General features: G+C 40.5%; 1 protein-coding gene across 2 annotated transcripts; it reads right to left on the reverse strand.

Moving 5' to 3' along the window:
* Positions 1-499: 499 nt before the first annotated feature.
* LOC120534994 (C-type lectin domain family 10 member A-like) lies at positions 500-61,166 on the reverse strand. Of its 2 annotated transcripts, XM_039762500.1 has the most exons (8): positions 61,141-61,166; positions 60,147-60,223; positions 46,089-46,193; positions 38,314-38,346; positions 35,594-35,626; positions 19,710-19,855; positions 8,984-9,084; positions 500-660 (listed from the first exon to the last, which is right to left on the reverse strand). In XM_039762500.1, the coding sequence occupies exons 2-8, from the start codon at positions 60,160-60,162 to the stop codon at positions 531-533; spliced, it is 564 nt and encodes a 187-aa protein (XP_039618434.1). In that variant the 5' UTR covers positions 60,163-60,223; positions 61,141-61,166; the 3' UTR covers positions 500-530. The 2 variants fall into 2 exon arrangements, with proteins under 2 accessions (XP_039618434.1, XP_039618435.1); XM_039762501.1 differs by lacking the exon at positions 35,594-35,626.
* Between the last annotated feature and the right edge of the window lie 56,876 nt (positions 61,167-118,042).

Genomic DNA, 118,042 nt, shown 5'->3' on the forward strand with positions numbered 1-118,042 from the left:
ACAACACAGGTCCATGGATGATGTGCAAATTCCACATTGACACCACAAGACTACGAGCAGAACAAAGCTCACTTAAGCTGTGAGTACCAGCCTACACATAAATCATCTTCTAGACAGGAAAACAAAATAAGTAGCACATTGTTAAAGAAGAGAAAAGCCAACTGCCGTATACATGGCAAAAAGGAGGACAAAGCAACAAAATCTGAAACATTAATGTGCACAAGCATTCAATAATAATTCTGCATAATCCTAAAACTTCTACCCAGGCAAAGGAAAGAACTGCATTTGCAACATAGTGTACATTTTGTAAAATAAAATGAATTAAAGACATTTAATTGTATGTATAGTATTTACACTTTATTTTCATATTTGTTTCTTTATTTATTGAATTTATAAAATTATACATTTAACAAACAATGCTTTTTTAATGTTTCTAAGCTAAAATATTTAAGATAAATTACAGAAATTATATTAATTACACAAAATGAAAAAAGAGTTCTATGTTTAAGAGATCTACAGTATACAGTATATCACTTCTGCACAGTAAACTTTTCACAGATCCAGTAATTAGGAGTTTTACAAGGTGCTGCTAACAATATACCACCTTTCATTATACTACCACAATCATGCCCATTCTTCTGTTGTTCAACATCAGCAAATCTGTAAGTAAGAGGAAAAGGAGCTTACAAAATGTTAAAAAAATACATCAGTCTGCAAGTCTGTTTCAAAATATGCACATCATAAGTGTTTAAATTAAACTTTACTTAGTAAGTCATATAGGTATTTAAACATATCCTGAAAACATCCACCTTAATAAAAAGACAAGTGTCTATGTCTGTGTGTCCATCTGGTTGCTATGACTTTATTATATGCCATTTGGTATGGGATTCATAAAAGAAATGCTAATGTTTGTGATGAACCATATATTGAAATTAAAAATTCAATGCATTTCATTACTAAATCCATTACAAATACATTCTAATCGATGTTGCACCGCAAACATTAATGATGAATATGTGAAAGACAGAGTAGCTGTCAGGTAGACAAAAATCAGCTTATCTACCTTAATAAAATCACATGTGTCTGTGTGTACATTTGTGTACCTATGTGTTTGTCTGGTTGCTTGGTTTAGGAAGAAAATTTTTTCATTTGTTGTCCGACGTTATACGCTAACACTAGCAGCTTGGTAGTGACTTTCTCAGGTCATGAAATGAGGTATATAGCTGTAATGCTAATTACTGATAACTTCATGTGGTGGGCAACGGATGAGTGAAAATAATAAAAAAAATCCAAGTGCATCTCAGGAGACCAAATCCCTGAAACAACTAGCCTAGAATCACAAAACCAGGATAATGTTGTAGCGACTATAACTGCATTTTCTCAGCAAAATGTGTCCCCATGTTGTTGATGAACTCATTTTAAAATAACAGTCTCTATCCACTGTACTAATTCCCTTCATAATTTTGAACACTTCAATCATGTCTCCTCTTAATGTTGTTTTGCTTAAGCTGAAAAAGTTCAGCTCTTTAAGTCTTTACTCATAATTCTTCTCTTGCAGCTCCAGAGTCATTCTGGCTGCTCTTCTTTTATCATTGCTGTTATGTCCATTTTGTAGCCCGGAGACCAAAACTGCACACTGTACTCCAGATGAGGCCTAATCAGTGCATTATAAAGCTTGAGCATAACATCTTTGGACTTGTACTGTACATATTGTGCTATATAAACTAACATTCTGTTAGTCTTCTTTATGGGTTCTGAACACTTTCTAACAATTGATAGTGTTGAGTTCATTATGACACCTAAATCCATCTCACAAGGTGTACTTTTGAATTTCCAACATCCCATTGTGTATTTACAAATCTGCTAAAGTCTGTATGCTGTACAACTCCCACTGTAATGATTCAACCTATTCACCTATTTTGGTATCATCTGCAGACTTAACCAGCTTGTTACTTATATTCCTATCCAGATTATTTTTATATATTAAAAATAGCAGTGCCCCTTTTACTGCCCATTGTGGAACTCGACATCTGCTAATTCCGATATGGCTCTTTGCATCATAACCCATAGTCTTCCTGTTCCTGAGCCAATTCTGAACCCATCTAAAAACCTCTTTTGTTTTGATGCCCACCCTCTCATGAGGCACCTTATCAAATGCTTTCTGAAATTCAAGATAAATAACATCATATTCTCCACTTTGATCATATCCCTTTGTTGTTTGAATTCCAGCAAAACATGTAAAACATGACCTCCTGCTTCTGAACATGGTGACTGTACAGTTAAACTCCAGTTCTTGCCATGTGTTGCTCAATCTTACCCTTAATAATTCCTTCCTTTAATTTACCAGTGATGTATGTTAAGCTTACTGACCTATAGTTACTTGGTTCTGACCAGTCACCCCTTTTATATAACGGGGTAATATTTGCCATTTTCCAGTCCTTTGGAATTTCCCCAGTGCACAATGACTTCCTAAAAATATGCTTCAAATTTTTATATATGTACTCGCTAACCCCCTGAATAACTCAAAGATAAATATTATCTGGTCCTGGTGATTTGTTTGATTTCAGCCTATTTTCTCTAAGCAGTATTTCTCCCTCTACAATTTCTAAGGACCTTTTTAGTAGTACCTTTAACTACTGGGAGGTTATCTATTTTCTCACGTGTGAAGACCTCAGAAAAATGAGAGTTTAGAGCATCTGCTATTTCATTGTCTGAATTTTTTCATTCTTCTTTACTATTCCTGATGCACTTCACCTCCTCCTTGACTGTTTTTTACCACTAAAATACTGAATGTCTTTGGTGATTCTTTTGATTTATCTGCTATATTTTTCTCTGTCATTTAGCCTCCCTAATATCCTATTTAATGGCTGTCCTCAGCTTGTCAAGGCATATCTTAAAATGATTGAAGGGTTTCAGTTTCTGTTATAAATCCATTGGAAGACAGGAAGGAAATTGCACTACTGGACAAAAAAATTCAATTTAAATCTGACCTAAAGATAAGGGTCAATTGTCAGAGAGGTCAGAGCACATGCTTTTTAGTTTTACTAAATATGTTAAGTAGAATTTCTCAATACATTTAGTAAAATGCAACTAAGGTTGCAGCACTCAATTTTATCATAATGCTTCATTAGGAACAAAAGAAACTGCACTAGGCAGTATGGCACTGGATCAAAGCCCTGTCTACTCTTCTGCTCAGACAATTTTGCATCATCATGTATTATACTAGCATATCTTAGACTGAGTGAGGACATAGAATTACCCTCTTGTGAAAGTAGATGAACGTGGAGGAAAACAGGCATAGTTCACACTGATGGCATGTCAGTCATGGAACAATTATTCAAATATTCTAAAGCATCAAAGCCCAATGCACCTCTGTCCCAGATAGTTATTCTTCACAATGATCACAAAAAACACAAGCACACAATTGAAAATAAATTTATAAGAATGAAAGTAGTGGAAATGTAGTTGTCAAGAATGTTATTAAAATGTCTTTCTATGTAAATAATAAGAGAAAGTGTAGAATCTTTTACAACCCAGCCACAGGTGATGCACAAGCCAGTGTGTTTCTTTGTGCCAGTCCCAAGTCCGGATAAATGGGGAAGGTTACGTCAGGAATTTTGCAAAACCAATATGCAGACAACAATAAAAATTTCCATACCGGATCGGTCGAGCCTCGGATTAACAATGGCCGCCACCAGTACTGTTAGCCAACAGGGTGCTGGCTGAAATTCGGCTACTGTTGACTGAAGAAGGAGAAGAAGAGGGGGGAGACGTGTCCGGTGGCAGGAGGAGAGGAGGAAGGTAAAAAGAGTGGAACTGAGGGTAGGAACTTTGAATGTTGGCAGTATGACTGGTAAGGGGACAGAGTTAGCAGATATGATGGAGAGAGGGAAGGTTGATATATTGTGTGTGCAAGAGACTAAATGGAAGGGGATTAAAGCCAGGTGGATTGGAGGTGGATTCACATTGTTCTATCATGGTGTGGATGGGAGGAGAAATGGAGTAGGAGTTATTCTGAAGGAATAGTATGTCAAGAGTGTTTTGGAGGTGAAAAGAGTGTCAGACAGAGTAATGATTATGAAGCTGGAAATTGGTGGTGTGATGAAGAATGTTGTTAGTGCATATGCCCTGCAAGTTGGGTGTGCGATGGATGAGAAAGAAGATTTTTGGAGTGAGTTGGATGAAGTGATGAGCAGTGTACCCAAGGGACAGAAAGTGGTGATTGGAGTGGATTTCAATGGACATGTTGGTGAAGGGAACAGTGGAGACAAGGTGATGAGTAGGTATGGTGTCAAGTAGAGGAAGTCAGGAGTGGCAGAGAAGTATGTAAGTGTTGTACAGTATATGTACGAGGGAAGTGTGACAGAGTTGAAGTCTGCGGTAGGAGTGACGAATGCATTCAAGGTAGAGTTGAGATTACATGAGGGATCGGCTCTGAGCCCTTTCTTATTTGCAGTTGTGATGGACAGGTTGACAGACGACATTAGACAGGCGTTCCCGTGGACTATGATGTTTGCTGATGCCATTGTGATCTGCAGTGATAGTAGGGAGCAGGTTGTGGAGACCCTGGAGAGGTGGAGATATGCTCTGGAGAGGAGAGAAATGAAGGCCAGTAGGAAAAAGACAGAATACATGTTTGTAAATGAGAAAGAAGTCAGTGGAATAGTGAGGATGCAGGGAGTAGAGTTGGTTAAGGTGGATGAGTTTAAATACTTGGGATTAACAGTACAGAGTAGCACGGGGAAGAGAAGATTAAAAGAGAGTGCATGCAGGGTGGAATGGGTGGAGAAGAGTGTCAGGAGTAATTTGTGACAGACAGGTATCAGAAAGAGTAAAAGGGATGGTCTATAGGACAGTAGTGAGACCAGCTATGTTATATGAGTTGGAGATGGTGGAACGGACCAGAAAGCAAGAGACAGAGCTGGAGGTAGCAGAGTTAAAGATGCTAAGATTTGCACTGGATGTGATGAGGATTAGAAATGAGTACATTAGAGGATCAGCTCAAGTTGGGTGGTTGGGAGACAAAGTCAGAGAGGCGAGATTGTGTTGGTTTGGTCATGTGCAGAGGAGAGATGCTGAGTATATTGGGAAAAGGATGTTAAGGATAGAGCTGCCAGGTAAGAGGAAAAGAGGAAGGCCTAAGAGGAGGTTTATGGATGTGGTGAGAGAGGTGGTGGGTGTTAAAGAACAAGATGCAGAGCACAGAAAGATATGGAAGAGGATGATCCACTGTGGCAACCCCTAACGGGATCAGCCGAAAGAAGAAGAAGTAGAAACCTTTACACATTTTTGAAAATATGGGATAAGACCCTGCTCACAATATACTTATTGAACTATAAAACAAATTTAATTGGTTCACTGGCAACTTTAATATTTCAAAATGTGCAATAGGTGCACTTTTAGCTCATTTTGATGAGATTTTTGATATATTGGTGAAATCATTAACACTGATAGATCACCAACACAAATTTTGCATTGCCCAGTTTTTCTGTCTGTTTTTTTTCTCATGTTTATTGTATATAAGTGTATTTTTACTGCTCATCATCATCACCAGAGTGAAATACAGCAGTCCAGATTTTAGATTTAATACAAACATTGCAGGATTTTTGATTGTGATATAAGCTTTTTCATTGGCTGTGGCTTAGTGACAGCAAAAATACACTGACTAGAAAGTCCAAAGCACACAGACAACTACAGAGCAGAATACAATGTAAACAATCACAATTACAGACATACTACAATTCAACTATACAGATCAGCCACAACATTAAAACCACCTGCCTAATATTGTGTAGGCTTCCCTCGTGCCGCCAAAGCAGCTCTGACCCATCGAGGCATGGATCCCACAAAAACTCATAAGATGTCCTGTGGTATCTGGCAAAAACTCATGTGAAGTATGGCATCTCTATGGCTCAGACTTGTTTTTGCAGGGCATTCCACAGATGCTCGATTGGGTTGAGATCTGGGGAATTTGGAAGCCAAGTCAACACCATGAACTCTTTGTGATGTTTGTCAAACTATTCCTGAATGATTTTTGCAGGTTGGCAGTGCTCATTATCCTGTTCAAAGAAGCCAATGCCATCAGGGAATATTGTTGCCCTGAAAGGATGAATGTGGTCTGCAACAATCTTTAGGTAGCTGGTAAATGTCTACGAAACATCCACGTGAATGCCAGGACCCAAGTTTTCCCAGCAGAACATTGCCAAGAGCTTCACATTGCTTCTGCTGCCATCTCTTCCGAGGTAAATGACGCACACACACCCAACCATCCACATGATCTAAAAGAAAATGTGATTCATCAGACCAGGCCACCTATTTCAATCGCTCCATGGTCCAGTTCAGATGCTTTCTTGGTAATTGCATGGACATTCTGACTGCTCTACTCTCAAGGCCAGCATTAACTTTTTCTAGCAATTTGTGAGATTGGACTAGATATGCTAACCTTTGCTCCCAATGCACATCAAAGAACCTTGGGCACCCAAGACCCTGTCATCAATTCACCAGTTGTCATTCCTCGGACAATTTTTGAAAGGTACTAACCACTGAATACTGAGAACACCTTACAAGACTTAACATTTTGGAGATGTTCACACCCAGTCGACTAGCCGTCACAATTTGGCCATTGTCAGAGTCATTCAAATACTTATGTTTGCCCATTTTTACTGCTTTCAACTATTTGCCTTCAAAAACTGATTGTTCTCATGCTGCCTAACATATTCCACCCTTGACAGGTACTATTGTAATGGGATAATCAATGTGATTTGCTTCACCTGTCAGTGGTTTTATTGTTGTTGGCTATTCAGTGTAGGTAACACTTATTAGGCACCTGGTTTGAATTCTAATTCAAGTTCAAGGATGAGAATACAAATAACATTCACTTTTCACCTAATAACACAATGCCTATTTTCATTCTGGCTTTTCCACTGGTCACACCACAGAGAAAGCTCTAACTTGTGTTGTTAGCTGCAGTGAATTGCTGTATGATTTAATTAATAAAATTCCAGATTGTTTTCAATAATTCACTGTCACTAACAAAGAACCAGAACATTATGTTATTTTACAAATATTGACATGGATATGGATATCGTGGAATGCAAGGAATGCATGAATGTTGTAAGGCTATTATATTTATAACTCTTCGTTAAAGTACTGAGCCTATTATCAGTTATTTAGTGTATTATATTTGTACTTAATTTAGACCACTTTGCAGGGATCTATTTTAATTCTATCATCAAACAGTCTTTTCCTTTTTATGATTGTCAAAAAAGCCAAATTAAATCCACAAGTATTAAATGCTCTCTAACAATAAAAAGTGAAACATAATAATATCCCCTTTAAATAAAAAAACAAAACAAGAATTCCATAGTATAGATTAAAAACAGAACTCAGAAATATGTACAAAATAACTTAAAAAATAAGTTAGAAAAAAGAGAAAATGTATTCTGCATTTTAAAATTTTACTTTAACAGCTGTGCTAATAGTAATATCTTGACGTTTTTGTTAAATTATATGGCTTTTGTCAAAAGTGTTTGCACTTTTTTTTGTTTTCTAGTATCTTATTTATAGCTGCCTTACTGAATAATATTACTGTCCCCTATACAGTATTTTAGTAACATTTACAGGCCCACTTTTATCACTGTGACGGACAGCCGGGTCCCATGCCCGGCCAGGACGCCCCTGCTGCATATGTTCCAGGTGAGCCACCATGGACAGCTCAATACCTCCCCTGGGACGCTTGGTGGCAGCCTCCCCAGCCATTATTCGTTTCCCCGCCTCCCACGTGGCTCCATGGGACATGGAGTCCTCCACAGCCTGGTTGGGAGATGGGTTGGCCGCTAGGGGGTGCTGTCGAGAGCCAACAACCCAGTTGGACAAGTTATCAGCCCCACCCGGAGGTGCAATCAGGGCCAGCTGGTCAAGCACCTGGAACACTTCCGGGTGGGCTACTGCCCTGCAGTAATCGGCCCTTCGGGGTCGCACTTACCTTTTTTCCCACAGGGAGGGACGATCCGGATCCGCGTCCGTGGCAGGAGCACGCCGGGCCACGGGCTGTCGACAGCATGAGGGCGGCAGCGGAGGAGGCTGCGAAATCGGAGCCGCTGCAGCTCGAGGAATCGCAGCAGCTGCAAGGCTGCCAGGAGGCACACCACCGCACCCAGAGAAGGGGAGACAAGATGGCCGTGGCCGGATGTCCCGCCCTGTGGGAAACAAGGTAAGTGCGACCCCGAAGGGTGTTTTTAACGCAGGTCCCCACCTTGACCCAGGTGGAGCATCCTGCCGGCTACGCCACTGTGGACTTGAACCCGGACACAGACAGGCGAACATCTTAATTTCACCCAACACACGTTTATTTTACAAATACTATTTACAAATAAAGTCAGTGGACTTCCCAGTGCCTCCAGCACCGTTCCCCCAAATGTCCAGGCCTCACAGTCTTTGTGCCTCTTTCTTGGCCGCCTCCCGTCCTCTCTCTAGCTCTGTCCTCTTCCACCCGACTTCCGCCACCGACTGAAGGGAGGCGGCCCCTTAAATAGGAACCCGGATGGGCTCCAGCTGCTTCCTGGCACTTCTCCGCAGACACGCCCCAGTGTGGCGGAAGTGCCTGCTGCGCACCCGGAAGCCGTCCGGGTGTCCCCTGTCGTCTTTCCCCCAGCACTTCCTGGTGTGGCAGAAGTGCTGGGCTCCAGGGTTGTTTAGGCACCGGGGCGCCACCTGGCGGTGGCCACGGGTCCCTACAGGGCTGGGCTTCCAAGCTCTTTACCCGTGGCCCCCAACATAACCAGGACGGACGCGGTCTGGAGGAGGTACAAGCCCTCCTCCGGTCCTCCTGTGCGTCACATCACATAGCAATTGCCTTCAAAAACCAATATTATAATGATATTTTACAACAATAAAAAAGTAATCTTTTTTTAAGGCAATACAATACAATACTCTTGAGATGTATTACTTTAACATCAATAAGGAAAATAACTAAATGTCTTACATTTCTCTTCCTAAGGCTGTCCCATCGATCCAAATCCATTTTTCATTCTTTTTTTTCACTCCAGTCCAAGTATGAAGCACAATATGATCCAATATGAAGTTCTTAAAAATAAAAAAATGAGAATTAATTCTTGATATATACTTTGCAATGATGGCATGTGGTACAGGTTCAGCTCCAATCTTTCCAGACACAAGACACTACATTTCCAGTTTTATGACACTTCTAATCCTTGACTGTAGGACTGGTTTCAGGGTTGGAGAGTGGATATTTTTAAGAGATTTCGGGGAAAAAATGTGCATGACATTATGATTGTTACCAACAGTATTGTTTCTCTCATACATGTTCTGCCACTGCCCATATCTTTCAGTCTGAACTGCTGTAAATGAATTGCATGCATGTGCTTCAGTTGTATGCCCTGCTGTGATTTTGCTTGGGGATTATAATATACATACAGTTACTAATTGTTCTTTTGACAATTCATTTTTTTACCTGTTTTTGAATGTTTTAACTGGACATAACTTGTTGATTTTCTCTGTACATATTTGCTCTCATACATTAGATCTAGGCTCAAATTTATCAAGCATCTCAGAAGTACAAGTTACTCTGTGGAATCACAGTAAAAGTCTGACTAAGATAAGAACTTGTCCTACCTCAGAGTAGGACATGAGAAGTATTTATAAAGTGTCCCATTCTTACTCCCAGCTAAGAGTAACAGTTTGACATTTGAGAATGAATGATATCACAATTTTATGGCTCATCTTGCTGCAACTTGTAACTCATGATGACATTTGTAATTTTCTGATGTAATGCTAAGGCTTCACCACAAACATGATAATAATAATAATATTCAAAGTAGTAATTTTTGCCACCTGATTAAAACAACATTAAGAATAATACTGTAACAAGCACCCAGATGAAAAGACTGAGACACACACACCGAATTAGAGTTAAGCCAACAACATGTATCTTTATTTAACAATGAACGATCCACAGCTGTACTTTCAACAGAATCATCTGCCTGCTGTTATGGCCTTGGGAGGTGCCTTGTAACGTAACAGTTTCTGAATAGCCACAGCTATAAGTTGCGTTCACTCTTCCAGTGTTCCCAATTCTTTTCCAGAGTAGTGTGCCGTGTCTTTCTTTGTGAAGCAACCCACCCCCATGTTTTCAATGAGGCTCTGTTTATTCAATGCCCCGGGACTACCCCCCTGTCTTTTTGACCCTTCCTGGGATTGTAACGTATAACATGAATGCCCCAGGAGTTTGTGGAATGCAGAGCTAAGTGTATATGTGTGACATTTTGCTTTCAATCACCCAACATGCTCCACTTATCTTCAGGATAATATGCTGGCTACTGTATTACAGTTTGCATCCATGACAACCTGTGTGTTGATGCTGTGATATCATTGCAACTCATATATAAGTGCTCATCCACACTTGCAGCAATGATCGTTATGTGCTTGTTGATGTATATGGATTTAGCTTGTGTCACACATGTGCACTTGGGAGTCAACCAAACAGACTTGAAAATGGCAATTCCATGTCAGGACAGGGAGCGGCAGGGTGCACTAAACCCCTCTCTTCTCTCTCCGCAGACCAAACACGAGAAATCCTTCATTTCTTGGCCCCGAGGATGTCACTTCCTCTCCCGGCACTGAGGATGTCACTTCCTGTCCCAACCTCGAGGGCGTCACTTCTTGTCCTGGCCCTGAGGACATAATTTCGTGTGAACCACCTATAAAAACCCCTCATCCTCCATACTTGAAAAAGTTCTGTTTTGAACTCTAACCTGTACACATTGTACACAAATCTTAACCTTTTGCAGCCAGGGAAACTATAGGGAAATCTCTGTTGTGTGTGCTGCTATTTTTTTCACACTGGCTTTCATATTAATTTACCTGGATTGGTGGGGATATGTTTGAACTTGCATATTACCTCACGCTTTGTAAAGTTGTTCAAAGTTTGGGCCAAAATTTTAGAAAAGGCTGGTTGTGAGATATATACAGTAGATCATCACTATTTACGAAGCTGTATTTAGCATGTGGCCAAAACATAACATTACTTTCATTCTGGCTAACAGCGCATATACAGTACTCTGCTTAGATGGAGCGATCATGTAAACATACAATATTATTCCCTCTCTGTCAGATTGACATCTTTAAACAAGTTCATTGTTGCCCAGTGTTTCCAAAACAGTCTGTCTTTCTCAGGATATGCTTGCTATCTCTACCTGAATGGCATCTTCTGATAGCTAATAGAGGGATGAGACAGCTCAGAAGCTCTTCTAATTCCTAGTAAAATCAGGAGTAGTTTCTTAAATTAGGAAAATTGATAAAATGCATTTATTTCTACTCTTAACAGTAGGACCAAGTTTATGTCACTCTAAGATTTATGAGCATTTAGGACAGTTTTCCTGCTTTGAGATGCCTGATAAATATGGTTACTGACATGTTCTTTTGGTTTTGATAATATTGCTGTCTCAATTATCTTGGGTAGGATTTTTGATCATGAATTTATAGAATGTAGTCTTTGTATTCCCTTTCCTAAAACCAGGAACCAATATATCTATCTAACATTAGATATATTCATCTGTTAACTTTTTCATAGGCCTAATAGGCCTCTTCTAACTTGGACTTTCAGATCTGTCCCATCTGGATGACATGGCTTCTTAATATACATTTGTTCTAATACACTTAATTATTTTCCTAAGACCCATCCATGGCCCTGCTGGTCACTCTTCCCAATATATACCCCAGAACTTTGAGTAGGGGTGGGCAATATTGGTCCTGGAGGGCCGCAGTGGCTGCAGGTTTCCATTCCATCCCTATCCTTGCCAATTTCAGACCTTATTTAATTTTATGGCTTGTTAGTCTGCAATGTAAGGTTATTATATCTTAGATTTTTTTTCCTTCCCAAGGATATCATCCAAGTGATTTGAAGCCTAAAACAGATAATTTTCAGTCTGTCACATTTTTCTATTATGTTTTTTATTAAATAAAACAGTGAATGATGAATACACACAGATGTGAATTAAAACAAGCAAGATGGAGAACTGCTGGCTGCTTTGTCATTTACATTCTATTGACAATAAGGAGACATTAAAAAAACTGAATGCAGCTGTTAATCAATAAGCAGTTAAGTGTGAGGAACCTTAACAGGCGAGACCACTTAAATGAAGCATCAAAATGTCACTTAAGCAATAAGTGCTTCATCAGCAATAATTGACTTCTCATTAAGAAAAAAAAACCTGCAGCCACTGCGACTCTCCAGGACTGACATTGCCCGCCCCTGACTTAGAGTGATGTTAACAATTGCTCAGTATCATCAACGGCTTTACAAGAAAACAGGTCTTATTCTCCACTAACTGGCTAAAGTGAACATATAGTTAAGCATAGGAATTATTTAAATAAAGCTCATTCCTCTTATTATTCTTCCATCTGTCACACATGTGCGATTGGGAAACATCTGAAAGGCCTTAAGAAAAGTACTACAACACCAGACAGGGGGTGGTGAGCTGCATTATCTCTCTTTCTCAATCTTCTGCAGACCATCCACAGGAAATCTCACCAGATCCCGGAGCCATGGACGATGTCACTTCCGTTTCCGGCACCAGTGATGGTGTCACTTCCGTTTCCGGGGCCAGTGATGATGTCACTTCCAGTCCAAAAGATGTCACTTTCAATTCCGGTCCCAATGATGTCACTTCCAGTCCCGGGCTTTAACTCCACCATCTTTTCCTATTATATTCAGTTCTGCTTTGGACTTGAACCTGTGATAATCTCAATCAATTTAAACCCATTTGCAGCCAAGGCACAATATACAGATGGCTGCCCCAAATCTTTTAATGTCTGTGGTCTGCTTTTGTGACACATCATAAAAGATTTGTCATTCCCAATAATATTTTTTATAGAATAAGCAGACTTACACATTATCTCATTTCATTTGTTTGAAGTTCCATCAAATGTGTCAAGTACTTTCTTAGGGGCAAAGTTAGTAATATTATACAATTCTCTACAATTCACTCCTTTTCAATTCCCAAAGAATACCTCCCTGAAGTTTCTAAATCTTTGTGGATTTTATCACAACTCAGTCCTACTCCTACTTCTTTTCTTAAGGCCTGCACCTCAGTTAAGACTGGTCCTATTTCTTATCTTAATAACATATCTCTAGCTTTGGGATGTTTCTTCTTCTCTTAACACTAGAATTACCAGAGCCTACGAAAAAACTCGTAATTCCGTCCCACCTTAAACTGCTTCTTAAATCCCTTCACACCTCTCCACCAGCGTCCTTTGTCTTCTAAATGTGCTGATAAAGAGAAGCTTGGAGTAGCCGGCTATTCCATCCCCCCACCAATTTAGAACATGCACGAACTTCAGCTTGATTGAGTATCTGGAAGTGAAGTGTAGTTTTAGAGTGGAAATAATAGATCATTATTTGGAACACACGCATTTCATGTCTGTTCCGTTTCTACAGTAATCTGTGTCAACACATTGTTAAAACAGAAACGTTTTTTAAATTCTAGTAGTAGATGACAAAATGTAGGCATAAACTATATAGTGTATGAAGCCTGAAGTCCAAATAGCAAAGAAACATTTTCACAAGAATAACACAATTGCGCTTTTATTCAAAAATATAACTGCAGAAACAAAAAGCCGCCTTAACAGGAGACATTGATAGCAGTTTATTGTATCTGCCTCTTGTGGTTCAATAGACTCAGCCCCTGCTTGGGAATCAAGAGGTCACGAGTTCGATCCTGCGCCCGTCCGTTTTGAGAAGTAAACTGCTCTTAGTCTTACTGTTTTAGAGTAAAAGCATACATTTGATTTCAGTCTGTAACAGCCGGTGCAATTTATGATCCTTGTAAAGGTTAGCTTTTTTTATTCACTTTTAATTCTCTCAGTCGCGTTCAGAATCAATCCATACAACCCCATCTGACACGGCTGTTTTCACTAAAGACGCGCTATAGCTCTGCAGTGTACCACGATGCATACTAACCCCCAATTCCCCCGAAGGTTCTGACACACAAACACTGTAGAAGCTGCCTTCTTCGTATCTTACCGTCACTTGATTTTCTTTTTATTCAGTTTTATTGAGTGTTCCTGCCAGTCCCCACATGTTGCTGTATGCTGTTTCTTTTATACTCCAGGACATGCAGAGGAAAGAATGGTAAAGAGCAGTAACTTCGGCGCTATATGCAATCATCAGACACTCCCCATCTGCCCGTGTCGTTCAAACACAGGAACATATATTGGTGTAAAAGTATAACAAAACTGCACTTTTATTCAAGTGCACTTTTTCCATCTCCTTTTCCTGTAAGAAGTAATGTACACACTTCTCTCTATGCTGTGGTTTCAGATGGGGTTGTATGGATTGATTCTGAACACGACTGAGAGAATGAAAAGAGAATAAAAAAAAAAAAGCTAACCTTTACAAGGATCATAAATTGCACCGGCTGTTACAGACTGAAATCAAATGTATGCTTTTATTTTAAAACAGTAAGACTAAGAGCAGTTTACTTCTCAAAACGGAGGGGCACAGGATCGAACTCGTGACCTCTTGATTCCCAAGTGGGAACTGATTCTTTTGAACCACAGAGGGAGTTACAATAAACTGTTGTCAATGTCTCCTGTTAAGGCGGCTTTTTGTTTCTGCAGTTATATCTATACTAATAAAAGGCAAAGCCCTCACTGACTCACTCACTGACTGACTGACTGACTGACTGACTGACTCATCACTAATTCTCCAACTTCCCGTGTGGGTGGAAGGCTGAAATTTGGCAGGCTCATTCCTTACAGCTTCCTTACAAAAGTTGGGCAGGTTTCATTTCGAAATTCTACGCGTAATGGTCATAACTGGAAGGTATTTTTCTCCATTTACTGTAATGGAGTTCAGCCAGTTCCGTGGGGGGCGGAGTTTTGTGTGACATCATCACGCCTCCCACGTAATCACGTGAACTGACTGTCAACGCACTACGTAGAAAACCAGGAAGAGCTCCAAAACGCGCTGAAGAAAACATGCATTATAAAACATGCATTATATAATTGAGAAGGCAGAAACAATAAGAAGCGAGCGAGTGACATATACTACCATATTAATGAGTGCTGCTACTTTGGAAAGAAAGGTGTAAACCTAAACTTTAAATTAAGTTAATAGACAGGGTGCCGCTGGTGTTTCTTATGCCCACAGGTAATGCGGGATACAAGTTTAATGAGAGGACGCAGGATATAAACGAGAGTTTTGATCACTTTGTAACTAAGTTAAAATTGCAGGTGAAGGGGTGTGCTTATGCAAATTCCGAGAGACTGTGTTTGTGGGGATTGACAGTTAACGCGGTTGGGGAGTCACGTCATCATATCCCTCCCATTTACCTCATTTCGCTCTGAGCTGAGCTCCGCGGCTAACGGCGTCTTCCGAAGCAACTTCATCACACTCCCACCAAATACTCACAGAAAAATCCACAAGTTAATACACACGCTGTCTCTAGAGTTTCTCCACACTCAATGTATTCCTCACGCCCCCTTTATACCCTCTAATCTCCTATTCCAATTCAGATACCTCCAATTTCCTGTAAGGCTCAGCTGCGCGATGACAAGTAATAAGTCTCAAGGACAGACCCTACAAAACGATGCCATTGATTTCAGGCAAGATTGCTTTTCTCCTGGACAACTATACTTGCATTCTCAAAAGTGAGCTCAGCAGCTTCGTCATATTACAACCGGAGTGCAGCCAGAAACTTTTAAGTACCGGTCTTAGATAACATTAAATTAAGCCGTAGACATCGCAACATCACACAAGATAGCAGCTCACGAGAACTTACTGAACGCAGTACGAGTGATCACTTCCATGCATCAAACCTGTTCAAAAAACGCCTTACACAATTTACAAGGTGATGGCTTTCTATGGCGTTCGTTTATAAAGCAGCGGAGAGGCTGTGTGAAGGCAGCTACACAGAAAAAGCAGAGCGCAACACTCTGAATGTATTGCTGGCATCACCGTTATACCCTCTGATCTCCCATTTGAATTGAAATGCCTCAAATTTCCAGTAAGGCTCTGCTTCGCGATGACAATTAATAAGTCTCAGGGACACACCCTACAAAAGGTTGCCATTGATTTGAGGCAACATTGCTTTCCTCCTGGACAAAACTATACGTTGAATTCTCAAAAGTTATATATATATATATATATACATACACCACGATCTACAATACTGTCAAATAAACGACCCACACACCAAAGCGCAACATGAGAGGCTTCACCTTTAGCGCTGACGTCTTAGGTTCGATTCGCGAGAGTGGGTGCAGTGCGTGTGTACTGCCTGATGAGCCCAGAATTAGGGCGAAGCACGTGCCACGTACTGTTTGCATTATTTGATAGTTTAAACTATTTCAATATATTCAATATATATATCTCAGCGCTTAATGATTCATTTTACTCTCGCAACCCCTGTTTGGGAAGAAGTATGAAAAAATATGAGGTTAACACAGAAAACCAGATCACCAATTTCAGCTTTAGGAATCATAGATACTTTATTCGACATCAATGATTGTTTTGGTAAAGCCATACTCGGTGTAATCCTCCTTCCATGTTATAATATTTCCGCGACTAGCCAAGATTAAATGAACGGAAAAAAAGTAAGAGCAAAGCGAGGGTGACGCAGGCAGGCAGGCGACAGCTCAATAGCTCGAATTTGGATATACTACAGTAGGTTCTATTTAGTCGCCAGAAATATCTTTGGTAGGAATGGAAGTTGGATTTAGTCTTTAAATTTCTATGGTGAAGAAAAATTTATGCAATGATGATTAAATTTAACTTTCATTCCTACTAAACATATTTCTGTCGACCAAATAAAAATTACTTATATTTAAAATTTAAATAGAACTTGAACAAATACGATAGTTCATAATACCCACGCAGCACTAAGTGCACGTAAGATTACGAGTCATCCGTTTTAACAAGCAGCATATTGCACTGATACAAAATAGCCTGCCCAATTAATTATTTAGGAATGGATAGATAAATTAAGATTTTGTACAAATAATGTTTTAAATTTTTCTTCCTCAGTGGATTCTGGCACCCCCAGCAACAGCTCCTCGCACCCCAAAGGAGATATGTGTATATATATATATATATATATATATAGATGGATATATAGATAGATAGATGGATATATATATATATAGATATATATATATATATATATAGATATATATATATATATTATATAGATAGATGGATATATACATGTAGATAGATATATAAGATAGATATAGATATAGATATACATATATAGATAGATAGATAGATAGATAGATATAGGTGTATGTAAATGTGTGCCTGTATATATGTAGATATGTGTGTATATATACATATATATATATATATATATACAGTAATCCTCCTCGATCGCTGGGTTATGCTCCAGACCCCCAGCGATAGGTGAAAATCCGCAAGTAGAAACCATATGTTTGTGTAGTTATTTTTATATATTTTAAGCCCTTATAAACTCTCCCACCCTGTTAACATTATTAGAGCCCTCTAGACATGAAATAACACCCTTTAGTCAAACGTTTAAACTGTGCTCCATGACAAGACAGAAATGACAGTTCTTTCTCACAATTAAAAGAAAGCAAACATATCTTATCTTCAAAGGAGCGGCGTCATAAAGGAGCGTGTCAGGAGCAGAGAATGTCAGAGAGAGCAGAAAGAAAAGCAAACAATCAAAAAATCAATACATGCTTTTAAGTATACAGAAGCACCGCGATAAAGCGGCATTTTGTAGAGAAGCGTCCGTGTCCTCTGTGCAAACAGCCCCTCTGCTCACACCCCCTCCGTCAGGCAGAGAGAGTGAGAAAGATAGAGAGAAGCAAACAAGCACAGCGCGGGAAGCATATCTTATAGCATTGAGGAGTTTTAGTTAATATATAATACATGCTCTGATTGGGTAGCTTCTAAGCCATCCGCCAATAGCGTCCCTTGTATGAAATCAACTGGGCAATCAAACTGAGGAAGCATTTAACCTAAATTAAAAGACCCATTGTCCGCAGAAAGCAGCGAACCAGCGAAAAATCCATGATATATATTTAGATATGCTTACATTTAAAATCTGCGATAGAGTGAAACCGTGAAAGTCAAAGCGATATATAGAGGATTACTATATATATATATATATATATATATATATATATATATATATATATATATATATATATATATATATATATATATATATATATATGCCAGCAACACTCATGACAATGACAAAACAATTACATTGTCAATCATGTTACATTATTATTAAAATGTTTCCTTTTCTTTTTCATTACTTCTTTAACACACTACTTCTCTGCTGCAAAGCGCGGGTATTTTGCTATATATGCATATGTATATATGTGTATATGTATATATATATATATGTATATGTATATATATGCATATATATGTATATGTATATATACTGTATATATGTATGTGTGTGTGTCTGTGTATGTGTGTGTGTCTGTGTCTATATATATGACAGCAACACTCATATCAGTGACAAAACAATTACATTAACAATCATCTTACGTTATTTTTAAAATGTTTCCTTTTCTTTTTTCATAACTTCTTTGACACACTACTTCTCCGCTGCGAAGCGCGGGTATTCTGCTAGTTTTTGAATAAAAGCGCAATTGTGTTATTCTTGTGAAAATGTTTCTTTGCTATTTGGACTTCAGGCTTCATACATTATATAGTTTATGCCTACATTTTGTCATCTACTACTAGAATATAAAAAACGTTTCTGTTTTAACAATGTGTTGACACAGATTACTGTAGAAAAGGAACAGACATGAAATGCGTGTGTTCCAAATAACGATCTATTATTTCCACTCTAAAACTCCACTTCACTCCCAGATACTCAATCAAGGCATGAGCTGGGAGAAGTTCGTGCACGTTCTAAATTGGTGGGGGGATGGAATAGCCGGCTGCTCCTAGCTTCTCTTTATCAGCACATTTAGAGAACAAAGGACGCTGGCGGAGAGGTGTGAAGGGATTTAAGAAGCAATTTAAGGTGGGACGGAATTACAAGTTTTTTCGTAGGCTCTGGTAATTCTAGTGTTAACACTGCCGCTGTTACACCTTTTCTTAGGAAACCTGGTCTTAACCCATTCTGTTCTGATACCTTCAGGCCAATCTCCAATCTCCTATTCATATGCTGGAAGGGATTGTCACTAAGCAGCTTCAGACATATTTAGTTACATAGGATCTTTACAAAACTTTGCAATCAGGTTTTTGCATGTTACATAACACTGAGACTCTAATGTTGTAAGAAGTCAATCACCATCTTTTATTTGCTTCATCTTACTCCCTGTGCTCTGACATCCATCTTTTTAAAAACACAATTTCTCATCAGGGATTAACAAAATGTATTAAAAAAAATCGTAATGTGCCCTTTGATACAGCAAATCTTAATATACTGTCCTTGTTAAAATAATATCGATCTGATAGAAAGAATTTTGATATAATTGGTAGATTATAAGTAAGTTCTCTTCAAGTTGTACCTCAAGGATCTGTTCTCTGTCCCTTTCCTTTCCTTAGAATGAATTATTTGCTGACATGGTCTCAGATTTCACTGGGTTTGTACCACTTCATGAATATTTTCACTTGGTAACTGAAGAATATGTGCTTTCTAATGGTTCTGTTGTGAAAAAAAAATCTGGATTTAAAATATAATAGAGAATAATCTTACCATTTCCTCATTTTTCTTAATTATAGTGAGGTTTGAACCTCTCTTTTTGCAAAACATGTCAGCATAAGCCCATCCTTTTCTGTCAGAATTTTCAAAATAATATGATTTTCCCTTGTGATCCCACCATTGCAGTTCTTTGTGATTAGCTGTAAATAAGAAATGGCAGATAAATAACTATAGGTTTATAGAGTCTACTGTCACAAGTACAGAGTACAGTAAAATTCTTACTTTCATACTGTATGCTAATCAACAACATGCAACATGATTACTGAATGTAACCATCTTATCTCAACTTGTACTTCTTACCTGAAAAATTAGTTTGTTTAGTTTTGTTACTTCTTGAAATATTGTCTTTTGTTTTACTAGATATTTTTAGTAACTTTTTAGTTCAGAAACACTGTCTACCTGGTTATAAACCCAAGGCCAGATTAAGACAACTGTTCCCCAGGCATCAGCACCTCCAGTGCTCCAACACATACACAACACATACAGTGAATGGAATATAATATGAATGAAAAGCAATTTAATAAGGCAGCATTAAAGACAAATAAAAATGCAAAAGACAGATGACTGAAACATGTATACATTTTCTTAAATTGCAAATGAAGGCCTATGGGAGGAAGTAGCTATTAGAATCTATGTAATCAATCATAATTGTTACGATTTGTGAATCACAATCTTGCTGTTCATTCCATCACAAACACAATTTAGGAAATGGGCAAACCACAGGACAGGTATTCTTTATTTTAAATGATCTTTTTTTATTTAAGCAACTTTATCCACTTCATCTTGTTCATCCTAGTCAGTCCTTTCTCTCTATTATAAAAAAAATCTAGTGGGAGGGATTGACTAGGAGATGATACGTGATCTTCACGTTAAGATCACAGAAGACAAATAAAAGACCTGTGAGACGAAAGATCACGGAGATATAGAACATGAGATTCTTATAAGACAAGCCCTACTTACAAGCAATATCAGAGCATGGCCAGCAAAAAAAAAATCAGTAGTGTAATGGGAAGCAGCACACACAGATACAGTTGTCTCAGTGCATATAAAGCTTGTGTGGCAGGTGGCTGGGTGTGGTCACCAATCAGCCACCTACTTAAGGAGCCGCCTCCTCTGAAATCAAGGCTGGAGTCGGGTGAGGAGGAGGACAAGGTCGAGGCAGAGGAGGCGAAGAGAGGCCTGAGTATTTGTGTGAAGAGGACTGTGTTTGTGGACTTTGGGGAGCTGGGGGTTTGGTGGCGGTGCACTTGACTTTTGTATAGCATTGTGTAAATAAACGTGGGTGATGATTAAAACGGTGTCCGTCTGTGTGTGTTCGGGCCGCTATACTTCACATTGGCGTAGTCGTCAGGATTCCGGACCGTCCATTTGGACCGGGACCTGCATAAAAATTGTGTGTAACGGCCCGGCACAACACCTGGGGGCACGTGTAGCTCAGCGCAGGAGCGCACACAGCGCCGAGCGCACTCCTGAGGCAGAGAGTGTGCTCTATTTTGAGTACAGCGCTGAGAGTGCCCTTTGGACTGCAGCAGGGCACGCTCCCGACGAGAGCGCCACTGAGGCCGAAGCGCGAGGCACAGCGCCTGCACAACTTGCCGGCGGACACGCGCAGCACAGCGCTAGGAGAACGCACTCGCAGCTGCAAGCAAGCCAGCCAGCGCAGCACAACACAGCACAACTGAGGCCGCCTAAGGACTCCTAGAGGCACCGCGCCATGGGGAAAAATAAGGCCGGGCGGACACAGAGGCCAACTGGCAGACGCCGCCACGCTAGTCCGCTGCACGGGTTGCAACCGGAGGTAGGTGACGGGCCCGCGGGTATGTTTTTCCGCCTGTGGGTCATCCTACCTCCTAGACGCCGAGGGGCGAAGCACCCGATGCGGGCAGGGGGACGGGTGTCCATGGCGTGACGGCGGAGCCAGCTCGGGAGAGAGCAAGGCTGGGCTGTGTCTTCTCTTCGGCCCGATTACCCAGCCGGAGGAGGAGAGCCCGGAGGAATTACCCGACGTGGTGACTCAGCTAGAGGAGCAGGAGCTCCTCTCCGAAACAGGTAAAGGGGACGGGGGAGTTTGTCAGTCGCCCGCCGAGGAAAGTTCGCAGGCGGGGGTGACGGGCCTTCTCCCCGAGCCTCTCGGACTCCCAAACAGACCTGCGGAGGTTCCGCAGGGTCTTGATGGCGCGCGGTCGCGAAACTATTAACATTTCCTGGGCTGTAGGGGAGGTACAATCCGTTGTCCTGGCCCTACAGTCCTTATTGAAAGTGTTTCAGGTCCTGCAGGAGACGAAGGAGGCGCTTGAGAAGAAGCTCGACAGCCCGTGCGGAGCCCTGTCTGAATGGCTTTGTGCCGGCGAAAGGCCAGCCTCCTACCAGCAGGACAGAGCAGTGCAGGTGAGTGAAACCTGGGCCGTAGAGGAAAGGGGGCGGGGCGCAACGGCTGCGGTTATGATCAGTTCCGCTTGCCAGGCCACGGCCACTACACAAGACGCCGCCATGGGGACCGATACTGTGGCGGAGGAACGTGCGGAGAGGCATAGGTGGATGTCGGCTGCCAAACAACTCCGTCCCCTCTGCCTGCACCGGTCTCGCGGTCGTCGGACAAAGAGGTCGGGGACTCCTGACAAGGTGCAGCGAAAGCCCGACAGTGTGACAGTACAGGAGGGCTACACTGCGGAGGGGCGAACACCTCACAAGCCCTCCCCGGAGTGGGCGAAGGGGCAGGAGTTTCCTGCCTGCTTCCGTTCCCGCAAGGGTCGAGCTGGAGAGGGTCGGTTGTGTTATTCCTGTGGTCATGCTGGTCATGTCTGGAGGGGTTGTCCAAGGAGGACGTCCGAGTGGCAGGGGACGTCGGGGCAGCACCCCCAGACCTGTTCATTATGTTTTTACAGGGCGCAGCCGTGGAGCCAAGGATGCCGACTCCCTGTCCTGGAGAGGACCGGCCCTCACAGGGCAGGCCAATGAGCCCCACAAGCCTCATCTGAGGGAGGGGACCTGTGAAGGACAGCCAGGTCCCATGCCCGGCAGGGACGCCCCTGCTACTGATGTTCCGGGGGAGCTGCCATGGGCAGTCCAATACCTCCCCTGGGACGCTTGGTGTCAGCCTCCCTGGCCGACGGTGACTCCCCAACTGCCCGCAGGGCTCCATGGGAGATGGAGTCCTCCACAGCTTGGTTGGGGTCCGGCGTGGGCGCTAGGGGGAGCTGCCTGCTTCCCACAGCCCGGCTGGACGAGCTTTCAGCCCTGCCCGGAAGTTCAATTAGGACCAGGTGGTTAATCACCTGGAACGCTTCCGGGTGGGCTATAAAAGGGCCCAGCCACCACCACTCGGAAAGCCAGGGTTGGGAGGAGGAGGACTAAGCTTGCAGAGGAGTGGTGGAAGAGAAGGTGAAGGAGAATTGTGGTTTGTGGTTTGTTTGGTGCTTTGAGACTGTGTTTGGGCTGTGTGGCACAGGGAAGACGTGTCACACAGCTGAAGAAAAATAAAAGCCTGTGTGTTTTGTACACGTTGCCTCTGCGTGGTCTGTGCTGGGTCGGGCACTATATAGCGCCTTTTACACTTGTTAAGGACAATATGTTATAAATGAAACGTTGACAATTACAAAATTGCATTTGTGCAAACAAAAGGAAATTTATCATCAATTATCAATTTAGCAGGACAAAGCGAAGTCAGAAATAAAAGACAAAGAGCAGAAAACAAAGTCTTTTCATATTTGCATCATTCAATGCACAAAACGTAGATTTACACAATAATGGCGCATATGCTATTAGAATCTGTGGTCCCGCAATAGTTAAAGCAATGACAAGTTTAATTTCAAAGAAAACACAATTCGGTCAGGTGTATATTTATGATCACAGAGAAGCGAGCACAACGTGAGCATCAGAGACATGAAGTGGCAAAAGGAGAGCGGCTGTACAGGCTTTAAAAAGATCAAAGGGCAGAACAACAGCAGCTGCCCCCCCTCCCCTTTCACATCGCTAGCAGCGTTAAACATCCTGCAAGATGTGGCCCGGGGCCAGAAATAAAGGACAATTACTGTTTTTACAACATCACGCATAGGTTAGACATCTACCCTAGCAGTTGTTGGATTGCATTTGGCAGACAAGCATCATGTGCTCCCAGCTCTTAAAACAATAACATGCGACAAGCAGAACAGGCAGCTCGCAAGCAGCAAAAAGACAGCAGATGATTCAACGGCATATCCTTAGCGTGCATTCAGCCAACCCCTCACAACACTAACAACTGCACCCTTAGTATAACGATTCCTTGTGAAGCCCAGGGCGTGTACAGCCACCCTATCCCCAACACAGACAGGCAGGACATGATTTTGCCATAGAGCACACAGTTTATTTAAATAATCCAGGACACAATGCTCACAGAGCACAACACATTCCCTTTGCCTTCAGTCCTTCCACCTCCACTACTCATCAACAGCTTCGTCTTCCTCCTCCTCACTCAGGCTGTTGAGTGGTGGTGACTGACTGCCTTTATAAGGCACCCGGTAGGAGCCCAGGTGCCCAACGAGCTTCTTCCAAATAGGGCCCTGTAAATGATCAGGCATCCACTGGTGGTGGCCATGGGCCCCAGCAGGGTTTAGCTTCCATGTTCATAACCTGTGGCTCCGCTGTAAGCCTAGGGGGCTGCCCTCTGTCGGCATGTGGGAGTCTGTTCCCCCCAGCCCTTCCATCCTCAGATTGTCTCGACTGGGTAAGGGCTCCAGGCATCCACTAGAATATAAATTGCTCAAAAAAATTAAAGGAACACTTTGAAAACGCATCAGATCTCAATGGAAAAAAATCATACTGGATATCTATACTGATATGGACTGGGTGTTAGGAACATAAGGATGCCACATCGTTTGATGAAAATTAAAATTATCAACCTATAGAGGGCTGAATTCAAAGACACCCCGACAATCAAAGTGAAAAAATGTTGCGGCAGGCTAGTCCACTTTGCCAAAATTTCATTCCAACAACTCAATAGTTTGTATGGCCCCCCACGTGCTTGTATGCATGCCTTACAATGTCGGTGCATGCTCCTAATGAGACGATGGATGGTGTCCTAGGAGATCTCCTCCCAGATCTGGACAAGGGCAGCACTGAGCTCCTGGACAGTCTGAGGTGCAACCTGGCCGCGTCGGATGGACCGAAACATAATGACCCTGACGACTGAAGAAAACCCACTTTAGAAAATAATGTACAGTAGAACACCTCTTAATAAATTTCTGGAGTATAAAGGCAGATCAAGAAGGAAGAATCTTGTGGGAGATTCAGAAACAGTAGAATATGGTAATTCAGTGAAATTCATGGGATATTCTTTTTTAAAATCCTGTGTGATAAAAAAATACGCTACTTCACATAAAAGTGAAGAGGGGGATCTTGTTTGAAACCAACTGAATCTGTATATTTCCAGATTGTTTTCTGCAATGAACGCAGAATAGAAGGTTGATTTTATACAGTATCAAGCCACATTTGCACAAAGCTAACATTAAAGCAGTTATCAAATATAGTTGTTTGTTCCCAGCTGGGCTCAAAGTAATTGTGGATGGTGACATCCACATCTTCTGCTACTCAAAGAGTTAAAAGGAATAGTTACCAAAATTTTAAAAACATGAACAGGCCCTATTAAGGATTTTTGCAGAGTTCATAAATAGGATGCCTGAAGTCAGTATTGGACAGTAAACTTCAATGAGGGGAATACAAGGAAGAATTTCAATAATTTGAAAGACTTTTGCTTAACCTCTCCAATCTGTAAAAATCATTTTGGTTAATATAAACGTGTTTTGTTTTTCTTTCTCTTTCATCCTTTTTGGGGAAGAAAGAGTGAAAAAAATGTTTATAAATAAGAGTATATGTATGTATGATATAAATATTGATCAACTCTGATATTTTAACTGATAATAGTATGCTGTACAACCTATAATATTACATATTATTAGCCATTTGTGTAAGCATGTATTAGAAGTATATATTATTAAGTAGCAAAATACCCGCGCTTCGCAGCGGAGAAGTAGTGTGTTAAAGAAGGAAAGAAAAAGAAAAAGAAAAATTTTGAAAATAACGTAACATGATTGTCAATGTAATTGTTTTGTCACTGTTATGAGTGTTGCTGTCATATATATATATATATATATATATATATATATATATATATATATATTGCCACAATAACGAGACATGAACAGATAAAGGGGGCAGCCACCCGTGTATTATGGTATCCCGGCTGCAAAAGACGTTTTAGTCACAATAACCAACACTGAAGTGCATACAACGGAGTCCAAAACAAGACTGAGGGAAAGGGGGAAAAGAGCAGGCTTTTAAAGGGGAAGACAGGAAGTGAGTTCATAACGATTGGGCATGTGTTCATCACTCATTGGATCAGGCCCGGACGTGACATCAGGGGGGCCGGAGCTGGAAAGGTCTGTTTCCATTGGTTCGGTCCCGGAAGTGATGTCAAGAGAGCCAGGTGGAGTCTCCCAGGATTGGTCTACAGGGAAGTGAGAAAAAGAGTCAGTGCACTCTGCCACATCCCGGCATGCCTCCGAACTGCCTTCATTTAAGCCCTTTAGTTGCCTCCCATGCGCACGTGTGTGACAATATATGTATATTTTGGAGGATGGCCGGCTGTTTATCCCGGCCAATACCCCCAAGCCGCCAGGTGGAGCCCTCCTTGCAGCATGGAGGTCCCCAGAAGACCAGCAGGGCATCATGGACAATGTGGTTTTTATGCTGTAAGAAGAGGAGACCAGAGACGTAGAAAGGTTTGGGGCAGCCACCCGTTTAATGCGGTTTCCCGGCTGCAAAAGTCTTTGAGGCATAATTAAACAGTTGTTACACAACAGAGTCCAAAACAGAACTGCCTGCCTAAGCAAAGGCAGTGAGCTTTATAGCACAGAGGGCGGAAATGATGTCGTCCTCTGGGCCGGAACTGGAAGTGACATCATCCTTGGGGCCGGAACCGAAGTGACCTCATTCTTGGGGCCGGAACCGGAAGTGATGTGTCCTTCCTGGAAATGGCGGCTCCTGGTGGGATTTCCCGGGTAAGACCTGCAGAGAACTCAGAAAGAGCGTCAGTGCACCCGCCCCTGGGCAGATGTATAAACAGTATTTCCTAAGCCCTTCAGCTGCTTCCCATGCACACGCAGGTGACAAGACTCCCCTCAGCCCAGACCCGCCGGGTCGGGCGACCTGCACCGAGGTCGTGGGCCCGGAGAGGGCATCGGCGTTGGCATGAAGAGACCCCTGTCGATGAACGAAGCGTATACTTGTACTGCTGCAGGTCAAGAAACCACCTCGTGACCCGTGGATTCGACTCCCTGTGAAGGGCCATCCACTTCAGAGGTGCATGATCCGTCACCAGAGTGAACACGCGACCCAAGAGGTAGTACCGCAGCTGAGTTACCGCCCATTTGATCGCCAGAGCCTCTTTCTCCACCGCCGCGTACCTGGTCTCCCTGTCCAACAGTTTCCGGCTCAGGTACATAACGGGGTGTTCAACACCGTCGACGCTTTGGCTCAACACGGCACCCAAGCCTGTGTCCGAAGCGTCCGCCTGGAGGATAAAAGGGAGAGAGAAGTTAGGGGAGATCAAGATAGGTGCTGAAGTCAGAGCCCTTTTTAAGTCACTGAATGCAGCCCCCGCTTTATCAGACCATACCACCGTATTAGGAGCTCTTTTCTTTGTCAAGTCGGTCAAGGCGCGCTCTCGGAGAAGCGAGGCACAAACCGGCGGTAGTACCCGCCAAACCGAGAAAGGATTGGACTTGCCGCTTGGTTTGGACGGGCCAGGCCATTATGGCTTGCAACTTGGAACACTGTGGCCTCACAGTACCCCGCCCACTAGGTAGCCCAAATATTTGGCTTCCTCAATCCAAAGAAACATTTCTTGGGGTTGATTCGGAGCCCGGCCTCCCCCAGTGTCCGTAATACTGCTGTGACCTGCTGTATGTGTTCCTTCCAGGTGCTGGAATAGATGACAACGTCATCCAGATAGGCAGCACAGAACGAGTTATGGGGCCGGAGCACTTTGTCCACCAGACGCTGAAAAGTCGCAGGCGCCCCGTGTAACCCGAATGGAAGGACACGATACTGCCAGTGTCCGCTAGGAGTGCTAAACGCGTTTTTTTCCTTCGCGGACTCCGCTAAAGGAACCTGCCAGTACCCCTTTGTCATGTCAAGTGTAGTCAAGAATTTGGCTGGTCCCAGTCTCTCGAGGAGGTCATCCACGCGAGGCATGGGATAAGCATCAAATGGAAACTTGGTTAGCCGACGGAAGTCATTGCAAAACCTCCAACTGCCGTCAGGCTTAGCAATCAAGACGATGGGACTGGACCAGGGACTACTACTTTCCTCGATTACTCCTAGTGCCAGCATTCGCTTGATTTCCAGTTCCACTTCTACTTTCTTTGCCTCCGGGAGTCTGTAGGGTCGCCACGGACGATCACCCCGGGTCAGTCAATATGTCATGCGCAATCAGAGAGGTCCGACCGGGTTTTTCACTTACCACCTCTGGGACAGAGCGGATAGCTGCTTCGAGCTCTTGTTTCTGCCTGGGGATAGCTGCTCGAAATTAAGGGAACTTACTTCAGCGAGAGAGAGCAGGGCTGTCCGGAGGAGGGATCGACCCTCTCCTTCCACGGTTTCAGCAGGTTTACATGATATATTCGCTCAGCTGGTCGGCGATTGGGCTGTTTCACCAAATAGTCAACCAATCCCTTCCTTTCCTTAATTTCGTAGGGGCCTAGCCAATGGCGAGCAGTTTAGAGTGAGAAGTTGGTACCAATACCATGACGCGATCCCCGTTGGAACTCCCGGAGAGTCGTACACGGTCATAAAGGCGGCCTGTGCTGATTGCCTCCTCTATATGACTTTTAGAATCGGTCTTATTGCATCAAATCTACCGCGCAATTGGGCGATATATTCCAAAATATTAGTGGAGGGCTGTGCCTCCCCTTCCCAGCCCTCTTTAAAATATCCAATAAACCCCGGGTTGTCTTCCGTACAGTAATTCAAATGGAGAGAACCCGTAGAGGCTTGAGGAACTTCCCGATATGCAAAGAGGACAAGGGGAGGAGTTGGTCCCAATCCTCCCATCCTTGCTGACTACCTTACGTAGCATTTGCTTGAGAGTTTGATTAAATCTCTCCACTAGGCCATCGGTTTGAGGATGATACACCGAGGTCTTTAAATGCTTTATTTTCAGTAACTTGGCAGTCTCCTTGAACGTTTCCGAGGTAAAAGGCGTTCCTTGGTCCGTCAGGACTTCTCTAGGAATGCCTACTGAAAAGACTCCTACTAGTTCCGTGCAATATTTTTGTGGTAGCCGGCAACGGAACGGCTTCAGGGAATCGGGTAGCATAATCCACGAGGACGAGTATATATTTATATCCTCGGCTGAGGGTTCTAGGGTCCTACTATGTCAACCCCAATCCTATCAAAGGGAACGCCAATAAGGGGAAGGGGAACCAGAGGAGCACGGTCCTCCTAGGAATTTGCCGCAGTTGACATTCCGGACAGGAAACGCAAAAGCGGCGAACCTCCTCATTAATCCCCGGCCAGAAAAAACGGAGCTTAATTCGCTCTAATGTTTTATCGGAGCCGAGATGGCCTCCAAGAAGGTGGGAGTGTGCTAACTTCGCAAACCTGCCGCCGGTAGGTCCGCTGGATTAGCAACAACTTCCGGACCTTCCCTCATGTTCAGCGACCCGATACAACAAATCATTATCACGACAAAGTGAGGTCCCTGTGGCATGGGCAAATGCGTGCGTTGGCGTTAACGAGAACCACTGCATTCTTTATGTGTTTCAGAGAGTCGTCATTCCACTGTTCCCTCTTGAAAGAAGCCGGCGTCGCTCTAAACTGAAAGTGCAACTCAGAGAGCGGGTCCGGTCTGACCTCAAGGGGCGGAGATTCCTCCCTCGCTGCCGGGGCGCTAGTGGATGACGTAGTAGCCCGCGACGGTCCGGGAGTGTCTTCGTCACTCTCTTGGCCTACCGCCCCACTCCCTGTCGGCTGATTACACGGTGTGGAAGCAACTTGAGATGAATCGTTGTCATCTATAACGAGGCCATAAGTTTTCGGGAATGCTTTCTAAACTACCGCGTTACTATCAGACCAGTCTCGCCCGAGGATTACGGGAAACGGAGGATCCGGATGCACCGCCACGGTAAGCTGTCGAAGGGTTCCTCCGAGACATACGTAACACCGGGCGGTATTGTATGTGCGGATATCTCCGTGTATACATTTTAGACTGGTCTTCTTTTTAATCCACTGTTGCGGTAGAATAAAACGGCGAGCAACGACAGACACGTTACTGCCGGAATCGAACAGCGCTGTTATTTATGTCCATTAATAAGAAGCTCCCCGTATGTTTATCCGCCAGGGATTGCTAAGGGCACACAAACAACCCCGCCATTGTCCCCTACGGTCCGCCTTGTTCCCGACAGGTCGCAAGCCAGACGGCCCGGCGACTTCGAACAGGCTCTGGATTGCGTGGAAGGGACTGCTTTAGTAGGACATAGCTCCCGGTAGTCCACAGAGCGGCTGTTCTGCCCTCCCAGGTTTCACAGCCGGCCTCTGGGTTTGCAAGGTGTAGCAGCTCGTCCATAGAATGGAATTCGCCCCAGGCCGGCTGGGCAAAATCCTGGGGTAGCTTTTTTAGCAGCAAAAAACAGGCCACTTGCTGCACTATTTGTAAGGGGGTCAACTCAATGGCCGTAGCCACTCACCCACCTGTTGCCAGAGAGCCATAGCCTGCTCTGACAGCCCTTTGTTTGGGTTAAACTCCCAGTTTATTATTTCCTTCACCTGCCGCCTGGGGACAACCCATCGCTAACAGGGACCTTGGTCCCGATGGGCAGCTCGGCTTTCCTGCCAAGGAGAGCATACTGAGCCACTCGAGTGTGTTCCCCAGAAGCCAGCCCACGCCTGTGGGTCCCTCTACCTTCTCCACGAGATGGGTGGTCAACCACGGGTTATGCTCATGGAGCAGAGCCTGCACCGCGTCCTTCCTGACCCTCCGCGCACTCCCTGCCCTGAAACTCGCCCCGGTACTCACCCACCTGGTTCCATGAAGTTCGTGTCCCGGGTTCATCGGGACACCATCCTGCCGACTACGCCACTGTAAGAAGAGGAGACCAGAGCGTGAAAGGTTTGGGGCAGCCACCCGCTTAATCGGTTTCCGCTGCAAAAGTCTTTGAGGCATAATTAAACAGTTGTTACACAACAGAGTCCAAAACAGAACTGCCTGCCTAAGCAAAGGCAGTGAGCTTTATAGCACAGAGGGCGGAAATGATGTCGTCCTCTGGGCCGGAACTGGAAGTGACATCATCCTTGGGGCCGGAACCGAAGTGACCTCATTCTTGGGGCCGGAACCGAAGTGATGTGTCCTTCCTGGAAATGGCGGCTCCTGGTGGGATTTCCGGTAAGACCTGCAGAGAACTCAGAAAGAGCGTCAGTGCACCCCGCCCCCCCCTGGGCAGATGTATAAACAGTATTTCCTAAGCCCTTCAGCTGCTTCCCATGCACACGTGTGTGACAATGCACAGCCCTGTTGGATGCCATGGGGGCCACAAGAGGGAGCTGCAGGGAGGACCGAGGACTTCTTCGTGCCCTATGACCCGGAAGTTCATCATAGGAAGAGTGACGGGCTTCCGGGTTGAAGAGAAGAGCTTTTACCTGACCCGGAAGTGATTGAGAATCACATGGACTGGGGTTTGGGAAAACTTCCGGGTCAGGAGATATAAAAGGACTGTGGGAGCTCCCAGACGGCGAGCTGAGCTGGGTGGAAGGGTGGCAATGCGTCTGGGAGCTGGAGGATTGTATCATTGTGTAGTATATGAGTATTGTGGAGGAGAGGGTGCTTTGTGCACTGTGGCGAATTAATAAAGTCAACTGTTGGACTTTTACCTGGTGTTTGGAATCGTGGACAGGGGTTCAAGGGAGTGAGAGCGCCCCCTATCAACCACAGTGGCGTAGCAAGCAGGATACTCTAGCGTCTATTGCAGAGGACCTGAATAAAATATTTATGTGGGTAACGAACCCCGAGGCGACTACGAAATCAGGAATCATCACAGCATCGCCAGAACCCGAAAAAAACGAGTCCAATATGGGGAAGAGGAAGGGCAAGCAAAGCACTATCACCAGCGGGAGTGACCTGTGTGCAATGGCTGACGCTCAGGAGGAGTTAAGGAGCTGACTTTCAAGTCCGGAGAAACCTCCAGGATTCAACGAGCGCTCTGAGGTACGTGCTGGGAATGTTATGGAAAATCCTTTTATTATTAATCACTTTGTCCCATGCATGTACCTCGGAGAAGATCACCTGGAGGCTCCACGGGGAAAAGAAGACTGTCCCGGAGACGACGGCGCGCTCCAGTCGGAACCTGAGCACAGAGAAGACGACTTCCGCATGACGGCAGCCGACGAGGGACACGGCAGCAAACCCGGTACATTCTGAGAAGGAGGAGATTCACGTCCCGCTGTTTGCACCTTCGAGCCCGAAGGAACGGACTCGGACATTCCGAAGGGGAAGGGGGAGGTGAGCGGAGCACCGCTCACAAATCAAAAAGGTAAGGAGGGTCAGGAAATGGCTGTTCGGGATGTCGTAAAAGAAAATAAGACAGACCACAGTCCGCTGAAGAAAGCGACCCGATCCTCGACCACAGCCTTAGAGAACTCCAAGTCCCAAAGGCAGGCGTGCTCATTGGCTCCCGGCCGGCAGGGAAGACAGATGAGGAAGTAAGTCTTCTGCCGGTCGAAATAAATAATATTGACTTGCAGGAACTCGAGCGCTTAATCGAGCCCGTATCAAGGTTTTTACAGGTCCTGACGAATATATATATGTACATATATACATATATAATATACATATATATACATACATATATACATATATATACACATACATATCTTCATATCAATATACATATATATATATATCTATATACATATCTACTGTAAAAGGCGCTATATAGCGCCCGACCCGGCACAGACCACTCAGAGGCACATGTATAAAACACACAGGCTTTATTTTCTTTTCTTCAGCCGTGGGGCACGTCTTCCCCATGTTCCACAGGCCCAACACAGTTACCAAAGCACAAGATACAGCACAAACAACCCTTCCTGGCACCACCACTCCTCCCAGGCAACCTTGTCCTCTTCATTCCAATTCTGGACACGAATGGAGGGAGGTTGCCTGCTTTATAGCCTACCCAGAAGTGCTCCAGGTGCCTGACCAGCTGGTCTTAATTGCACCTCCGGGCTGGTAAGTTAGCCATTGTGGCGGCTGGCTCTCCGCAGCACCCCCTAGCGGCCACCCCATCTCCCAACCGGGCTGTGGTGGACTCCATGTCCCAAGGAGCCACGGGGGAGACTGAGGAAGGACCCACGGCCAGGGAGGCTGCCCCCAGGCGCCCCGTGGAAGGCATTGCACTGTCCATGGTGGCTCCCCCGGAACGTATGCAGCAGATGCGTCTCGGCCAGGCATGGGACCCGGCTGTCTGTCACACTACATATACACACATATATATATATATATATATATATATATATATATACATACCTATCTACATCATATATACACACACATACATACATACATATACACACACACAAATTATATATATGTGTGTGTGTGTGTATATATAAATATATACAATGTAGATAGGTGTGTGTGTGTATATATATATAAACACATACATACAAACATACACACAGGTATATATATGTGTATATATATGTATGTGTCTATATGTGTGTGTATAGCTTTGGTCACTGAGTGCTAGGGAAAAATAATAAAATGTAGTCTATAAGTTATCAAACAGTAAAACATTAACGTTTTAAGAAGTAAAGGTACATTGAGCACTACTGGAGTGGTTGCGGGTAAACTACATTTTAAAGATGGTGTAACAGAACAGGTAAGTAGTACTAACAGCAGCTAAAATGTATATGGATCATCTCGGTAGTAGATCCCTTTTGAAAGGCGCTACACTACGGCTGTGGTATAGAAATTACATTTTCTATGTGAAAGTCCAAATTTCTGCCTCTGGTAATGTGCCTTACCGGCATTACCAGCAATTAAAGAAAATTAGTTTTGAGTCCTCTGCAGTGTTAAGAGAGAAAGGCTTTGGTTTGGGATAAAAGGAAAAAAGGTGTAAAGAAAGGAAAGTTGCCTTTTGCCAAAACAGGAAAGAGTATTAATATACTCTGATATTTTAACTGATACAACAGAATACCGTGCATACTATAATATTACATATTAATTGCCATTACTGTAAGCATGTACTAATGGAATACAATTATATGAATATATAGTATTTATGTTCTATCCTTACTAAAATGACTATTAGAGACCCATATGTTAAACCCTTTTAAAATATTCAATTACTCACTTCTGCAATGCTACTGTATTTTATAAAAATGTTCTCTTTTTTTCTCTTTACAAAGATCTTTTCAGAGGTTTTCCTGATTTGGCTATAATCCATCAATGTAATATTAATGTAAGTAAAGCCAAGCCTGGATTGAACCTTTCTATTTTATTTGCAGTTTTAATTTATATGAAGAACATCTCTTAATTCTCTAGTACCAATCTAAGTCTTGAGTTCTTTGGATTGACTTTGGAACATTGTGCTTGTCTTTAATTAGCTTGTGTTTTGTTATTATGTTTTGTTTTTTACATACATACATACATAAATAAATAAAACCTGCAAAGCACAAAGAAGTTAATTGCGAACAATGTACATAAATAAAAGAACTTCAAACTTAGGGACTCCTCTTATCTGAAAATATTCAGAAGAATTGATTATTTTACTTTATCCCTATGTGGGTTATCTCCATGCTAGTATTTCCTTCTATGAGCCCCTTGAACCCACTACCGTTGATAACGTAACCAAGGGATGAGTCAAGCAACTGAGGACTCTCGCACATAGCAAGGATTAGGTGTAAAAGTGTAACAGTACTTTTATTAAAACAATCCAAAACAATGGAAATCAAAGTGTCAAAATACTGCAGTGTTCAGAACTTCAATAAATAAATAAAACAAAGTGCTCTGGAGGTTAAAACAATTCCATCAATAATCTTTAAAAACAAAATCCTGACCGGACGAAGCTAAAGGAAAGACACCCAACTAACAGTTACAGCCAGCAGGGCTCCCCATCCAAACTCCAGGTCACTCCAGCTCTCTGGTCACTAAGCTGGAGTGGTCTTTTCTTCACCAGCCCCACAATGTCATTTGCACCCTCCTCTCTTTCTGGCTGCCTGCCTCTTGCTCGGTCAATCACTCACTGACTCACACGCACGCTCACACCGTCTCTGTCCACTTCCTACCATCTCTCCCACTATTTAACTTGAGCCTTTATTCTTTTCACATGTTTCTTTTCTGTTTTTGATTATTCCCCTTCTGTCCCGTGCAGGATCCTTTATCCTTTGCTGCACAGTTGGGTACAGGTGCAAGGAACCGCCCTCTCCATGGCATCATTGAGGTGCTTGACCAATCCACCCACATCCATATGTGTATGCAGCACATTTGGCCAGGTACCCCAATTAACTGTGGATTGAAACACACGCACACCTGTGCCCAATTGGCACCTGCACCTTCTTTGGGGTGTGATTATTTATTTAAAACTGGCCACCTTTTGTTAACACTCTAGGTCTCCTTTTATATATTTTATATTTCTCAAGCCTATCCACACCAGGCATATGTTTCCTTAATTCCAGTTGAATTCACAGTGAAACAATAGAAATAGGTAGGTGTTTTAAAAGACATGTAAACAACAGCAAGAGGATGAATGCTATAAAAATAAAATATATTTTTATTAATATTATTATAAAATTTTGTAAAAACTTGAACATGCAGTATGTTAGCGGAATTAAATCATGCAAATACTCACAGTCACCTATACTTTGTCCTTGTTCATTGGGAGCTTTAACGAAAAACAGTAAATATAATATGTTATTGTAAAATATGACATCATAATAAGTTATTATAACAAAAATTAACAGATATATATAAAGGTATCTCTTGACCCAATGAATGAATTCAGAAAATCAACTGATTCCAGTGATACAATATAACTAAAAGGCTTTTTTGTTTGAATTATCAAGCTTATTTGAGAAGCTTAATGATTTAAGTTGCAAAATGGTACTTTAGTGTGACAGTTTTAATTTACCTTTCTTTTGGTACGGTTATTTTATCTTATTTTAGGACTAATGATGGCACTTTGCATTGAAAATGTACTCAATTGATTATCTTCAATTGACTTATAAGGCTTGTTGCAGGGCAGGATTACCAACGTTGCGCTTTGTTTTCGTTATTAGGATTCCCATCTTTAGAAGATTTTTGTTAAGTTGAACTTGATTGCATGGATTGTTACATGTTTTTAATCAATTTAATGAAAGAAAAAAAAGAAGCCTTTTGGGAAACAAGAGTACAAGTTGCTAGATCGTTACTTGCTAAATGTGAACGTTTTCAGGAAACTAACACCAGAACGTCTGAAAATCTAGCAGTTCCCTAGGTCTCTTTTAATAGTAAAAATGGCCACTGTGACATCTGCTTCCTTCATTCTGTCTGTTTATTAGAAATGAATTCCTGGTGACAATGTGGCAAATTTTATACCTCCTGTCATAATTTTGTTTTTAATTTCCCATGTATTTTTAGTTCAGAAAATAAGATGGGGTTTTAAGGGTATGCAACAACAGACTTAAAAGCCAGGCTCATTATTTTGTAAAAACACTGAAAACATTTTTGCACTTGGTCCTACATCATAGGAAACTTTACAAAACAGGAAACAGAGTATTAATATACTCTGATATTTTAACTGATATAACTGTATACCATGCATACTATAATATTACATATTAATTGCCATTACTGTAAACATGTATTAATGGTATACAATTATATTAATATACAGTATTTATGTTCTATCCTTACTAAAATGACTATTAGAGACCCATATGTTAAACACTTTTAAAATACTCAATTACTCTCTTCTGCAGTGTTACTGTATTTTATAAAAATGTTGTCTTTTTTTCTCTTTACAAAGATCTTTTCAGAGGTTTTCCTGATTTGGCTATAATCCATCAATGTAATATTAATGTAAGTAAAACCAAGCCTGGGTTGAACCTTTCTATTTTATTTGCAGTTTTAAATTATATGAAGAACATCTCTTAATTCTCTAGTAACAATCTAAGTGTTGAGATCTTTGGATTGACTTTGGAACATTGTGCTTGTCTTTGATTAGCTTGTGTTTTGTTATTATGTTTTGTGTTTTACATACATACATACATACATACATACATACATAAATAAATAAATAAATAAATAGATAAAACCTGCAAAGCTCATAGAAGTTAATTGCGAACAATGTACATAAATAAAAGAACTTCAAATTTAGGGACTCCTATTATCTGAAAATAATCAGAAGAATTGATTATTTTACTTTATGCCTATGTGGGTTATCTCCATGCTATTATTTCCTTCTATGAGCCCCTTGAACCCACTACCATTGATAACGTAACCAAGGGATGAGTCACAAATAGCAAGGGTTAGGTGTAAAAGTGTAACAGTACTTTTAGTAAAACAATCCAAAACAATGGAAATCAAATTGTCCAAATACTGCAGTGTTCGGGAACTTCAATAAATAAATAAAACAAAGTGCTCTGGAGGTTAAAACAATTCCATAAATAATCTTTAAAAACAAAATCCTGACCGGACCAAGCTAAAGGAGAAGACACCCAACTAACAGTTACAGCCACCTGGGCTCCCCATTCATGCCTAGTCCCGGGTCCTTGCCGTCCATGGTTCTCAGCAAGGCTCCCTATCTGAGCCTCTTCTCTTCAACTTCCGTTGCCTTCCTGGACACAACGTGGGAGAGAGCTCCAGGTCACTCCAGCTCTCTGGTCACTAAGCTGGAGTGGTCTTTTCTTCATCAACCCCACAATGTCATTTGCCCCCTCCTCTCTTTCTGGCTGCCTGCCTCTTGCTCGCTCACTCACTCACTGACTCACACGCACGGTCACACCGGCTCTGTCCGCTTCCTACCATCTCCCACTATTTAACCTCAGTCTTTATTCTCTTAACGTGTTTCTTTTCTCTTTTTGATTATTCCCCTTCTGTCTCATGCAGGATCCTTTATCCTTTGCTGCACAGTTGGGTACAGGTGCAAGGAGCCGCTCTCTCCATTGCATTATTGAGGTGCCTAACCAATCCACCCACATCCATATGTGTATGCAGCACATTTGGCCAGGTACCCCAATTAACTGTGGATTGAAACACACGCACACCTGTGCCCAATTGGCACCTGCACCTTCTTTGGGGTGTGATTATTTATTTAAAACTGGCCACCTTTTGTTAACACTCTAGGTCTCCTTTTATATATTTTATTTGTCTCAAGCCTATCCACACCAGGCATATGTTTCCTTAATTCCAGGTGAATTCCCAGTGAAACAATGGAAATAGGTAGGTGTTTTAAAAGACATGTAAACAACAGGAAGAGGATGAATGCTATAAAAATAAAATATATTTTTATTACTATTATTATTATTATTAAATTTTGTAAAAACCTGAACATGCAGTATGTTAGCTAATTTAAATCATGCAAATACTCACAGTCACCTATACTTTGTCCTTGTCCATTGGGAGCTTTAAAGAAAAACAGTAAATATATGTTATTGTAAAATATGTCTTTCACAATAAGTTATTATAACAGAGATTAACAGATATATATAAAGGTATCTCTTGACCCAATGAATGAATTCAGAAAATCAAGAGATTCCAGTCACTCACAATATAACTAAAAGGCTTTTTTATTTGAATTATCAAGCTTATTTGAGAAACTTAGTGATTTAAGTTGCAAAATAAAATAATGAAAATTAGTTATATATTAAACAGTAGGTTACTTTTGAGCTGTAACTGGTCGAATTGGGGGCTTTCATTTTTGTAGTTTGGTTGGTCATTCATTATTCAAATGACAGAGCTGTGTTAGATTCTGAGTAGTGTGTGGAAAAGTGGAGTAGTATTTTTTGTTGTTTAACAGAGGTGTTTTTTATGTAGTGAGTACCTGAATTTCTGTCGGCATGTATGCCTCAATATTGTTTTGCTTCATTAACAAACTATTTGTTCATTTCAAATGGGATGGGTTATCAGTGAGCTATGGTTAAAATGCTCTGTCTTATGCCTTCCACATTGTCCCAACTGCCCTATATATATATTTATAGTTATCGCCACCATCAAAGGTAAACAAGTAAAAAAAAATACAAGGAAATTATTAGCAACTAGATTAATACAAAGAGGTCAAATGTCCACATTCCAGTATCAAAATACAAAAATTCAAAACTTGAAATAACATGCTCAAAAGACCACACAAACTTACTAAACACAAAAAGAAGCTGAAAACCACAATTATTAGAACTTATGGCACAACAGTGAAGGTGTGGCAACAGGTGATTTAGTAATAGAAGTGCTGTTTCCAACATCATTGAGCGTTGTAGTTTTAATCTTTTATTATTAGTGTGCAATTTGTGCTCTCCTCCGTCCTTAACTTTTTCTAAAAACCTGCACTGCAATTGCCTGTTTTGTTGTAACTTTAAAATTCCAATGCCATTGGATACTATTACCTAAGTGTGATTCTCCTTTAGCTCACACATAATATCCTGTACCACACTACATGCATGAAAACCTGTTTCTGAAAGCGATCTTCTGTGCTTTCTCAATTTGAAAAAATTAAATTCTATTTACAATGGTCTGCTCAGTATTTTTTTTTTCATAATTTGGCAAGAAATTGTCAATGCAATTGATTTAAGTAAATTAAGTAAAACCGGGCCTGGGTTGAACCTGTTTATTTTATCTGATATTTTATTCTATGTGAAGAAAAACTTTAGATTTGTCTCTTTTGTACCAGTCTGAGCCATGGAGGGGGCAGAGTGTCGAGTTCTATGGGCTGTCTTTGGAACATCTTACTGTATCTGCTGTGTTTGTCTTTGATTAGATTGTGTTTTGTCATTCTGGTTGTTCTTTACATACACAAACCAGGTTGTAAAGCACAAAACATTACTGCTAATAATTAAAAAATAGAAGAACTTCTAAACTAAAGGCCAACAAATCCAATAATCAAAGAAACAATGTTACATTTATAATCTCTTACAGTGGCGTAGCTACAATGAGGCAAGGGGTGCAATGCACCCGGGCCCCCCGGGCCTCGGGAGGGCCCATCAGGCCTCTTTTTTTTTTGCGGCGCTCTCATCAGGTGATCAGGGCATCAGACCATCAGTCACAGTCAAATTAGTTAGACTGATCGTATTGCTTATTAATTTAAGTAACTTTGTAGTAAGGACTTTCACATGTCCGTATTTAGCGATTTTAGCCACCGTCAGTCAGCATTTTTACATTTTCCCACAATTACATTATTTTCATTAGCGCCCAACTTGGCGGGCAGGGCGCACATTGTGTACACGGCGGCTAAAAACAAAGCGACATGTTCGCTTCATTCTCCAAAAGGCTATAGCTTAGTTATGAAGCAGGCAAGCAGCTTCCCACAATCGTCGACGAATGGCTTCCCGCTTGGCGGCTTAGCCTATTGTTTCTTCTTAGATTTCACTTCCGCAGGTGAGTGCACATGTAACCGTAACGTACTTATTTTGTAGCGTCAGATTCAGGTTTTCTGCACAGAAAGTACAATTCTGTTAATAGCCTACTTAACGGATTCTTACATTTCGTAGATTTTTCTGGGTCCTTGGAAAATGCCAAAACACGAGAGTAGTGCAGCGAAAAGAAGGAAAAAGAAAGAGAAGGAGGCAAAGATCGCAAAACTGCCAAAAATAACTGGCTTTTTTACTGTAAACGAGGTCAACAATTCCCGAGGCCCAAAGAGACTTATCAGAGACCAAATCGTCTTCGAGTTCGACACACACAAGTTTCCAACCTCGTCAGGCGCCATCACCTTTGCCATCTATGGCATCTGGGTCAATCCCTTCCTCAAGTGAAAATCCGGTAGACGCTGCTGACAACACGGAAATATTTGTGAATGAAAAAGTGGACTCGGCATGTGTTGTACTTCAAGATGAGCACGAAGGTCAGTCAGGTGATTCATCTCCTGCTCTCACCCTAGAATACGACAGTGATGACTATTCACTGTCTTCTACCCGGATTCCATCATGCACTGCATCCACTGTTATGAAGTCTGTGATAGTAACGCCCGCAAAAAAATACCCGACAGATAAAGGTCACTTTGGAAGAAACTTAACTCTGGACGAAATCAAGTTTATTGTGAAAAATGGATGTTGTAGACCAAACATAGAATTCCCGGCTTTCCCGCATCAGGAGAAGAGTGGCAGCAATGCAGGTTGACGATTCAATGTGTCTTACTATGAGAAGAAAAACGAAGCCGGCTTGGTGCTTCCCAGATTTTGGCTCTGTTATTCAGAGAAATTAAATGTCTGTTACTGCCAACCATGTTGCTTGTTTTCTGGCAGTTTGAATACTGATCTGTGGGCTCAAGGTTTTAGTGACTGGAAACATTTGACAAGAGCCATTAAACGCCATGAACGAGCGGCAGAACATCATCGAGCTTGCCAAGTATACAGATTGCATGAAACGCAAGCAACAATTGATGAAGTAAGCAGAATAGCTGTGCAGGAAGCAGAAAGTTACTGGAAGAAGGTCATACACCGTATAGTAAACGTTAGTTTGACCTTAGCTTGCAACAATTTAGCATTTCGTGGTCACTGAGAAGATTGTCATGCGGAGAATGTGACAAACAAGGGCAACTTTCTTGCGGTGATTGGGCTTCTTGCTAAATACGATCCGGTTTTAGAGGAACTCTTAAGGAAGCCAAAAGGCAGCTTGACATACCTGAGCCCTCAGATTCAGAATGAAATAATATGCCTTCTTGGTGATGCGGTTGTTTCCAATATCCGGAAAGGTATTCAGCAGTCTCCATTTTTTTCTGTGATTGCTGACACCACTCAAGACATGGCGAAGGTAGATCAAATTAGCATCATTTTTCGATATATTATTGTGCAGTGCATTGATGGCATACCCAAAAAGCTAGAAATCCATGAATCGTTCTTGGGTTTTGACATTTGTGACAGTCAGAAATCTTCAAGCATGGCCGATCAAGTCCTGCAATCGCTTGAAACGCACGAATTAGATCTCAATAAACTACATGGTCATGGTTATGACGGGGCTTCAAATATGAGTGGTCAATACAATGGGCTTCAGGCTGTTCTCCAAGAAAAGCAACCTCTTGCTCATTACGTTCATTGTGCAAACCAAATTTGAATCTGGTGTTGAACGATTCTGTCGAAGGTGTTAGAGAAGTGGGAAACTTCTACGATTTGGTGGAAGCTGTCTACGTGTTTTTCGGGCACAGCATCTCCAGATGGGCTCTATTAGAGGGTGACAGAGAAACAATATTTATGAAAACTCTCAAGAAACTTTGTCCAACGAGATGGTCGTCTAGAAACGATGCGTTAGTGGCCATTCGATTCAGATATGCGAGTGTACTGAAACTGCTAACACAAATAGTTTTATGTTCCAAAAACAAGAAAGAGCGTGATGATGCAGCAGCAATAAAGGGAAAATTGGAGACATTTGAAACAGTGATTCTTTTGGTTCTTGAAACCAGAGTTGTGACAGCCATTAACGTTGTGTCAACGTTACTGGAAGCAGAACAGCAAGATTTGAGCAAAGCTGTGACCCACTTGGAACGTGTCTACAATGAAATAAACGACCTGAGGAATGATTTTGAAGGGGTCAAAAACGAGGCTGTAAGAATGGCTCAAGGATGGGGTATTAATCCTGAATTTAAGCCGAAAAGATCGCAAGCTGTTAGGAGACATTTTGATGAACTTGCAAGAGATGAAAGAATTGAGGGTGCAGAAAAGAATTTTGAAATTTTAGTATTTAACAAAACGCTTGATATCATTATTTCTCAACTTCGTACGAGGTTTCTTGCCCATCAGAAGATTGCAGACTTGTTTAAGTCATTGACGCCCAAGTTCATGTCTCAAGCTGATGACCAGAAGCTATATGATGCCTCTATAAAGTTAGTGAGTATGTATTCAAAGGACATAACTGCAGACTATTGCACCGAAGTATTGTCCTTCAAAAACGCGCTCAAACAAGATTTATGTCGAATGAAAAGTGTCCGTGATTTGGCTGATTTTTTGATTGTGGAAAATTACTTATCATCATCAAGTTTTCCAAACATAGTCACAGTTCTGATCTTGTTTCTGACATTGCCAATCACTGTATGTTCAGCAGAGTGCACATTTTCAAAATTGAAGATTATAAAGAATTATTTTCGGAGTACAATGACAGAGATGAGACTTTCTGCATTTGCTGTTCTATCGATTGAAAGTCGACGAGCCATGAAATTGGACACCAATGATCTTGTAGCAGAATTTGCAAGAAAGAAAGCAAAAAAACTAAAATTCTGATGTGTGCAGACAGTGCAGTGTCAGGTAACTCACTTGTCAGGTTATCAGTCACGTATTAGTATTACATGTACTTAATTTATGATATAATAATCATAACAATGGTATTCAGTGTATGTAAGTTTGTATAACAGTTTTTATTGACGAAATATAAAGAGATGAGAGATTAAAATTGTCTGATTTTTACATAATTATAGACGTTCCGTACTTCCGTATTGTATGGGATTATTGGGACAATTTCGTATTTCGGCACCCCTGTCTGTTCCGTTTGTCGTTGCCGTGAGGCCTGAGCCCCTGACGAATATTGAACGGAATGCTGAAATGCTCATTATATTCCATATTGAAAGTTTTATCCGTCGTGATTTTGATATGTAAACATAGATAATCCTTTATTTTTATTGTTCTATAGTACCGGCTGAGTCAACAGACAAGTACAGTGTATATACACTATTAGGCAATAACGCCAAGTCGCCAACACACGTCTGTTTTTACGCTTTACAAAACAAAACTATATTTTTCTCCGAACATCGTTTTTAATGGTTTCCTTCTCAATCTATCTTGTCTTCAAGCATTTCAGCAGCGAGAGACCCTCCGGAGGCGCGAGCGCAAAGCACGCAGGTTTGTGGGCCCATTCAATGATGATTGCACCCGGGCCCCTGTGAACCTTGCTACGCCGTTAATCTCTTACTTTGTTTCACTACATACAGTACAATGAAGAATATCATAGACAAGTCTAAAAAACTGTCAGCACTGCAACTGTTTCAGTTAGGTAAGAAATGAACATAAATTCACAAGAAATTACATCATTATTTTTCACACAATTTGGAGTAAGAAGAACACAGCCAGCACCAATTTCCAAGTGGAAAATAGAGAAGATGGCACTGAGTGGACATTGTAAGCCACGGGCAAAGAGCACAAAGTAGGAAGGCTACACAATCACAACATTTTCACTGGTATGGTAGATCCAACAGTGTATGACATTGCAAGAATAATAAAATAATAAAAATTAGAACATTATAACAATCTGGGCGAGCTCACCTGTCCTGTATTATATGTAAAAGATTTTTAAACCCTTTCCACTGCTCCTCTACTGTATCCACACTTAAAAGCTTATTCCTTTTATTCACTTTTACACATTTGTCACATTTGTTTAATATATGCCCTACCAAAGTTAAATTTAACAGTTTTAGTCTTAGCATTTGCTCTTTTCCAAAACAGAGTTGTATTATATTATAGTCATTTGAATCAATCACCTCTACACCCTCAACTTTATCCTGATTATTACAAAATACTAAATATAGGCAGGATTCCCCATGTATGAGAGGAATTTTCTGGGAAAATTAAAATGAAAATTAAAATTATAAAGTGAAAAGGCAATCTGTCTTTTGTAATTTCATTTTCTGCATGCAAAAATACTGCAAAAATTAAAATGAAAATGAAACAACCCTATTTGCAATTTAATATTCAGCCTGAACCGCGATGAAGCTGAAAAAAAGAAAAGTAAAACAGAAATAAACACTGGCGCCACCTGCTGCTCATTGAATTTTCATTTTCCACTTTTCATTGTCATTTTCAAGTTCTCAACATGCAAATAGTGAGGGTCAATGGGTGGGGCTTGGCAATTTTCCTCAATTTTTTCTCCTCCATAGCAGTAGAGCACTTCGATCAATAGAATAGCTCTCAGTTTTGACTGTGTTTAATTGATGTGATTTTCATCTTTTCACCCCCATACTGCAAGCTTTACAGCAAAACTGTCACACAAAGTCCAAAGACCATGCATAATTGTAGTTCTGAAGAAATCAATGTGGAATATAATTACAATATTTAACATGACAGAAATGAGCCTTTATTACATCATGGTTTACATTTATTTAGACTGAAGTGAAAATGGAGCGTTTTGTATTTTTGTAAAATTATATTGTACTGTAGGTGTCAAAATACTTATATATTTTACTTATGTAAGTGTGTATTATGTATTTATATTTTCTATACTTTTTATTCATAATTACTCTTATCTAAATTTTATTTGTTTTTCTTTGGATTTTATTTTTTATTTGACATCATTTAAAGCACTTTGAGCTACATTCTTTGCATGAAAATGTGCTATAGAAATAAATGTTGTTGATATTTCAGCATTAAGACAAGCTATTTTTGATGTGCTACTTATTTTACTTACGCACTTAAACTTTGCAATTTAAATTACTATGCATATTTATTTTTACAATATTATTTGTCCCTTCATGTACAGTTCTAAACCTGGCCTGTCCCTGCCTCTCCATTCCATTGTTTAAACAATCATCAAATAACCTACTCTTATACCTCCCAAATTCATTAGTACCTCTCCAATTTTAACACGGCCATGTAGGTTTGGATTTTATTTCTCCCTAAATAATAAAAACCATCATTTAAAAACTGCATTTTGTGTTTACTTGTGTTATATTTGACTAATGGTTAAATGTGTTTGATGATCAGAAACATTTTGTGTGACAAACATGCAAAAGAATAAGAAATCAGGAAGGGGGCAAATAGTTTTTCACACCACTGTATACATCTCATGTATTTCTTTATGCATATATCTGGTCAAGCTAATTGTGGTGTTTGTATAATAGCACTCTGTTCAGCCCGGGCTGTGCTTGGCTTACACAGGGTTCTATTTCTGCCACTGCCTTGTGCACAGAGCCTGAGTTGTCCATAAAATTACTTTACTGTCTATGAGTATATTGTATTTAATGGTTTTGATATACTTTTGTATGTACATAAGGTGAGTATTACTGGACACAGGCAAATTGTTGTTAAAACAACACCTGTAAACCTTTACAGTGTTATTATTTTGTTATATAGAAGTGAGACAAATTTCAATCATGTATCTATAAGAAATTCCAATCAGGATCTGATAGAATATCCATTAAAATGGACTAAACAAGAGTCAAAAATGTATACTATACTTACATATTATTGTCTTATATTCAATTACTCTGTATGCTGCTAGGATGCATCCAGAAAGAAACACTGCTATGACAGCCCATTTTACATGATTGCAACTTTCTTGAAGTCCTGTAGGAAAATAAAGCAAAGAACAAGGTAAATTAATTATGGCATGTAAAGGTTTCTTTGTATCATTTTACCACTTCTTGACATAAAGAAAATTATTTTTAGACAAAGAAAAACAAGACAAAACACAGATTCAAGTAGTAGTGAATGATGGCTAAGATTTCTGTGAACCACTTTTAAAGGTTTTCAAATGTTATTTGGACCTCTCTTCTATCAGCTTTTCCTTACTCACTTAGTGGTGTAATTATTGTGTTGGCTTACAAAAGAATTGTTTACATATTCTGTTTGTGCATATTTTTTCATTATATTGCTTGCCCTTTTCTTGGAGAGTACTGTCACCTTGAGCATACTGAGGGAGTTTATGTACATCTAAATCCTCAGAGGTATATTGCTTTAACCTTGTGCTTCTGGTTAGATTACATATGGCAATTTATCCAAGGGGTGGGGTCAGTCAGTCATTCAGTCAGACAAAGAACAATTCCAGACCTATGTTTTTCCTTTAAAAATATGTTCAAATTGGAGAAATACCTATTATTGTTCATGTTCAGTGGTGAGTGTCTGGTTGTAAGGTGACTCACATTGCTTAGATGTGTTAAGTCTCAGGAAGCCACTTTGAGCTACAAGGTGGACTTGTAATGAAAGTCCCAGAGTGTGCAGGCTCCATGCTGATGCAAGTGCATGTGGGAATATGTAAGCACCACTTTGTGGTTGATTGGGATGCTTGGCTGATCACAAATTTATGTACAAATCCAGTCAGATCTGATGCTTCATTAACACCTTGGAGCATGTGATTGCACCACCTGCACCCAGACGCAGTTTAAAAGGGAGTCTGCACAACGAAATAGGAGGACACAATAGAGGAACGAAAAAGGAAGACGGAAATTAAATGAAAGGGAAAGTGAGAGGCAGCATTTGGAGCTGTGCTGTTTGGGATTGAGGTAGGTGCTTGGGAGTGAGTCTCAGAGAGAGGAGCAAGCGGATTGGTCCTGATGAGCACCTTATGGAGTGACTCATGTTCATGGAGTTGGCTTCCGCAAATGCCAGGGAATGGCAGCAAGAGTAGTAGCAGAGCTTGTGGTGTTCCCCATATAAAGCCAAGGAATGGCAGCAAGGGACAGTAGCTGGATTATGATTGTTGATAACACCAGTCTCTGAGTATCTCCTCATGATGCAAGGCCCTTTCAGAATAGGTAGAGGAGATGTCATTTTAGAGTGATGCACTAAGGCTCAGGGATTAAGAAGAAGACCTGCCTGAATTTTAACCTCATTGTTATGGAAAATTGTATTGTTATTTATTTAGTGAGAAGTCAAGCAATTTAAACTTCATAACCACATTGATTTTATGGATTATTTATTTATCTCCTTGTACTCTTGTCTACTTTCTGCATCTCTCTGATTATCCCACTTTTTCTTTGCCATCCTCTTCCTCTGTATACTCTCCTGTACTTCCCTATTCCACCACCTGGTTTCCTTTTCCTCCTTCTTCTGTCCAGATGTCATGCCAAGCATCCTTCTTGCTCTCACCCTTACTACATCTGCTGTAGTTGCCCAATTGTCTGGTAACTCTTCACTGCCACCCAGTGTCTGTCTCACCTTCTCCCTAAACTCAACCTTCCAGTCTTTCTTTTTCAAATTCCACCATTTGATCCTTGGCTCTGCTCTCACTCTTCTTGATCTCCAACGTCATCCTACAGACCACCATCCTATGCTGTTTAACTACACTTTCCCCTGCCACCAATTTGCCATTTTCAATATCCTTCAGATTGACTCTTCTGCATATGATGTAATCTACCTGTGTGCATCTTCTTCCACTCTTGTTACGTAACCCTATGTTCCTCCCTCTTCTTAAAATACATATTCACCACAGCCATGCCCATCCTTTTGGCAAAATCCACTATCATCAGACCTTCTTCATTCCTCTCCTTGACACCATACCTATTCATCACCTCCTCGTCTTCTCTGTTCCCTTCACCAACATGTCCATTGAAATCCGCTACAATCATCACTTTCTGTCCCTTGAGTACACTGTCCATCACTTCATCCAACTCACTCCAAAAGTCTTCTTTCTCTTCCATCGCACACCCAACTTGCGGGGCATATGCACTAACAATATTAATCATAAAACCTCCAATTTCCAGCTTCATAATCATTACTCTGTCTGAAACACTTTTCACCTCTAAAACACTCTTGACATACTGTTCCTTCAGACTAACCCCTACCCCATTTCTCCTCCCATCCACACCATGATAGAACAATTTGAATCCACCCCCGATTCACCTGGTCTTACTCCCCTTCCATTTAGTCTCTTGCACACACAATATATCAGCCTTCCTTCTCTCCATCATATCTGCTAATTTCTCCCATTACCAGTCATACTGCGAAAATTCAAAGTTCCTACCCTCAGTTCCACTCTCTTTACTTTCCTCCTCTCCTCCTGCCTCCGAACACATCTCACCGCTCTTCTTCTCTTTCTTCTTCTTTGGCCAACAGTAGCCTAATTTCCACCAGCACCCTGTCATTGTTAACCCAGGGCTCGACCGATCCGGCATGGAAATTTGTATTGTTGTCCACATATTGATTTGGCAAAATTTTACATCAGATGCCCTCCCTGATGTAACCCTCCCCATTTATCCAGGCTTGGGAGTGTCACGAAGATACACATTGGTTTTTGCAACCCCTGTGGCTGGTTTCCAGGGTCTCTTCATTATCAACAGCAAAAATGCTTCACTTAATTGGAGCTCTTTTCTTTTCCTTTTGTTCAGTGTGATAGCTTGCTATTTATACATAGCTATATATTTATGAATAGATAATGTACAGCTATTTTTTTTCTTTGTACATCATTGACTTAGACTATTGTGATGGATGGCTGGCATCTTATTCCGGCCGACACATCCAAGACGCTAGATGGCGTCTTCCCTGCAGCCTAGAAGTGCCCCGGATTCCTGCAGGGCATCATGGAACATGGAGATCGGCTTTACAGCCCTGCTGGGTGCCGCTGTGTAATCTGCAGGGAGACAAGGGGATTGTTGTTTCCCATATAGCTCGGAAGTACGCCTAAGTCACGGGGATGGAAGAATAGAAGTACTTCCAGGCTGAAGATAAATATAACTATTCATCTGACCCGGAAGTGCAATGGAATCACATGAACAGAAGGACAGGAGCACTTCCGGGTCAAGGACTATTTAAAGGACTTTGGGAAGCTGAGCCAGAGTGGGGAGGGAGTGTGACAGGGCTGCTGGGAGTGGAGGATTTGTTTATTTGTATTGATTATTGTTGGAGAACTGTGGCGTGTGCAGTGATTTGTGCACTTTACTGAAGAAAAATATTAAAAAATTCTTCATGGTGCTTTGACAAGTGTGTCCTGGACGTCTGTCTGGTAGGTTTCACGGGGCAACAGCAACCCCTAGTGTCACACTATACCATCATAATTGAGAACAACATTGACCACGTACAGCTGGAGGCAGTGCATTGTTCCATATAGCTACAAGTCCAGTGATATGCTGGAATGCTAAAATATATGCTGGTTTCAAAGAAAGATTTTCTCTTGAAAAAAGTTATATTTGTCTTTGACACATGCAATGCGCCTTTTCTTCCTCACTCCGTGCTGTCTGTGCAACGCGGCCACAGAGAGATTAAACAACTTGGCACATCCACATAAAAAACGGCAAAGGTGAGCTTTCTTGAAGTCTTTTACTTGACATAACTTGTTGTAAACTGAAATATATGCAAAAGAAACATACAGGTATTTACAAGTGTAGAACCAAAGACAACAAATAATGACAAAGCAATGCTTAGCAAACAGTATACATTAAACAATAAAACTTTGAAAGACACTTACAAGGCGAGTGATTTCCATGGTCGGATTGAGACAAAAAGAAGCATGTAGACAGAGGTCCAAATTGCTGTGTACCACAACTAACGAAACCAAGGGGTTTCTATACTTTAAAGGTACATTTCGGACGTGACCGAAACAAGAGATAAAGGGGTGCCTACATGAGACACATGAAGTGTATTGTACTTAAATCTTTATTATGGGACCTACATGCTTTATGTGAGTTTCATAGACATTTATAGCACCACTGTGAGTGTGGGACGTAACTGACAGGTGTGTTAATAAATGACAAGACAAAGGGGGAGCACAGTTCAACAAATAACAGTAACAGCTAAAAGCATGTGGGGCAGAACAACGCTCTTCACATACATAACACACATCTATTTTTTTCTTTTGCATCTTTTTTGAGACTTTTTGGCCATGGAAGGTTGATCCATAATAACCATAGACTTGGTATTGGTTGGTGAGTAAGAATGTCACATATAGGTTAACTAATACCGGCTCTGTAATTTATTTTACATAAAAAAGGAGTGAATCATTTGTTTCTTTTACACTGGTATCAGCAAGTATAATTCAACATTGACTATTACAGGAGAATATTGTTGAGTGCTGGAAGAAGCACTTTGAAAAACTCCTAAATTCAATGGCCACATCTTCCATACACAAGGTAATGCCAAAAGCATTTCTTGAGATTTGGGTAGATTTCTCAAAATAAGTACTCCACAGTATACTGAAATCTCCAGAGTGGCAAGGGCCAAGATGTATAATAGATCTGTGCAGAAATTATGAAAACATCAAATGTTGTAGAAGTTTCTGGCTTCGTACACTTCATTTTCATATAGAATGTGGAGTCTGTGTGTTATGAGAGGGCACATTTTTAAAAAGAAAGTCAAAATTACAACACTTCTCAGCCTCTTGATATATGGGACATAAGACACTCTTTGATAGCTAATCTCATATCCAGAAGACACAGTGCAGATTCATTTTCCATACTAGAAGTAATTTATTTCTCACCTCGCCTGTAGAGTCCAGGAATTTTGCAGTAAAAGAGCTAGAATTGGTGCTGGGCTTGTCCTGGTGTATCCAGCTAAGTGCTTTGCCATTGTGACCCCACCAGGAAAAGCATGGAGTAAGTCAGGGAGTTTGAGAGAGTGCTAGAGTTTAGAGCTACAAGCTAGCACAATGATTAACTTCAAAGTACTGGGTTCAAATCCTAGCCCAGGTCATTTCTTAGGTTTGTGTCATGGCTAAGGTCTTAAGCAATAAATGAAAAAATGGCTAACCACGGAGTGCAATGCTCAAGTATTAAGACCATGGTACATTTCCACCACAAATGGAACCAACTCACCACCCCCAAAGTACAACCTACTGGAACTAATGTAGGGAGGTATTTCAATTTATAGAAAAATAGACCCAACAGTAAAAAGGAAAAATTTTATGTTTTTAATTTACACTCCAAAACACTAAGCTGAAATTCTCTGGTGATGAACATTTATATTGTAGCGACCCGTGGTGGAGTCTTTAAAGATTTTAGAGCCGAACTCTGCCTTGCACCTCTCCCAAGCTGTCGGCTAGCGGATTGCCAGCGTTATGCACGCAGCTGCACCCAGCTCTTTAGATAACGAGCACTCGTGTCCCATACACCGCACGACTCCGAGTGTCTCGGCAATAATTGCTTAGATAGAATCTTAGCAATGATACAGCTCTGTCCTGTTGTATCTTTTTATTAACAGATAGCCAGCAAAAAAAAGCTTAAACTCATTGTATAGCTATTGTCAAGGTCATTTACAGAGCCATCTTTCTCATTGATGGTGACTATTTACAATAACAACAACCCCGGACGGCGATAACCCAACCCACCCCACTGATTGAGCACAAACACACACAACACTTACAACAAGAAAGACAATTAGGTTACGCAGTTAATTTCGACACAACAATAAGCTTTACATAAATTACCCATAAATTCCCCACAAACTATTTACATAAATTACCCATACGGCGTCACTCCGCCAGCGCTTGCTGCCGTGTCGTTACAATATGTTAAATACTTTATAATAATACTGCAATAATCTTAAAAACGTTCAGGGGATCAGTCCATCACCAGGCTGTGCGTGGGAGCTCCCCAGCACCAGGTTTACGGCTGACTGAGTGTCAATGTACCAAATCTATGGTATTTTGGAATGAACTCCTGAGATTTACCTTTATGCAATACATTTTCTGGTTTTAACACTACCCTGCTTAAAGCTCATAAATGGTAAAATATCATCACTGTCTGATTCAATGCAGACTGTAATCTTAATATATTACTCAAATATGGAAAAAAACCTAATAAGTTTCCATCCCTAAATGTGGCAACGTCATCTGAGTGTGGCTACTTTGCAACAATGGATAACTCAGGTCACGACAAGGCTGGAATTGTTAAATCTAAACCAAATATCAAAAGAACAGCTGATGTCAATCTAGCATTTGGCTCTAAAACTCATAAAAAATCTGGTTCTTTATCATAGTGTTTAACAGTAACATTTACATTTATATTCTTACATGTAAAGTTTACATAAATTATATGTTCATGACTTTCCTCTATCATTTATTCTGATTATTGTTTCTTATTCTAGTTTGGCACTTTGACTTTCATGTATTTATCAATTATTTGCCATTTAATGTTTGATATTAGTTTGCATACTGTGTTATTATTGTGATCTTTGGCTGTGCTTTGAATTCTGTTGTATTCCTTTAAATATTTGTGAAGCACTTTCAGCATGGGAAAGATGCTTCATAAATAAAATGTATGTTTATTATTAATCTCTCATGAAAAAATGAAAGGTCTAAATGCGAATATGTAGGCACACTTTGCCAATCTTAAAGCAGGAACTGCCAATACCAAGTTAGACCAATTGCCAATACAAAAACAGGTATATTCTTTGCATGGCAGAATTTCCCAACACTGCAATGGAATTTGGACCCTTGCATAGAGAAACAGCAGTACTTACTCATACTAACAATTTGTTCAGTGCCTGAGCACGTTCGTCCGCATGTAACACCCCAAAGTCTAATTTGTTTGACTAGTGTGATCACTCTGCGCTGGGCCAACCCTACCGTGCCCTGGCCTGCTTGGAAAACGTGAGCTTGAGCACAGTTCAGTAGGATTTGGGAACAGTGTGATCGCTAAAAATGCCCAAGCACAGAACACAGACAAGATGTCAAGGATGTGAAGTCATTTCATTTGATACCATTTGAGTTAAAAACAGGTTTTTATTCTCACCTTACAGATGAACGTGAATTGTAGTTGACAAGAAAAGCATCACAATTAACAACAAAATACTGCACTGCACGCTCAATAAATCTGTAAGAGGGTAGAGTGTTATCCTGTCTTATAATACTCCAAAAAAACACAAAATCAGGAAAATCTTTTTTACATCCATGCTGTCACTCCATGTTAAAATCTTGTTTTGGCTTTTCACAAAGTTGCATGGTTATGACGAAAGCAAGCCCAGGCCCAGAACGTTAAAGCATAATGTGAGTGCAGGCCAGTCAGGGAGTGGGGGTGATGTAGGACAATCGTGCTTGGGCATGGTACAGAACAAACGTCCCCAGTGTTAGTACACCCTTAATCTGAAAATGACAGACCAGGAAGTCACAGGTCAGCATAAGAATTTATGACTTGTAATTTGGCCTGAATGTGCAAAGAAAGATGGCACCATAACATTTCTGTCCAGAATATTTCCTGTGTCCATTTGCATCCTTTTGGAGACTAAAAAGGGGAACAGAAACTTAAAAATGGCTTCTTTCAAACCTCACATCAAACCCCACATTTTTATTGATCTGTTTTCAAAATACAGCAATATTCAGAGTAGGTTTGCTAAGGACTGTAAGGACTGCCAGGAGCTGTCCACAAGGATACCCCATTAAGCTCTGTTTCGGACACATGGGCACCCCTTGGACAGCCTGGTGGAAATTTAAACCATTATTTATTAAAAATCCCCACACTCCTTTGGACAGTACATAGCGAACTCACTTCTCAAATATAATAAGTAAGTAATAACTTGAGCATAAAGCAATGCAAAAACATGAACAAAAAAACAAACAAATAAAAACATGTCACTACTTATACAGTTGCTGTACTGATGCTCCATGTTGTATGGTATTGTGTTGTTCTTCAGCTGCTCCCTGAGGATTATTTTTGTAAGTCAACAGAAAGCATGAAGGGGATACCCACTAACAGCCAGTTGCTGTCCACCAACAACCTTTCTTTCTTCTCTCTTGACACACTATCAAGTTGGCTCAGATGAAGACATTGTGGATACTTACTCCCAGGGCACTTTGGCACAATATCCATAAAAAGTCAGTGCATAAACCTTAACTGTAGGTGTAACGAGGCTGGGTGTTTGAATGAATAATATCAACAGCCCACTGTTAATTTTAATAATGTGTAAGTACTGGGTTTGGGAGGTGGTGGCTGAAGGTAAAGATATAAGATTCAATAGATATTATTCTTGGTTAGCTTACTTTATTGCATCTCTAAAAAAATGTATCAATCCTAGTTCCTGTCCTTCCCTTTTCTTTCATCCTACTTCTCCACATAGCCTAATTACTACAGATAAAATGTCTCAATAAAAGTAAAGCAAACTACAACTTTAGAACACAGAGTCTTCAAAACCTTTAAAGAACATAGAAATACAATATGTTTATACATTTGCAATTAGTCTAAATTATTTAAGTGACTTTAACAATGTATCTACAAAATGTAACACAATAAACACTTTAATATATTTCATCATAAAAATAATACAACCCCAAATCAGAAAAAGTTGGGACAGTGTGGAAAATGTGAATAAAAAAATAAAGCAATAATTTACAAATTTGCCTTAACTTTTATTTCATCATTTGATTTGTAAATAAACATCCATTCTTGCCATTCAGGCTTGCAACACATTCCAAAAAAAGTTGGGATGGGGGCAATTCAGGGGTAATAATGAGGTATAATAACTAAATAATGATGTGATTTGAAACTGGTGATGTTAACAGGTGATTGCAATCATGATTCGGTACAAAAGCAGCATCAAGGAAAGGCCTACTCCTTTAGGAGCAAAGATGGGCAGAGGATCGCCAGTTTGCCACCAAGTGCGGGCAAAAATCTTTGAAATGATGAAGAAAAATGTTTCTCAAAGACAGATAGGAAGAGATTTGGGCATTTCTCCCTCTACAGTGCATAACATAGTGAAAAGAATCAGGGAATCTGGAGAAATTACCGTGCGCAAAGGCCAAAGGCACAAGCCTAAACTGAATGGTCGTGATCTCCGAGCCCTCAGGCGGCACTGCATTAAAAACCGTCATTCATCAATAAATGATAGAACAGCATGGGCTCAGGACTACTTCAGGAAGTCACCCTCCAGCACTACAGTACATAGTTACATTAGGAAATATCAGCTAAAACTGTACTGTGCCAAAAGGAAGCCCTACATAAATAGTGTCCAAAAGTGCCGTCGACTTCTTAAAAAAACTTAACAGAAGTGGTGAGGCGGCCTTCTGCTGTTATGCACCTAAAATCTGGAATAGCCTGCCAATAGGAATTCGCCAGGCTGATACAGTAGAGCACTTTAAAACACTGCTGAAAACACATTACTTTAACATGGCCTTTTTATAACTTCATTTTAATCGTAATTTAACTTAATCCTGATACTCTGTATGTTCAATTCATCATAACAACTATTCATGGTGGCTCTAAAATCGGTACTGACCCCTACTCTCTTTTCTGTTTCTTTTTCCGGTTTCTTTGTGGTGGTGGCCTGCGCCACCTCCACCTACTCAAAGCTTCATGATGCTCCAACAATGATGGACGGATTAAAAGGCAGAAGTCTACGTGACCATCATCATCATCAAGCCCTTCCGTGAGAACCCTAAATCCAAAGAGGACTGTTTCATTTATGTTAGGTAGAATGCCCAGAGGGGACTGGGCGGTATCATGGTCTGGAATCCCTACAGATTTTATTTTTTCTCCAGCCGTCTGGAGTTTTTTTTTTTCTGTCCCCTGGCCATTGAACCTTACTCTTATTCGATGTTAATGTTGATTTATTTTTTATAATTATGTCTTTCATTTTTCTATTCTTTAATATGTAAAGCACTTTGAGCTACTGTTTGTATGAAAATGTGCTATATAAATAAATGTTGTTGTTGTTGTTGTTCTCTGGGCTCGGAGGCATCTGGGATGGTCCACTGTGCAGTGTAAATGTGTATTGTGGTCAGACAAATTGGTTTTTCACATCCTTTTTGGAAGAAATGGACACTGTGTGCTGCGGACCAAAGAGGAAAAGGACCATCCAGACTGTTACCAGATACAAGTCCAAAAGCCAGGGTCTGTCATGACATGGGGTTGTGTCAGTGCCTTCGGCAAAGGTAACTTGCACTTCTGCGATGGCACCATCAATGCTGAGAAGTATATCTCAGTTTTGGAGAAACAAATGCTGCCTTCAAGACGACGTCTTTTCCAGGGACGCCCATGCTTATTTCAGCAAGACAATGCCAAACCACATACTGCGCGCATAACAAAGGCATGGCTGCGTAAGAAGAGGGTGCGGATGCTTGACTGGCCTGCCTGCAGCCCTGATTTGTCTCCTATAGAGAATGTTTGGCGCATTTTGAAACGAAAAATGTGTCAACGAAGACCCCGTACTGTTGCGCACCTAAAACGTTGTTTGCAGGAAGAATGGGACAAACTAACACCAGCAACACTTATTCACTTGATTTCTTCAATGCCTAAACGTATTTTAAGTGTTGTTAAAAGACAGGGGAACTGTACAAAGTGGTAAATTTTTTTGAAATGTGTTGCAAGCCTGAATGGCAAGAATGGATATTTATTTACAAATCAAATGATGTTGACAAAAAAAAACATGAATAATTTTGTGTTCATACTGTCTGCAATGAAATAAAATTTGAGGAGAATTTATAACTTGCTTTTTTCTTTTTTTATTCACATTTTCCACACTGTCCCAACTTTTTCTGACTTGATCTGAAGAAGCATATAGCAATTAATGACCAGGTTAGGGAACACATAGATTACAAAGGATTTAACATGCTTCTTTAGTTATGATGAGTTTCAAGAGACTCTTAAATTAACAAATGATATTCCGATGGAGTTTACAATGTTCTTAACGTCACAAAAACCACACTTTTCTAAAGAAGAGCTTGTGCTGGTCTTAGATGACAGTATTATGTTGCTGATTGCTAAAACACATGAAAGCCTTTCAAATGTGAGAAAATCAAAAGTGGCATGAGACTGTGAAGAGAATAAGCACAACTCAACGTTACCCTCTTTACAGACAGATAAACACCAACCTGGGAATACTGGTGGAAAATATGTAAATTGTTTATTTATAATTAATTTATATAATCTGTAACTGTCCCACAATCTTTAAATAAACTAAATAAATTATATTGTCTATTAAAAATTCCATCATTCCTCCAGACAGTGCACAGTGTGTTTATTTGTCATATATTTCGGGAATAACTCAAATATAAGGAGAAACAAAAAAAAGTATTTTCATTAAAAACAGGTGAATAAAACCAATTATTATTTATAAATGGAAGTAGCATCCACTGCATAGCTTCTACGCCAACCTGGTCTCCATCCTGTGCACTAAAATTAGAACATTTTCAGTTTCCAACCTATATCTTCCACTCCTCTTCTCCTTTTAATAGCAATCTTGTCTAACATTACACATACAGCTTTAACAGCATAGAAGAGTTAATGTGAAAGTCGGATACTTCCTGGCAAATTATGAAGACAGTGATATGAACAGATACAATTTAAAGAGATAGCTGCTATCACCCAGTATTCATCCACCATCAAACTCTCCAGTTCGCCTTCTGTCAAATTAGCTTAGATGAAGGCACATTGTGGATACTCCAGGGCCAAATTTTTTAATGAACATAGAAATAGAGTCAATTTCTAAATTTATGAACAGTGTCAGTATTATGCATTTATTTAATGATTTATATAATATTATAATGCAAAAGCATTAATTAATTTCATCATGATCATTATTTCAAGTATAAATCTGTTCAAATAATTGTTAGGACAGGAATTTAATGTGCTCTGTGTGGTGACTACTGTTTAGTGTTATGGTTGACACAAGTGGTAGACAGTTTAAGAAGCATTTAGCAATTAATAAGTGGGTCTGGGAGCACATACGGTTATGAAAGGTTTTCCGTGCTACTTTAGTTGCTATGAATTTTGGGAAACCCTTGTAGTACTAGGGTGTTGTACCATGTTAGCCATTATGGATGTGACGAGAAGTCAAGCAAAATGACAAATTTTATTGGCTAACTAAAAAGATTATAATATGCAAGCTTTCGAGGCAACTCAGGCCCCTGAGCCAAAAATAAAGACTGACTGATTTTTAATTTACTGTTTAATAAACAAACAGATATTGAAACCTGGCTGTATGGTTTGTAATCTACAGTTTTAACCATACTTTACCATACTCTCTCTCTCTCCTTATCTCGCTCGCCCAGCGTGTCTCTCTCTCTCTCTCTCCTTATCTCGCTCGCCCGTCTCTCTCTCTCTCTCTGGCAATCGGCTCCTATTCTCCGTCTGAGTCTGTGTGCCTCACTCATATAGTCAACATCCGTACGAGCGTATACTGTTTACTACAGCATTGTGACTGTGTGTGTGTGTGCGCTGTGAAGTGCGAGTCCCAATCTAGCTCCCCAAAACACAAAGCTGAGTCTCAGTACTTTAACACCAGCTTTATTCAGCTTGAAACAGCAACAGCGCTGTTATTTATTGTAGCAGGATCTTTATAATGTTCCTTGTATGACCCATTGACAACAGGCGCTTATAGCATGTCTGCGATCTTTTTGGATGCACTTATACGGCAAACTGCTACAGCGCTGGGAGACTGCAATTGCTTTGGGACGCTCTTCCGTGTGTCGTCCCATTGGGTGGAATCCCACATGAGTTTAGAAACTCACACCAGCCATGATTCTTTTTAAAGGTAAAGTGCAGGTTAATTTGTATTATGTATTTTACTTTATATTTTGTATTAATCATTTTTATATGAATAGTTTTGGGTTGTGGAACGAATCATCTGAGTTTCCATTATTTCTTATGGGGAAATTCGATTTGATATACGAGTGCTTTGGATTGCGAACACGTTTCCGGAATGAATTATGCTCGCAAACCGAGGTTCCACTGTATGTGTATACAAAGTATATATATATATATATATATATATATATATATATATATATATATATATATATATATATATATATATATATATATATATATATATTACCAATAATAGTTTTCTAATTTCTGTATTGTTCCCAAAACACAGAACTTGGGAAATAACACATCACTTAATTAGCCCAGGAGTCCAATTAAAAACAGAAGCTGGTTGGAACAAAAACCTGTAGCCACAGGGGAGGCACAGGACCGAGAATAGGAAACACTGGTTTAGACTAAATATATAATTTAATAGTTAAATATTTATTTAATACTATATCGAGGTGATTTTGTCTAGGTTTAATGTTTGTAACAAAACAGACGTCTGCTGTATTTGTGTGCTTCAACCTGTCGTTTATGTTGCTTTTTCACATCCCCAGGGGTATGGGATCAAATCCCAGGACAGTCACTGTCTGTAAAGAATTAATATCTTCTCTCCAATACTGTTGTTCCAGGTGTTTCATTTTAATCCTTCAACTCAAAAATGTATTTTTTGAGTTAATTAAATGCTATTAAAAGGCACAGTGTAGTGTTTGTATGTTTGCATTGATATGCAAATGGTTTCCTATTCTACGGGATGGATGAATATATTTGGAGGTGCACTGATTCTGCAGAAAACAGCAATTAATACACTATAGAAACTATGGTTTAGCACAGGTAAAATGTTTCTCGTTGAAGAATACTATATATAAAAACTCTCCTGACCAATTAAATAAGTGTTTTATTTAAGTCTGAATTTGCTTTTACACCTATAAATCCCAGCATAATTTACAAATTTTAGAGTACTGACCTATGTGGCATTATGCCTGTTGCCTCATTTCATGGAGTAAAAACAACATACAGTAAATAATGCTGAGACAGTTTTTTTCCTTTATCATAAGCCAAAGTCCAATACCTTGTTGTTGTTCCATTGTGTTACAGCCTTCTACAGTAGTTTATTACAATCAATGTTCTCCAAGGGTGTTTTCAAAACTGAAGACCATAAAGAAAAGTAAGAAAAAGGTGTCATCTTTAGAAGGGGTAGTTTTCTTAAAAAAGTACAACTCATATTTCAAAATGACCATGAGCAGGCAATTGTTTAATAAAATTAAAGCAGTTTCAACACTGTTAACAAACCTTCCTGGATGAAAACAAGTAGCAAAATAAAAATATTATTCTTAACTTATTTTAAAATATCACAGATTTATCAGTTCAAAATATACCATTATCATCATGTACAAAAAGTGAGAATAATTAAATATAACAGTACTTTCACATCTAAATCATTAGTTTCATCTACAGCATGGCAGGAATCTAATCATTGACCAGATGCCAGTCTATCCTATGGCACATACTGGATTAATTTACAGTCACTAGTGAAACTGAACAGCATGTCTTTGATATGTGGAATGGTGTTAAAGTACCCAAAGAAAACCTAAAGATAGCACAGAGGTAAGCATGCAACTTCTACACAGAAAGTGAACACAACAAATCTAACATGAGCTGTAGGGTAGTAGTGGTGACTTTACTAATTATATATTTCCATGCTGCATGAAAAAATTAACACAATAGTGAAGGAAAGAATTGATAAGAAAAAGTAAAATCTAAGGTAAAATATTTTATAGGCATGAAATGAGTAGTCTGCATTGAATATGAATTATTCATAGTTGAAGGAGATAAATACTCTTTAATGGTAATATTTTTTATGAAAACACACAGCTGGTATGCATTAGCTAGAAAGATATGTACTATGTAAGCTACAGTACCTGCTAGGAGAGCAGAATAATTAAACTTGTGTGTTTTGAAAAATAAAAAAAAGTTTCTTCTCTTCAAGTGTTCTGTAGTTTAATGAAATAAAATAAATCTATTAATTAGAATAAAAACGACAAATGCAACAAGTGCACACTCACCAAAGTTCACAAAAGAATCAGAAGAGCCATTGTAATAAAGTTACTTTCTGGTAAAGAATACTTATTTAAACTAGGGGAGGAGTCAAGAAAAAGAAAATGATTTAATGAGAGTAGATATGTACTTTTAAATAGATGACACGCCTCCTAGAGGAGGGCTGCTAATTTGATGATCATATAGATATTTTTTTTTTATTTAAGTTATACTTGTGATACCAAGAAGTAAATGGTTTGTTGACAATCGAAATTAAACAGTTGAAAGAGAAGCATACTAGCTAAAGTGCTACTCTGTAAACCAAAACTATGAATTAAATTTTTATTCACTGTACATTCATAAAAATACTGGTTCTTCAATGGCACTGTGATGTTCTTTACTGGGTTGAGTGGTTCCTCATAAAGCCATTGCTTGATAAAGAAACATTTCATTCTGAGAAGAACAATTTGTAAAGAAATTGGTTCTTTGTTCTTTAAAAATCTTCCCAACATGTAGTACAAAAACAAAATCTGATGATTGAAAGGGAACAACATATCAGACAAACTCTTAAGAGGGTCATCAAAAATCATTTGCTGGGCCTACATTGAGCAACAGGTAAAATATTCTGTAAGAGCTACTTATTTACTTAAGGTCATTTTGGTCCTTTAAGTCTAGAACATTAAATTAAAGCCTGATAACATCAAACCACAAGCTTTGGTGTGATTAGCCAAGTACAAGCCAAAGCAGACTATGTCACACTCACCCTATTATTGACATTTGTGAGCTGCAAATAGCAGCGTAACTGAAGCAGCTGTTGAAACTTAAAAAGACATTATAACAAACTAATTTATGGTGCCATTTCAAGAATTTTTTCTACTTCTTCAGTCAAATTTAAGTAAGTGGAGTAGCTAAAGAACATATCATTTATATCAGAATTTCCTTTATGCAGGATATTTTCAATAATGCAATGTCACCAAGATACTCTTCTGCCAAGATTGTATTATTTGAAAATTGTATGTTGAGTATTGTCAGACAGTGTTTATTTAGTATTTGATAAGTTAACTCTTGCCCTTTTCAGATGTTGTAGGGTGCAGTTTAAGGACTTTACTTACATTATAAATATGACAGGCTTATAAATTTAGTTAACAAAGCAGCATAAAATTATCAAAGATGCAGCACAGCAACAAGGCAAAAAATGGCAGTTGCACTTCACAGCAGAAAGGGCTCCTTCAGGCAGCCAGTCTCACTACTATTCAATGATGTTGTCCACAGAAACAATGTCAGAGATCCCTGGCAGTTCTTTTCCAGCACAATCTACTGTATCCTGCAAGTAAAAAGCTGATAAAATATTTTGTGAGTGTAAAAAAAAAAGGATTGTGTCTTAAATATTTTAGCTATTGTAAAAGGCTAGGCAGTAGGGCATGTCTGGAGTGCTGCAACTTTGTTTTAATTGCATTTTTTTAAAGTTAAATTTTCTAGCAGCTTTTGTTGCACATGATATTGGCAGAATCTGAAGCTGCTTTATTTGAAGTTGCATTAGAGAAATGTAGCAGAATGCAAGTGTTTTTTCAAATGTATTGTTTGAATAATTAAAGTGAGCTGGAAAATGGAACATTTGTGAATACCGGATCAGCTGAATCCTTTAAATTGTTTCACATGGTGTGAGCAGTAGGAACTGTTCTGGCAATATCAGATTTAATATTTAAAGTGTAGTCAGTTCATGCTCATAATACATTTTGCAACACCATAACACTAGAATCCCTGAAGCCTATGCAAAAACTCGTAATCCTGGCCCACCTCAAATTCCTTTGCACCTCTCCATTACTGTCTTTTGTTTTGTAAATGTGTCGATCAGCACAAGAAGCAAGCAGCCTGCTATCCCATCACCCCCACTGCCGCAGAAATGGCAAAAGGTTCACACAGCTCAAGTTTTGTTTATCTCAGTGTGAGGGCCTGGAGTTGTATAGGGTAAATAATATATCGTTATTTGGAACAAATGCATTTCATGTGTGTTCCATGTCAACAACGATCTATGTAAATTTAGGATGACAGGAACTGCAAGAAGTGCAAGAAATGTTGAACACATAGCTAAAACAGAAAGTTTTTGCATGCTATCTGAACATATCAGTATAAGAGGTTCCTGTTTTTTCTGGTACCCTGAATCAATGCATGGACATGATTAAGACATTTGGTCTGCTTTCTGCATTTACCCCAGCTAATGCCGTGTTTTCCACTGACTTCCATGCCAATATCGCATCCAGATACTGGTCATCATCTGTGCAATACCATTCCAATGGCAAAGCATGGTGGTAGCAGCATTTTAGTATGGAGTAGTGTTTTAGTAGCTTTGACCAGGAGAAAAGTTAGTTTTGAGGAAAAGCTGAACAGAACCAAATACAGCAGAAATATCCTTAATGAAAATTTGCTCCAGAGTGCTCAGGACCTCAAACTCAGCCAAAGCATAAACAAAAGACAACACAGGAATGGCTTAGGGTTATCTTTGTGAATGTTCTTGAGTGGCCCAGCCAGAGCTCAGACTTCAACCAAATCAAACATCAATGGAGAGACCTGAAAACAGCTGTCTTCTGACAGTCTCTAACCAAAAAATCCCCAAATCCAGGTGTGGAAAGCTACTCCAATGAAGTACTAAGCATGGTGTCTGAATACTTCTGTCGTCTCAATGTGATATTTCAGCCTTTTATTTTTAAACAAATGTTCAAAAATTTCTAGAATCTTGTTTTCACTTTGTTATTCTGGGTGATTCAGTGTTGCTTGATGACAGGAATAGATACATGTATTGTAAACAATACATTTACTGTAAACGACTCTAGCATAAGGCTGTAACAAAATAGAATACAAAATATGTAAAGAATGAAGGAGCTGAATAGTTTTCTGAAGGCTCTGTAAATACAGTAATAATCATGCATGGAATTCTAATCCTTGATGCTGGATCTGCTTACCATTGTGTTTTCCTAACTCAAAAAGACACAAACTGAATGACATGTGTCATTAGGAGGTTAAACACATGTGCATGTTATGTAGATTAGCTCAGTTTTTACCATCATTTGGAGTGATGTGAAATGAAAGACACCAAGTTGTATCATATTGCTAATTTAAGTCACTTTTAAAGGGACTTTACACCCATAGGCCCACAGCACAGTACACATCCACAAATGGTTATTATAAAAAATAAAAAGGTGACATTTAGATTTTTTCCAATTTCAAATAGTATATAACATCAGTTACCCACTGACTTAATACTAGAATTACCAAAGCCTGTAAAAAACTTGTATTTCCGGCCCACCTTAAATCCCTTTGTACTTCTCCATCAGTTTCTTTTGTCTTGTAAATGTGTTAATAAGCACAAGCAGCAAGCAACCTACTATCTCATCCTCTCCCCGCCACAGAAAGGGCAAAAAGTTTTCCCAGCTCTAGCCTTAATTATCTGGGAGTGAGCTACCTAGAGTTGCATTGGGTAAATAATTTCATGTGTGTTCCGTGTCTATAACAATCTTTGTAAACACATAATTAAAACAGAAACAGTTTTCATGTTTAAGTAATAAATGACAAAATGTAGAGATGAACTGTATAATGTGGGAAGGCTGAAGTCCAAATATCAAATAAACACTTTCACAAAACGTACAAGCCTAATACAAAAGCATCTGTGGTGCAGCAGTAAGAACTGCTGACTTGTAATCAAGAGGTTGTGAGTTCGATACCAGCTCCCCTCAAATTTACCATTTTGAGTAGTGAGCTGCTCTTATTGTTAATATTATACAATAAAAACATACAATTGATTTGTGTCTGTAACAGCCGGTGTAAATCTTTAGTACTTGTAAAAGTTAGCATTTTTTTTCACATTTATTCTCTCAGTCACAATAATGGTACAACACCCCAGATCTGACAGTTTTTATTTAAAACTGGGAACAACTATAGATGAGAGTGGTGTTTTGAGACAATGGAACTGGAAATTCTCTGATCTGGTGGGATAAAAGCTGACACAGAAATGCTGGTGTATCATGCCTTTTTGATATCTCATTGTTACTTGAATTGTTTCTATTCAGTTTTAGTGAGTGTTCCTGCTCACTCTGAATTAGTATGCACCTTATGGTCCATGATGTCAAAGCTGCACTGACAAAAAAACAGAGACATAGGTATATATATGACATTTGGAATAATTCATTTTATGACCTTTAGAGTACATTTCGGAAAACACTGGGGCACTGGTGCAACATTATTCATATTATTCATATTCATTCGCATGTGTTCTTGCAGTTGTAATCAGTGACCGTGGATTTTTTTTTTTCCTTTCTTGCCCAGTCTCCACATTTTGGTGCATGGTGGTGCTTCTTTTGTACTCCAGGACATGCAGAGGAAGGAATAGTACAGAGAGGTCAGTTCCACGCTATATACAATCATCAAATTCAAATGTTAACAGTTCCCACACACCCAAGGACCATCCTTCCTACATTTACGACATGTGTACCTGTTGCAATGTACACACTTCTCTCTATGCTGTGGATCCTATTACATTGAAGGGGCACCTGACACTGACTAAGTTTGCTTTCCTGGGGGAAGCGGTGGTTTTGGAACAGAAGCTTGTCGATGTTGCACCTTTTTCTTTTTCCATTGTCTTTTCTTGTAAGAAACAATGATGAAGTTCTTCTGCAAGGTGAGCAAAAAACACTCTTCTTTTCTTAGTGGCCCCGTGCTTGCCTTGCACAGTACATGTGCGTTCATCGCTGCCAGGTCAAACATGTTGCAGCACACAACAACACCTGTGTGCTCCTGCTCCCACTGAATAAGCTCACACCTTCTGGTGCATGATGTCAACACAGCACCGGACAAAAAAAGAAAGAGACAAATATATGTGACATTTTGAAGAAATCATTTTATGACCTTAATAGTGCCAATCAGAAAACATCAACGCACTAATGCAATATTATTTGAAAACAAACAACGTCAGATTGGGTTAAAATTTATTGTACTTGTATATGTTATCTTATTTTCAGTTTTATTCACTCAGTCACATTCACACCCTCCCCCCTCCTGATCTGACCCTAACTAAGTGTCAGCATAAATTTTAGCAGTTGTGCAAGATAATTCAATGTGCTAATAGTGAAGTAAATGCAATTACAGTTTGTTTGTTCTGTTTAAGCCTATCTGGGATTACAACAAACTCAGCTGTTAATGGGCTAGGAGTGACACCTAGATTGTCTGAGAGGCATTTAAAAAATTTTGTCCAGAAAGATGTTAATTTGGTAAATGCCCAAAACATGTGGCCTAGTGAAGCTGGTGCTTGATTACAAACATCGGAGGTTGAATCTTGCCTTGGAAACATTTTGTACAATTTTAAGATACTAGATATACTCGATTAAAGATTTTGAATCGAATAATTGAATATTTTGCGCATATGGAGCTAGAGAGAATTCTGTGCATGGCTGTTTTCCACTCCGTTTCTGAAATGTTGAGTAAGAGATTCTGAGTGAATGAAGGACAATTGGGTTGTTAGTATATTGACGATACCTTGTATTTACTGGTGTACAAATGAAGGAATATAAAGAGGTACTGCAGGATTTCATTTCTATTGCTACCCAAGCTAGTGTGTGTTCATTTATTTGTGTCAATGTCCAGGTTCTTAAAGCTTGTATGTTTGCTGCCCAATAATAATATTGTAAATGAGGTAGCGTCATGCCGCCTTCTGATTTAGGTCGTTGTAGGGTCGCCATTTGAATGCGTGGGTTTTTCAAATTCCAAATAAATGAGGTTATGATTGAATCTAATTGCTTGAAAAAGATTTGTTAATGTATATGGGGATGTTTTGAAATAGGAACAGAATCTTAGGGAGGATATTCAACTTCACAATGTTAATTCTCTCTGCTAAAGTAAAATGGAGGGTAGACCATTGTAATGGATGGCCGGCCATTTATCCCGGCCAATACCCCCAAGCCGCCAGGTGGAGCCCTCCTTGCAGCGTGGAGGTCCCCAGAAGACCAGCAGGGCATCATGGACATTGGAGTTTTTATGCAAAGCCCTGCTGGATGCCGTGGAGGCCACAGGAGGGAGCTGCAGGGAGGACCGAGGGCTTCTTCGTGCCCTGTGACCCGGAGGTTCGTCACAGGAAGAGCAACGGACTTCCGGGTTGAAGAAAGGGACTATTTACCCTGACCCGGAAGGGAAAAGGAATGGTGGACTATTGGGCAGAAACACTTCCGGGTCAGGGATTATAAAAGGACTATGGGAACTCCGAGACAACGAGCTGAGCTGGGTGGAAGGGTGGCAACGCGTCTGGGAGCTGGAGGATTGTTTATTATTGATTGTATTGTGAGTTTAATGAGAATTGTGGTGGAGAGTGTGCTTTGTGCACTGTGGCGACAAAATAAAGTTAACTTGAGGACTTTTACCTGGTGTCTGGAGTCGTGGACAGGGGTTCAAGGAAACGAGAGCGCCCCCTATCGTTCACAGTGGCGTAGTCGGCAGGATACTCTAGCGTCGTTTGCAGAGGACCTGAAGCAAATATTTCTGTGGATAACAAACCCCGAGAAGACTACGGAATCAGGAATCACCACAGCATCGCCAAAACCCGAAAAAACCGAGTCCAAAATGGGAAAAAAGAAGGGCAAGCAAAGCGACAACGCCAGCGGGAGTGCCGTAGGTGCAATGGCCGACGCCGGGAGGAGTTAAGGAGAGGCCTTACAAGTCCGGAGAAACCTCCAGGAAGCAACGATCCTCTAAGGTACGTGCCGGGAACGACTTTAAAAATCCTTTTATTATTTCTCACCTTGTCCCGTGCATGTACCTTGGAGATGACCACCTAGAGGCTCCGAGGGGAAAAGGAGACTGCCCCGAAGACGACGGCCTTCTCTTGTCGAAGCCAGAGCACCTAGAAATCGACTTCCGCATGATGGCAGCCGACGAGGGACACGGTAGCAAACCCGGTGCATTCTGGGAAGGAGGAGCTCCGCCCTGCTGTTTGCACCTTCAAGCCCGAAGAAACGGACTTGGTCTTTCCGAAGGGGAAGGGGGAGACGAGCGAGGCATCGCTCAACACACAAGGAGGTAAGGAGGGTCGGGAAGTAGCTGATCAAGATGTCGAAAAAATATTAAAGGCAGACCGCAGTTCGCCGAAGAAGGCAACTCGACCCTCTAAGAACTCCAAATCCCAGAAGCCTCCGCGAGACCCGTCAGAGCACGTGCCTGAAGCGGGCGTGCTCATTGGCTCCCGGTCGGCAGGTAACACGAACGAGGAAGTGAGTGTTCTGCCGGTTGAAATGAATAATTATATAAACTTTGGGAGCTCAAAACTAATCGAGCCCGTAGCGAGTGTCTTGCAGGTCCTGACAACCATTGAAAAGATCGCGGGGATTTGGGAGCGCAGCCAGAGAGCCGTTGGAGAAGGTGAGGGCCTACGGCGGCGATTTGGTGGGAGCCTCCGTAATGAATGATGCGGCGATACAGGTAAGCGAGACCCGTATCGTATATAATAGAGGGACGGTGTGATCCGGCCCGCTTAATAAGTAGCGGTGCCAATACACGCGTACCCTACAAGAGAGGTTGGTACGTTAACCGAGTGGTCGGCGGAAGGGCTAATCGATCCGGGACAGCTAGACGGTGCTGACTCCCGGAGCGAGGCAGCCCTGAAGACGCCGCCGGTAATTTGTAAAAGTAAAGGGTGCAAACAGTAAAGGTCTCTCTTTACTTAATAGAGAGACTCAGACTGTGGACAAGCCCCAGATTAAGCAGGAGATCCCAAAATAAAACGGGGTCTCCTGACAAGAAAGGAAAGAAGCAAAAGAGAAAAAGCACCAGTAGAGGCGGCAGGGTTTCTCTCCCAGCAAAAGGGGCGGACCTAACAGTTCCTTATTGTTTTCAGTCCCGTAGGGGAAGAATACCAGGAGGACAGAGGCAGTGTTACGGGTGCCGAAGGTTGGGCCATATTTGGCGGAACTGTCCTTGGAGAGAGGGGGACAAGAGGTCAATTTGGAATAATATTCCCCCTAGGTTCTCCAGGGACCAAGATGTTCGTTTTAATCAAGGCTCAACCAGGACGTCCTCTTGGAGGAAGACTTCCCTCTCGGGGCAGGCCGCTCCGAATAATAATTCGTCGCTGGGGGGGGGATACTGTAATGGATGGCCGGCCATTTATCCCGGCCAATACCCCCAAGCCGCCAGGTGGAGCCCTCCTTGCAGCGTGGAGGTCCCCAGAAGACCAGCAGGGCATCATGGACATTGGAGTTTTATGCAAAGCCCTGCTGGATGCCGTGGGGCCACAGGAGGGAGCTGCAGGGAGGACCGAGGGCTTCTTCGTGCCCTGTGACCCGGAGGTTCGTCACAGGAAGAGCGACGGACTTCCGGGTTGAAGAAAGGGACTATTTACCTGACCCGAAGGAAAAGGACTTGTGGACTATTGGGCAGAAACACTTCCGGGTCAGGGATTATAAAAGGACTATGGGAACTCCCAGACAACGAGCTGAGCTGGGTGGAAGGGTGGCAACGCGTCTGGGAGCTGGAGGACTGTTTATTATTGATTGTATTGTGAGTTTAATGAGAATTGTGGTGGAGAGTGTGCTTTGTGCACTGTGGCGAAAATAAAGTTAACTTGAGGACTTTTACCTGGTGTCTGGAGTCGTGGACAGGGGTTCAAGGGAGCGAGAGCGCCCCCTATCGTTCACACCATCTATGTGCGTCTTGTTTAATTTTATCCAGGCAAACAGCAAACTTTTGTTGAAAAAAAGCTTTATATTTACTTGTGATGTTGACCCCTAGGTATTGAAACTGATCTGCAATTATAAAAGGAAAGGTGTCTAATCTAATTTTGTTTGCTAGAGAATTCACTAGAAAAACCACACTTTTGTTCAAATTAAATTTGAGTCCAGATATCTTTTGAAATTCTGCTAATACATTTATGGTTGTATGCACAGAATTTTGTGGGTCTGATATATACAGTACCATATCATCTACATATAATGATATTTTCTGTTCAAGCCTTTCTCTGAAAATCCCCTTTATCTCTGATGCACTTAGAAAGTGAACAGGCAATGGCTCAATGGCGATTGCAAATAGCAGTGGTGACAAGGGGGATCCTTGTCTAGTACTGCGTTCTAGTTTGAAGTCGTCTGAAATAATGTTGTTAATACAAACTGAAGCTTCTCATTTGTCTCTAAAAGAAATTAATTCGCTTGGATATAAATTCTGTACAGTTGACAGGGGGTTAAGACGTCTGCTTTGAGATGAGTATGTGGGGCATAGTGATGTGAGCTCCACGATCAGAGCGGCATGGCCAGAGATAACAATAGCGTCGTATTTGCAAGATTTAATCATGAGCAAGAAATTGTTATCTTCTTCTTCTTCCTCTTCTTCTTTCGTCTGCTTCCTTTAGGGGTCGCCACAGCGGATCATCTTCTTCCATATCTTTCTGTCCTCTGCATCTTGTTCTGTTACACCCATCACCTGCATGTCCTCTCTCACCACTTCCATAAACCTTCATTTAGGCCTTCCTCTTTTCCTCTTTCCTGGCAGCTCTATCTTTAGCATCCTTCTCCCAATATACTCATCATCTCTCCTCTGCACATGTCCAAACCAACAAAATCTCGCTTCTCTGACTTTGTCTCCCAACCGTCCAACTTGAGCTGACCCTCTAATGTATTCATTTCTAATCCTATCTATCCTTGTCACATCCAGTGCAAATCTTAGCATCTTTAACTATGCTACCTCCAGCTCTGTCTCCTGCTTTCTGGTCAGTGCCACCGTCTCCAACCCATAGAACATAGCTGGCCTCACTAAAAAAGAAATAATCAGTTCTCGAGTAACAATGATGTACTAGTGAGAAGATGGAATATGCTCTTAAATATGGATTTAGTAATCTCCATGGGTCTGATAAGTTATGATCAATTAAAAACTGTGCAATTATTTTTGCAGTGTTATATATTGTCAACCCTGTAGTTGAGGACCTATCCAGGTCTGGATTTAAAACATAATTAAAGTCTCCGGTCATTATAATTTTGTAAGTGTTCATGTTAGGAATGAATGCAAGTATGTTTTGGATTAAGTCTCTATCATCCACATTGGCTGCGTAGATATTTATCAAAATCACTTTGCAATTAAATAAATTACCCATAACCATCAAATATCGCCCTTCAAAATCTGATACTACAACTGATACCACAAATGAAATTTTTCTGTGAATTAAGATTCCCACACCTCTAGTTTTCTTTGTATAGCTGGAGTGGAATATTTGGCCAGTCCAGTCTCTTTGCAACCAAAACTGATCCTTGTTGATTAAGTTATTCTCCTGTAAAAATACTATCATGGCATTGAGACCTGTTAGGTAAGAGAATACTTTCTTCGTCTTTAGTTTGTGATTGAGACCTTTGACATTCCAGCTCACAAAGTTTACTGTTTTGTTATAGAGGCATTGCATCTGATCTTTTGTTGTAATTTTATAATCTTAAATTAAGGTTGTACAATACATAAGATAGCTTTAACCTTAATTTCCAATATTGCAAGGTGTTATGGTTATGAAGCCTATTGTTGTGTTGGTACTTACAATTGTGTGGATGAAAAGGATAGATCAGAAATAGCTTGCTCTCTTTCTCCCCCCAACCCCGCCCCTCCTGATCTAGATCACACGAAGTCCCAGACCTCTGACATGCCTAGAGACAGAGCACGCCCAGAACAAAACAAGCCCCCAAGCAGAGGTGAAGAAGGAATAAAGTAGAGATATCTATTGGCAGTACAGTCCAAATACTATAAGCCTAGAATATGATCTTAAATAGCCTTAAAGGAATAAACCCAGGGTATAATGTTAAACAGTACCCATGGAGATGCAGATAACATATGATAGTACACTCCTAATACAATAAACCAAGGGTGTGATATTAAAAAGTCCTTTTTGGGGAAAAAAAATATATATATATATATACATATATTCATAAATATACATATATATTTATATATATATATATATTGTCAGGGATTCCAGGGGCAACGACCCGGCTGGGCGCCTTGAGGGACCAGAGAAGGGTCTACGTGCGCCCTGGATCACATGGGGGCCACCATCCTGGTTGCTTTGGGGGCCACGGGCACAGAGCTTTGAAGCTCCATCCTGTAGGGGCCCGTGGTCGCCGCCAAGTGGCGTTCCCGTGCCTTGAGAGCCCTGGACCTCAGCACTCAGAAGAAGAGCAGGGACACCCGGAGTGCTGCCGGGGATGCAGCCGGCACTTCCGCCACACAGGGGCGTGTCGGTGGGTGATTGCCAGAACCCACCTGGAGCACATCCGGGTGATTATAACAGGGGCCGCCTCCCTTCATTCAGGGCAAGAGTCGGGAGTGGAGTTGACTGAGCTGAAGAAGAGAGAAGGAGGCGGTCTGAAGAAGAAGGTATTGTGTGGCCAGGACTTTTGGGGACTTTGGGGGTTTTGTGGTGCACATGTGTGACTTTCTTTTTGTAAATAAACGTGTTTGTGGGTGACATGAATGTGTCCGCCTGTCTGTGTCTGGGCCAGTCTCCACAATATATACAATGTATATATATATATATATATATATATATATATATATATATATATATATATATTGTGGCATCGACGCCCAGGAGGACCGGAGGAGGGCTTGTGCCTCCTCCAGACAGCGAGGGGGCATCTGCCCTGGTTATGTTGGGGGCCTCGGGTAAAGGGCTTGGAAGCCCAGCCCTGTAGGGACCCATGCCCACCGCCAGGCGGCGTCTCGGTGCCTGGATATCCCTGGAGCCCAGCACTTCCGCCACACCAGGAAGTGCTGGGGGGAAGACGACAGGGGACACCCGGACGGCTTCCGGGTGCGCAGCCGGCACTTCCACCACACTGGGGCATGTCTGTGGAGGAGTGCCGGGAAGCAGCTGGAGCCCATCCGGGTTCCTATTTAAGGGGCAGAGAGAGGCACGAAGGACTGTGTGGCCTGGACATTGGGGGATCGGTGCTGGAGGCACTGGGGTTTGTGTGCACTGAAAATAACTGTAAATAAACGTGTGTTGGGTGAAATAAGATGTCCACCTGTCTGTGTCCGGGTTCAAGTCCACAGTGGCGTAGTCAGCAGGATGATCTGTCTGGTACAAGACGGGGACCTGCATTAAAAACAAATATTTCTGTGGATGGCCCGGCGCAGCAGCGGACCCCACACGCTCGCCGCGGGAGCGGCCCGTGCACAACCCAACGGGAGCGGTTAACCCCAAAAACTGCCGCCGGACCGCAGAATGGCCATCCCTGGGTGCGGAGGAAGAAGAACGGGTGTCGCCAGAGTGCAGCGGGCTCCGAGAATCGCGCTGTCTGGACGGACGGCCAGGCTGGCGTCGCGACAAAGAAGGCCACACAGAGGCAGGGGCCTCGAAGTGACGTAAGCCGGGAGGTGAGTGCCCTGCCTTGCAGTAATCGGCCCTTCGGGTTGCGCTTACCTTGTTTTCCACAGGGAGGGATGATCCGGATCCGCGTCTGTGGCAGGAGCACGCCGGGCCACGGGCTGTCGACAGTGCGAGGGCGGCAGCGGAGGAGGCTGCGAAATCGGAGCCGCTGCAGCTCAAAGAGTTGCAGCAGCTGCGAGGCTGCCAGGAGGCACGCCACCGCACCCAGAGAGGGGGAGACAAGATGCCCGCGGGCCGGATATCCTGCCCGCTGACAGGCACGGGATTGGCCGGTGTGTCTTGTGTGCCCGCCAATGAAGGTACAGAGGCGAGACCAAGGAACGCTAGTCTTGTGCCGAGAGGAGACCTGATTGGACCAGAGGGAGTGGTCCACAGGAGGCAGACGACGTGTGCGGCTGATGGACATGTAAGCCCACTGACGTCTGTCTTCCTGGTTCCGCAGGCGGCTCTGCGTGAGCCGGAGGAGTGCCTTCGGCCCGCAGAGTCACCTTTATTGCAGTTGCTGGGTGCTCTCGTCGTCCGGCTGTAGCAGCTGAGAGGGAAGGTGGTCGCGTCAGGAGAGACACCATGTGACGCGGAGGATCGGCGTGACGCTGGAGCCTTTGGCCAACAGAGTACCTAAGATGTCCGCCTGTCTGTGTCCGGGTTCAAGTCCACAATATATATACATACAATTACAATTATAATTGTTATTACAATGTTAAAGTAGCAGGAAAGGAAATAAAACTTCTAATAAAATGTAGAAAATGTATAATTATGATAAAAGTCTCACTGTAAATAAGCCAAATTGCAGGTAAAGTCTTCTTTGTCTTGCCAGGACACAATGTGATTCACAATCGTATTTCAAAAAGTGTCGGATTTTTTTAGCACTTTTTCTGCTTCATCTGTAGAGCTAAAAATATAAGACTTGCCTTGAATATCCACTCACAATTTAGCAGGAATGAAGAAGCTGCAGCTGATTTTGACTTTGCATAAATGCTGTTTAATGCTGGAAAATGTGGCACGTTTAGCAGCTGTTGAAGGTGAAAAATCAAGGAAAATGTGAATACGGTTATTTTAAAATATATTCTCTTGTTTGAGTCTGAGAAGTGACATCAGATTAACTTTTGATTGCAATTCATTGAAGCTTCTAGGTTTTGAGGTATTCAGTCCACGTATGCGGCGAGCTGCTGATATGCCGGTGTCTAATTTGATGTCCTTTCCAATTATTTGAGGGAATAATTCAGCGATGAATTTCACTGGGTTTGGCCTTTCATTGTTTTCAGGGAGTACTTCAATTCTGGTATTATTTCTTCTATATCCGTCTCCCAGCACAGCTAGTCTGTCTCCAAGAACTTTGCATTCAGATTTAGTAGCCGTTGCTTTTTCATCAGCAGCAGAAGCCATTTTTTCAACTATTTCAATACATGCATGAACACTTGCTTAACGTTTTCAAGCTGAGCATCAAGTGCTATAAATTTTGGTCTTGTCCATTTTGCAGCGGTGTTATTTTTCCTTTTTAAAACAAAGTATCCTGTATTTACTTAACCTGAGGGGCTTCATTACATCATATGCAAATAAATATAAGAATGACTGGCAGAAAAATGGCTCAGAAAATAATGGAAAATACAGCTAAAGCTTCATCTACAGTCTAAAGTCTAAACAGGCCTGAAGTTGAAGTTCAAGATACGGCCTAGCAGAGACTGACCTGGAATAGAAAGGCGAAAGAATGGATCTCCCAGGACGTGACACTGCAGCATCACCTCCAGATAAGAGCGAAAATTGGAGCAAAAATGCGAGCGACTCAGGCCAGGAGACCTCATCGATTCCAGAGGGTTCACTGAAACTGAAAATAGCCTTATTTTCCACAATGTCAACTAGCCACTGCAGGCCAGTGCCACCGTCTCCGAATGGGGTTGCTACTCCACCTGCAGAGCTCTGAGAAGGCCGAAGGTAACAACCCTCAGTGATCACCGCCATAACTACCACAATAACTACCACACTCGGGTTTGCTTAACTTATCGCTTTGAGCAATTAAACCTATGCTAGAAAAAATAATGGAAAAAATAGAGAAAAATGTGAGTAAGTCTGAGAAACAGAGATTTTTAAAAGTATAATAATAAAAAAAAAAAAACTGAAAGAGAAACCACATCAAATAATCACCCAGCACAACAGTGAGCATGTAATAAATCAAATGTGTTAGAGGTGGTACATGTTTTGCTGTATATAGTTGTGTGTCACTAAATTATGACAGTCTATTTTCACAATTCAGAAGAGTCAGAAAAGGCTCAAATGACAAGAATATTAAAAAGAGAAACATCTTAAAATACAAGAAAATTTAAAATAATTAGCAAGCCCTTCTGGCAATTTTTAGACTGACACATAAATTGCTGAAGCTGTGACATATAAACTTGCTTAATGAAGGTAAGAGTTCAGTTAAAAGCAGAAGCAGGTTTGGGTTGAACACTAACAGACACAGTGAGCAACAGAACTATTGATTTAAGCTTTTTCTTATTAATTACCACAGGGTATGGAAGTAGCTGCCTCCCTTTAGTACTGAGTGTCATCTGCACCCTTGTCTGTACTCCTCATCACTGTCAGGTTTTGAAAATGTTTAAGGGAGTAATCTCCTCAAAAAAGGTGAGTTAAAATGATTAAAGGAAGTAAAGCATTTAAAGCTAATGCAGTACACATTTCTAAATTTATTCTATCTTACAATACCATAGCACTTTACTAAATGCAACATAACAGAGAAAAAATAAGACCAGATAATGAAACAATTTGATCAATTAGACACAAGAATGAATCATTAATTTGTGAAACAGGGTGGAATATCATTCTGCTGCCATGGTAGTATTCCAGGACTGAACATGAGAACCACAGCACTAGAAAAACTCTGTGCTGTGCTGCCCCCTGGTGGATTTTGAAACTACTACTAATAGTCATTTTTCACTAGTCTTTTCTGACATTTGCAGAGTCTTGTGAGATCCTATGTCTGTGTGGTAACGCTTCATGCTGGTTAAAGCCTAGGTTGCTACCTGCCCGAATGTTTCAAGTAACAGGTGTCAAGTTCCTACAAGCAAAGCAAAAATGTGACACAAAACAAATCACAGGTATACATAATATTTCATTCTAATCTGTAAAAAATAATTTGATGAGCAGAAGAATTTGTATTCATTGTAAGCTACAGTCAAAGCTAGAATGTCACTGAATAACTAAGTTGCCTTCACAGATTCCTACTTCAGGTCACAAGTAAAGAGCAGCATATTTGTATCAGAACTGTAAGACATGTCCACTAGTTTGCCCAAGGCAAGGACCAGGCAGCTTCTACAAGTCAAATGAATTAGAAAAGTCCTGATTTTTGCAAGTGCATCAGTCATCTGAACAGAAACAACCCAACTACTGATTTGAGTTGCACTGGGTTGACAAAAATAACACATGCTGTCTTTTGATAAAACATTTGAAACAAGACATCTACAATGGACAGTTGGCTAGAGAGCTGCACAGAAACAACACAGACATTGCCAGAATTCACATTGGTTAAAAAAAAAACAGACAAAAAGTAATGGGCTGCTGGAACATTAATGTGTGGATGGCAGAGGTTAAGTATTTAAGCAATAATCACCACAAGATATAAAATTAGAATGCAAAAAAATAATATCTTTTATTAAATAAATAAAAAAACACATTAAACAACGTACAAATTTTGGAGACATAGCAGCCATACCCATACGGCAGCATCAACATATTCCACAAGCATTATTTCCTACAGCCAATTCAAACCAGACTAGCTATTGCCCTGCACCATTCTGTCCTGTTTTTCAGCTATTAATGAGGAATACAGTAATCTGACCTTTTTCGCTGAGACCCATTGCACCATGCATGAGCAAAAGCAGCCAAACATATATTTGTGCCAGTCACTTCCATAATATTCTGAGACAATAAAAATGAATCCTTGCATCACTCAATTTCTATATACCACTGTCAGTCATTCACATAAAAAACATTTAAGTAACAGATAGATTCTTGGGTGAAGTGTCTATATCATCAAATGAAAATAAGCCAACCTTTGCTAAAAAAAGAAAATGTGATGACAATTCTATAGAGTTTGTCTGTGTGAGTCTTCATTCTCAGCATGGACTGTGATCGAGATAAAATACAGGGCATGTTTGTATGTGGAGGATGATCTAAGAATCTGTTTATCAACCATTACTCCCAGAAACAAGAAACTTCAGTCAGAGACAAGCACACCCATCTCACTAATTTGCCAGGTACATAATCATTGAAAATGTAGGCACAAATATGGTTTAGTGCAATGCTACATGTAGGTATTTTATTTTCAAGAGTTCTATGCATTTTATGATAATAGATAAAAGATTAATTTGGTGTTTCCCTATATGGTATATTACTTTTTTTCCTATTTTAAAAGGGTCCCTGGTCTAAAAAAGTTTGAGAACCACTGTGCTAGAGCCCACTCTCTCACTTTTAATGGGTGAAATCGTCAGTTTTCATTACATTACACATTTCATGTTGTATGTGGTGTTCCTTAAGAAAAAAAAATAAGAATGGAATATATACAAATAAATAATCAACCATATCATTATGTTTTCTAATTCAGTTATTAACACATTTCACAACACATATTAATTGATTCACTAACACAATGTCTGACTTGTATCTCAGAATGGATGAATAGTAACTTTCTCAAGTTAAATAAAGAGAAAACTGAAATCTTAGTGATTGGCAATAATGGATACAATGAGGCTATTAGAAATAAACTGGATACATTAGAATTAAAAGTCAAGATGGAGGTAAAAAGCTTAGGGGTAATTATTGACTGTAATCTGAATTTTAAATCCCATATTAATCAGATCACTAGGACAGTATTTTTTCACTTAAGAAACATAGCTAAAGTTAGATCTCTTATATCACTGAAAGATGCTGAGAAATTAGTTCACACTTTTGTTTTCAGTCGAGATTACTATAACGCACTCCTCTCAGGACTACCCAAAAAAGACATAAATCGTTTGCAACGAGTGCAGAATGCAGCTGCTAGAATCCTAAATAGGAAAAGAAAATCCGAGCACATTTCTCCAGTTTTGATGTCGCTACACTGGTTACCTGTGTCATTCAGAATTGACTTTAAAATTCTGCTTATGGTTTATAAAGCCTTAAATAATCTCATCCCATTTTATATATCGGAATGTCTGACACCTTATATTCCAAATCGTCACCTCAGATCCTCAAATGAGTATCTCCTTCCAAGAACCAAACTTATAAGTGGTGATGCGGCCTTCTGCTGTTATGCACCTAAAATCTGCCAATGGAAATTCGCCAGGCTAATACAGTGGAGCACTTTAAAAACTGCTAAAAGCACATTATTTTAACATGGCCTTCTCATAACTTCACTGTAATCAAAATCCTGATACTCTGTATATCCAACTCATTATAATAACTATTCATGGTGGCTCTAAAATCCATACTAACCTCTACTCTCTCTTCTGTTTCCTTTTCCAGTATCCTTTTGTACTCAAAGCACCGTGATGTTCCAACAATGATGGATGGATTAAAAGCCAGAAGTCTGTATGACCATAAACATCAAGTGACTCCGTGAGAACCCTAACTACAAAGAGGACTATTTCATTTATGTTAGGTAGAATGCCCAGAGGGGACTGAGCGTCCCGTGGCCTGGAACCCTGCAGATTTTTTTTCTCCAGCCGAGTTATTTTTCTGTTTTTTCTGTCCACCCTGGCCATCGGACCTTACTCCTTTTCTATGTTAACTAATGTTGTCTTATTTTAATTTCTTATTTTGTCTTTTATTTTTCTTTTCTTCATTATGTAAAGCACTTTGAGCTACTTTTTGTATGAAAATGTGCTATATAAATAAATGTTGTTGTTGTTATTCATTTAATTTTGCCTGAAATATTCCTTCAAAGATAGGTGAACACACATGCAAAAATTGATGCAAATGATATAAAACAGAATCAACTCAAGCACACTACAGCATAGTGCAGTGAAAAAGGTCAGTTGACAAAAGTTTGGAAATCACATACCGCATTGAGTAGTACAGGACAAAGCTGCAGCATGTGTGTAGTGTAGAAACTGCAAAAGTTTTCTAACTTGTGATTCCAAAGTAACATGCATTTTCATGCTGCAATGACACATTAACCTGTTCTGTTTCACTATATCTCTACTAATAAAAGGCAAAGCCCTCACTGACTGACTGACTCACTCACTCACTCGCTCACTGACTCATCACTAATTCTCCAACTTCTCGTGTAGGAAGAAGGCTGAAATATGGCAGGCTCATTCCTAACAGCTTACTTACAAAAGTTGGCCAGGTTTCATTTCGAAATTCTACGCGTAATGGTCATAACTGGAAGCTATTTTTTTGCATATACTGTAATGGAGTTGAGCTCAAAAGCCGTGGGGGGCGGAGTTTCGTGTGACATCATCACGCCTCCCACGTAATCACGTGAACTGACTGTCAACGCAGTGCGTAGAAAACCAGGAAGAGCTCCAAAAAGCGCTGAAGAAAACATGCATTATATAATTCAGAAGGCAGCGAAACAATAAGAACCGAGTGAGTGACATATACAACCATATTCATGAGTGCTGCTACTTTGGAAACAAAGCACGGTGTAAACCTAAAGTTTAAATTAAGTTCATAGACAGGCTGCCGCTGGCGTTTGTCATACCCACGGGTAATGCGGGATACAAGTTTAATGAGAGAACGCAGGATATAAACGAGAGTTTTGATCACTTTGTAACTAAGTTAAAATTGCAGGTGAGGGGCTGTGCTTATGCAAATTCCGAGAGACTGTGTTTGTGGGGGATTGACAGTTAAGGCGGGTGGGTGAGTCACGTCATTATCTCCTCCCATTCACCTCATTTCTCTGAGCTGAGCTCCGCAGCTAACGCAGTGTTATGACTTTGTGACGCTGCCACCAAATACTCACAGAAAAATCCACAAGTTAATACACATGCTGTCTCTAGAGTTTCTCCACACTAAATCCTCCAGGCACTACTTACAAAAGGTTACATTGACAATCATGTTATTTTTAAAATGTTTCCTTTTCTTAGCACAAGCACAGCTGAGAAGCTTCGATGCATGTGCTCCATAACGCGTTAAAAATCACGCATTTAATCACAAGCAAAGGGGAACTTCTGTCAATGCATGATTTCCTGGTACACCGATTACATTGATCAGCGCTTCCGATTCATTTTAGCCTCGCACCCCTTGGTTTGAGAAGAAGTATGAAAAATATGAGGTTAACACAGAAAACAGATCACCAATTGAAGCTTTAAGAATAATCGATTCGCCATCAATAGTTGTTTTAGTAAAGCCATACTCAGTGTAATCCTCCTTCCATTTTATAATTTTTCCCGCCACTAGCCATGATTAAATGAACGGTAAAAAGTAAGAGAAGCGAGGGTGATTTATTCAGGCAGGCAGGCGACAGCTCAATAGCTCAATTTGGATATAAGTAGCTTCTATTTAGTCGCCAGAAATATCTTTGTTAGGAATGGAAGTTGAATTTAGTCTTTAAATTTCTATGGTAAAGAAAAAGTTATGCAATGATGACTACATTTAACTATATAAAGTCAAAACTTGTATATATAAAGTCATTCGTGAATATATAAAGCCAAAACTTGAATATATAGCAGTGCTGGAATATATAAAGTCATTCCCAAATATATAAAGTCAAAACCTGAGTATATAAAGTCAAAACCTGAGCGTTGGAATATTTGAATATATAAAGTAAGTGCTGGAATATATAAAGTCAAAACTTAAATATATAAAGTCAGCGTTCGAATATACAAAGTCAGCTGGAATATCCATCCATTTCCCAACACGTTGAATCCGACCACAGGGTCACGGGGCTCTGCTGGAGACAATCCCAGCCAACACTGGGCGCAAGGCAGAAACCAATCCTGGGCAGGGCACATGCATCATTTTCAAAACATTAACCGAACAGTGTTTTTTTAATTTATTTTTCTGAATACGTTTTTGTTAACTTAGTTCAGTTCAGAGTCATTTCAATCAATAGATTTTGACTTTCACTTTATATATTCAGGAGTGAGTTTATATACTCCGATACTGACTTTATATAATCAGGAATGACTTTATAAATTCCGACGCTGACTTTATATATTCATCTTTTGACTTTATATATTCCAGCGCTGACTTTATATATTCAAGTTTTGACTTTATATATTCCGACAGTGACTTTATATATTCAAGTTTTCACTTTATATATTCTGGAGTGACTTTATATATTCACAAAATCAATTCATTTGCCTGTTTGGCACCCCATAGTATATGTGTGTGTGTATATATGTACACATGTATGTATATATATATATATATATATATATATATATATATATATATATATATATATATATATATATATATATATATATATATATGCCAGCAACACTCATGACAATGACAAAACAATTACATTGTCATTTATGTTACGATATTATTAAAATGTTTCCTTTTCTTTTTCCTTCTCGCTGTCACGCTGGGGTTTTTATATATATATATATATATATATATATATATAGATATATATATAAATATAGATATATATATATATAGATATAGATATATAGATATGACAACAACACTCATATCAAAAGACAAAACAATTACATTAACAATCATGTTACGTTATTTTTAAAATTTTTCCTTTTCTTTTCATAACTTCTTTAACACACTACTTCTCCACTGCGAATTGCGGGTATTCTCCTAGTATATGTATATATAAAAGATAACTCCTGTAACCACAATAAATGCCTTTATTGAATAGACAAACCAGGGATGAGTAAGTTCCTTTCTACTGCAGCCACAGCCTCGACACACATAAAAAACATCAATAATAACTCATAAATGCAACATTATGTGGAAAATCTCAACATTTTACTCAAAAATTTGGATTATTTGTAAACAAAATCCATTGTCCTCTCTTTCCTCAAAAACCGTTCAATTACTCTGTTGTACGGATTATCCGTGCGCTTCAGTTCCATCAAAACCTTACTTTCTATCGCCATTGAAGCTAATGCTGAAAGGCTGAACCCGCCCTATGGTATTTCTGGCATAAGTTTCAATTCGCTTTAGGGTAGAAAATGTCCTCTCGACAGAAGCAGTGCACACAGGAATGCTCACCGCCAATATACCAATGTGAACAGCTGCCCCACGCTTTCATTCAGATTTTTCTGATGAAGGAAGTCAAGGAGATCAGTGGGAGATTTTCCTGCAAAATCATCCATGGCATACATTACAGTCAGTTCTGTTTTTAGCCGAAACAGATCAAAAAGAGCTCCGTGGCTCTTGTGTTAAAGTGGAGAAGGCTGCATGCGTGAAATTTTTCTTGTATTCCCGAAACTTCTGGGGCTCGAGGAGCGTGACAAACATCAGATTTTCATGGTCTTGAAATCTGGTCTGTGTCTGGCAAATAATATTGTCCAGAATCCTGCCATGGAGTTGGCCGTAGTGCTGCAACGATCTTTGGCTCAGAGCGTTTGCGGTGCTTTCAGTGGCCTCGGAGAGTTCCTCATATCGGCTTCTATCCAATCAATGGGTCTGAATACGGTGATGTTGCCGTACGCCTGCTAGAGGGCCCTACAAACACCAACTCAAAATCTGATTGGTTGAAGCAACAAGTTAATTGACATTTATTCTGTGTTAGAGGCAGATTGTGAAAGCCTCTCTGCCTGGCAACAAATGATGGCTGAAATGTGATTGGTTAAATATTTTAATATGAAACTTCGCCTCCCACGGCTATCGAGCTGCATTCTATTACAGTATATGGACAAAAATACGTTCCAGTTATGACCATTACGTGTAGAATTTCGAAATGAAACCTAATCAACTTTTGTAAGTAAACTGTAAAGAATGAGCCTGCCAAATTTCAGCTTTCTACCTACACGGGAAGTTGGAGAATTCGTGATGAGTGAGTGAGTGAGTCAGTGAGGGCTTTGCCTTTTATTAGTATACTAGCAGAATACCCGCGCTTCGCAGCGGAGAAGTAGTGTGTTAAAGAAGGTACGAAAAAGAAAAGGAAAAATTTGAAAAATAACGTAACTTGATTGTTAATGTAATTGTTTTGTCATTGATATGAGTGTTGTTCTCATATCTATCTATCTATCTATATATATATATCTATCTATCTATCTATATATATATGTTGTTCTCATATCTATCTATATATATATATATATATATATATATATATATATATATATATACCGCTATGGCAGCCGAGAAGTAGTGTGTTAAAGAAGGAAAGAGAAAGAAAAGGAAACATTTTGAAAATAGTAACATGATTGTCAATGTAATTGTTTTGTCACTGTTATGAGTGTAAGCTGTGATATATATATATATAGCAAAATACCAGCGCTTACAGCGATGTCATGTGTTAAAGAAGTTATGAAAAGAAAAGGAAACATTTTAAAAATAATGTAACATGATTGTCAAAGTAATTGTTTTGTGTATTTGGCGGCAGCGTCACAAAGTTTTTTTCGTCTAGCTGCATCAGAAAATGTACCACAACGTCTGACATGCCTCCTTTTTACTGTTTTCTCACAGCTTGGATTGCTGCTGTCATATATATACACACACACACACACACACACACACACACACACACATACATACATATATATACACATACATATCTTCATATCTACATATCTATATACATATCTACATATACACATATATATATATACATACCTATCTACATCATATATACACACACATACATACATACACACACAAATTATATATATGTGTGTATGTATGTATGTGTGTGTGTGTGTGTGTGTGTGTGTGTGTATATATATATATACACATATACATATACATATATATATATGTAGATAGGTGTGTGTGTGTATATATATATATATATATACATATATATACACATACATATACTTGTGTGTATGTTTGTATGTGTCTATATGTGTGTGTATAGCTTTGGTCACTGAGTGCAAGGGAAAAATAATAAAATATAGTCTATAAGTTATTAAACAGTAAAACATTAACGTTTTAAGAAGTACAGGTACATTGAGCACTACTGGAGTGGTTTCAGGTAAACTACATTTTAAAGACTGTGTAACACAACAGGTAAGTAACTAACAGCAGCTAAAATGTATATGGATCATCTCTCGGTAGTAGATCCCTTTGAAAGACGCTACGACGGCTGTGGTATAGAAATTACATTTTCTATGTGAGCGTTCAAATTTGTGCCTCTGGTAATGTGCCTTACCGGCATTTAAAGAAAATTAGTTTTGTGTCCTCTGCAGTGTTAAGAGAAAGGCTTTGGTTTGGGATAAAAGGAAAAAGGTGTAAAGAAAGGAAAGTTGCCTTTTCTTTTATATAGTATAGAGAGATGTGTTCGCTGGCGTTATGATGCGCTTTTGGGGACAGTCGCGGTGGGTCTTGTGTAGACTGGTGAGACGTCCCTGCCATTAATCGGCTGTGATGGCACTGTCAGTCCTCCACTCGTGTGCGTGTCTTCATAATCCGAGGTGAGGACCTCATAATCGTATACGTGCAAAAGAAAGTGTGAATCGCCTTAATATTATTTTTCCGTGGTGTAGAAAAGGGGTCCGTGTTTGCACTTGTCTGGGCTATAGCGCAGGGGAGGATGAAAAAATTAAAAGTGCTCACTTTGACTTAAGGCAGAAGCGCAGTCAGCGTCTCAAAGGCCGGCACAGCTATGCACGCGCTGGCTGCTCGACTTTGCTGGGCAGGAGACCCAGTTTTGCAGACACGTTCATGATATCAAAAGTCTCAGCGCTCTTTGGAGGTCATTCATATATTATATATATAGCAAAATCCCGCTACCTGCAGGCGGAGAAGTAGTGTGTTAAAGAAGTAATGAAAAGAAAAGGAAACATTTTAATAATAGCGTAACATGATTGACATTGTCATGAGTGTTGCTGTCATATATATGCCTGCCTAAATAAGTCACCCTCGCTTTGCTCTTACTTTATTTACCGTTCATTTAATCATGGCTATGGCGGAAAAATTATAAAATGGAAGGAGGATGGCTTTACCAAAACAATTATTGATGGCGAATCGATTATTCATAAAGCTTGAATTGGTGATGTTTTTCTGTGTTAACCTCATATTTTTCAGACTTCTTCTCAAACTAAGGTGGTGCGAGGGTAAAATGAATCGGGATCGCTGATCAATGTAATCGGTGTACAGTACCAGGAAATCATGCATTGACAAAAGCTCCCCTTTGCTTGTAATGCAAAGTGTGATTAAATGCATTATTTTTTAACGCGTTATGGAGCACATGCATCGAAGCTTCTCAGCTGTGCTTGTGCTAAGAAAAGGAAAGATTTTAAAAATAACGTAACACGATTGTCAATGTACCTTTTGTAAGTAGTGCCTGGAGGATTCAGTGTGGAGAAACTCTAGAGACAGCGTGTGTATTAACTTGTGGATTTTTCTGTGAGTATTTGGTGGCAGTCTGACAAGTTGCTTGAAGAGCGGCGTTGAGCTCAGCTCAGACCGAAATTAGATGAATGGGAGGGGAGATGATGACGTGACTCCCCCACCCGCCTTAACTGTCAATCCCCCACAAACACAGTCTCTCGGAATTTGCATAAGCACACCCCTTCACCTACAATTTTAACTTAGTTACAAAGTGATCAAAACTCTCGTTTATACCTGCGTCCTCTCATTAAACTTGTATCCCGCATTACCCGTGGGCATGTGAAACGCCAGCGGTAGCCTGTCTATGAACTTAATTTAAAGTTTAGGTTTACACCTTGCTTTCTTTCCGAGGCAGCAGCACTCATGAATATGGTAGTATATGTCACTCGCTCGCTTCTTATTGTTTTCGCTGCCTTCTCAATTATATAATGCATGTTTTCTTAAGCGCTTTTTGGAGGTCTTCCTGGTTTTCTACGTACTGCGTTGACAATCAGTTCACATGATTACGTGGGAGGCGTGATGATGTCACACGAAACTCCGCCCCCCCACGTCATTCCAGCTCAACTCCATTACAGTTAATGGAGAAAAGTACCTTCCAGTTATGACCATTAGGCGTAGAATTTCGAAATGAAACCTTCCCAACTTTTGTAAGTAAGCTGTAATGAATGAGCCTGCCAAATTTCAGCCTTCTACCTACACGGGAAGTTGGAGAATTAGTGATGAGTGAGTGAGTGAGTGAGTGAGTGAGGGCTTTGCCTTTTATTAGTATAGATATACCTCGTCACATAAAGGAGTTGTCTTCAATTGAACTGTTCAAAACAAGATTAAAGACTCATTTCTATTCACTTGCATTCTGTGACCTTCAGTAATACTGATGGTTTCCTCATTGTGATTATATAACATTACTTCTATTTATTATTTATTTTATTTATGTTCATATATTTTATTTCTGTTTATGTTATTTATGTTATTTGTTTGTTTTCTTTTATTCTATTATTGCAAAGCACTTTTGGCCACAGCATGTTGTTTTAAATGTGCTATATAAATAAACTAGCAAAATACCGCCTATCAATTGGAGAATAGTGTGTTAAAGAAGTTATGAAAAAGAAAAGGAAACATTTTAAAAATAATGTAACATGATTGTCAATGTAATTGTTTTGTCACTGTTATGAGTGTTGCTGTCATATATATATATACACACACACACACACATATAAACATATATACATATACATATATACATATACACATATCTACACATACACATCTATACTAATAAAAGGCAAAGCCCTCACTCACTCACTCACTCACTCACTCACTCACTCACTCATCACTAATTCTCCAACTTCCCGTGTGGGTGGAAGGCTGAAATTTGGCAGGTTCATTCCTTACAGCTTCCTTACAAAAGTTGGGCAGGTTTTATATCGAAATTCTACGCGTAATGGTCATAACTGGAAGCAGTTTTTCTCCATTTACTGTAATGGAGATGAGCTTCAACGCGGGGAGGAGTTTAGTGTGACATCATCACGCCTCCCCGTAATCACGCAGTACATAGAAAACCAGGAAGACCTCAAAAAAGCACTTAAGAAAACATGCATTATATAATTGAGAAGGCAGCGAAACAATAAGAAGCGAGCGAGTGACATATACAACCATATTCATGAGTTCTGCTACTTGAAACAAAGCACGCATGTAAACCTACACTTTAAATTAAGTTCATAGACAGGCTGCGCTGGCGTTTGTAATTTAGTGCCTGCCCATATCCGTCCGTCCGTCAGCGGCAATCCAATAGCAAACTGCCGCAATCCCAGCCAACACTGCAAGGCAGAAACCAATCCTGGGCAGGGCACATGCATCATTTTCAAAACATTAACCGAACAGAGTTTTTTAATTTATTTTTCTGAATACGTTTTTGTTAACTTAGTTCAGTTCAGAGTCATTTCAATCAATAGATTTTGACTTTCACTTTATATATTCAGGAGTGAGTTTATATAATCCGATATTGACTTTATATAATCAGGAATGACTTTATAAATTCGACGCTGACTTTATATATTCATCTTTTGACTTTATATATTCCAGCTGACTTTATATATTCAAGTTTTTACTTTATATATTCACAGTGACTTTATATATTCACAAAATCAATTCATTTGCCTGTTTGGCACCCCATAGTATATGTGTGTGTGTATATATGTACACATATATATATATATATATATATATATATATATATATATATATATATGTATGTATATGTATATATATATATACAGTATATATGCCAGCAACACTCATGACAATGACAAAACAATTACATTGTCATTTATGTTACGATATTATTAAAATGTTTCCTTTTCTTTTTCCTTCTCCTGCCAAGCTGGTATTTTTATATATATATATATATATATATATATATATATATATATATATATATATAGATATATATATAAATATAGATATATATATAGATATAGATATATAGATATGACAACAACACTCATATCAAAGACAAAACAATTACATTAACAATCATGTTACGCTATTTTTAAAATTTTTCCTTTTCTTTTTCATAACTTCTTTAACACACTACTTCTCCGCTGCGAATTGCGGGTATTCTCCTAGTATATGTATATATAAAAGATAACTCCTGTAACCACAATAAATGTTTTTGCTTTATTGAATAGACAAACCAGGGATGAGTAAGTTCCTTTCTACTGCAGCCACAGCCTCACACACATAAAAACATCAATAATAACTCATAAACTTGCAATATTATGTAGGAAAATCTCAACATTTTACTCACCAAAAATTTGGATTATTTGTAAACAAAATCCATTGTCCTCTCTTTCCTCAAAAACCGTTCAATTACTCTGTTGTACAGATTATCCCGCGCTTCAGTTCCATCAAAACCTCACTTTCTATCGCCATTGAAGCTAATGCTGAAAGGCTAACCCGCCCTATGGTATTTCTGGCATAAGTTTCAATTCGCTTTAGGGTAGAAAATGTCCTCTCGACAGAAGCAGTGCACACAGGAATGCTCACCGCCAATATACCAATGTGAACAGCTGCCCCACGCTTTCATTCAGATTTTTCTGATGAAAGAAGTCAAGGATCAGTGGGAGATTTTCCTGCAAAATCATCCATGGCATACATTACAGTCAGTTCTGTTTTTAGCCGAAACAGATCAAAAAGAGCTCCGTGGCTCTTGTGTTAAAGTGGAGAAGGCTGCATGCGTGAAATTTTTCTTGTATTCCCGAAACTTGGGGCTCAAGGAGTGTGACAAACATCAGGTTTTCATGGTCTTGAAATCTGGTCTGTGTCTGGCAAATAATATTGTCCAGAATCCTGCCATGGAGTTGGCCGTAGTGCACGCGACGATCTTTGGCTCAGAGCGTTTGCGGTGCTTTCAGTGGCCTCGGAGAGTTCCTCATATCGGCTTCTATCCAATCAATGGGTCTAAATACGGTGATGTTGCCATACGCCTGCTAGAGGGCCCTACAAACACCAACTCAAAATCTGATTGGTTGAAGCAACAAGTTAATTGACATTTATTCTGTGTTAGAGGCAGATTGTGAAAGCCTCTGCCTGGCAACAAATGATGGCTGAAATGTGATTGGTTAAATATTTTAATACAAAACTCCGCCTCCCACGGCTATCGAGCTGCGTTCTATTACAGTATATGGGCAAAATATGTTTCAGTTATGACCATTACGCGTAGAATTTCGAAATGAAACTTGCCCAACTTTTGTAAGTAAGCTGTAAGGAATGAGCCTGCCAAATTTCAGCTTTCTACCTACACGGGAAGTTAGAGAATTAGTGATGAGTGAGTGAGTGAGTCAGTGAGGGCTTTGCCTTTTATTATATAAATATATACCTCGTCACATAAAGGAGTTGTCTTCAATTGAACTGTTCAAAACAAGATTAAAGACTCATTTCTATTCACTGCATTCTGTGACCTTCAGTAATACTGATGGTTTCCTCATTGTGATTATATAACATTACTTCTATTTATTATTTATTTTATTTATGTTCATATATTTTATTTCTGTTTATGTTATTTATGTTATTTGTTTGTTTTCTTTTATTCTATTATTGCAAAGCACTTTTGGCCACAGCATGTTGTTTTAAATGTGCTATATAAATAAACTAGCAAAATACCCGCGCTTCGCAGCGGAGAAGTAGTGTGTTAAAGAAGTTATGAAAAAGAAAAGGAAACATTTTAAAAATAATGTAACATGATTGTCAATGTAATTGTTTTGTCACTGTTATGAGTGTTGCTGTCATATATATATATATATATATATACACACACACACACACATATAAACATATATACATATACATATATACATATACTGTACACATATCTACACATACACATATCTATATATATATACATATATACATCTACATATATATACATATATACACATATCAACATATATACACACATACATATACATACATACATACACACACATATACATATATACATACATACATACATACAGATAAATATACATATATATACACACATACACATACATCTATACTAATAAAAGGCAAAGCCCTCACTGACTGACTGACTGACTGACTGACTCACTAACTGACTCACTGACTCATCACTAATTCTCCAACTTCCCATGTAGGTAGAAGGCTGAAATTTGTCAGGCTCATTCCTTACAGCTTACTTACAAAAGTTAAGCAGGTTTCATTTCGAAATTCTACGCGTAACAGTCATAACGATCGACAACATCCGTCATATTGAACTTTCTTATTTATGGCCCCATCTTCCCGAAATTTGGTTATCGGCTTCCCTGCGCTAACCGAAACTGATGTACGTACTTATTTTGGTGTTATGACGCCACTGTCAGCCGCCATATTGAACTTACCAATGGTCTTTGTTACTTATGGGTCCATCTTCAAGAAATTTGGTATGCGGGTTCCCAACGCTAACTGAATCCTACTTACGTACATATATACGTCAATAGCCTGCAGCTCGGTCACCGTGTAAGGTGGCGTTGGGTCCCCCATCCCAACGCCTCCCACGCTATTGGCTGCCTGCCTATATAAGGCCGTCCGTCGCTTCGGTCTCTACATTCCCTTCCTTGCTTCGGATTCATGTCTCCCTGCTGATAACTGCAGCCTTTTTATTTAATCCAGGGCTTCTCCGCTATTTTATTGTTCATTAATTACGATTATAGTTATTGTGTAGGTATTTTAGACTTAGTTTACATTGTTCAGGTACCCATTTCCTTAATCGCTCCAACCGTACCCCATTAACATGTCTTTCGAGGTGATCACCATCGATCAAAGAACTGTCGCTTACCAAGTGATTTCCATGCCTAGAGATGGCACCTGCCTTTTCCATTCTCTTTGTTACATATTGCACGGCCATATCAGGCTCACTCTTGATATGACTGGGACAGGTTCAAGTTGTGGACTGATGACGGAATAGGAGATAATTATACTACACAGGAGCACTATAAGAGAGAAATGCTTAAGCCATTCACCTATGGTTCTGCATGTGAGTTGATGGCTGCCGCTGAATTGTTCGGTTGTCGCTTTCAAGTGATCCGAAATGGCCAAATATTTTACACCTTTCAACAACCGCCAATGCCTCTTAAACAGATTCAAAGGTGACGATTTCAGTAGTGGACACTTCAATGTTTATGAATGTTTAAACTCTCAATAGCTGGATGTGAAGTTATCAGTGAAATTGGTTGTATGCTAACATTGCTTGACTGATGCCGAATGTCACTTCAACACAAGTCCTGCAAATACTGTCGTAATTGAAATAAACCATGAAACTCAAACCGATTATGACAGCAGCAATCCAAGCTGTGAGATTTGAAACAAGATTACTTTTCACATGGCCAACTGTACGTTGCATGCTCAAGAGTTAGCTCAGCACACAGCTTGGTCATTTTACAACCGGAGGGCCGAACTGACAATGTGGTACTAAGAGATCCTTAACAAATAATCATTGGTATATTTTCCCTCAGTTTAAAAAGGTTTAATTTTCTTCTTAATAAAAATTTTAAGGCAGTACTTCGCCGCTGCGAAGCGGGTATTTTGCTAGTGTAAAATAATCATTAAATACATTTGTTTATTTGCACAATGTGCCTGGTGTCAGCCCATGTCAACATCCATTAAAAACTGGTTCTGATTTGTATTTGTGTAATTTCTGTGTGAAAAAAAAATCTGTGTGAATACCTGTATTTCCATTGTGATGGAACTTACGGCAAGCAGCTGACCTGAGGCTCCACTTTAATTGAATGCTTTCAGATTTTTTCAGGGATGCCGCACCTTGTGCCCCAGACACTCCCACATTTATTGGCAGCGAATAGTATTGTTTTACTTTTTTTCAATTAAATGTGATTGGACAATTGTTGATGTACCATGTCTTGTTGACATCAAGGATTCACAGTTCACACCCACCTTCAGATGAGTGAAGGCAAATTTAAGGAGATGACAACTTCAGAAATAAAAAAAAAATCAGATATTTCTTTAATGAAAGACCCCTTCATAAATCGTGATCAAAGACAATCTTACACACAGACTTTTTTCCTGTTCTTGTTATGACAGGTAGAGTTGGCTAACTGGATGTGGTTTAAGTAATGCCTTTTTTTGCTTCCCCTATTTGCTGTTTCAAAGTATTACTACTGAAGCATTGCAGACAACGACTAGAGTACAAGACCTTAAACTTAATTCTGAAAAATGTAAGTGGCATGAAAGTAGCCACAGTCATCTAGACTAAATTTAGACTGATTGTTTTGGCAGGCTTGTTATTGCTGAATAACTAGATGAAGGATACAGGATTGGCATTAGAAGGCACAATGAAACTGTGACCATAAATTGACGTTCTGTCCAGAATAATAAACTGTGAAATTTTTTAGAGCATTTGAATCTGTTTTTGCATGGCCACAATGAGAGCAAGAGCTCCTGTAACCCTAGGATATTCCGTGGGTTTCTGGATTTTGTTGCCTCTCTCAATGGAGTGTTGAATGAGCACGTTGATAATGCCAGTGTATTAAAGGGAACTTCCCCAGAAAGCTTGGCGCCGCACACACATTTTCTAACTTAATAAAAAAAAATCTGATCCTTTTGGACTGGAAGTTGGATAGCCCTGTCACCTGCTGGTGTTTTTATATATTGTCATTGCTCTCTATTTTGTTTTATTGTTCGTTACTTTATAACATTTTTGTAACCCAGTCACAGGGGATGCACAAACCAGTGTGTTTCTTGGTGCTGGTCCACAGCCCAGATAAATGGGGAGGGTTACGTCAGGAAGGGCATCCGGGTGTAAAATTTTGCCAAATCAATTTGTGGACAACAATACAAATTTCTATACCTGATCAGTTGAGTTCCGGGTTAACAATGACCGCCACCAGTACTGTTAGCCAACAGGGTGCTGGCAGAAATTGGGCTACTGTTGACCGAAGAAGAAGAAGAGGGGGGAGACGCGCCCAGAGGCAGGAGGAGAGGAGGAAGATAAAGAGAGTGGAACTGAGGGTAGGAACTTTGAATGTTGATATATTGTGTGTGCAAGGGACTAAATGGAAGGGGAGTAAGGCCAGGTGGATTTGAGGTGGATTGAAATTATTCTACCACAGTGTGAATAGGAGGAGAAATGGAGTAGGGGTTATTCTGAAAGAACAGTATGTCAAGAGTGTTTTGGAGGTGAAAAGAGTATCAGACAGAATAATGATTATGAAGCTGGAAATTGGAGGTGTGATGATGAATGTTGTTAATGCATATGGCCCGCAAGTTGGGTGTGCAATGGATGAGAAAGAAGATTTTTGGACTGAGTTGGATGCAGTGATAAACAGTGTACATAAGGGACAGAAGGTGGTGATTGGAGCGGATTTCAGTGGAAATGTTGGTGAAGGGAACAGAGGGGACGAGGAGGTGATGGGTAGGTAGGGTGTCAAGGAGAGGAACGAAGAAAGTCAGAGAATAGTGGATTTTGCCAAAAGGATGGACATGGCTGTGGTGAATACATATTTTAAGAGGGAGGAACATAGAGTTATGTACAAGAGTGGAGGAAGATGCACACAGGTAGATTACATCCTATGCAGAAGTGTCAATCTGAGGGAGATTGAAGACTGCAAAGTGGTTGCAGGGGAAGGTGTAGTTAAGCAGCATAGGATGGTGGTCTGTAGGATGATGTTGGAGATCAAGAAGAGGAAGAGAGTGAGGGCAAAGCCAAGGACCAAATGGTGGAAGTTGAAAAAGGAAGACTGCAAGGTTGAATTTAGGGAGAAGGTGAGACAGGCACTGGGTGGTAGTGAAGAATTACCAGACAGTTGGAGAAGCTACAGCAGATCTAGTAAGGTTGACAGCAAGAAGGGTGCTTGGCGTGACATCTGGACAGAGGAAGGAGGAACAGGAAACCTGGTGGTGGAATGGGGAAGTACAGGAGAGTATACAGAGGAAGAGGATGGCAAAGAAGAAGTGGGATAGTCAGAGAAATGCAGAAAATAGACACGAGTACAAGGAGATAAGGCACAAGGTGAAGAGAGAGGTGGCGAAGGCTAAAGAAAAGGCATATGATGAGTTGTATGAGAGGTTGGACACTAAGGAGGGAGAAAAGGGCCTGTACTAATTGGCTAGATAGAGGGCCTGAACTGTGAAAGATGTGCAGCAGGTTAGGTTGATAAAGGATATGGCAACGTACTCACAAGTGAGAGTGTGTTGAGCAGATGGAAAGAGTACTTTGAGAGGTTGATGAATGAAGAGAATGAGAGAGGGGGAAGGTTGGATGATGTGGTGATAGTGAATCAGGAAGTGCAACGAATTAGCAAGGAAGAGGATGAAAAATGGAAAGGCCGTTGGTCCAGATGACATACCTGTGGAAGCATGGAGGTGTTTAGAAGAGATGGCAGTGGAGTTTTTAACCAGATTGTTTAATGGAATCTTGGAAAGTGAGAGTATGCCTGAGGAGTGGAGAAGAAGAGTACTGGTGCCGATATTTAAGAATAAGGGGGCTGTGCAGAGCTGTAGTAGCTACTGGGGGATAAAATTGATGAGCATGAAGTTATGGGAAAGAGTAGTAGAAGCTAGGTTAAAAAGTGAAGTGATGATTAGTGAGCAGCAGTATGATTTCATGCCAAAAAAGAAAACCACAGGTGCGATGTTTGCTCTGAGGGTGTTGATGGAAAAGTATAGAGACGGCCAGAAGGAGATGCATTGCATCTTTGTGGACCTGGAGAAAGCATATGATAGGATGCCTCGAGAGTTGTGGTATTGTATGAGGAAGTCAGGAGTGGCAGAGAAGTACGTAAGAGTGGTACAGGATATGTACAAGGGAAGTGTGACAGTGGTAAGGTCTGTGGTAGGAGTGACAGAAGCATTCAAGGTGGAGGTGGGATTACTTTAGGGATTAGCTCTGAGCCCTTTCTCATTTGCAATGGTGATGGACATGTTGACAGACGAGATTAGACAGGAGTCCCTGTGAACTATGATGTTTACTGATGACACTGTGATTTGTAGCGAGAGTAGGGAACGGGTTGAGGAGACTCTGGAGAGGTGGAGATATGCTCTAGAGATAAGAGGAATGAAGGTCAGTAGGAACAAGACAGAATACATATGTGTAAATGAGAGGGAGGTCAGTGGAATGGTGAGAATGCAAGGAGTAGAGTTGGCGAATGTGGATGAGTTTAAATACTTGGGATCAACAGTACAGAGTAATTGGGATTGTGGAAGAGAGGTGAAAAAGAGAGTGCAAGCATGGTGGAATGGGTGGAGAAAAGTGTCAGGAGTGATTTGTGACAGATGGATATAAGCAAGAGTGAAAGGGAAGTGTGAAAGTAGTGGGACTAGCTGTGTTATATGGGCAGGAGACGGTGGCACTGACCAGAAAGCAGGGGACAGAGCTGGAGGTGGCAGAGTTAAAGTTGCTAAGATTTGCATTGGGTGTGACAAGGACTGATAGGATTAGAAATGAGTACATTAGAGGATCAGCTCAAGTTGGACGGTTGGGAGACAAAGTCAGAGAGGCGATATTGCGTTGGTTTGGACATGTACAGAGGAGAGTGGCTAAGTATATTGGGAGAGGGATGCTAAGGACAGAGCTGCCAGGCAAGAGAAAAAGAGGAAGGCCTAAGAGAAATTTTATTGATGTGGTGAGAGAGGACATGCAGGTGATGGGTGTAACTGAACAAGATTCAGAGGACAGAAAGATATGAAAGAAGATGATCTGCTGTGGCAACCCCTAACGGAAGCAGCCAAAAGAAGAAGAAGAAGACTTTGTGAATTTTGTACTTAAAATAAATTAGAAGGTGTGTATTTTGCCACAAGTAAAATAAGTAAACCAAAGAAGTGTAACTTCAATATTGGTAATGAAACTTATGTAACGTTTCAGAATTTCAATGATTTAATCGTGTTGAGATTTGGGTTATGTTAACTTTATATTGCAAACAATTTATAACATATGATATGAAGTAAATATGTTCAAGTTCTATTGTGACTATGCATTTTTGTTTAAAATGGTCCATCTGCCACCCATTAAGAAGCCTAAATTTCAAACTGTTAATCGGTTGGTGTCCAGCAGTCTATTAAAAATTATAGATTTACATATTTTTCTACATATTAGGAAGTTTTTCAAAGTACGGAAAACCTTGAGTCAGGAAAGGTTTAATACATTGACCCTTTCTTCAGTGGAAAACAGACTGGTGACTGAAATGACAGAAAGTAATTGTGTAATTTTCAAGCCTGAAGAAAAAGGGCAACATTTTTGTTCAAGTAGTGCTACTGGGCAGTGTGTAGGTAACATTACAGTTTGTGTGTGTTTTTTCTTTTCTTTTCTCCTGAGCTATGAAGTGCTGCTTCAGTTTGTCCCCACCACTGGTAATATATATATAATTACTTTGGACATATATGAAAAAAATCAGCTGAAATGATTTAGCTTCAAATGAATGTTGTTTGACAAAAAGACAGTGGTGTTCCATTTAAGAATCAGAATGATTATTTTATTAAATAGACAGTTTCAAACAATTATGATATTATCAACTATGTCTAAGAACATTTTGTTTTCAGGGTAACTGAATATTTAATGCAATTTTAAATAAAATCAAGAATCCAATGTGTATGTTCTCACTATATCCACTTAGCTGTTCTCAAAATTCTCAGTTTTCCTGCATGTTAGGTTAATTGTACGTAAAGACGATTTTAAACATTATAGCTAATAATAGGCAGAAGCACCAAAGAGCACAATAAAAACAGAAATTAATTGGAACTGGCCTGCCATATCCTCTTGTCCGTAGGGCCTTAAATAATATTTTTGTTGCTATCATAAAATATTCTTTTTTGGTGCAAAATCTATAAAATCTCAACAATTGTGATTTAATTATTCCATTATGGGAATGCTTTGGATGATAGCTATCCTTACGTAAAAGTGCATAGGTGTCTGTTTCCTTGAAATGTACTTTGGTAGCTAGTTTATTTTGTAGTTTATAAATTGTTGTGTCTAAATATTTTACTTTTTATTTATCCAATGTAGCTGTTAACTGTATATTGGGCCAGTGTTCATTTTAAATCTTTAAATATTCATAAAACTGTTCTCTGCTGTGTTCCTATATGCCGAATATATCATCGAGATACAGTATGTCAGGAATATTTTAGGTTTTAATTGTATTTCGTGTTGAATTTCATCTTTCCAATGGGCCATGAATAAGTTAGCATATGCCGGGGTAAACTTATTCCCCATAACTGTTCCCTTCACTTTCAAGTAATATTCACCGTAAAATTCAAAATCATTCATTTCTTTTTAGACATATTGTTAATAGTCTAATTATATATTTTATCATTTTTTTGGGTTTAACTTTTTGTTGTAATATTTTATGAAAAACTTGAATTCTGTGACTGATGGCTCTGTTCGTATAGAGATTTTTTATGTACATTGTGAATAATAGATCTTTTTCGTCTACTTCTATGTTATTTATCTTTTCTTCTTTCATGTCTCTCACGTAACTAGTATGTTTTTGAGAAAATGGTGGTTTAATAAATACTCTAAGAATTCTGCTACGTTATATGTTTCCCTCCCATAATCTGAAACAATGAGAATTTTATAAGGAATTTTCCATGACTGGAGAACTTTCTTAGTTTTGGGTATGAGGGGTCCTTAAGACATTGTACTTGTTTATCATTGATTTTTTGTTCTCTCATTTCATCTATTAAACTATAAATTTGTTTTTGTGTGTCTAGGTAAATTGGGGATTTTGGTTTTCTGTAATAGTTTGGGCCATTCAATTGTCTGTGGACCTCATATTCTTTCTTACCCATTATAACTATTACACTGTCTTTATCAACTGGCTTTATTATAATGGTTTGTCTCATTTTTGAGTTGTGTCATAGCTTCCCCTTCTTCAGTTGTATAGTTTTTCATCATTTGTAGGTTTTATGTTTTAAATTCCTATCTAATTTTCTTTCCCCTTGGGATTAATAAAGTATCTATCTATCTATCTATCTATCTATCTATCTATCTATCTATCTATCTATCTATCTATCTATCTATCTATCTATCTATCTATCTATCTATCTATCTATCTTATGAATTCCAGTATATGTTTGTTTATTTTATTTTTATTGTTTTCCAGTTCCCAATTAGATTTGGGAATGAAGGGAAATATTTTGTGTGTAGTTCTTCTCTCAAAATAATGTATGAGTTTTTTCCTTCTGTGAAGTTTTTGTATATCTTTCCATGTTTCATGTTTTAATTTGGGATTTCTGTTAGTAGTAGGAACAAATGTAATTCCCTTGGATAATATTTCTAATTGGGCCTTGGTTAGCTTGATTAAGTTTAAAACATTGTTATATATTATAATCTCCTGATTTTTGGATGTTACCTTAGACTAAGTTTAAAACCCTAGCCATTAGTTTAAATTTTGCTATTGTATTTTTGATCCAATGAATGTCGTCTTTGTGGACATTGAATTCACTTTCTTTTAGTTTAGGGATATGTAGTCCACTGTTATGTATATAGTTGCTGAAATTATGTAGTATACTTTATTGTTTAAAGTTTAAGTTTGGTGAAAAGTTAAGTTCCTTTATTCTCATTCTAGCATTGGGTTGAAATTGTTTTGTTGTTCTAATTAGAGTCTGAATCTGTTTAATAATTGTCTCTGGGTATGAGACATCTTTGTTATTAATGCCTATTATAAAAATTATGTCCATTACATCCACTATAGGGTATTTTAATTTTCTTAAAATTGCCATAATATTCATAATCTTTGCTCCTGGGTAGTAGCCTGCTTGTGTATGGAAAACCCAGAATATATTTCAAATTAGAGTCACCCATGATAACTATAGGTTTCTTTATTGTGATTGTCCATTCTATATTTTTATTATGTGAGATTCTGTGGTTCTTAGGGTAATAAGCTACTATTATGGTATCTGTAGGTTCTTTCTTTTTCTATTTTAGTTCCAAACCATTCATACTATTGTTTTTCTTTGTGTTGTGGTTCTGTTTGTTGTAGTGGTTTGGTTTCATTTTTATTTTTGTCTTATTCTGTTTGGCTTTGTAAAGTACTTGTAATTACATTTATTTCTATTGATTTTTCCAACTCATCTATTTGTAATTGTTATCCTCCCTCATCAAATTCTAATATTTCCTCTTCCTCGTCTTCTAATATTAAAGTAAAATTATTTTCATCTTCTTGTTTGGTTTGTTTATGTATTACTATGTCTCCTAGTATTATTTTTTGGCCCTGTTTTGTAACTGTGATTGGAGTTATAATATTCTCAATTGTTTCTTTACTGTGTTGTCTGTATTTTGTAAATTTTTGTATTTTTTTTTTTTTGTAGTTGTTTGACCTTACTTAAAAGTAGTTTATAAAACTTCGTGGGTTTTGTTTTAGTAAATAAATTTTAAATAAATTCAAAACATAAAGACAAGTTGAGAATGCTTACTTGTTCAAGATGAGTATATTTTATGACCATACTTTGATGATCAACGTTTTTTATTTGTGTACTTAACAAATGGTATAGTGCTTAGCACTGAAAGCTCCAGATCCCATTGTGTATGTTCTCACTATATCTGCATAGCTGTTCTCTAAATTCTGAGTTTTCCTGCATGTTAGGTTAATTGTATGTAACGAAGGTTTAAAACATTATAGCTAGTAATATGCACAACCCCTGCACAATAAGAGTAGAAATTAAATGGAATTGGTTTAGTGTTTTTGCATTAGTGTCATCTTCAATCAAATGTTGCCCCATGTATTCAAGTTCACCTTTGTTAAGTACATAAAACTCGAATTAAAAGCAAGAATGTGTTGTCCAAAAGTGGCAAAAATGTATAATCACATTTCACACATTACAAAAATGTGTTACATTTTGAAACTTAATTAAATGACACCTCTCAGTAAGAAGCATTAAACACCTCCATATTTAAAACAGTCAGCAGTACAAGTCTTCACAAGAAATGCTTATCTTTTGTGGTTACTATATTTCTACTGCTTGAAATAAAACCTGAACTCATATGTGTAAACAAAAAATAAATTGTGTAACTGAAACTATGCATTTTAAACATGGGGGCAACTGTGTAGCTCTATACACCTTGGTGTATAAAAATAGAAATAATTAGAATTGTTTCTTATCACCCAAAATAGGTTTGGCATTAATCAGGAAGTTGTTTGTGTTTAAAATGTTGTTATATTTGAAGTGGTATTTCTTGTAAACCTATTTTTTTTCACTCAAGTTAAGAAGTGTTCTTTTCCATCTAAGGTCCATTTTCAGAGAGAGATGGGAGTTGTCACATAAGAGTGTTAGACCACAGAGACATTTTTTGTGGGTTATAACTTTGAAAATTTGAACTAGAATTTGTCCTTACCATTGCTCTGTGGTCGTAATTATTGAATTATTTGTTCATTCATTTATTTTCTAGTTTTCCAAGACCAAGTCATGTGGGCAACAGTCTTAGCATTGAGGCCCATATGTCCCTTTCCCCAGCCAATCTTATCAACTCATACTGGACATTTGGAGATATAATCTTCCCAGTGGGCCCAGTGTGCTCTGTGGGGTTTCATCCCAGCTGGTAGTGCTTGTGAACTCTCTACAGGGAGGTAGATGCCCGAACCACCTCAATAGATGCCTTACGATACAGAGGGTCAGCGACTTTACTCTGAACATCTCCCAGATGTCTGTGCTTCTAACCTTATCTTTAAGAGAGAGCCCAGACACATTCTGGACAAAGCTCATTTTAGATTCTTGTACCCACAATCTCATCCTTTCAGTCCTTACCCAAAGCATATAACCAGGTCCTCCTAAAATCCACCACCAGCTCTTTGGTTTTGCTGGTGTTAAGATGTAAGTGGTTTGAGTTGCACCATTTAACAAAGTCTTTGATTAGCTTCCTGTACTCCTCCTCCTGCCCACTCCCGATGCAGCCCACAATAGCAGTGTCATTAGGGAACTTTTGCACGTGGCAGGACTCCGAGTCATATTGGAAGTCTGATGTATATAGATTGAACAGGACCGGAGAAAGTACAGTCCCCTGCGGCACTCCTGTGTTGCTGAACACAATGTCAGACCTGCAGTTCCCAAGACGCACATATTGAGGTCTGTCTGTAAGATAGTCCACAATCCATGACACCAGGTGTGAGTCTACTCCCATCTCAGTCAGCTTGTCTCTAAGGAGCAGAGGTTGGATGGTGTTGAAGGCACTAGAGAAGTCCAGCAACATAATTCTTACAGCACCACTGCCTCTGTCCAGGTGGGAGAGGGATCGGTGTAGCATATAGATGATGGCATCCTCCGCTCCCACCTTCTCCTGGTATGCGAACTGCAGAGGGTCGAGGGCGTGGCGGACCTGTGGCCTCAGGTGGTGAAGCAGCAGCCGCTCCATGGTCTTCATCAGATGTGACGTCAGAGCAACAGGCCGGAAGTCATTCAGCTCACTAGGATGTGATACCTGTTCTAGGCTCAGGTTGAAGATGCGCTGTAGAGGACTCCCCAGTTCCAACGCACAGGCCTTCAGCAGTCGTGGCGATACACCATCTGGACCCGCTGCTTTGCTGGCATGAAGTCTTTTCAGCTCTCTGCTCACATGGGCTGCTGTAATTGTGGGTGGGGATGTCTCACCTATGCTGGTATCAGCAGAAGGATGGTTGGAGGATGCAGTACTCCGAGGTGAGAGTGGGTTAGGGTGATCAAACCTATTAAAGAAGTTGTTCATTTGGTTTGCTCTCTCCACGTCTGTCTCGATGGCGGCACCCCGCTTCGAGCTGCAGCCAGTGATAATCTTCATCCCATCCCACACTTCCTTCATGCTGTTGTTCTGCAACATCTGCTCCAGCTTTCTCCTGTACTGCTCTTTCGCCGCCCTGAGCTGGACTTGGAGTTCTTTCTGCACGCGCTTGAGCTCATGCTGATCACCACCTTTAAAAGCCCTTTTCTTCTGGTTCAAAAGGCCCTTGATTTCACTTGTAATCCATGGCTTGTTGTTAGCATAGCAGCGTACTGTTCTTACTGGAACTACAATGTCCATACAGAAGTTGATGTAATCAGTTGTGCATTCAACAGCATCTTACTATGTGACCCAAGCAATATATCCCAGTCTGCTCTCAGAGCCTGCTCTGCCTCAGGGGACCACTTCCTGAATGAGTGTGTGGTTGTAGGTAGGTAGGTAGGTAGGTAGGTAGGTAGGTAGGTAGGTAGGTAGGTAGGTAGGTAGATAGATAGATAGATAGATAGATAGATAGATAGATAGATAGATAGATACTTTATTAATCCCAAGGGGAAATTCACATAATCCAGCAGCAGTATACTGATACAAAGAAACAATATTAAATTAAATAATAATAAAAATGAAAAGAATTAAAATAAAATTAATGTTCGCATTTACTCCCCCGGGTGGAATTGAAGAGTCGCATAGTGTGGGGGAGGAACGATCTCCTCAGTCTGTCAGTGGAGCAGGACAGTGACAAAAGTCTGTCACTGAAGCTACTCCTCTGTCTGGAGATGACACTGTTAAGTGGATGCAGTGGATTATTCATGATTGACAGGAGTTTGCTTAGTGCCCGTCGCTCTTCCACAGATGTTAAACTGTCCAACTTTAATCCTACAATGGAGCCTGCCTTCTTAACAAGTTTGTCCAGGCGTGAGGCGTCTTTCATCTTTATGCTGCCACCCCAGCACACCACCGCGTAGAAGAGGGCACTCGCCACAACCGTCTGGTAGAACATCTGCAGCATCTTACTGCAGATGTTGAAGGATGCCAACCTTCTCAGAAAGTATAGTCTGCTTTGACCTTTCTTACATAGAGCATCAGTATTGGCAGTCCAGTCCAATTTGTCATCCAGCTGCACTCCCAGATATTTAAAGGTTTGCACCCTCTGCACACAGTCACCTCTGATGATGACAGGGTCCATGAGGGGCCTAGGCCTCCTAAAATCCACCACCAGCTCCTTGGTCTTGCTGGTGTTAAGGTGTAAGTGGTTTGAGTCGCACCATTTAACAAAGTCTTTGATTAACTTTCTGTACTCCTCCTCCTGCCCACTCCTGATGCAGCCCACAATAGCAGTGTCATTCGCGAACTTTTGCACGTGGCAGGACTCCGAGTCATATTGGAAGTCTTATGTATATGGATTGAACAGGACCGGAGAAAGTACAGTCCCCTGCGGCGCCCCTGTATTGCTGCACACAATGTCAGACCTGCAGTTCCAAGACGCACATATTGAGGTCTGTCTGTAAGATAGTCCACAATCCATGCCACAAGGTGTGAATCTACTCCCATCTCAGTCAGCTTATCCCTAAGGAGCAGAGGTTGGATGGTGTTGAAGGTGCTAGAGAAGTCCAAAAACATAATTCTTACAGCACCACTGCCTCTGTCCAGGTGGGAGAGGGATCAATGAAGCATATAGATGATGGCATCCTCCACTCCCACCTTCTCCTGGTATGCGAACTGCAGAGGGTCTAGGGCGTGACGGACCTGTGGCCTCAGGTGGTGAAGCAGCAGCCGCTCCATGGTCTTCATCAGATGTGACGTCAGAGCAACAGGTAGCGCCATAACTCTTGGTTTGTATTGAGGCTGAAGCAGAACCAGGTTATGATCTGCTTTCCCAAGTGCAGGCAGCGGGGTGGCGCTGTATGCGTCTTTAATGTTTGCATACAGTAGGTCGATAGTCCTGTTTCCCTGAGTGTTACAATCCACATACTGGGAGAAGGCAGGTAATGTTTTGTCCAGCGTTACATGGTTAAAGTCTCCTGCGATTAGCACAAGTGCCTCAGGGTGCTGCGTTTGTAACTTAGCAACTGCGGAATGGCTGATGTCACTCGCCATCTCCGCGTTCGCTTGAGGGGGGATGTAAACAATAACAACAATCACGTGTCCAAACTTTCTGGGCAAGTAATAGGGACTCAAACTTACGGCCAACAGTTCGATGTCCCTGCAGCAACTGGAGATTTTAATGTTTACATGTCCTGAGTTGCACCACTTTGTATTGACATAGAGAGTGAGTCCTCTTCCTTTCTTCTTTCCGCAGGTACTTGGGTCTCTGTCTGCTCTAACTGTGCTAAACCTGGGTAGCTCCACGTTAGCATCTGGGATGGTAGTTGTTAGCCACCATTCTCTGTATTGTATTGTACTGTATTGTACTGCATTCTCTGTAGGTTCTGACATTTTTCACCAGCACAGCCAGTTCGTCGATCTTATTTGGTAGTGAGTTCACATTTCCCAGGATCACAGAAGGCACCGACGGTTTATAACGCCATTTTCTCTCAAGTTGTCTCGATTTAATCTTATCTTTTATCTTTGCACCGGCTCGGCTGCCCCGATATTGTCTTCTTACCTCATCAGGTAAATAAGGAACCACACCAGCATAAGCATTTCTTCTCAGTGCTTTAAGCTGACTACTTGAATAGGCGATTCTCGGAGTGTAAAAATCCATGTCAAGTAGTAAAAAATAGTTAAAAGTGTCCAGGAAGCAATTCCACATAAAAGAAAGTGATCAGTGAAATAGAGAAAAATAGAGATAAAAAGGTAAAAAGATAAAGTCATATACAGAGTAGCTGGAAAGGCTGCCACTCGGATGCGGCGCCGGAAATGAAAATCCCCTTTTTAGCCTGTTTTGTACCACCTGCTACTTCAGGAGTCCCCAGTGCTAACCACATGGAAGGCTTCCTTTTTCAGTCAGTCTGATGGCATGGATCACCTCTGGTGTTCACCCATAGGTGAGCACCTATGGCCTTCAGTCCACATTGTTGAATTAAAAATTAAATATGCAAGCATTCCAAAATGGTTGTAAATATACTGTTGAGGCTTTTGTCAAATTGTAACTAAGTTTAGAATACGAAACTTAGGAATGTAAATAAAAAGGTTAAATCACAAAAGGAATTGTACTTTTTACATTTTGTATATGATATCTGTTAAAGTTTAAGAGTAAAGAAAAAGGAGAATACTTGACATAACTGAGTAATCTGTTCAGAAAAAAATGCTCTTTTAAAACAAAGGGCAGTTAGGAAATTAAAGTGTTTGCAGAAGCCAAATATCTTAATAGAAATAAAATGCTACAAAACTATTCAAATTTTTCTTGTCAGATGTTGACGACTTCCAAATCATGTCATGGTGAACAGAAACCTTTATGTCTAGTATGGAATGGATTTGAAACAGCTACCTAATCTGCAAAGTTATAAGATCATTGGAGTGTATAGTAAATAGTTAATCTGAATATTTTTATATAAGCTATTGCTATAAAAAACAATCCCAGACATGCATTGGTTAACTGGCATATTACCGTATGTACTCGTGTACCACACGCCCTCATGTAAGACGCGCACCCTAATTTTTGCAAAGAAAATCGCGAAAGTCGTTTTGCCCCATGTACCACACGCATTGTGATTGTATAGGACGCATTAAGAGAGAGATAGAGTGCAATTGAGAGAGAGCGCGAGCGAGGGAGAGAGAGTGAGTGCGCAAGCGAGCGAGAGAGAGAGCGAGCAAGTGAGTCCAAGCAGAAGAAGTAAACATTACAGAATTATATTTCCTCATGTATGACATGCACCTGATTTTCTAATGCTAATTTTCGGGAAAAAGTGTGCGCGAGGTACACGTACACGTCATTTCATATATTATAACTTAATTTTGGTTGCACTTTTTGTTATGTTTTTATTGTCCACAAAGTGAAAAAAGAGACTTGATGACCAGGAGATGAAATGTTGTAATGGGGAGCAGGCAAAGATTATGGTATAAAGGACAGGATGATGTCAAAATCCCAAAAGAGATTAAAAAATGACTGTCAAAACAAAAACAAAATCCAAAAATCAGTACTCAAATATGTATATCAAGAGGACATTTTAAATAATGTGTTATCGTTATTACTTTCTAATTTTCCCTGAGGTTTTGGAGATATTCAGAAAAACAAAGGAGTGAGGAATGAACCAGTGTCATAGACAGTGCATCTGACTTCAAATTATATTGGTAATCAAAGGTGTACACCCCTGTTACAGCTGTCAAAAGAGAATTCCTAGTGAATTATGCAATGAAAAGAGTTCTTTGTGGTTAGTTTGACAATCATTGACAATATTAATACAAGTTTTGATTAACCCTCATAGCTTGCCCATTACTTTGCAGATGGTACAATGAAATAATTTTTTAGATGAATTCCCACCGTAGCACAAGTATGTCCAGAATTCAGAAATAAATTGTGGACAAAAGTTAGGTTTGTGGGAATCTATGCATCCTATATAAGTCCTGATAAAAAGAGTTTTATCAATTCTTGAGCTACTGGGAGTTTTGCAGAGGAATAAAGTGCGCCACATTGAAAAATCTAGCTTGTATGACAGACAGTGGTGATTCTCTCTTATTGGACTGTAATTAAAAACATTGAAATTCCTTCCATGGCATACATGACAAAAGAATGGATTGTAATAACCCCATAGGATCATCTGAAGATGATTTAGCGCTGTTACAAATTTTGCCACCAAAAATAATAATGGAAAGGTTTATGTGTCTGCACTGTAGTTTTTCAGAATGATTTATCAGTGATTTCTCTTTGAACTTTCTCCTCTCTCTTAACCCCTCTAATAGGAGTCTGTTTTCTCCAATGTAAGATTTGGTTCTAGAAATTCAAACTGTATGCACACCCAATTCAGAGTTCTACACAGACAATCTTGCTCCCTGTCAGCACCATCTGATGGGCTTTACTGTTGATCTTTTTTGTCAATTATGTTCCCTTAATTTAAATGGCACTTTTCTGCACATGTTCTGGCATTGCCTCCTGCATTTTCCTTTTGTATACATGTTTGTCACCTACTGTCTTCTCTTCTTTCTTGCAGTATTTTTGTTTGCCTCAGATCTTTCTTCTTTTAGACCTGTCTATGCTTCCTCTTAAATCCCCTGAACTTAAGTAATTACCTTGGCAGCTCAATTAATTATTGCCTCCCAGTGGAAGGCTTCTAAGCATATTACTGCACACAGATGGCAGTCCTCCTTCTACATTTTAATACATCTGGAATTGTCTGCAGCATAAATTAATGGTACTTCCAGCAATGCAACTGAAACTCAAACTACTGGTATTCAATTGTGTAAATCTTGGTTTGTAACACCTTGTCTGCTTTTTTTTCTGTTGTGGAATGATTTTTTAGCTTTCCTGTCCTCGTATTTGGTGGCTGAATTCTCTCAGAATTGATTACTTCTTGGCTCAGGCTGGGTGGGAGAGGGTGGTGAGGGAAGTTTGGGTCCTTTTGTAATATATGATTGTTTGTATTCTGTCATTTTGTCTATATTTAATAAAGAAGACATTTCATCACAAAAAAATTATTTATCAAAATTGAATCATACCCCCATAACAAAAACTTTTGCCAGACTAGCTACTATACATATTGCTAACCTACTGGAATGTTGAACAGAATACTTTGTCTAATTACTAGTTTTTTTAACTCTTCCAAAAAGTATTGTATTTCAGAAAAAAAACAGTCATAAATGGAATAATTTCAAGTGCAATGATGGATTAGGTATCCAGGGTGAATTCATTATTGAGGTGAGAAAATCAGCTTCAAGCTTCTTGCACAGTAACAAAAGCCAAAATTTTAATGGCTGGAAAATAATGACCAGTGGGCCTGTCTAGTGTTAAGTCATTTGGCTGTTCTCCACCCTCCAGCTAGTATTGTAATTTCTCAAGAGCCAGTATAATGGTTATTCCCTACTACACACAAGACAATTTTGTTCCACAGGGATTATCTTTTTGGAGTAAAAGCCACAGGGATGAAGTATGCCTCTGTCAGGGAACCTTTGCAACAATAAAGCTGCCATACCAATTCCAGAAGCATCAACTTTAATTTGAAAAGATCACATCAGGGTACCATAAAATAAGACCTTAGGGGAACAATTCCCATAACTTTGGAAATATTTCTTGAATCACAGGATTTCTGTCCCATTGTCTTAGTTGAGGAAGTAACTGGAGCAGTTATGGAAATGAAATATTTGATAAACCTCTTAAAGTAATTAGGTAAACCAATATATTGTATAAATTGTTTTATGATGTAGGAGATTTACCTCTTCAGAACTGCTTTCAATTTTCAGAATCAGAATCAGAAACCTTTACTAATCCTGAAGGAAATTACTTATGTTACAACTTAACAAAAGACGAGGGGCATGTTACACTAAGAGCAAGTACAGTGGAACCTCATTTCACAAACATCTCGGTACACGTACAACTCGGTTTACGACCAAAAAGTTCGCCAAACTTTTGCCTCGGTTCACGACCACACACTCGGTATATGAACAAGCCAGTTTTCCTTTCGGTTTGTACATGTTCAGTGTCTCCCTGTGCATTTCCTGTGCAGCAAGCAAGAGAGAGTGAGCGAGAGAGCGCAACACACACACACACACAGGCAGCGCACACACACACACAAACACAGGTAGCACAGAGAGAGCGCGACACACACACAGGCAGCGCAAAAGAGACGCGCAGACACACAGGCAGCGCGTGCGCACACACACAGGCAGCGCGAGAGAGCGCAACACACACACACACACACACAGGCAGCGCAAGAAAGCGTGACACACACACACAGAGGCAGCGCGAGATGCAGACACAGGCAGTGTGAGAGAGAGCTGGACGCATTGAGGTAGGAAGGCAGTTAAAGAATGCACTGGGCTTGATTTTGTTTTCACTTCTGTTTCCACCGATCGGTTTGTAGCGTGCATTGTTGCAATGTTATTTTTCTTGGTGGTTTAATAAATTACGGATTTTTTTTTTTTCCCTGTGCTTAAAACTCATTAAAAAAAGTGCTTTTAGCCAGCGGTTGGTAGCGCTATAGCGCGAACTATTGCAGTTAGTTTTCTCTGTTGTTCAAGGTTTTCTCAGTGTTATTAAATGTTTTAACATTTAGTTTACTATTACGCTGTGCATTCTATGGTTTAATTAACTATATTTGTGCTTAAAAACTTAAAAATATATATATTTACATACAGTTCGTATGGTCTGGAACGGATTAATTGTATTTACTTACAATCCTATGGGGGAAATTGCTTCGGTTCACAACCAAATCGGTTTACGACCAGAGTTTTGAATCGAATTATGGTCATGAACTGAGGTTCTACTGTATAGAGTAATCATGTAAATATAAATAAAATATAATAAATGTAAGTATCAAACTAAAGAATGTTGCATCTTAAGTTAATATTGCACATTTTGAGAACAAATAAGGTTATTCTCATGTGAAGAGCAGACAATTTATTGCACAAGAACAGATAGTATGTTGCACATTTCAAGTACTTGAAAAAATGTACCTGGAAATCCAATAAAGAAAAAAGGTAATAACTTAAAATGTGGGTGAGTGACTGGAAAAGGAGTTATAGATTCTGATGGCTGTGGGGAGGAAGGATTTCCTGTGATGTTCAGTGGAGCACTTGATGCTATTCAGTCAACTGCTGAAAACGCTCCTCCGTCCAACCACAAATCTATGAAGTGGGTGATTAGCATTTTCAATAATAGGCCGAAGCCTAGACAACATTCTCTGATCTGCCACAGTTTCCAAGCTGTCCAGTTTCTCTTCTACCACAGAGGCAGCCTTCTGAATTAGTTTGTTTAGTCTCCTGATGTCTGCCACTTTCATGCTGCTCCACCAACATGCCACAGCGAAGAAAATGGCACTGGCAACCACGCTGTTATAGAACATCCACAACATGGTGTTGCTGACACTAAAAGATCATTGACTATTCTTGTATATGGCCAGTGAGTTCCTGGACCAGTCTAGCTTATTGCTCATATGCACCCCTAAATACTTGTACTGCTCAACAATCTCCATCTCCACACCCCTAATAGGGAGTGGCTGGAGATCATGATCTTCTTAAATCAATTACCAGTTCTTTAGTTTTACTGGTGTTGATCTGCAGTTGATTCGGCTCACACCAGTCAACAAAACTGCCCACTACCCTCCTGTATTCCATCTTGTCTCCATGTCTGATACTACCAACTATTGCAGAGTCATCAGAGAATTTCTGCAGATGGCAGCCCTCTGTGTTGTAACTAAAATCTGGAGTGTATAGGGAGAAGAGGAATGGTGACAGAACTGTCCCTTGTGGAGCACCAGTACCACACAGCACAGTGTCAGACACAGAGCCCTGTAGCCACACAAACTGTGGCCTTCCCGTCAGATAGTCCATGATCCACGAAACTAACAGAGCATCCACCTGTATTTCCAATAGCTAAGCTAAAAAAGTTAAAGCTTTTTTTGGATTAGGAGCATGTCTAATAAATAAAGTATCTATCTATCTATCTATCTATCTATCTATCTATCTATCTATCTATCTATCTATCTATCTATCTATCTATCTATCTATCTATCTATCTATCTATCTAAAGCAGGGAGAAAAAATGGCAAAAACAAAGTGTGTTGAGGGAGGCAGCAGTTATGCTTTCTGAAAATGCTCTGGTTGAAAAGTAAACACACATTCTTACAAATGTAAGTCAGGAAAATACAGGATCAGCAGTAGCAAGAAACAGGCCTCATATCACACAGTATTAAAAGTCTTAATAAGTGTTTGCTTCTCTAATATACGGAGTTTCTCTTCAAGTAGGATGCTTCTGACCACCAGTCCCATTGAGTCTCACCTCTGTGAGATACAGTAAAGTGAAATTGAAATAAGATTTCCCAGAATAGTAAAAAAAGGAATATAAAAAGCATCTGAAAATTTTAAGTGAAAGGCAAAGGCAACTTTTGCAGTTAGTGTCCCTAAGGCAAAAACAATAAAAGATGAAGCAAAGTAAGGTCTAGTAGTAAAAAGATGTGAGGAAGAAGATATATGTTAGGGAAAATGAGTTTAGTAAAATTATATAAAACAAAATCTTAACACTGAAGGACAATCCCAAAATATGTGCATGGTGTGTTCATAAGACAAAAATGACAGCAATGGAGTTCATATCTCAGGCATGCCATTTACATAGGGTGGAATGTAAACGGTGAACAAACTTGATTTTTTGTTAATTGGGATTTCTTTACACTGTAAGTGCCATCAGGGACAATCTGCTTCAAAAAAACATGAGGAAGTTGTCCATGTCCGTTATTTCTTTTAAATGCTGTGGAAGACTGCCGGCTTCGAGGCGGTCCGCACCCCAGGCCGACAGGAGGAGCTCTCCAGACAGCGGGATCGTGCTCCGAGGTCCAGCAGGGCCTTATGGACTCTGTGGTGTTTATTCACAGCCCTGCTGGATACCTTGGGCGCCACCAGGAGTCGCTGTGGGGGGACTTATCGGCTCTGTTGTGCCTTATGACCCGGGAGTACGTCACGGTCACGTGACAGGAAGGTATGGCGTGCTCCCGGGTTGAAGTAATGGACTGATTGCCCTGACCCGGAAGGAGTAGGGAACTGTGGACTCCTGGGACAGGAACACCTCCGGGTCAGGGGCTATAAAAGGACGCTGCCTCAGTCCAGACACTGAGCTGTGCTGGGTGGGAGAGGAGCAAAGTGTCTGGGCGAGGAGGAGAGGTTATAGCGAGTTTAATAGTAGTGGTTTGTTTAGAGTGTGTTTGTTTGTAGTGTGGAAGGTGCTTGGTGCACTGTGAGAAAAATAAAAGGTCTTGGACTGTTACCTGGTGTCAGGAGTCGTACCTGAGGGTTCGAGGGTGCACTACTGCCCCCTACTGCCACACTGGCGTAGCGGCAGGATTCTCTGGCCGTCTGTTGGCAGAGGACCTGCATAACAAACAAATTTTGTGTGGGCAGACAACCCTCAGGGGATTCCCCATCTTTACACGGAGGTGCACAACACCACCCGCTGCCAAGGAAGCGGCAACACTGCGTGATATTCCGCTCTACAGGGCCATGGGAAAGAAAACAGGAAAAAAGAAGGTCAGTCCCAGCCGCCTGCAGGGCATGACGGACGCCGCGATGTCCTGGACCCTCCTGACCGGGAGCGAGGAAGACAAAGCGCTGATCCGGGCCAAACAAGCCCCGCGCGGGACCCGCACACGGACAAATCCCGGCGCGCGTACTCCTAGACGGTCCGGGGGTGCCGCATTCCATTGCGGAGGCGGCTGCAGGTAAACCGCCCGACGTCCCGTCTTTTTTATCCTGTTTTACAGACGTCCGCCGGGAGGATTGCAGCGGCGTCTTGGACGACTACCTCGTGCTTCGGCAAAATGGCCGCGGCTCCCAAAAGACAAGCCGTGACGTAAGACGGCTAGAGACAGCCGCAGTCGGCGACAACAGACTGGTCACCCGCGGTGGATGTCGGGACGGTGGAGGGAAACCCGGAGTCCGCCGACGAGGCCGGTCGCCCCTAACGGGTCCGAGCCTCCTCGAAGGGGAGGGAAAGGCGGGCGAAGCGCCGCCGAAACGAAAAGCCGCCGACAAAGAGGGACGGGTTGTGGCTGGCGAGTCTGCCGCGTAAAGGAGAAGGCAGATCGCAGCCGCTTCTAGTAGCCAGCCGTCCCTCTGAAGACTCCAACTCCCAGGAGCCTGTGCGCGACCCAGCGGAACACGTGCCTGAAGGCGACGTGCTCATTGGTTCCCGGCCGGAAGGTAAGCTCAACGCGGAAGCGAAAATGCAGCCGGCCGTGATAACTAACTGTTTAGACTTACAGGGTCTCGAGAAATACCTCGAGCCCCTGCACCGTTTCTTGCAGGGTGTCGAAGAGCTGAAGGCGTGTGGAGGAACTAGGAGCGACGGCAGCAGCACCTGTAAAGGCGCTGAAGGATTTTGCAGCGGCTGCGCCGGAAGCTCCGGAGATGGTCGATGCGGGAGTACAGGTGAGTCCCTCCCGTGTCGTAGAGAATAAGGGGACACAGTGCGATCGGGCACCGCAGAGAATGAGTAGCGCGTGTCAAAGCACTGTGTACCCGACAAGAGACTGGGGCACGATGACTGAATGGTCGGGACTGGAGCAAACAGCCGGGGCATGCGCGTGGCGTGGCTTTCGGGCAGTACGGCTCACCAGGACCCGACCGGTCTTAAGTCGCGGGTAGCGCCGGTGGTAGGAGTGCCGGGGGATGCGCCGCTCGTGCCGGTGCAGCTGAATAGTGCTGTGCATCGGTGCGGGACGGTGCAAATGACGCCGACTCCCAGTAAACGGAAGGTAGTGGGCGTGCAGACAGCACAGAGGCTCTCCTCTTCCCATGAAGGGCCTCAGGCTGAGCGCAAGCCCCACATTAAGCGGGAGATCCCCAAAAGGAATGGTGGGTCTCCCAACAGGATAGAAAGAAGGCTTGAGGGCCGCCAGGCGGCCATGATGACTTCCCTGGCAGGTGAAGGGGCGGAGATGACGCTGACGGAGTTCCCGAGATGTTTTTGGTCCCGCAGAGGGGAACAGCCAGGAGGACTCCGTCGGTGCTATAATTGCCGGCGACCGGGCCACGAGAGGCGCCATTGTCCCCGGAGAGACAGGAAGTACACCGTCCCTCCAAGGTTCGCTCGACGACAGGGACAACGCGTTCAAGGCCCGGATGACGCGTCCTCCTGGAGGAGGACGTCCCTTTCGGGGCCGGACGCTCCGCCCCAGAAGTCGTCACTAAGGGGGGGGAACTGTGGAAGACTGCCGGCTTCCGAGGCGGTCCGCACCCCAGGCCGACAGGAGGAGCTCTCCAGACAGCGGGATCGTGCTCCGAGGTCCAGCAGGGCCTTATGGACTCTGTGGTGTTTATTCACAGCCCTGCTGGATACCTTGGGCGCCACCAGGAGTCGCTGTGGGGACTTATCGGCTCTGTTGTGCCTTATGACCCGGGAGTACGTCACGGTCACGTGACAGGAAGGTATGGCGTGCTCCCGGGTTGAAGTAATGGACTGATTGCCCTGACCCGGAAGGAGTAGGGAACTGTGGACTCCTGGGACAGGAACACCTCCGGGTCAGGGGCTATAAAAGGACGCTGCCTCAGTCCAGACACTGAGCTGTGCTGGGTGGGAGAGGAGCAAAGTGTCTGGGCGAGGAGGAGAGGTTATAGCGAGTTTAATAGTAGTGGTTTGTTTAGAGTGTGTTTGTTTGTAGTGTGGAAGGTGCTTGGTGCACTGTGAGAAAAATAAAAAGGTCTTGGACTGTTACCTGGTGTCAGGAGTCGTACCTGAGGGTTCGAGGGTGCACTACTGCCCCTACTGCCACAATGCCAAGAAACTGAACGCAGATAGAAGCACTGTCCTCATTGACTATTTGGGAAGACCCAGGGACTGAATTCTGATAATTGCCTACATCATTTTGTTTTTTTCCAATATCGGTGGTTCAAATGCTTCGGCCAAGTCATTAGTTTGTCATGGATTAATATTTTATAAATAACATGTCAGACATATTTTTAACCTGTACAATTTCCCCAAGGACTAAAACTTTGGAAAATAAATATGATGGTAGATGATGTGAGTGCAAGTTCTGCTATGTCCAGAATATTGAAGTGCGAACCCCGCGTAATCACTTTGCCATAAGTTTATCGAAATTGCAGAAATGTTTGGGCACTTTGCAGAACTCGGCAAAATGCATTGAAGTCAATAGGTAAGGAGAAACCAGTTGTGAGTTGATTATAATGGTGCAGTGGTCTTTTAAGTGTCCCTGAGGGCAAGAGAAGAGTTTGTCAACTATGCTGGACTAATTATTGTGGCCAAAAATTAGGCCTGAGCTGTGATACAGCAGGTTTTTTTTTTTTATATAGGTTAAGAAACCTGCATTCAATGTCAACACAGAACATATTAAAGAAATTCTTGATAAAGAAACTTCAGTTTGAGGAACAAATGCCTAGTTTGAGTCTAACATGCTGGAAAAAGTGAGTCTAAATGCTCACCAACTGTAGAAACATCACAAAATTGATGTGAATCTCCAAAAATGGCAGTTAATTTAGATTCACCACTCGATCTATCAGGGTTTGATGAACAAGCCACAGTTTTTCCTCATGCTCTTATACTAAATATAACTTTCTGTAATACAGCATTGTTAATGATGCAACATTTTGTAATATGTGAAGGCAATTTTTCAACAGGAAGCAAACTACATTCGTGAAAGGTGGATTCAGAGATTGGAAACATCTCAGTCAAATCTGGTGTTAACACCATGGGCCTCATGCATAACGCCGTGCGTAGAATTCGCACTATAACATGACGTAAGCACAAAAGCCGAAATGTGCTTAAGCACAGAAAAATCCAGATACATAAATCTGTGCATGCTCCAATTTCCACGTTCTTCCGCTACATGAATCCCGGTCAGCGTGAAAAGTAACGCTTGTGTACACGTCTGCTGTCCCGCCCCAATTCCTCCCAGAATTACACCTCTTTGAATATGCAAATCAATATAAATAGCCCTTAAGCTCAGCGTTCTGTTATAGAACAATGGGAAAAGCACAGGGGAAAATATAAGGATTTCAGCGAATACCAAGTGGAGACAAAGGAAAAACATACCATTTGTTGATTTAAATAGTGGTATAATCAACAAAAGGAAGTTGATTTAGTGACATAGCGTGTCGGAGAAACTCGAAAGCTCAAGTTCACAAAGTCGCACAGTACCAAAATAAAAAAGAAGTCACATATCAAAATCACCGTGAAAATGCGAGTTGTAGCTCACTGTCTGAGTGTCATATGAAATCTTATAAGGGTACAAACAGAAAAAAGTAGGCACACAGTGGGAAAAAAGCTCGCAATTTCCACTTTAATCACATAGTTTATTTTGTCATTAAAGTAGAACATCATAAACCATCTTAAAATCATTTAATTTACTAGTTTCTCAAATCCCATCGTAACTAAAGTAGCATGTTAAATGCTTTGTTTTGTATTTGATCTTCTATGTTGTCTATGTGTGTGAATCGCTACTTGCTTCTGTTCTTTTTCTTTCTCCAACAGGACACAGAATCCATTTCATTCATGATATTACAGCTCTCTGAATAATTAAAATACTGAGATGTATACGTGATATCATTTTCATGATGATTGCATGTTATTAAACATGGGAACACGATGGCGCAGTGATTGTTCACGTCTCACACAAGATGCTGCTGCGCCATGCGTGACCTTCGATGAAATAATTTATTGTAGCAGTACTGTCTGTGCAATAGAAACTTTTCAAAACTTTTAAGGAATATTGAAATATTTTCATAGTACATGTTTAATTATTCTATCCGTCTATCCTTCCAGTGTCACACCAGCCTCAGCAAATATACAGAGCGTTGCAGGAACAATACGTGAACTTGCTAGCGCTGCGGCACCATGTCCTCACATGTTTAATTATTAGCAATACACATTATTTAAATGAAGTTAAAGTTTTATCTGTATAATATAATCAACATATTTTGCTGCATTTCATCTTAAAAATGATATCGTCATCATACGTAAATACACTCTTTATAAAGTGGCGCAGGTTGTGCAATATTATAACTGTAGTGCAAGTTTACAGTGGGGTAATTATACTTATAAGTACAAACAGTTCTACAAGGAGCAATTGATTGAGTGCGTTTATAGTTCTTGGGATGAAACTGTTTCTGAACCGCAAGGTCCATACAGAAAAGGCTTTGAAAAGTTTTGCCATGGCTGAGGCAGCATGTGCTTGATGCTGTATACCGATAATTCTCTTTCCGATCAGCTGCTGCTGTGATTCCCCACTCAGATACAGTGATAAAAATACTGTGAAGGAATACTACTGAAAGTAACAACGCTAAAGCAAAAAAAAAGCTAAAGCAGTTATGGTATTTGGAATACTATGGCAATTTCCGGGACCATTATATTGTTACAGGTTAATTACAATCAGATGCATTACACTAATAAACAATATGCGGTTAATTTCAGTGTATTTATAAAGCCGCGTCAGGCATATAGATCTAAGAAATAAAGGGTAACCACACAGGAACAGTAGCACTGTTTGATGCTAGGTGCTGCCAGTCTGCAAAACCGAGTGGAGAACTTGCGTACGACAGGGCTACCGTGGAAATGTGCGTGACTTTACGCCAAGTTTAGGTTTTATACATCGCAATTTGAACATGGAAATGTTCTTACACAACATTTCTGTGCATTCGCACCGTTTATACATGAGGCCCCTGGTTAGTAAAAAGCATATACTGTAAATGCACAACCATGATTGATGCATACAGACAAATGCATTACAATAAAGGAAAGGTGACAATTTTAAATCATCAAAACAAAAGAAATTGTGAGCAAATTGCTCTTGACACTGGAATGTTCTTTAATTATCAGTTTTGCCTTTGGCAATACTGGCAATTAATTAAATAATTTAGTAAGGCTCCTACTTTATTTTCCTTACCTTTTTTTGTAGGAGGAGTCTCCGGCCTTTAGACGTATATTAAGTATATTAAGTAACTGGGGCACACTTGTTTTAAGAAACAGAATAATAAAAATTATTGATAAACACAAGGAAAATAGAAGTATGATAAATCCACATATATATTAACATATAGGACTGGATACAGACAGACTAGGCAGACAAACATATAACATAGGTTGGATGTTTATTGGTTATTTAGAGTTCTACTTTATCTTGGCACAGATAAATAGTTTTACAATACCAAGTCTTTATGGATTATGTTGTGTGGATTTGTTGCTTTGTTGTTGCTCCAGGTTCAAGTATAAGATTCTTCATATGTTGGAGTGCACTCTCTTTGCTGCATCATCCTTGTCAGTGCTGTGCTGTTGCTTCCTCAGTTTACTTTCTGTAGTCTTTTGCCAGTTCAT

This window comes from Polypterus senegalus, chromosome 9 (genome assembly GCF_016835505.1).
Source record: "Polypterus senegalus isolate Bchr_013 chromosome 9, ASM1683550v1, whole genome shotgun sequence".
Classification (NCBI taxonomy): domain Eukaryota; kingdom Metazoa; phylum Chordata; class Cladistia; order Polypteriformes; family Polypteridae; genus Polypterus; species Polypterus senegalus.

What these genes read in the sequence shown, in the direction of transcription:
- LOC120534994 (XM_039762500.1), bottom strand. An exon ending in TGAATATAAGACAATAATAT is followed by an intron (nt 38,347 to 46,088) that starts GTAAGTATAGTA and finishes TTTTCTTTAAAG; the next exon opens with CTCCCAATGGACAAGGACAA. An exon ending in AGGACAAAGTATAGGTGACT is followed by an intron (nt 35,627 to 38,313) that starts GTGAGTATTTGC and finishes TTTTCGTTAAAG; the next exon opens with CTCCCAATGAACAAGGACAA.